Raw genomic sequence first — 143,040 nt, 5'->3', positions numbered from 1 at the left:
TGCCCACTGCCTCCCATGGGTACGGGGATGAAGCCATCGAGACAGGGGCCTGCAGACAGTGGCCTCATACCCCGCCCCCCTGAGAACGCTTCCCCTGCCTCCACACCCCCCGCTAGACCGGCATTGATCTGGGTTGAAGAGAGCCATCTTTGTTTTGCCTTTCCCAAGCAAAGGCACAGTAGCGTTGGACAGAAGGGTTAACGCAGCTTTCCGGGAGAGACTAACCACCAGAGAGGTGTAGAAGGCCCACACACCGGGTGACCAAATGAGCAGGCACTCTGGGTCTTTTGAAGGTGAACAGGAGAGTTAGAGACCCATGAAATCCCGCCTCCATGTAGCAACGACTACACACAGCCCTTTGCCCGTTCAGCAAGGATTCTCTTTGCTGCCATCAGGAGACACCATCACGCCCTTCTCCACTGGAGCCCCTCTAAAATGTACTTTGGAGCTCCCTTGCATCTAAGTACCCCATAGCAGTATCTCCACCCTATCCGTTAACCAGTTTTTGGACCCAGTTTTGTCCCAGGACCTATTTCTGGTGCTGTCTGTCTGCTATCTTTCTGAGATGGGCTGCAGGAAAGAGTCGATCCAGCCAAACCCTGGGGTTTATTAGGCATCTTATCAGCTTAGGATTTGTGGCATCATTGACACGGGAAGACAAACAACGTGTCCTAAAATGGAATGGGAAGTGGAGGTCATCTCTGTGCAGAGGCGGACGGGCCCAGTGGAGGAGCTCATTGTGGGTTGGGCCCCTTCCACCTCCCACCCGCTTACCTGCATTCGCTGCCCGCCGAGCATAGAAAGCTCACCGCAAATGCCTGTTTCTTCTCTTTTCTCGATCACACTGAGTTGGAGTCCAAGAGGTCCGATCACTGGAAGTAAAGTCACTCTGCTGGGGAGAGGGGTGACGGGGCACGGAGCCGCGCGCCGCGAATTTCAGCCTGCTCCGTTTCTGTATTTGTGGGTTTCGCGGATCTGCTGGCTTCGCTGTGCTGTTATTTACTTAATATTGTTTTGCGTTTGCATTATTTAAATAGATTAGTTCGAAGTGAACGTTTACAATGCCACGGCGAATGGAAAAATCTGTATCACTTGCCACAAATTGGAAATACACATAAAAACAAGCCGAGGCTTATCAAACATAATAATGGCAACCCTCGCCAGGGTCTAGGGGGCCAAAGGTCCAGGAACATGTCTCAGCCCACGGCTAGTGGGTGTCAATGGCCGGGTCACAGTGTGGAAGACACCAAAGTATCCCAGAATGTTAGAAAAGCAAAAAATCCTTAGAGAACTGAGGCCAAGTTTGGAAACGTCCCGAGGTCCAGAGTGGGCGTCCTCAAGGCGACACAATTGCGTGCCTCGCAGGAATTTGCCTTCCCTTCCCGACGGTGTGGTTTTTTCATAACAAATTAGCACAGTGTGTGGTTTGTTTGTGTTTTTTCGTAAAGGAAATTTAATTTTATGTATTTATTTCTGAGCACTTATTTCTGGTTCAAAACCAAAACACAAAAGGGTGTGCAGGGAGGCGCCCTGTGGCTTGTCCCTCTCTCTCCCTGGCCTCCCCGTCCCCCTCCTGGGAGCCAGCCAGCCGAGGGACACACTAGGTATATACAAGCCAATGCATACGTGTATATTTTTTCCTTTTCTTATAAACACAGATGGTCACATACTATAAACACTGTTCCCCACCACGGCTTCAACAATGTGGTGACGCATCTCCTCTCACTATACAATGAGCCTCCGGGTTCTGTTTTTAGCGCTCTGCGCTAATTCCACTGCCAGGGAGGAATGGGTTTCTTTAAGCAGCTCTCGCGGCAGGCTTTTACGCGGCTGCCCGCCGGTTGCTGTTACCCAGCGCTCGGCAGTGAATAAACCTGGGTAGCCATCGTCCTCCGCCGGGCCAGGGCATCGGGAGGATAAGCTCCGGGCAGTGCAATTAGTAGGAGTCTCTGAAGGTCGTTCGCACGCCCTTGCGATGTTCCCGTCCCGCGGGGCCGAGGGCTTGGCCAACGAGGTCAACGTCGGGGAACAGGAGCGCCAAAGAACTGTTTTTTATTTTCTCCAATTGAAGACCAGGCCTCTCCCCATCTCGATCTTTGGTGGTGGGGAAAAAAAAAAAGAAAAAAACGGCTAATTCAGTTGAGCTGCACTCCCCCTGACTGGGTTCTCCATGAATTATGGATTTTTAAAAAGAAGGGAAGGGAGGTGACGTATTGAATTTCCAAACTGGTTTTATCTGACTTAATTTAAAGTTCATCTTCTGCTTCGGGCTTCAGGCACTGGCAGGCTACGTGGCCGCAGCGGGCCTCTCTGGGTCTTCCCACAGTGGGTGAGTGGGCTCCCGCACTCCCTGGAGACACGAGCCCCTTCTGGGCTTTCTGCTGGGGGCGCTGCCAGAGCATGGTCTGCCTGGCTGGCATTATTTGTGGGGAGCCCAGCGCCCCAGCCGCAGGCCTCACCGTAACCTCATGGGGGTGGGACTTGTCCCAAACACTCAGGGGCTCCTGGACTTCCAGGGGTCCTGCCTCCATGACGGGTCAGGTGGGCACAAAGGGAAGACTTTTGAAGGCTGAAAACGGAAAACAGGGGCAGTGACTCGGAGATGCAGCTGATCGGCAACCCGATCCGGGGGCCTAAACCATCTCCTGGAGGGCCTTGCCTGAGAGCACTGTGCGGGCCCTGATCCTGGCACTCCCGCATGGGACCGTTCAACCTCGACTAGAGACATTTGGGGTTGTCAGGACTTGGGGGAGGTGGGGGGCTCTTACCATTCCGTGGGTGGAGGCCAGAGAGGCTGTTGCACACCCCATGGCAGAGAATTACCCTACCCCAATTATTAGCAGCTCCGTGGTTGAAAAAGCCAGCCTGAGCCCGGCCATGAGACACCATCCGAACGAATGGTGTCCTTGAAGGAATGAGGCACCTGGCCCGCTCACCTGAGGGCAGGAGGCAGGCTGGACACCCTCACCACCCCCGTTTCCCGGTCTCTGGCCTTAGAAGACTCTCACTGAGTCCCCCATCGCCTAAATGTCCATGCTGCAAAAATGTACAAATCAGCTTGGAGGGGAAATCTGCGAGAGAAACAGTATCTCTGTATCCTCAACAGCTTTTCTCCTCTGAGCTCAGAAAGCTTCTCCAGGACAATGTTACTTTGTATCCCTATAATATAATGTGAGAAGGGACTGCTCTTCTCACTTTCCAGATAGACACATTTCCCAGAGAGCTGTTCCTGACAGCTAGTTAGTGGGAGAACTGGATCAGAATCGTAAGTCCTGAATACCTTTTTTTTTTTATTTTTACAAAATGAAAACAGCTCTTTTTCTCCTGATTATAAAAATGATACATGCACATTGTTCCTTAAAGAATTCAAACAGTATAGGAAAACATAAGGAAGAAAAATAAAGAATTACCCAAATCCTTTCAGCAAGAGATAAACAAATGTAGAAGTCTCAGCGCCCGTCCTTCCCACCCTTGCCTCCGTGTGCACGGGAGTGCGCGTATGCTACCCACAAGGCCCTGTTCCACCTGCCCCTGACTTTCGGGGCTGGATTACTCTCTGCTGTGAGGCCGTCCTGGGCACCGAAGGGGGTCAGGAGCACCCCTGGCCTCTACCCACTAGATGCCCAGAGTATCTGCTCATCCCTGAACTGCAAGAACCCAAAGGTCCCCAGACATTGCCAAATGTCCCTTGGGGACATGGGGCGGCAAAACGGACCCCAATTGAGAACCCTGGAGATCAATGGAATCATCTGCCTCCTGCTCTGTATATGTATATATAGTGTGTGGAGAGAGACAAAAAGAGTACGGGTTATGACTTTTTGTGTCCCCTGGCATTTAGCATCGGAGTGGCCAGGCTCAGGGACCAGCTGTGTTATTTACGAGGTCAGGGCTGCAGGTAGATTACTTGACGTCACGGAGCCTCACTTTCCGGCGTCTCCAGAAACTGGAATAGAGCGCCTGTGCCCAGAATGACCCGATGGGCCCATCCAAAGTTATTGCTTCGGTGGTCTCACCAGCGACCTAGCTCTGGGACCCTGGGGCAGGAAGGAGGCTGGCCCCTTCCCAAGGAGGGTGATTTATTCCAGGCTCTGAGGCAAGAAGAGCGGCAAGGGGGCTGGTGCAGACAGCCTCATGAGGTTCTGTTTGTGGGCTTTGTTTTTTAATTCAATTCTTTTCAAAAACAGATGAGCACACGTCTGCTTCAATCTAGTGTGCTAGGTTTTTTCTTTTCGTGTAAACTTTGGTTTCTTTTGAGCTTTAGATATTAAAAAAAAAAAAAAAGACAAATGTATGAGATCAGTTGGAGGTTTGAGCAAATTGGTTTAGTCCATTGCCGGGGGAATTGGGGAGGATGAGTCACAGTCCTCGGGTTGTCGGATTTTTACAAAGTAGCGTATGGTTTCAGTGCTGGTGCAAAGCCTCTGGGTCCTTGCTCTCCCCACCCCCATTCACGCCCTCCCCCCACCTCTGCATGCACTTCCCTGGTCCTTGAAATGCAAAGTCCAGGACTGGCCCATTAGGGGCCACATCTGCACGTGGCAGGGACCCTCCCTTTACCCATCTCAGTGGGACTGGCAGAGCCTCTGATTGCTTCCTAAAATGATCTCCACTCCTTAAAACGTCAGTGAGTCCCCTGGCCTTAGGATGACAAGCACAGTTCTTCCCAGGGCCCACAGGCCCTGCTTGGACCCCCATTTCCCTCAGGTCGCCTAGACTTCCTTGGGCCCCTCCCGCTCCTGTGGTTCGCTGCCACAGGGCTTTGCACCTGCAGCCCTGCCTCTTTGCCTGGTAATGCCACCCTGTCAATCACATCTCGGCCCCACAGCGCATCCTCTGGGAGTCGACCGGCCCCTCCGCTATGCGTCATCGACGGTGGTGGGTTGACCTGTGCTTCTGTGATTATGCAATTAGTCCCACTGGGCCAGAAGCGCCCTGATGGCTGAGGCCCTAATTTTGTTCACTACTGTATCGCCAGTGTTCTATACAACGCTGAGCACAGTTGATGAGTATCTGAAGGAAGGCAGGCAAGAGGAAGGAAAAGGTGGGAGGGGAGACCCCCCAATCTTTAAAAGTTTATTTTTTTAAACTTCAGTATCCCAATCATCCATATTCAAGTGGTGCGTGAATATCAGCGCTCCCTGCTGGCCCCTCCTCCTCTCCTGGGGGCCGAGGTGAGCACCCCCAGTAGCGGGTTGGGGAGACACGTCCATTAAGCCACCTGCGATGGCGGTCCGCTACCAGCCAGCGCGTGGGAGGAAGAATGACTCAGTGCCTCCCCGGCATGAGTGACCAAATGGCCCACTCCAGCCTTCCCGAGGAGCCGTCCTCCGCCCATAATGGAGAAATTATGTGAGGCGTAATTTATAGTAAAAATCAAATGAACATTAATTCTGGTGAGTCACCCATGCAGAAAGGGCACCCGGTGGCTGTGGACGTGGGCTGTGGTTGAGGACAGCTAAATGTTTAATCAAAGAGAGAGGAGACCGCACTGCACACCGTGGTTCCTAAAGTTTGGGGTGGCAGGTGGGCGCTGCTGTCCGAGCCCTTCTGGGTGCCACAGCCCCACGCCCACTGCGTTTGGGACTCCCAAGTTCGGAAAGCAGGTGGCCGACAGCCAGCTGAGCTCCCTTGTTTTATAAAAGGAGACTTCAAGACCAGGGGAGATGCCGACTTATTACACGTCCTGCCCCAAACGGCCCCTTCCCCAGCTGTGCCTGTTCTGTGTCTTCCGAGGCCTCCTCTGCATAGGCCTGGGGTGCCCAGCCTCCTGGGCTCCCCGCAGCCAGCACTCCTCTCTTCTCCCTCTGCCAGCCTCCCCGCACCCCCGTTCAGGAGCTCTCATCTACTGAGGAGTGACTCCAACAGCCTCCCTACCCCTACATCTCCAGGCTTCTCGAAGGAACTTTCCCAAATACAAACTGACTGTCGCCTGTCTGAAATCCTTCAGTGGCTCACCGCGGCCCTCTCAGTAAAATCCAAGCTCGGGGTGGAGGTTGAGGGAGTCCTGAGGGTCAAAGCCTTCCCACACATTCCCCCCACCCCATCATGGGCACACACTTCCCTGCTGCCTAGCCACCTTGCTACCTCCATGTACATGCCACATCCTCTAGGTAGCCCTCCCAGCTTCTCCTGGCCGAGCCCCTGTTATTCACATGGTCACAGGCTCTAAGCTCTACAAGGACAGGCCCATGTCCATCTTGTCCTGCTCTGTGTCCCTGGGGCCCCAAAACAGGGCCGGGCATACAGTATTAGTGCACAGATATCTCCTCAGACTGTCCGCAGGGAGGGATGGGTAGTGGCTGGCCCCCAAGAATGGGTGATGGCAGTGGGGGCCCCTCTGCTTCCCCTTTCCCCGCCCTTTCCGACCTCTTCCCAGAAGAAAGCTGGCCCTCAGGAAACCCGAGTGGGGGTGCCCCACCCCTGCCACTCCAGCCTCGGTCAGGTGGCTGACCCCCCCCCAGCCCTGGCCTGAACTGCAGGCATCACAGCCCATCGTGAAGGAACAGGCCACAGATGGCCCCCATTCACAGGCAGGTGCCAACGCCCAGGACACGGACACATTTTCTTTCTGAGAAGATGGCATCAGTCCCAGTTCACCTGAGATGACGAGAACATTCTGCCTTTTGAGAAAATGAAGAATGTCATCAGGGGGGTATGGGGAGATACTTTGGGGCAGAGGGGGGCCTCCTCTGGATCTCCTTCTGTGAGAAGCATACTCTGGGTTTTCTTCAACTTGTGCAAACCACCGTGGGCAGCTGGGAAGGCCAGGCCCCACAGGGACTCAGGGCCATGGGGACAGCGCCTGCCAGGGTCGAGGGGGGTCATGGAGGCTCAGGAACTGGCGGTCCCAGCCCAAGGAGGCCTGGGCCTTTCCCAAGAGGTCCTGGGTGCACACGCTGGGAGCACGAGCCCTTCCAGGGCCAGAAACCCTGGCCACCCTCCTGTGCCCTACATCAGACCCAGCGCCACCCCTCGGACCTGCCCGCTGGCCATCTGGCCCCAGCCAGAGCCCTACCTCGCCACATATCCAGCCCAACTGCCTCCTTCCTGCCAGTCACCCCCACACAAGGGACCGTCCTCTCTCATCTTTTATCTGCTACCTGACATCGGCTGTGCACCTGCCGGGCACCAGCATCCCGGGACGTGGGGGTGCCAGTGGGCAGAGTAGAGCGGGCCCCCACTGTGCAGCCTGCGTTCGGGCAGAAGAGGAGGCCCATATGCGGGTTCACTGTGCAATGCTGGGGGTCGTGGCCAGAAAGCAGATCAGGATGGAGGGTCAGGGGGCAGCCGGAGCCCACGTGGGTGTGCGGGCAGGGTGCGGTCTCACTCGTCTTCGCTCTCTCTGTGGCTCCAAGCGGCATCCAGGAAGGCCTGGTGCCTTGGTTTCTGGTTGTCATGAGACTGGGCCACACATGTCTAGATTTTAACTCAACTTTTTATTTTAAAATAGTTTTAGATTTACAGAAGAGTTACCAAGATAGTACAGTTTCCGTGTGCCCGGCACCCAGTTTCTGGTGTCGCGCCTCTGCGGTCATTCTCCGCAGTGCTGGGCCCGTACCGGTGCATTACTAGCGGAATGCCGTGTGCCGCTCGGGTCATCACTGGTTTCACCAAATGCCCGTTTTCTGCTCCCGGATCTCAACCAGGACACATTACATGGAGTTGTCAGGTATCCTCTTAGCTGAGTGTCCCAGATTTCTCCTTTTTGATGACCTTGACCATTTTGAGTAGTGCTGGTAGGTCCTTGGTGGAAGTCCCCGATGTTTGGTTCATTCTTGGATCAGGGTGATGGGCTCGGGGCAGGGCTCACCGACGTGATGATGTTTGGTTCATTCTTGGATGGGGTGATGGGCTCGCGGCGGACGGGGGCTCACTGACGTGATGATGTTTGGTTCGTTCTTGGATTGGGGTGATGCGCTCGGGGTGGGGGCTCACCGACATGATCATCTCCTCATCACATCCTGTCTGGGTCTGGGCTCTCCGCGGACTGTCGCTGGTGATGGGAACCTTGGCCCCGACTTGTGTGCAGCGTTCCCCTCCTCCGCCCAGGTTGCACACTGCACCCTGGAAACAAGTCCCAGAGCGGTGCCCAGACTGAAGGGATGGGTAGTTACGGCCCCACTTCTTAAGCGGGTCTTACATGAATTTGTGAGGAGTGAGTTGGACAGTCAGGGAGTCAGGCCAAGGTCCCTAACAAGGAAATAAGGAGTCAGGACGGCTAAGATCAAACAGTGCTGACGTCCTGTTCTGCAACTTGGACGGGACCGCACGGACATTCTGTTTTGCAGCCTTTGCAGAAATGACTTCTGTAAAACGCCCTAAAATAAGACAATGAACCACAAAAGCATCTGTCAATATCACAGGCAAGGGGCAGTTAAGACCCAAGCCCATTGACGTCAAAAAAAAAAAAAAAAAAAAAAGACCATCAGCATGTAGACGTGAACCTAATAGGTAGACAGATACGTGACCAAAGCCCCGCTCGGCACGACTGGGCACACCCTGATTGTTTAAGATAGTTCCGCAGAAGAGCTCGTAAAAACCCCTAAACTTAGAAACTCCAGGGGCTGCCCACGCCAGCCCCTTCCCTCCGTCTCCAGGAGCTTTACACTCTCACTCCGTCAACTTTGCTCTGCTGCCCACCACCCTCCATCTGGTCTACCTCCGCATTCTTCGAACCCGTGTGACCAAGAACAGCGGGCACTAAGGGGACACAAAATCCTGTAATATATTCTTTGGAATTCTCCATGCAAGACATCTGCCTCTTGTACACATCTCTCCATTTGTTCAGTTACTTACGACAGTGTAGACTCAGGGGTCAGAATCCAGTGCTAGCTTGTTAGTCAGACGGTTCTACTCTGGGTCCCCAGGAGCACTCTCGTGGGCACCTGTGCCCCCTGCCATGGCTCCCATTTAGACTTTGGAGCTCTTCCTTACCTTCTGCCGCAACGCTGTGCTCCTCACTCCTCGCCTCGGCCTAGGAATAAGCTCTTTCCACAAGAAGCCTGGTTCCTTCTGTTGGACAGCGGCTTCGGGGACCACAGTCCGTGGGCGGGGCATGCGTGCCCTGCTGCGGTCACACTGGCTCCAAGGTCTCCCAGGGCCCCGTGTGCAGCTCAGAGATCTATGCTCGGGTGCCCATGATGCACACTGACCTACAGCTCTTCCCGCCATGTCGATCAGCCTCCAGGTCAAACAACCTCGATCACCGGGACCCATGCAAGGGCAGAGGCTCTCTTTACATCCCAGCTACCCTGGGGCAGCAGGATCAAGTCCAGGTCAGGTGATGTGTAAAATCTTTTTGTCTTTTATTTCTTCTCATGAAGTCAAGGTAAAACCTGTGTAAGCTAACCGTAGTCTTCCAGTGGTGCCTGGATTCCCCCCAAAAGGATGCCAGGTAGTATCTGGAGACACCTTTGGTTGTTACCACAGGCAGAGGGTGGTTGCCAGCCTCCGGGGGTAGAGGCCAGGGGACGCTGCCAGATACCCCACAGCATGCAGGACAGCGGTCCAGCCCCAAACAGCAGCAGTGCCAAAGGTGGAGAAGCCCGGGGCCCAGATCCAGAGGGGAAGGAGCCTGGGGGCCCCTGTTTAAATCTGCAGCCTGTCTTCTGGTTCCCCCCAACTCCTCCTCCTGCTCTGCCCAAGTGCGAGTGCGAGTGCACAGAACCCAGCACTTTCTAACACGCTACCTTGCTCTCCCACTGGAGGAAACACCTCATGGAAGGGATTCCTGCCCCTTTAGTGTGCCCAGGGCTGAACGGGTGGTGAGGAGGAGGCCAGGGCAGGCAGAAGCCACAAGCAGAAGGTTGGCCTTGGCTAGGATAGTCACGTTGTTTTCCTGAGACGGGGGGAAAGGCTACGGGCGAGAGCAGTGGGTGGCAGTTGGCATTACAACCGTGCCGGGGGTGGGGCGCGCTCAGAAGCGGAGAGGGCTAGGGGTGCCTGGCCACAGAACTGGACCAGGAGGCCCACTATCTCCCCCACCCCACCCCCAACATGGTCTCCAAGGCCATGGACTTTAACCCGTGCTGTCTGGTAGCCAAGGCCCCGTTCTTCATTGTCCTCTCTCGGCCTCTCGGTGCCCTTGGCCTCGTCTCACTCGCCAGGCCCTGTACTGCCTGGTGCCCTGCCTTCAGGGGCCACCCGGGCCTGGCTGGCAGAACTAGGACGACCTGTCCAGCACACAGCCACTGCAGACCTGGCAGAGCCGGGCACCAGAGGCCCCTCCGCCCCTCCCCGTGCCTGTGGAGCCGGACCAGACCCTGCCGAGGACCACAGACGGGCTCAGGGGGTGTCCTCAAGCCCAAAGAATTCCGCACCCCCTCTGCATGAGGCTGCTATGATGGGACGGGTTCACAGCTTCGCAGGGGAATGTGTCTGGGAAACGCGTTTCTCTGACAGGAAGGAGGAAGCTTCCCCTTTGCAGCTGCTCTCGATAGACTCCAGGACGCCGCCCATCCCCGCGCCCGGCCTGTGCTCTATCATAAGGCCACTCTGTACTTGTGAGAGCCCTTCAGTTGCCTTTTGCATGTCCCAACTGTCCAAATCCTTCTGGATGGTCCATCCATCCGTCCATCCAGCCAGCAACTCTGCGCCCTCGCTGCCTGTGCTGTGCTGAGTGTGTGAGAAGGGCAGGCCCCGCCCTCTGGGGTTCCGTCCGCAGGGGAAGCTAGGCGTCCGGCCAGTATGTTCCATGAGATGGTGAGCGCCATGTAGGAGAAGCGCGACCTGTGATCAGAGCAGAGGACTGGCGGTGGGGGCTGGGGGGAGCTCACCCAGCTCGGCTGGGGCTGAGGCACGGGACCACGCTTCCTGAGAAGCCCCGCGGGCAGCTACCGGGAGCTCAAGGGAAACAGAGCAGAGACAAGGGAGCCATGGTCCCCCGCTTGCCTCCGGGACACGGGCACAAGGTGAGCAGGGAGGGCTCTGTGGAGAATGAACAAAAAGAAAGACATTTACCCTACTCAAGCTCACACATTTATTAGGCGCCAACTGCACACCATGGGAGAAGTCCAAGCTAGAGGACATTCATAATCCTCAGGGCAGCTCTGGCCCTTATCCCGTGAGCTCAGGGACTAGAAGGGGTGGCAGCCAACGTTCCCAGCACAGGGACAGAGATGATAGGGGCTGCGGTGAGAGTGAGGAAGAGCCCCAGGAGAGGGAGAGCAGGCCCGGGGGCAGGCCTTCAGGCAGTTCTGGGCCAGACAGCATCTGGGACTCTTGGGGGCAGTGCAGGTGGGGAAGGCCGAACTCAGAGGGCGGGCTGTGCACCAGGTAGTCCCTGGAGGCCTGGGGTTAGAAGAACAGTATGGTCAGTGGCCTCTGGCTACCACGTGGGGGGCTCGCCGGTGGAGTGGGGGTCTCCGCGGGGCAGGCGGACGACGCGGTCTTTCCCCTTGTCGGGTTCCCTGTGTCCCGCCTCCTGACGGCACAGCCGGCGGGTGCAGCGCTCCTCAGAGCCCTTCAGGAAAGCCTCCGCCCAACCCTCTGAATCCGGCACAACAGGATTGGGGGGGGCCTCCGGAAGAGCCCTTCATCATCACCCCGACACCAGGCTGTGCCTCACGCACCCCCTCCCTGATTTCATAATGTGGCCCAGGGTCTCCTGTCACCCCTCCCAGCCTGGCCCCTCATGGGGACCTAGGGTGGCCCCCGATGGACGGAGATGTCACAGGACACCAAAGGCCCCTCTTTGCACCCCCAGGGTCCACGCACATCTCCCGGGGCAGCCCGGGCAAACACGCACACAGAGACCTGCCTTCCGGCCCGTTCCCCTTCCCAGTTCAAAGGCAGCGCTGTCTCCTTTGAAGAAATGGCCTTTGAACGTGGGTTCACCGGGGTCTTGGTGGCAGGCTCCGAGCACCACTGGCAAGAACTTCATCCCGGCTCCGGCCCGGCCTCACACACCGCCAGCCCCCCGCAGTGCATCTTCTTACGGCTTCTCCCCGACGCTTCTGCCGCTGCCTCCATTTGAGCGGCGGCCGCGCACCCACGATGCTGTTCCGGGCGGGGCCCCAGGAGAAGAGTCTGTGACCCCCTGCCTGACCCGAAACCCGGCCTCATTCTGAACAAAAGCCGCATATCATAAAGGAGCCGAGCTCACTCCTAAACCAAGCAGGAGGCTGGTCCTTCGTGGTAGAAGACCACCAGCCGCCCCAAGCCCCCCGCCCACCCCCGGGGCCTTCTCCAGGGCCCACCGCCTCCGCAGCGCGGCCGCACAGCTGGCTCTGGAGCTCCCAGGCAGGTGGCACCGGCAGAGGAGCAGCGTCCACAGGAGCCCGGACGTTCCGCCTGGAACATTCGCCATGGCGTAGAGAAGAGCGGGAGAAAATGACGGAAGCAACCAGAGCCAGGGCCAGGCCTCCAGCCTTCTCCTTGGGGGGCAGAAGGCGGCAAAGCCCACAGCCCGGTGCCCCAGCCAAGCAGGGAGTGGGGAGAAAAAGGCGGGCTGCGTCCGCCGAGGTCACCACATTCCACATTTATTATGCAGCAGTACAAAGTGTTTGCTCAGTGGATGTTCTGTTATTAATTCTTTGTAACAACAGATGGTCTGGAGTTTCCCGCTTTCACCGGATGTGGCTGGGCGGGCCACGGGCACAGTAAATCCTCACTGCAGGTGGCTCTGGGGCTGCGGCTGCCACCGTGAAGTAATCACGCCGTCGGACAGAAGCCGGCTGAACCCAGAGCGAGCTCTGCCGAGGTGTCTGTGGGGGGCCGCCGTGCTGGGCCTGGGCTCAGCTCAGAGCTCAAAAGGACCACTCCCGCGGACCTCTGCAAAGAGCGTGGCATCGAAGCCCTTTAAGAACAACGGGTTCTGGCAGAAGGTGAAGACCCGTCTCCTCCTCCTCAGACCGAGTTTCTGTGAATCCGTGTGTTCAGCAAACCTCCCCTCCAGGGAGCAAAGGGTAAAGTCCCACTGACAAGAGGCTGAAGCACGGAGAGTCAAATCAAGGAGGTGGCGTCAGCCCGGCTTGGCAGGGCCAGCGCTTCAAAGGGACACTGCCACTCGAGGCGCCAAGGACACCTGAGAGCAGACACGCCTGGACAGAAAGGAAGAGGAAAAGGGGAGGGGTGGACAGGGCACACACGGGCAGACACACGTGCACACACGCCACAACCACCCAAGGTCGCATGCGTTTGGCTCTTGCACTTGATCTCTTTCTCCCGACGTCCAGAACAGCCGTCAAGTGCAACTGGTACTTATGGGCAACCTGTGGACGGTTGTCTGGTGTTGATTTCAGAGAGAAGGAGTGATGGTTTTGGAAATGTGGCCCCTTTTCTGATGAAAGAGAATGGGCTGTTAATGAAACCAGCCGGGAGTCACAATCTCCAAGGCCTTCTTGGGTGATCTTGGACAGATCACCCGCCCACAGCTGACTCCAGGGCCTTGGGCAGAGCACGCGGAGGCAAGCTCACAGAAACCTTCTCCGAAATCTTTCTGGTTGGCCAGAGGAAGGAGACAGAACTATGGCGGGCCTGCTGATCTTGTAGAGCAGAGGCAGAGGCTGGGGAACCCAAGAAGAGATGGGGCAGTTGAATTCCTGGCATCGTTCACCATCGAACAATTGCACCGATGGAAACCCATCAGCCCTGCACCCAGCTGTCATTCCAGACAAGGAAACCCATGCAGGTGCCGTCACTTACCCAAGACCACATAGCCAGGTCCAGAGCAGATCCAAGAGGTGCCCCAGGCCAAGGGGACCAGAGGAACTGGGGACCAGGGGACCCCAGGGACTCTCCTGAGGAAGGGGGCATAGAGAGCACCGGCGACAGCGTTACTGCAGCTGCGCCATCTAGTGGTGAGGGACTGGGGCACTTTGTGCCTCGGTCCGAGCCCCCAGAAACATCCATCACCCAAAGAGAGGAAAAGGAAGGGCAGGGCTCCAAGTGAACCTGGGGCTGTCCAGAAGACCTCTTTGTGGTGACCCACAGTGAGCAGTGGCCACCCACACACCCCACCATGTTGACTGTTTTCATCAGAGCCGTGAGGAGCGGCTTCAGGCACTGACCTCTCAAGGCTCACTGTCCTCACCTATCAGAAAGTTCAAATGGGAAGACTCAGGACACCACATCTATAGATCCTACTGCTCCCTCCAGAAGTGCAGGTGTGAGGGAAGGCACCGCTGGCTATCACGTGTCTGCCCTCAGCCTGGCCACGCTTGGCTGGTCTTCCTGACAGTCACATCCCACCGAGGTCAGTTCTCCAAGGCCACCCCATCCTGATGACATAACTGCTCCAGGCTGGAAGGAACAAGCTCTGACCATAGGCGAATGAACATTCCAGAAGTTCCAGAGACCCTCCTCTACACTGTCAAGAAAGAGGTCTCGGAGGGAAAGCATCCTTCCCTAAGATGGGACCACCTCAGGAAGCAGACCCCCTCAGCCCACCCGGCTCACACCCTGATCAAATCAGAGTGACCTTTGACCTTTAGCACATCCAGAGGCAAGCGCATCTCACACATACTCATCACCACCACTAACAGGTCCCACCAGGCTTCCTCTGGACCAGCTCCTCTCCCAGCCGCTCCTCCTGCCTCTGGCAATCCCCCTTCCTCATGGTAGCAGCGAGGGCACTAGAGGATGTGGGTTCAGACCATGGCTTAGACCCCTCAGGGCTTCCATGGCCCTAGTCCAGCCCTGCTCCCCTCCCTCTCACTCCTGTAGCCAGGATGGCCTCCCTTTGTCCCTAGAGCCCATGGCGAGCTTTTCCCACGCCAGGCCCTTCCCCCAGCTTGCGACAGGCCCACGCTCCTGACTCAGGCCAAGCATCACCTCAGACCCCTCCCCAGAGCCCGGCCCGCACCCTGATCTCCAAGCAGCATTCAAAGACTGCAGTTTGGAAGGCGGGCTCTGGAGTTCAAATCCCGACTCCACCACCGTCCCATCGTCCAGCTGCACGGCCTTGCACAGGTTATCCACCTCCAGGATCCAGACCCACCCTGGCCTCCCCAAGCCCTATACAGTTTCCCTGTAAAGTTGCTGTGAATATTAAATGAAGGAATGCATTTCCCTCATGCCTCGGATATGGGAGGCACCATGAGACATCCAATAAAGGAGCAAACCAACCAGGAGGAAGAGCTTCTCTGAGTTTCAGGCTGGTCGTGTGTAAACAGCCAACCCGAGTGTCTCTCCCACATTGGACACGGTTCTTCAAAGGAGGAGGGGTCTCCCAAGCCCTCACAAAGGCGGCCCTGAGGGCCCAGCTGCGCCACTGGGGCCGTGGGTTCTCCCCAGGCACTTGGACAAGCAAGGGGCTCTGCACAGCCACAGGCATCAATTAGAGGGCTGCCTGCCCCCAGGCAAGGGCCCCAAGAGCCCCCTAAGCAGCCCCCTCCAGCCCTCCTGCCATCTTCCCCCAGGCTGAGAAGCCACCTCCAGGATCCAGACCTGCCCTGGCCTTCCCAAGCCCCATGCTACGGCTGAGAGACCCATAGCAGTACAGAGGTTGGCATTGCTGCAGAAACTGCCCTAAAACCACGTTGTTCTTCTATTCAGGTTACCGGGGGGCCACAGGGACGGAAACAGGCAGCCAAGCGGCCTCCAGGGACCTGGCAAAGGCCCTCGCAAAAGCTCGTTGTCCCCATCCTTCGCTCCCCCTTCCCAGGCCAGGCCACTCAGTGCTCTTCCATGAGCCCAGATCTCCCAAGACCAATGTCAGAGCAAAGTCAAGGAGGCCACAGCCAGCAATTCGGTGGCTAATTCTGACAGCCCTCGCCCCTTCTGAGATAATAATAGGTCCACTTCACTGCACAGAGAGCAAGTGCAAATGCCTACAGAGGCCAGGCCCGGCTCAGAGATGAGTGACGGGGCCAGATGGCGGCGGGCGCAGTGGCGGTCTGCAGCTCGCCGACAGGGGGCAGCCCCCCCTCGGCGAGGGCTGCCTGCGTACAGGGCCTGGGCAGCTAGAGGCTCCAGAGCGTGGGCCAGGAGAAGTCCACTCTCCAAAAGTTCTGGTAGTATCTCCTAAAATCTAAACCCTGCCAGCTATCATAACTTAGACTTAAAAAAGCGAATCTGTGCGGTTGAAACGCAACCTATTTCTGGGTGGGGTCACCCTGGAGGGCAGCCACCAGCCGCACTGCATGATGGTGGCTTCCCCCAGACGGGTTTCTGCCGGCAAGAACAGTGGCCACCGTTTCGGGACTTGTTGCTCAAGGGCCGGTGCTGCTGGTCTCGTTTAATCCTCCTGGAGCCCAGGTCCCCTTCCTCGTAAGTCGGGAAACCAACTCGGCGGATAAATAAGTCGCCCCAAGGGTGCAGGGCAGAGAGGGGTGCTGAGGTTGGTGCTCCGCTCTGCTAGACCTTAACCCAAAGGTTTATCCCGCGGCCTGTTCCCGTGAGCAAGGGGGCTCAACCCTGCTGACCTCTCCGCTCTAGACTCGTCCTTGGCGTTGCCACACATTTCCATCTGCCCTTGCCCCCACCCACCGGTGCCCACCCCTTACTCGGATGACCCTCCCTCGACCTCTTCACTGAACCTCACACGCTGGGCTTCTTTCCAGGCACTAATCCTCCCCAGCTCTCCTGACCATATCTAGCCATGGCAATGCAGTGTCCTCCAAATCCCCCTGCCCCTCTGTCCTACGGCCAACTGAGCTTCCATTTGGCCTGTGACATTTAAAAATATCTGTCCAGCCTTGGCATATAGAACCCAACACCCCCAGCTGTTTAAATACCGCTGCCTCATTCGGCCACACGTGCTTCCAGTAAAAGCGTAAGTTGACCCAGAACACTGGGCCGCCCGAACCCTCTATCCTAATCACGCCAATCTTAATTTGGCTCCTTCGTCAAGTGTGCTGTCTGCTTGAGCTCATTCCTGCCCCTACAAGGAGAAGACAGGCACGGACCTGGGGGGCTTTGAGCGGCAGGGCAAGGTGTGGGCCATCTGTGTGCCCATGACAGGGGAGCACATGCCTGGAGCATGGTGTGATGTCCGCCACAGCTGTCCCTCTCCTCTCCCTGTCTTCCGACCCCACTGGGCCCCACAGCCTGCTATTAATACAGCGCCAAGAGGCCCGGCAGCCGGCCGTGGCGAAATCCTTCCCCACGGACAGTGACAACTGACAACACGCTGATCTGGGCTCTCTACGCTCCAAATGTGCATTCTTTTAGAAGGAACATAGCTGAAATTCGCCTGGCCACTGAAAATGTCTCTACGTTGTTTTGGGAATGGGGAAAACCTCCCGCGATCCATCTGGCAGCTTTTAAGAAGGGACCCAGAAGATGGGCAGTGGCTTTGGGAGACTTCTAAGGCTCCCAGGGGTTAGGGACTACTCCCCTGGCAAGGGTGCCCCACCCCTGCGCGGTAACTAAGTGTCTCATGGGGACGAGGAGGGAAGGGCAGAGTCAGTTACCTGACTCTCTCTCCTTGTGGGGAAGAGGGTGACTTCAACGGACCCCCCAGAAGACCCCAGAAAGAGCGGCTTAAAGTGGTATGATTTCTGGGACATACCTTAAAAAAGACACCCGAAGAGGGAGCCAAGCGCTGATGGGCTATATGACTGTGTTGGGGCCCCGGGGTCTCATCTCCACCTCAGTGTGCCAGGAAACTTCCAGAATGACAAGTTTAAACTTATATATGTGAAAAAAGATTCAACAAAAATTCAACAAAATTGGAATTCAATATTCAAAAATACTCATAATATACATGTGAAAAAAAAATCAACCAATTACTAAGAACCTAGCATATGCTTGGAGCCCTTCTGGGCACTTCTCGATTTGTACAAAAGACGGACAGGTGGGCGGAACCCTGGCGTCTGGACAGCAACAGCCCAGCCTGGAAACCACCTCCTTTGGCCACAGCACGACGGGTTCCCTCCCCAAATGCCCTGGATTTGTTTCAACTGTCCCACTCCACTGACCCATGGAGACAGCCTCAACACATACTTTTTTTTTTAATTTAGTATTTAAAAATATACAACAAGCCAACCCAAGTAAGATACAGACAGTAACTTCAAGTGCTAGAATGCCTTTCTCCCCTGCCCTCACCCACCTTCTCCGCCAGAGTAACAAGTAACAAAACTCTAATTTATCAGGTGCTTTCTGTGAACGTGTTCCTTCTATTCTGCATATATTGCCTTCGTTTTGCCAGCTTTTGACCTGTATGAGAAGCATATCCTACCGCACTTCTGAAGGCGTATTTTTAGGCACGGGCTCTTTTTTGGCATTTTCTGGCAACCAAGCAAGAATCAAGCACATAATGGGAGAAAAGACCCACCTCCCCCCACCCAATCCCTAGAAAAAACCCGCATGAGAAGAGAGTCCTCTGCTCACAGGGGGAGTGGGCAGGCCACGCAAGATGTACCAGCAGGAAGTAGAAGGTGCCCAAGCTCACGCTCCTGTTGTATGGGACAGAGCTCTGCCGGGGCCAAGGGCACGGGTTAAAGCCTCACCGATAAGCCTGTTTCTTAGCTGCGTCTGCAAACAAAAACATGTGAAGTGACGGCAAATGTCATGGTAAAGGCAGATGGAGACAACTACATCTGTCGATTTATTATTAGAAGGCAAATGTCATGGAAAGAAAATATTCCCCAAGTAATTTAGTCCTGTGCAAACTCACCAGGCTTCAGGTGGTCGGAACCAGAATCCTTCCCAGCACTCCTCAGCTACGAGTTGCCTCACTAGACCCGAGGGTCAGAATCGAATGTGTCCCCCTTGATGGTAAATATCTGTTGGTTAGGGAGACGAGAATACGCTACACAGCCCGGGAAGACCACCTGTCAGGACATCTTTTCTAGGGTCCAGACGAGTACTCTCCTAGGGGGTGAACAGACGCAGCCCCTCATGTCTGTTGAGGGGAGGACAGTGCCGCACCCAACCAAGATGGCGCCAAGTTCATTCCTGGGGCCAAGGACCGGCACCGTCCATTTTAAGAGCTGTGCGTTTATCTTCTTGTGTATTTAAAAAATTCTTAGCCAGAAGCCAAGTAATAATAGTATAATTTTCTTTAAAACTAAATTCATTTACATAAATACAGCAAGTTGATTTAAAGAAAACCACTAAGTACCACCATAGTGTGGGAATATGGCAAAAATCATCTAGTTAGTATGGAAATCACTGAAGTTTGAGCAAAAATCTCAATTCTGCTGGAAGGGGTGCGCTGGGCCCACAGCATGGTGTGCATGAGAAGGGGAAGGAGGAGCCCCGCGTCCTCACCACTGATGCTGAGGGAAGTCCCCAACAGCCGGTGGTCATGCACCTCAACTCTCCAGTCAGGAACCCCTAAGAAGGTCTCAGAGAAAGTTCCTCTTCTCTTTCTCCCAAGTTTCCTCAGTTTCTTTTCCTCAAGCTTCCACAGTGGCTCCAGAAGCACAGGTGGGCACATCTCCCCTCTCAGCAGACGGCTCATCCTATTTAACCAGGGCTCCTAGGGGTGGACCCTTCTCTCTTCAGACAGAAGTCTATTCTAAAACTAGTCAGAGATGGGAAGTTGCTCTTTTAAACATGCTAAAAATAACAATAACGTTAATCATCTTATTTCACTAATTTTCTTTATAAACTCAATTCCAATGTTATATTATTAATAAGTTCATGTTACTATCAAGGAAGAGCTACGACGCCCATACAACCCGGTCTGCAAGAAAGCCCTACTTTACCCCTATCATCCCAGAATCCCCTCCAGTTAACTCAGCCTTTCACACTCAAAAACATCCCAGCTGGGTGACAAATCATACAGTGACCCTGGTTATACACCGTGACTAACCCGTCCATGCCTGCAAGGAGCAGGGTGGGGAGGAGCGCGGGCGACACGTTCCCCGATCTCAAAGGCTGGAGAGCATTCTTTCGATTGTGGCCATTCCCAACTTAAAACGTCTAGATGGGGGATTAGGAGAGGGGTTCCAACGTGCGGGTTCGGAGTGATCAGAAGATTTGACCACCGCTCAGAGTTCTCCAGGAGGCACCAGCAAGAGCCGGTCGCCAATGCTGTGTCTCAAAAGGCTCAGTGCCCTTCATAAGAACTTGAAGAAACAGTGCAGAGCCCGTCCGCCTGCCTCTGGTCTAATTTCTCTCAGCGAGTTCTCCCCCCACCCCCCTTTGTGGCAAGTCTTAGAAACGTATTTCACTAAAGTTGAACTTTTCTTCCTGACTGGTCAGAACCAAGGTTATGCCCCTCAGGGAAACAGTGCTGGGGCCTGACTCCCAACTCACAGGGGTCTGGACACACTACTGGTGCCCTGCGCTCTTGGCCGGAGCAACCAGGCAGTGTGAGAAGGTGGGACACACACACTGCCTGGGGACAGATCGGTAGCCCTGTACTGAAGGGCAATCGAATGAAAGCGCTGTGTCTCCCTGTGACCTCACTCAAGACGGACCCCGGACAAACCCTTGTAAATGCATACCAGAAGTATGTGCCAGGACAGGGAACCAAGCAGAAACAGCCAGAAGGTACATCAGTAGGGAAAAGACTACGGACAGTCTTCCGTTGGGAACACAGATGAGGGGGTGACAACTGAAAAGAACAAAGGAGATCTTAGGTGAACCAACACACAGGGGTCTCCAAGGTAACGCTGCCAAGTAACAAGGTTGCGAAGGGACACAACACACCCGTGTTGGAAAAAAAAAAAAGACGGTTTTTTGGGGGCATGTGCATGGCTCTGTCGGTTAAATATCAGACCCTTGATCTCAGCGCATGGATTCAAGACCCGCATTAAGCTCCACCCTGGACATGGAGCCCAGAAGGAAGGAAGGAAGGAAGGAAGGAGACGTTTTTCTATGAAAACGGGTCATTCTGTGCGAAGTTGGTAGCCTCAGACTTTGAGAGGTGGGCTATGGAGACTGTGGCTGCTGGAGGGCCATTAAAGCAGACTTTTTCTTTTTCTTTTTCTTTTTTTTTTTTTTTTACTGGCTTTTCATGTAATGTATCTAATTCATGGATGCCACACATCATTAAACGCGTATTTTTTTTTTAACGTAACAGACAGAAGCCGCTGAGACATCGCAGGTTTCAGAGAGCAGGCATCTTAAACAAGGGTCTTGAGAAAAATGGGTTTGCATTTCTTATACCTAATCTCCATGTCCTGGGGACCAGTTTTAAACAATAACCAGCGCTTTGGGCCTTGGCTGGATTTTTGAATAACCGGTAGAAAAAGTGTCACCAGATGCTCTTAGCTTTAACCTCGCCCAGGTCCCTCCTGGCTGCCGTGGGACCCTGCCAGGTCTGAGTATTAAGGGCATGGTATAGTTCTATTTCCAGCTTCCAAACCACCTCCAGCAAGCTCTTGATTCGCTCCTTCTTTACTAAGGAGCCGGCAGAATGCCAGTTCTAAAGTGATCAAGAAAAGAATGTGAAGCTGTGAACTGCCCGTTTGGACGCTGACAAAAAATAGATCTGATATCAAGCGGGCTGACATGTGAGCCCTCAGTTCACATTCCCTCTCTCCATGAAGACACTTGTTCGGTGTGGGGTGAAGGGACTGAAGTAGGATCGGAATTTCCTGTCCCCGAGGACTTTTGCCCCAAACCAACAGACCTACCATCTTGGAGCCCAGGCTCCTCCCCTGAACCATGGAGGGACTATGACTCCATCTCCAGTCCCTTCAGTCCACAATGACTTTGGCTGGAAACTCAGCTTAGGGGGCCTTCCTGTACAGCTGCCACCAGAACCCCTCCACTGGGCCACAGGCCCCCTCCCACCACCCTTCTGCCTCGTGGATTCCTTCTCACGGGTCATGCAATGAGCGTCTAACTCAGCAAGTCAGCAACAGAAGTCACTCCCCTCCTCAACTTGGCAGAAGTCAAGGTCTGCCCGCCACCCGTGCGCCCTCTCCACCCCCACCTCTTCTGCAGCTCAGTGAAAGCGAAGGACTTCCCTCCTTCACACGGCCCATTCCCCGAGTCCATGCTGCCCCCAAGCCCTGCTCCTCGACAGCCCAGATGCCTCTCAAGGCCATTCTCACTGCCACCAGTCTCATGTATTTCTAGAACTACCTGCCTGAGACCCAACTACTCCCATCATCTCTGGCTTCCCTTCAAATTCTACCCCCCGCCCATGGCCAGAGGAATTTGTGCAACAGCTCGATGGTGGCACCTGCCAGCCCCCAGGACAACGGCTCCCCACTGTCCTAAGGGCGTTCAAGACACAAGGTTGCATTTTGTCCCCACAGAGGCCCTATAGAGCAGCCCTGGGCCAGCCCGCTGACTCCCTTCACTCTGTACCGCAGACTGCTGACCTTCTGCAAGTTCCACTAATACATTTAGTCCCTTCCAGCAGAGGGCCCGCGGACACGCTCTTCCTGCGCTGGGAACTGCGCCACCCCTGCTACCCGCCACACGCCCATCCTTTAGTTCACAGCTCAAGTGTGCACGTATCACTTTCCAAGGCAAGTATTCCCTGACATGCCCAAATCGAGGGCAGCTTCCTCTGCTGTATGCTCGGAAAAAAGGTTCTTTTCCAGCGCCCTTAGCTTGGATTGTAATGAGACTCTCCTTAATGTGATGACTCATTATTTCCAGAGCCCCCACAGAATGCACTGAGTGGAGAGACAGGGTCTGATTTAGCTCACCAACATATGCCTGGTGCCTAGCACAGTCCGTGGCCCAAAGCAGTTCTGTGTACTTCTGTACATCAAACCATGGCTTCTAAGATTTTCATCAAGAAGCCACTAAGAGAGAACTGTCAATTTATATAGACAAAACCCATCACCATCACTGTCATCACCACCACCGCCGTCACCGTTATCTCCACCTACATCATCACCATCATCACCACCATCACCACCGTCATCACCATCACTACCACCACCACCATAACCATCACTACCACCATCACCAACATCACCAACATCATTACCACCATCACCGTCACCACCACCATCACCACCTCCGTCATCACTACCACCACATCACCGTCATCACCATCACCACCACCACCACCGTCACCGTTATCTCCACCTACATCATCACCATCATCACCACCATTACCACCGTCATCACCATCACCACCACCGCTGTCACCGTTATCTCCACCTACATCATTACCACCATCACCACCATCACCACCGTCATCACCATCACCACCACCACCGCCGTCACCGTTATCTCCACCTACATCATTACCATCATCACCACCATCACCACCGTCATCACCATCACCACCACCACCACCGTCACCGTTATCTCCACCTACATCATCACCATCATCACCACCATTACCACCGTCATCACCATCACCACCACCACCATAACCATCATCACTACCACCATCACCACCATCACCAACATCATTACCACCATCACCGTCACCACCACCATCACCACCTCCGTCATCACTACCACCACCATCACCGTCACCACCATCACCATCACTGACAGCTACCGTCAATCAAACTACCAGTTCAGAGTTTGCCCGTTCTAGATCCTTGCTAGGCACTTTCTATTTCTTATGTCATTTGATTTTTTCCATAACCCTGAAAGGCAGAGTTTTTTTGGACCCTAGAAAGAGCTTTTTTTCCACTGGAGGAGACAGAAATCCAGACACTGGTAACGCCACTGCAGCTATGAAACAGAGGGATGCAAGATGCACATCCAGGCCCATCTGGTCCCAACTCTGGCTTCTCACCTCTCACCCTTCTCAGCCTTTCTGTTGAGTCCGTCCCAGGAGATGCTATCTTGTTTCCTCTTACAAGCCACCTAAATACTGCCAGGGAACGGACATTAAGAGAAAATCCCTTAAAAAAAGAAACACAATGAGGATGCCTCCATCCCATTCCCCTGTGGAGTAAAGGAGTTAAGGGCTCTTCTCTGCCGTGTGCTGCCAGAGAGCATGGCAAGGCATAAGGGAGGGTAAAAAGATAAGTTGAGAGAAGACATAAAACATCGGTCTAATGAACTGACACGGCTAACCGGAAGAACACAGAAGACTAAGCAGAAGAACACTAAAGAATAAACCAAACTTCTTTTCAAGTAAAGAGAAGCCCAGAATTACCCAATATCACAAACTGTACCACCCAAAAGGACGTGAGGTAGAAGTTCCTGATTTAGAGACTCCAGACAATGCCACACTTTCAAAAGAAGTGTGAGATACCAAGCTCGGGTTGCCAACTTGTTTTTTTTTTAATAGAAGTAAAATAATTTTATTTTATTTTTTTAAGATTTTATTTATTTATTTGACAGAGAAAGACAGCAAGAGAGGGAACACATGCTGGGGGAGGGACAGAGGGAGAGGGAGAAGCAGGCTCCCCACCGAGCAGGGAGCCCAATATGGGCTTCAATCCCAGGACCCCGGGATCATGACCTGAGCCGAAAGCAGACACTTAACGACTGAGCCACCAAGGCGCCCCTAAAATCATTTTTTTAAAATGGAATAAAAACAAAATTTTTAACTCTCTACAACCTTAAAACAAAAATCTCTAATTACTATCTGTTGTGATTCAGAAAGAGGTGCCGCTGACAGACTAACAGGAGGGAAGTTTCTGTAGGTTCTGTGATCGGGAGGAGTCCCCGGGGCGCCCAGCTAGCTTGGTCGGTGGAGGGCGCAACTCTTAATCTCAGGGCTGTTAAATTTGAGCCTCATGTTGGGAGTAGAGACCACTTAAAAATAAAGTCTTAAAAAAAAAAAATCATCCCTTCGTCCCTTCTCTGAATAACTTGAGCCTGGTGAAAAGCCCATCACATCATCTTTAATTTTTCTCAGTTCACTGTGGATTGGCATTTGGCGACAACTGACTTAATTTGCCTCTCTCCCTTACGCAGGAATCCCTTCTACAAAATTCTCTGCAACCTTCACTGCTTAAGCAGCCTGCTGGTTGCCTCATAAACCAAGCAATTCTAAAAGTCGCAAACTATGAGAAAAATGCACAAAATCAATACCATTCCCATAAACACATAATAAACAGCCTGCAAATATAATGAAAAAAGAGAGCCCATTCACAACAGCAACAAAAGTAACAATACTTGGGAAACACATGATCTATTTTCACATTTCAAACTCTACATATGATATATGAGAATTATATAAAGAAAACACAAATCCTTAATGGCAGAGGTAGAAACTCAAGGAAATGAAGAGTGAGATCATACTGGGGCTTAAGGCTAAACGCAGGGAAGATGACAGTATTTCCCAACTTAATTTATAGATTGAATGCAATTCCAATCAAAGTATCACCAAGGTCATTACGGAACTTTATAAAAATGATTCTTAAATTCTATAGGAAAATAAATGGGCAAAACTATCAGAGGGGTCTGAGATAATATCCTGTAAGAAGGCATGTGCCCCAGCAGATCTTAAAACACAGTATGAAACGGTGATCATAAAGGCTGTCAACTAATCACAGTAAAACACTAGAGAAAGATGCTACAGTTTAACAAACAGAGCAGGATAAAGTAGCTATCAGTAATTAAAAAAACACATGAGCCACATTATCCCACAATAGTCTGGCTAGATGTTTTGCAAAACCCTCTTATCTCAAATGTGGAAAGGAAGTTTTAGGTTTAACTAATTAAGCAACATCAGGAAAGTTCAAAGTGACAAAGACGAAGATTTCTGAGGGTCTAAACGAAACCCTTCCTGCCTCCTCTGCATATTCCCATGGTCAGCTCCAGCCCACCACCTCCTTGCTGCGTGCTTATTAATCAGGTCCTCTTGCTCCCGGACTCTGAGCACGAGTGTGGGTGAGGGAGATATGGGAAATGGACGGGCAAGAATCTTCCGTCTGGGCTCCCTAGCCAGGATCTTGCGCCCAGGGTCCCCCGGCAGGCCCCATGCGACCCTGGTTATCCACTGGTTGGCTTCCTAATGGCAAGGACTGTTCTAGTCCGTACTTGCCTCAAACCAAAACAGCCCTCTGTGCTTTGGAAAAATACGAGTCTTCTCTTGCTCCCTGAGTGATGAGAGGGAAGTAACGGCTGCTTCGTGAGCCTATTTCTAGCCCAGCTAAGGGAAAACCCACAGTTCACAGCGATGTTTACCAAAACAATGAGTGGAAGAGGGAAAAGCCACGGCCAGCCGATGATGAGTTTTCATTTCTGAAATTTCATTTCATTAATTTCATCTCATTTCATTTCTGATTTTGTTCATTTCTGTTGTGCTACTCTCCTACTTTTATAACGCATGCGCAGTTCATGTCCATCTGTGGGCCCCGTTGGAATCTGGATGGTCCTGGCACAGAGACGACCCTGTCGACCCCCCGGCCCATGTCTCAAGACCCTTAGGCACAAGGAAGGAAGGAGGGAGGAGAAAAAGAGAGGCGAACCCAGAGCCGCCTCCACCAGAAACAGAGGTGGTCAGTTGAACTGCAGCTCATGTACAGACCCACGTCACTGCCCCCCACATCCGACTGGTCAGCAGTGTCCTGCGGCCAAGGGAGCCACACACCCTCACACCTGTGCGGCGTGGGATGCAGCTTCCCCAGACTGCCTTTTGGATAAACAAAGCCCAGATCAAATAACAAATACCTAGAATCCTCTTTAACTCAAAGCAGTGCTACAGTGAATGAGGCTGATTCCCCCGTTACCAGGACCGACTGATTACAGAGCCCAGAGCCATTTGCCTGAAGATAATTGCCCCAATTCCCCACTTCACTCTGCACATATAGAAACAGTCCCAATCTACCAGAGCCTCAGTGACTAGACATGTAAAATTGGTCTAATCATATTTTGAAGAGCTCGAGCTGAAAGGGTTTCTATGAGCGTGTGCCTGAACCATGACACTGCTAAGAGTTTCTCCCCTCTGGGCGCGTGGCTCGCTCGCTCACTCCCCCCTCCGGATCTGCAGGGGTGAGTCAGATTCGCAGCAGACGGGAGAAAAACAACTCTGAGGCTCTCTGTCGGTGCTGGTAGCCAGCAGCAAGGGTGGGATGATGTGGAGAGCTGGAAAGTAGCTAAATCCCGGATGCTGAGTCCTCTGCGACAAGCAGCCACCAGCTACAGGAGGAAGTTGGTGTGCATGGGGGTGGGGACATCGGACACTGGCATCACCTGGGCTGTGGACACTCTGGGACGCCACTGTCTCAGCTGGCCGTGGGAAAGAGCCAGGCGTGCTAAAGCGTAAGCTGGGGGCAGGCAGATGGACAGAACCCAGTCCCAATTTCTAAAGGATAAAGCCAAGCCCACGGCCAGAGTCCAGAGTGTAAACCAGGGGCCACACGAAAGCCAATAGCTAGAGCCGAAGTGGAGCAAAGGCGGCACCACGCCCGACAAGGGCCCCGGTGCCTAGGCTTAAACTCTGCCTAACTGAGGGGCTTCTAGACATTCCCTGTTGGCTGAGGAGCCCAGAGAGTGCCCCGTGGCAGAGGCGGGCAGGCAGGTGGAGAGGTAAATGGCCAGTGGATGGATGGGCCAACCCTGGTAAGGCACAAATCCCAGGGAGAGAAAGGCCATTCCTGAGAGGACAACTCCTAACAGCTCTGTACACGGGAAGCTGGTTCACTTCTGATCCTGTCTCCGCTTAAAAACCAAGGGCACGAATAGAGTATTATAATCCCAGCGATGGCCTGGACAGAATACAGCCATGTCAAAAAGATGATTATTTCACCCCATCATTTGCCTGAGCTCTGGATGGCATCCCACCCAAACCACAAAACCGGGAGCTTGGGGTTGTCACCACTGCACTGGCCAGAGCCAACTGCTTTCAGTGCTGGCTGAGCAAGAGTGAAACAGCGCCCCGGAGAAATGAGCCACGTGCTTCCATACTGCGCCCAGACCTCTTGGAGGGTGCGGGCAATGCCAATTCTCAGTGGGGTTGAGATTTTCTGGCTGATTGCCACAGTCAGGGGTGGGGAATACTTCAAACTCCCTGAATTCATTTCTACCCAAAAGAAAGTTTGAAAAGCTCTCCATCTTGAAAAAACAGTCCATTCCAATGATTGTCCAAAAAATTACATTCAAGAATGATTATACCCATTCACCTGGCAGAGGAGAACCAATCTTTTATTTCGCCTCTCCCCTTGGAAACTCTGTTGGTGTCTGTGGGACCCATGAAAACCCGTCAAGCCTTTTGAGAACTCAGTGTGATTCATCTCTGTCTCCCCCAGAGCACCCGGCACAGGCCATGTACACGGTGGGCTCACCAGAATAGATGGATGGGAAGCAATCCTCTCCTGAACTTTTAAAAAACAAGAAAATCTCAAAAAAGTTAGACCCGGGGAACGGGGGGACCACCTTTTTGAAACCCAGCAGACGGGCTTCCCCTCTGCTCGTATGTGCAGTCACCCGCTGCCCTTGGCGGCTCAGGGGCCTCGCGCACGGTTTATCATTCCGCACCTGTTGGCGTCTGCTTTTTCGAATCTGGGGGCACCTTGCGCTGACACGCATGCTGGAGGGTGAGCTGTGGTACATTCTCAGTGACTCAGTGACCATCACCCCCCACCCGCCGACCAGGGCCCAGGACAGCATCTTGCTCACGGAAAGTCACTCGACTCCCTATTGCCAAACAGCCAAGTTCATTCCTAATTTCTGGGAGGGGAGGCAGAGGACCGACGGAATGAACAGACAGATTTGACGATTTTCTTTGCTCCAACAAGAAAGCCATGGAGGAAAGCGCCTCGGAGCCCGATTAGGAAAGCCACGCACCCCAGCCCCGCTGGTTCCCTAGGCATACACCTGTTTGCTCATGTCCTGAAACTGCCACCCGAACATTCCTTCCTGTCACTGAGCCGCCTGCACTTTCAAATGCTTCTAAAATAGAAGCAGAGTCGGAAGGGCACGTCCATCAGTAGAGCCCCCAGCCCCTCTCCCAAGGTCTCCAAATGCCTCTCACAGCATCAGGATCCGAGTTGAAAAGAATTTTGGCGCGCATCGAGTTCCAGCTCTGCCCAGCTCATGAGTCCCATGGAAAACATCTCCAGTATGTGCTCATCTGTCCTTTGATTTAACACCGCTTCTGACAAAGAGCCAACTGCCTCCTCACAGCCATTCCATTTCAGAGCCCTAATTGCTAGAATATTCTTCCTTGGGTTGAGCTGAAATCTGCCTGTTGTAACTACTACCCATAGGTTAGAATCTTGCCCTCTGGAGCCACGTAAAATACATCTCACTGCCTGTTCCACAGGACAGTCCTTGAAGGGCCTGAAGACAAAATTCTCCACAATTCATCCCAATCAGAACCTTATTGTATGATGCTCTGATGAACGGGGAACCACACTTTCCTGTCCAACAGGTTCCGGAGCCTCCCTCCGGCGGAGCCCGAAGGTGACATAAGACCACACTTTATTGACCGGCAGACAGACAGAGCCCCTTGTTCCTCCGCCGCTAACAACCTGAGGTCGTTCATCAACCCGCTTGCTCCTTTTTGAAATTCACTCTGCAGCAAGCACTTTTTAAAGTCGTGCACGTAATGCATTTTAAACAGCATTTTCTGCACAGATCCATTTGCTCGACCTCGGCCCTAAGTGCGAGATGGAGCAGTATTTCAGCATGGTCCTGCTGCTCCTCCCGGAGCCTGCGTGGAATGTGCACCAGAATGTATTTGTAACTATACAGGACTAGGGCTCTAAAATGCAGTGTTTTGTTAAACGTTCATTTGCTGATTAAAATGCATCTTGCAAAGAAAGTGCATTACTAATGCAGAATCTAGTCCAAAAATACATATTATGCAATGCACATTTGTTAATAGTGCAGGCAATCTCGGTGCATCTATGTTAGCGGATCAGCTCGGGGCTGCCGTCTCCATTATAAGCATAAAGCACTCCTTCTGCAAAACCAAGCGCTTTCTTACGAACACTCGAGAATCATAATCCACCTCGTTGCTGACAGCCGGCGTTTGTCTCCATCGAAAGGGCATTCACCAGCACCCACATAGTCCTGATTTTTTTTCCCACTGTGCCTTGAAAAATCACCTGAACAATGTCTTTATGTTCCATGCACCATCGGTGGGGCTGTGCTAATTGAAAGAAATAAAGCAGGTGGGTCGATGTGGGCAAAACCTTTAGAGATGTTCCTCCTGGATGGGGGCTGAGAGATAAGGATTTGAGATGCGCAGCTGCAAACAGCCCGTCCAGTGTCCCATACTAATACCCCCATGATGACTGGAACCAGGCACTTGTGATAGTAAAACCCTTTCAGTGTCTCTGCAACATGTTAAGAGTCAGGCAACACTAGAAAACAGACACTTGTCCTTTTATGGGGTTTGCCAAATCAATCCTACTTTATTAGAGCCATCAGTATTTTAATACTACAAAGTAACTCAAAGAACACAAGACAAAAGATGGACACAGCCAAGAAGCCAAGAACATTCAAGAACGTCCACAGCCAAGATGCAGAAACAAAAAAAACCTCAACACGGCAAAGGCGTTTGCTAGAAGCTTGCTAAGGTCTACACTCGGGATGTGACCGCTATATGTGGGCATGGTGTTGAAGGGATGAGGACCAGCTCCACTATGCTGAGTGGCAGCTGCAGGCACGTGACTCATTAGCCATCAAGAAGGGAGTACCAGGAGGGAAAGCCCGGTGGACGACCTCAAAAGGGAAAGCAGAATTACAAGAGGTCATGCCTCTCCAATATTCCCCCATATTGACTCAAAGACCAAAAACAAAACAAAACAAAACCAAAACCAAAAAAACCCATGCGTCCCAAGTGGAGCAACTTTGCTGACACATCCGAGGACTCTAGGAAGATGGTGTGGCTCTGAATCACACTACCCTTGGACTCGCCACCGCTTTGACGAAGGAGGCACCCAGTACTTTAACCAAGAAGGCATCATGCACAACCCAGAAACAGCAGTCTGGTTACAGATGGATTGCAAGAGCTTCCCAAGGGGCACGCTTTTTCGAGCAAAGATCACCCAGGGATCCCCCTTCAGGGGGACATGGAGCTCACTTGATTTTCCAGGGCTGAGAAAGAGATGTACGAATTTCCTCCAACCTTCTGGCCTCCGAGTCTAGGGGTGTCTAGCCACAACACCTAACCTCAATGCTCTGATTGACCCAATAGTTTTTTCATGGCGAATTCAAGGTGGATTAAATACTGGTGGGCAAGGGGGGATTCTGAGTGATTTAATGCTCTAATTAACAGCAGATTAGCCTTCAACAGGCTTTCCTTAATGTGGTGGGTTGTTGTTTTTTTTCCTTTTTAACTTTACCTTCAGCACCTGGAACAGAGCTTGGCACGCGCTAGGCACTCAATAAACATCCCCTCAATGAATTAGCTTTGTTGAAAACCTATCCGTGTATGAAATGAAAGAGCTCTAAGGGGTACCCTGTAAGAATGCCTGGATAGGGAGCCGGCCTGCAGCGCCCCACAGAGGCAGAGAACGGGGCTGTACGCACTGAACATCCGCGCAGCAAAGACTCCCCTGAACGGGTGGTTCCAGCTAATCTGAGACGTCTTTCCAGCACATGTCCCCCGCGCGAGCTCATGGCATGACAGTGCACTGATGGGTTTGTGGACTTGCAAACCATCACCCTGTCTGTGGGGGTCCTCCTAGGAAAGACGCTTATTTGTCCATGAGGTAATTAGCCAATTGAGATGACGGAGCAGGGGGCGGGTAGAGGGGTACTTTTTGGAAACGCTCTAATTACAGTCACTATAACAGATCTGCCAAAGGTGGTTTCATGATTAACGACTGCCTGAGGTTACCATCCTCAAACTATTAAGCCCTTGGAAATCGCCCAGGGCTGATCACTAACACCCATGCACAGACCCCTCGTTTCGTTCTGCCGAGTATCTGCAATTTTGAGGTCTGGTTTTTAGCTGCATTTTACCGATTACCCAGGAGTTGGGGAGGGGTATGGAGCCCATGGAGAACCATGCCCAGCTGCCCAAGTACCCTAACCTGTGGCTAGCTCGCTCACTTGTTTTGGTCCTTGGCACCCGCCAGACCCCCCGCCCCTCGCTTCGCCCAAATCCTTTCAAACAAGGTTCCCTCCTGCCACCTGCCGGCCCACTAGGGTCTGCGCCACGGGCTCGGCGCCACCGCGCAGCTCGCGGGGAGGCGCCCCCGCCTCGTTACTGCACATGCCCGGCAGAAGTCCGGGCGCGCAACTTTGCAGAACCTCTCCGCCGCGTCCCTCCCCACCTCAGTCTCCTCTTTCCTCTCCCAGGCGAGAGGACCAGCGGAGGCACCTCTCCCGGGTCTTAGACTGCAGAGTCTGAGACTTAGAGAGAGGAGCCGAGACGGAGGGAGACTTTTTCTCCTTTTTTCCCCATCCCTTCTTCTTGCTCGGAGAGGCAAGCAGGGGCCCGGAGCTTTAGAAAGTTGAGTGGTCAGGAAGGTAGGTGCTTCCCCTTTTCCCCTCACACCGAGGTGGGGCTGGGACCTCCGGACCCAGCTTCTCACCTCGTGGGGTGCACCTTTTTCGGCTCTAGCAGCCAATGCGCATTGGAGCCGCTCTCTGCAGAGCCAGAGGGCGGGTGGTCTTCTCGGTGTGCGCCTAAGAGAATGGATCGTAGGTCCCGGGCTCAGCAGTGGCGCCGAGCTCGCCACAACTACAACGATCTGTGCCCACCCATCGGCCGCCGAGCAGCCACCGCGCTCCTCTGGCTCTCCTGCTCCATCGCGCTCCTCCGCGCCCTTGCCACCTCCAACGCCCGCGCCCAGCAGCGCGCGGCCGCCCAGCAGCGCCGGAGCTTCCTTAACGCCCACCACCGCTCCGCCGCCCAGGTGTTCCCCGAGCCCCCCGAATCTGACCACGAGCACGAGGAGGGAGACCTCGAGCTGTCCCTCCCCGAGTGCCTAGAGTACGAGGAAGAGTTTGACTACGAATCTGAGACCGAGACCGAGACCGAGTCCGAGTCTGAAATCGAATCCGAGACCGACTTCGAGACCGAGCCTGAGACCGCCCCCGCCACTGAGCCCGAGACCGAGCCAGAAGACGAGCGCGGCCCCGTGGTGCCAAAGCACACCACCTTCGGCCAATCTCTCACCGAGCGTCTGCACGCTCTGAGATTGCGGAGCCCCGACGCCTCCCCGAGTCGCGCGCAGCCCAGCACTCAGGAGCCCCAGAACCCCAGACAGGGGGAGGAGCCCGAGCCCCAGCCCGAGGACAAGGATCCGAGGGACCCCGAAGAATCCGAGGAGCCAAAGGAGAAGAAGCAGCAGCGCCGCTGCAAGCCGAAGAAGCCCACCCGCCGCGACCCATCCCCAGAGTCCCCTTCCAAAAGGGGACCCATCCCCATCCGGCGTCACTAATGGAGGACGCCGTCCAGATTCTCCTTGTTTTCTTTGATTCAGGTTAGTTGCCCGTTGCCAAACCGGGGAACCTGGGGTCGGTGTGGGAGCCGCGGGAGGAAGAGAGGGAGGGAGGGAGAAGGAAAGGCAGATTAGGAGGAATGCGGGAGGACAGTGGGCTCAGCTAGCCTGAGCGGGGAGGCTGGGGGCCAGGGAGAGCCGGGAAGGCTCCCCAGGACGCTGGGAGGACGCCGGCAGCGCCCAGGTGGCCAAAGGCTTGTTGGACGGCGGGGCGCTCCGTGCGCCCCGCTGGAGACAGCCTGAGGTCTCCGCGCTGGTGTCCAGGACGCGCGACTGAACCCCCGGCGCGCCCCAGGTTTCGAGCTGCACACCCAAAAGGCACGGGTAAGTCACTTGTTTTACATGCTTTTTTTCCTCTTAAACACTAGTCTCAAACCAGTTGGCCTTGGCAGGCGCCCGAAACGTAGTTCTAAGGTGCGCGCGCCAACTTTCACGGTGCGAGAGCGGCCGCGCTGTAGCGACACTGTTGCAATGTGCGAAAAGTAATCACACTGGGATTGGGCGAGAAGTCCGGAGACTGTGGGCTCCGGGAAAAGTCGCGCGCGGCGCTTTAAGGCGCTGGGAGCCCGGAGCCCAGGTACTAACGCTGCCAATTTGGAGCCGCGGGGCCTCGGCGCCAGGGCTCCCCGCCCCTGTGCGCCAGTCCTGGCCGCCGCCACTCGCCTCCGGGCGCGCACCGGGCCAAGCGCGCCGCAAAGAGCGTGCGCACCTGCCCGCGCGCTCCAGAGGCGACCTCTCCAGGCTCGCCGGCGGTTCCCCACGAGTTACGCGTACTTGGAGGGCTGGCAGAAAAGGTACGGGGTCTTAGGGGGTACCCCTACAGGCTCCCAGAGTTGGTGGCGCGAGCTTGGTCACGTCGGGGCATCGCTAAGGTTTTGGCGCAGCTGATCTGGCGACAGGGCTGGGTGCAGCTTGGCCGGAGAGGTCTGGGGCTATTTGCGCAAGGCCCTGGGGATGGAAGAGTGGGGCTAAGAGGGCCGCAAGGCGGTGCCGAGCGGAAAGATAAAGCGGCACAAGAAACGGGGCTGGAGAGGGGATCGCGTCTTTCATCAGGATATTCTACAATGCGTCCCCAAAGAGCGCGGCTCCGCCGAGCTGGGGAAAGGTGTCTGATTGGACTTGCGTCCTTGGGTCGGTCGAGAGGGGGCAGGGGCCGGCGGCTTGGGCAGCCTCGGGGAGGGGAGGGGAGGCGGCGCACCCGCCATTTTCAGCTCGGGTGGAGCTAAGTTTGGAATCTGTAACCTGGAGGTGAAACCACCCTGTTGCCAGAGGACAAGAACGGCTGCAGTCCGGTAACGCATCTTCTTCGGAGCATAAAGTGTGCCTTACTCGCCAACCCTGGAGAAAGACTGAGAAGTGAAATATATGTTACAAAACCTCATCCAATATGGAAATTGATTTGTTCGTGGTGCGCGCGCGTCTTGGTTTGCGCCGGTTTGAGCTAGTCTGATGATCACGAAGTTGGGGGCGGAAGTGGGGGGGCGAAGCGTTTTGAGGCTTCAAATGAAAAGATCGGTCGGGTTTATAGACTTAAGAAAAAGGGAAGCCAGAAAGAACACTGTGCATGGTCTTCCTTCCCCGTCTCTCCCCTAGGAAGGGCGCCTCGGTGCCCTGGAACTCAGTTCTGCCGGCTGCGGCGCTGACTAATGACTGTTGGACGCGTTTATGGTCTTAACTAGGAAGTGCTGGGAAGGCACTTGTGAGCAGGGGGCTTCCTTGGGCAGCGGGCAGGTGTCAGAAGTCTGGAGGCTGCCGAGGACCTGCAGAAGGGCCAGGCGTGCCCTGCCTTTGACTTAATGTGTGAGATTGCCTAAGTGAGATGAGCTCCCCAAAGTTGCAATTTCTATTCTATGTCAGCAGAGATGTTGGGGTTCCTTTCTGTGGCATTAAGTGTTGTTTTTCCTCTGGTAATGTCTTAGCAGCCTGAGTTCACCAAGTAAAATATATCTAGTGAGTGTGCAACAGAAGCCAGGGTTTGGGTTGGCTTGTTTCGGTGTTGGAAGTCCTCTTCCCAGACTGGGTAGTCTGGGGGACCCCTTTTCCTGCAGAGCAAGGTTTTTCACTAGAGAAATTAGCATGTTGCTTTGTTGCAGGAAGAATAAACAAGTGTTTAAAGAAGTCCTCAGTGCCTAAGCACACACTTTTCAGGCCAGTCTTGGTCTGTTTTTAACCAGAAGCCTGCATATTGGGAGGCTTGCTTTCTTAATTGTAAGCACTACACCCACCTCATTACTGGGGAGGGGGTGGCCCCCATCTAGGAACACACAAGTAGTTTTGCCCTCTTTCAGACACACTCTTCTGTATAAATGGCCTCTGACTGTGAAAGTCTGTTGCCCATCCACACAGCCCCTCCCCCACTCAGTTCCCTCCCCCCTCCTCTCCACCCCCCAGAACCCCCCTCCCCGCCCCCATTCCAGGGTGGAAAAACCATTAGGGACTACACAGAACTACTGAGGAATATGTGGAACTCCTAGGAGGTGCTCCGCACCCACCCGGGGAAGGGGTTTTGCTGTGTAGACGCTTCAGACCCTCTTTCTACCTGAGACACTGGTGCTCCACTGCCTTCCTCCAACCCCCACCCCAGGCATTTCTGGCAAATTCTGCTGAGCATTCCCAACTCACTAGTCTCCAAACTGGCCCTTTGTTTCACCCTGCTAAATTGGGGTTAGCATTTGAATGGGATCACTTGCCCTTTCAGTTTGGGTGGGGTGTGTCTGGTGAGGAAATGCGCCCAGAAAACCCAGACCTTCTAGTTGACCCCAGAAGTGAATTACTAGCTGGCTGTGTATCTCACATGGATAGGGAGGAGGAGAATAACGCTGGTTAAAGGTGATGGTATGCTCTGGCATTTAGGATTTTCCTTTACTACATCAATCATTTACTTACTGGAAATGTGCTTTTTCTTGGACAAAGACCCTCTTGTAACTCAATTTTTTTGACTTGGAAAGTCATAGCAGTGTTCAGATAGTGTGTGCTGTCAACCATCTGGCGTAGGTTTACTTCTGAAGTTTGGCAAACAAAACTTTTATGTTTATCAGAATTCAAGAACTGGGAATTTTACAGTTTGGAACTGTTTTAAGAGGATGTTTCTTTAATGGGCTAGAGGCCCCCCCCCCTCGCCAGCACCCCCCCAGAACTCCTCACAACCCTTTACTCTATTAGCCCTCACTTTTAGCAGCTGGGGCAGAAGATCTCACGAGGAAGCTGAAACTTCAATGTGGGTAAGAATGAGTTCTTTTCCTTTGTTTTAATTACCTGAATGGATTTTACTTAATTTACCCGTGTCATCACTGCTCCTTAGACAGAAGGAGACTGTTGAGGGGAAACTGAGCAGAAACCGTGGTATTGGGGAAAGTATGTACCTTAACAGAAAGGTGACCTATAACAAAAAACAAATCACTAAAATCAAATTAAGTTTCCAGAGCCGAGTGACGTCATATGGCAGCGCAAGGCCGCCCTTCTCTTAGAAACTGCCCAGCAAAGGGGATGAAATCCTCAAGTTACATCTTTAATCCCCAAGTTCCAGGATGAGGGATGGAATTCCTCGTCTGCGCTGCAGGGTTTTTATGCTAACGGCTGTTTCCTAAATCGGGACACCCCAGGGATGGACAGCAAGACCTAAGAATCTTCTAGGCCTAGTCCCACCCAGCGGCCTTGGGTCAGACCCAGCACCTCATTGCCTCCCTCGGTTTCTTCACGTGGAAAATGAAGTGTGTTCCTAGTGTCCCCTTCAGCTCCAAATGCACTGCAGGTTGATGGAAGCCCAGGGTTGCCCAGTTTGACTCTATCCATGATTTTAACACTATTGGGGCCAAGAAATGTGCAACACCGATCAAATAAAAAGCATCAGTTGTGAAGAAATCTGTTTTGTGTTGCTCTGATTTCGATTTTATCCAGTCTGTTTTTGAATGGGTGGCAAAAAAAAAAAAGAAAAAACAGGGTTTAAAAAGGCAAGTTAGAGAATACAGAAGAACCCCAGTGTCTTGTTACTAGCCTGAGGGGAAAAAAGGGGGGGCCATCCTTCAGAGCACATGTGCAGCAGCTGTCTTCTGTGTGCTGCTCTCCCTCACCTGCTCCCTGATCTTTGTGTGTGGAAACAAGCTTTTGCGAGTGGGAGTGGGCGGCCCGTGGCCAGCCCCACACTGAGCACACGGCAGCCTGCTGATGCTAAGGCTCTGGGAGAGAGCAGCAGGCAGCAGCGCCGGCCAGCTGACCATGGGTGTTGAATATAGTCTTCGGTAGCACTTAGGAGTGTCCTGGTTAGGCCCAGCCCACAAACACGGCTCAGAGGCTGCAACTAGTTCGGGCAACCGGGTCTCCTCTGACTTGGTGTTTGTTATTATCCTTCCCTCCTGGGAGCTTTTTCAGACTTTTTTTTCCCCCTTAATTGCTCCTCTCCCATGCAATTTTAATACCACAGTTAGAGAGATGTATTGGGTGTCTGTTTCTATATTGCAAGGCCTTTTAATAGCTAAGGTGTTTGGGGGTTTTTTGTTTGTTTTTTGCATTTCCCCCTAAACCAATCTTCCCCTGTTGCAAATGCCTGGGATAACAACACAATGTTTTTTTAAAAAAAGAAAAAAAAAAGTCAAATTAATGATTTGACATCCCATTTTTGTTTTTTATTTTACTAATGTTTGGTTCCCCCCCCCTTTTTTTTAACATCTCACACACCCCACTCCCCATCCCTGGCACCAATCCTGGTGCTAGTACCCAGCTAAGTCAGAGCAAGAGGAGCCAGAGGGAACAGCCTAGTGACTTAGTTCTCTCCAAGGCCAAGAGTCTGCAGTGCAGAGCCACTGTCACCTGTTGACAGGGCTTAGCCAGTCACGGCAGGACATCCAAGAAGAGCTGGCACCACAGCACCCCACACCCTCCCCCTGCCAGCAAAGTCCCTGCTGCAAGGTAGAATTGGGGAGCCTGCCTTCCTGGCTTCGCCTGTGGACATGGCCTGTTTTTATTCTATGAGCTTATTTTAGGGAGAGCATGCTGCAAATTAACAGGGGGGCACAGCTATCAGAAACGCCGGGGTACCACTAAGCTGTGTGTACAGATGGGAAGGGAAGTCCATAATGTGCAGGAAGGTTTGGGGTGGGGGGATCACAGAACAACCTGGAAGACAATGACAAGAACACTAGGAAAGGAACAGAAGGTAAGATTTGGAGATAGGGAGTCACAGAGCCCATCCACAGGGCTAGGAAGAGTTGGAAGAAGAAGTAAGGAGAGACTTCGCTGCTGTCTTCAACAGTCTGGTGGCAGCGGAAGCAATGTCAGGAAGAGCATTTCTAAGAGCCACACCTAGTGGTGGAGGACCCGCCCCTCCCCTGGGATTGCAGCAGAGGCACGAGGAGGGTCACTTTCCCTCAGAGGGTCTCTACAGACCTGGCCAGAAATTTCAATTTTCTAGGTGCGGTGGGGTTTTTGTACTCATGCCTCAATTGCTTTGACAAAATGAAAAAGATTTAAAACCCAGGAAATCTTGTTTTCGAGTTCAAATGCTGAATCTTGGATTTTGGTTCAGGGAGAGGCCCCACGTCTCGAACTGGCTGAGGACTGCCACCAGCTGAAGATGACCCGTTTCTCCTCCCCCCAGGCAAGAGTCGGTTCTGAGCGCCCTGGCTTCCACTGCTATCTCCATTCAGATGGGGTCTGGGAAATGGAGGCCAGGCACAAACAGGAAATATGCCATTCCCCTTACTGTCGAATCACAGGGCCTGGAATTCTCACCGTGGTTACTGACATTTTTTAGACAGAGCTTCCACTAAAGCCAAATTTATCCTCAGGGATTCCCTCATGACCTCCTAGCCCCCACTTTTACCCCTCTCTTAGCCTCCCTGCCCGGGGCACTGTTCATCTTTTCTGGAATGGCCACTTCTCCCCTCTCCTCCCCTCTGCTGCATCATGACCTAGTCCGGAGAAGGAGTCCAGTTCAGGTGACTGCCAAGAACGTGTGGACCCGCCGTACCAGCACGGGTGGTCCGAGGACAGTTGTGTGTCTCGCTGCAGCAGAGACGGGGAGCCCTTCCAAGCTGAGGGCTGTGGAGTTTAGCTCTTGAGCTGAACGAGGGGGTCTGAATTCCTGACAGGAGACCCTTGGCCCCTGGGGCTCCAGCTCAGGGCTTTTTAATCTGAGCACATCGCGTATTCTCCTAAGTCTGGTTCCGACTATCTTTAGTATCAGCCCTGCACCTGCTCCTAACCTCCATTTGAGGCATTTTCTCTCGAGCTGGCATTTGTCTGAACAGCCTGGTCACGCAGACCCTTCAGCAGACAGCAGGCTGCTGCTGCCTCCACCGGCCAAGGCTGGCAGAGGAGATGCGGAGAGGTAAAGGATGGGCACAGCAAATCTTAATTGAACAGTAATTAACTGAACAGCTTCAAAGTCTTATGGCTACTCAGTCAGCACTCAAAAAGCATTTGTCACTGGGAGTTGAGAAATGGAATAGGTGCCTCAATTCTCTTCCCCAGGTTTTCTCCTTTCTGCTTTTGTTTTTTCCCTCACCACTGGCGAAAAGATTCTCCTTTTCCTCATTGGAAAGAAAGCCACTGACAACAGGGACGGAGGTGGTCCTCAGAGACCACTCTTCTGCAAACGCCACCCCACCCCCAGCCCCAAGCCATAAGCTAGGAGGAAATCCCACTGTTGAAAAAGGATCTTTTTCCTAGTTTCTGCTCCTTTCCCTCTCAGCCACCTCCTTCCCTGTCTGCTTTGCTTTCCCTTTCACGGATACAGGGACAAACTGAGAAGGAAAGTTGACAGGCAGCTCCTTAAAACCTGGATGTGCTTCTGCTTTTGGCAACGAGTAAGAAGCCCCCAATATAAGCATCCGAACAGCGTCTGCTGATTATAGTGTGTGCCAGCGGGGAGCTGTCACCAGAGCAGGAAGACTGAGTTTGGGAAGCCTAGGGTGCCACATGGGATCGCCCAGGAGGGGACCAGGTCCCTGCAGATGCCAGTGAGCCAACAGTGAAGGATGCGTTCTTCCCGCTGGGGGCTGCTCGCTTGCGGGAAGCCCACCCATTACTCCATCTGAGGGACCTGGGCCGTGTGGTGCGCAGGCTGACTTGCCTCTGCAATGCAATTTAACTGAAACGGGAGCAGTGTTTGCTGTTACTTCCTTAATTCATCGAGTGTAGAAAATCTGTCTTTTTAAGTAGCTGAGGACACACCACTTCCCAGAACCCTTCGCCGGGATTCTGATAGCCAAGCCTTTCCTTCTCTGATGGATACACACTATCTCACCGCACGCCCTGCGGGAACAGGGCCCAGACCCTGGCATGCAGCTTCTGTCCTTCACCCCAGCTCCCTGTTCTCTCAGGCACCCGGACGAGCCTCTCTCACCTTCCTCTTTGTGATCTGTGTGAACTCATTTACCAGCTTTCCTTCCTGTTCCTGCTTATTCCTATCAGATAGTGACCTCTTTCCCTGAGTCAAGAAATCCATCCAGAACTAGCGGTCTGGACTCAGCTGCCCACCACCACCTGTAGCTGGGCAGCTCCATCCAGGGCAAGGCCACATTTCTGTCTTGAGCCGGAAGGCTCACCAGACAGCCCCACCAACCACAGTGGCCCCAGTCAGCCCACCGGCGGCCGCCCCCAGCGCTTACCGCACCGGGCACCTCGGGTCCCTGGGGCCGGGCGCACCAGCTGCCTCCCGTGTCAGCCAGTTCTTCAAACATCTGGCCGCACTTCTGAGGTGTCTCATCCCACTCTGTTCTGTGACGGTTTCAGCTTTGAACCCTTTCACATAAGTGATCTGGGGTTTTCAGACTCTGGTGGCCAATCCCTACAGAAAAAACAAAACAAAACAAAAAACAGATAAAAATGGGGAACACTAGAGTTAAACTGTGGGCTTTTCTTCTTCCCATTCTTCATTTACCTTTAAATTAAGGTAATTCCTACTCAAGTCTAAGGGTCCTTTCTCAGCCAATAGCAGTGGTTTCATCCGGGGGCGATTTTGCCCCCCAGAGGACATTTGGCAAAGTCTACATTTTCGGTTGCTACAACTAAGGGGCTGCTACTGGCATCTAGTGGGTAGAGGCCAGGGATGCTGCTAACGCCCTACAGTGCCCAGGACAGTCCACAGCAGAGTCAGCAGGCCCCGATGTGAACAGTGCAGAGGCTAAGAAGCCTTCATCTCTACTGGGTGCTCTGAGCGTCTCTTCGATTCTCCCCCCCCGCATACCCCCACCAGTCCCTTCGGAGCCCACTGTCCCGAGACATCTTTCCTTTTCCTCTCCAGCGCTCTAGGTGTTCAAGATTCTATCACCAAACATATTCTTCCCCTCGAGGGTGGTCTCTGATCAGTCATTTCATACCCTATAAGGACGGCTGTCTCTTTGAACTTAGGTCTTTACCTTCCTTCTAAACTTCAGACTTTGGCTTCTCCACCTTCTGTGCCAGAAAGGGCCCTTTGGGATCCCTCTTGAGTCCCTTCCTTCAGCCTTCCTGCTGCCTTAGAGGTCATGACCAGCCACAGCTTCCGGTATTCTCTCCATCGGGACCATCCCCCGACATGGCCTCCATCTTTTACTAAAACCAGGCTCAGACCCTACTTGCAGGACAAAAAACGTTCAGCATCTGCTCTATTTCCTACCAAAACAACCTCAAAAGTGCTTGCCCTTTAGTTTCCAACTATCCCCAGAGAGATCCTATCCCAGTCTGTACCACTTTCACTCTTCCTGCCCCTCTAAGACTCCACATGGTGTCCCTTGCTTCCCCCTACGGGGTCCTGTTCAGGGTAGGCCCACATCTCCCATTCCTCCCATACCCCCACTGGTAGGCAGGCACCCTACCCTCCCATGCAGTCCCCTCTGAAACGCCATTTTCCCCATCCAGACTTGCAGGGGCCCCCACCCCCAGCCCCAGGAGAGGTCTTTGCTTTCCTTTTTATGATCCTCATCCTTGAGGCTGGAGGACTGGTGTCTGCTCAGCCTTTATCCCCCCAGTAGTTGTGCTCTCCGGGCAAAAGACCAAGATACCCAAGAGTGTTGAACAAAGGGGTCCCACAGGCCCATGAGGATGTCAGAAAAAGAGGCCTTGTACCCATTCCTTGATCGACAGTGCTTGGGGACAGAGTCCAAGCGGAGGGGATAAACCATCCTTTTGGGGCTCCGGACCCCAATGTCCACTGACCTTCTAGCTCGGCAGGGCGCAGCATCCCTGGGGCCTCAACTTCTTATCCGTCTGGGACTGCTCCTCTGCACCGGGGCAGCGAGCCCTGTCTCTCCTCGGGGCCTGGCTCTCTACCGCCAGGCCCTAGACATATTCTTCTCCTCGCCTGTCCTCAGCGGCGGTCCCCTTGGTCGGGTGGGTTTGCCCACCGCCACCAGCGATACCTAAGGTTGGCCCCTGGCAGCCCCCGACCTTCCCTTCCAGCCTTGGTGACTTGTGGCTTCAGGAAGAGTGACCCCACGGCGTCAGGCAGCCTCGTGGCTTCCCAAGCCTGGCCGCCATACGCCGGCCCACCGGCCGCTTCCAACCACCCCAGGAGCATAACCTCTTAGGGCGTTCCAACGCGGCGCCCCCTATTGGACCTCCCATTCATATCCGGTTTCCGGTCCGACGCCCCCCGCTCATTCGCCAGGCAACCTTGATTGGCGTGACCCCAGCCCAATGGCTGACCCAGCACAGGGGTCGGAGGGGAGTGGGTTGACGGTCGCGACCCAGTTGGCCCATTCAGTGGATGCTTAAAGGGTTGAGCCGTCACGTGTGGGCATAGTTGGACAAAGTTTGAGCCAAAGTTCAGTGGTGGCATTTCCAAGTGTGTGGACCCTAGACCTGACACGATAGGCCTTTGGGGGGCCCCACGCGTTGCCCAGAGTCCGACTTTGTCAGCTCTCCTCTGCAGCAAGGCCACGTGGATGGTGGATGCGGGGCAGTGATGTGCCGTGGCTGTGGTCCCGTCGTTCTAAGAGGGATGCGTTCGACCTAACGAGATTGAGCGGTGCGTCGTTCGCCCGCCTGCGGCTCGCAGACACAGCGATCCAAGCAGCGCTCCCGCTCCCGCTCCCCGCAGCCCACCCTCCTAACAGTCATCGTGCCCTCTCCCGCCTGCGCACCAGGCGACCACCTGGCTCATGCCCGGATGCCTTGCACCTAAAGGTGGCTTGCAGGTCCGCGTCGCCCGCTGGCGAGACAGACCTCATGGCCACGTCCCGGGTCGTACGTGACCCGCAAGCAGCAATCCCCCCCCCCCCACCCCGCGGCTCAAATCCCTCCGCAGACTCCAGACTCCAGACCCCAGACCCCAGACCCAGAGCGGTGCGTGTGCACGCACCCAGCCCACCGAGGCAGTGCGGGTATTTTCCCCAGCCGGTTCTAAGCCCCCACGAGCTTCGGCGACAGGAGCGCAGCCAGGCGACCGCTGGACTTGTGGCCGGGTTCAGTGCCGCCTCAGAGGGCTTTAGCAGTGGAAAAGTGAAGCCGCTGCTCTGGGATACCCATGGCGAAAGGAGAGGGGCTGGGAGGGGGCTGCTGAGGGGCTGGAGAGGACCTGGGGCGGCTGACCGACCGCCCGGCAGCCGGCACCCGAGGCGGGTAAGCGGCACATTTTAGCCGCTGCCGCGGGCGCGGCACGGTGTCTGTTTTTGGGTTCAGCGCGCACAGGGTTGTCCAGTCTCTTGAGACCACGCCAAGCCGGCCATAAATCCCAACTGAAATCCCCTTAGCCCGTCCCCAGAACAGTAAGACCCCCGGAACTCTGAGGCCTGCGCTGGACGGGGTCTCCGTGTGTGTCCCGCACCCCCCCCCCCAACCCGCGTTCAGTGCCGCGGCAACTACACTTAGAGGGTCTCCATGGAACGTGCCGAAGACCCTCTTAATTCCCCTGCATCATTATCCACATAAAGGGGGGCAACCCTTGCCTGCGCCGCCCTAGGCTACGGCGAGGACCCCCGGAGTGTGGTGGGGATGGGGAACACTGAAGTGCTTTATGGGAGCCAGTCTCCGCGAGCCGGCAAACAAAAGCTGCAGAAACGGCGGAAAGTACCTCAAGGCATTTTAAAAACAAATTATGTGCGCACACGCGGCAGCCCCTCGCCCCTCGCCTCCTGTCCGCTCCCCCGGTGGGCTCACGACCACCTGTCGCATCCCCGCGCGCGCCCGCGCCCCCTTCCCATGCGCCCGAAGCCTTGCACTCTGGACTTGGAGCTTAAGGTGGGAGGCTGCCCGGGTCCGGGGGCCGCGGCTCAGGGGCTCAGGGGTATCTTGGGGTGATGAAACCCTCCTGCAGTACCCCCCCCCCCGGAGAGTCATTTGGGTCCGGGAGGGAGGGTTTCAGCTCCTGCGCTCAAGCAGCCCAGGGCCCACGTCTTGCGTCACGTGTCCCGCAACGCAGGAGAGCTCTCTCTCTCTGGCCAGGGGATAATAAGAGAGGAGAAAGACTCCAAATCAGTCAGGGAGAGGAGTGGAAGGAGCCAAAACATCCCTGCGAGGCCTGCACTCATCAGCCCCCTTACCCAAAGTCCGGGGCTACCGGCGCCAGGATCCGGCTCCCGGAGCCGCCTGGGCACCGGGGCCGGCGTCCTCTGGCGGCAGACAGCGAGCACTACCAGCGATTTTCGGACCGAATCGGCACGCTCCTCAGATCCAAGCAGGCGGGGCTGGCCTGGAGCAGAGAGCGAGAGGAGGGGACAAGGGCAGGCCAAAGGGGGGGCCAGGGGGCAGCCTGAGGGGATAAAACGTGGCCAGGAAGGAGCCAAGACTCCACCAGCAACAATAGAGTTGCTTCTGCCACCGTCTTGGGTTTGAGGCCCTGAACCCCCTGACCTCAAGAGGGCTGGAAAGTGAGGTTGGAGAACTTTCTAGCTAGTACTTCGAATTTTTTGGAAATTTTTTTCTTCACCCTAGTTCGGTTGGGTGCTCCGTCTTACGGGGCCCCAAGTTTATTTTAAGAGTCCGCCACCGTGTTATGGGCGTGCGCAACTGCCTCGACGGCAATAATATGTCAGGACAACGCGATATCCCCCTTGAACTCGGGGAACAGTCCGAGCAACCATCTTTGGAGGCCCCAGGGGCAGCTGCCCCCAGTCCTGGGCCTGGCGCAGCCGAAGAGATGGAGACCGAACCGCCTCACAGCGAGCCCGTCCCCCTCGAGATTGAAGGCGAGGCCTGTGGACCCCCAGAGGTCTCCAGGCCCAACTTCCAGGACGTGGGAGAGGCCATCGAGGAAGCAGGAGCCCATGGAGGCTACAGCCCACCTCCTGAGGAAGCCATGCCCTTCGAGGTCGAGCAGCCCTGCTCAGGAGGCTTCTGGCCTACCCCGGAGCAGCCTGGAGACACCGCTGGGGCCTGTGCAGGCCTGGAGGTCTTTGGCCCAACGCTCGTGGAGCCCGGAGCCTTCGGTGATGCCAGACCAGGCCTGGGAGGCTACAGCCCTCCACCTGAAGAAGCCATGCCCTTTGAGTTTGAGCAGCCTGCCCAGGGAGGTGGCAGCCAGCCTCCCCTGCAGGTCTCAGACCTCGCTCCAGGAGGCCCAGGTGCGGGGGTCTTTAGCACGCCTCCCCAGGAGCCCCAAGCTCTCAGACCTGCAAACGCAGACTTTGGAGGAGACCGCAGCCCTCCCCCTGAGGAGGCTATGCCATTTGAGTTTGATGGAGCAGCCTTTGGGGACGACAGCCCACCCCCTGGGCTCCCCCGAGCTATCCCACAAATCGACGGCGGCGGCGGCAGCGGCCAGTCCGCGGCAGCCGCGGTCTCGAGTGCGGTCCTCCTCGCTCCCGCCGCGAACGAGCCCCCCCTCTGGGTCCCAGCCGCCATCGGCAGCCCATCCCGAGAGGCTGTCAGATCTCCTCCACACCTCGCGGGCGACAGCCCCCCGATGGAGATCTCCGGACCCCCGCTCGAGATTGGCAGCGCCCCCGTTGGGGTCGACGACGCTCCCGTCAACATGGACAGCCCCCCAATCGCGCTTGACGGCCCGCCCATCGAGGTCTCCCGAGCCCCAGTTAAGAGAGAGCGAGCAGAGGGAGAGAGACCCCCAGTTGAGGGAGAAGCAGCCGAGATGGAAGGAGGCTCAGCCGCAGCTGCTGCGGAAGGAGGAAAAGTCCCCTCTCCGGGGGACGGAGCCCCAGACGCCGGGGCCAAGCCTGCTGCTCCAGCCGCCGGGGCAGCCACGGCTGCCCCTGACACTCCAGCCGCCGGGGCAGCCGCTCCTGCCGCCCCTGACGCTCCAGCCGCCGGGGCAGCCCCAGCCGCCCCTGACGCTCCAGCCGCTCCAGCCGCCCCAGCCGCCCCAGCCGCCCCAGCCGCTCCAGCCGCCGGGGCAGCTGCTCCTGCCGCCCGGGCAGCCCCTGCCGCCCCTGCGTCTGGAGCCCGACCCAAGCTCCGCTTCCTTAGACCCCCCAGCCCCGAGATCCAGGCTGCCGATCCGCCTACTCCGCAGCCTACTCGCGCATTTGCCTGGCGGGGCAGGTCTGGCCGCAGTCGCGACGACGACGAGGGGTCGGTCAGCAGCGACGACCACAGCAGCGATGAGTCCGACGATGGGACCTCCGGATGCCGCCGCTGGCTGCAGCCCCGGCGAAATCGCCGCCGCCGAAAGCCCCGGCGCAACTTGCTCCGCAACTTCCTCATGCAGGCCTTCGGGGGCTGCTTCGGCCGATCCGAGAGCCCCCAGCCCAAAGCCTCGCACAGCCCCAAGGTCAAGAAGATTCCCCTGGCGGAGAAGCGCAGACAGATGCGCAAGGAAGCCCTGGAGAAGCGCGCCCAGAAGCGCGCAGAGAAGAAACGCAGCAAGCTCATCGACAAACAACTCCAGGAGGAAAAGATGGGGTACATGTGTACGCACCGCCTGCTGCTTCTAGGTAATGCGGCGGACTCTGCCCGCGGGGAGCAGGGCTGCCGGGGGATCCCGGGAGGGGGTGGCAGGGCTGCCCGGTGGAGCTCAGGGCCTGGCGGCGGGAGGAGGGGGGTCCAGGCCGAGGCGGGAAGAGACTGCTAGAAAGTTCCAGTGAGGGGCCCTAACTTTGCCCTGGGAGCGGGAGGGGACCTCGGTTGGGCTTGGGTGGTCGAAGTATGTGCCCTCCAGGGAGAAAAGTGGTGCCGAGCAACACTGAGGGTCGTTTCCGGCTGGACAAGCCAGCGTCAGCGACCGTAAGATGCCCCCAGTCCCGGGGTGGGGGCCGGCAAGAAAGAAGGGGGCTTCAGGTGAGCCAGGAACTGCCGGGGAGGGGCCCCGGGGTTCCCCAGGCTAGGCCGGTTGGGGCCGTGGTGGGCTGGGGTCGTTGGGGAAGGTGCGCTCCTGCCTCGCCTGGCACTGCTGCTTGGACTCAGACAGCTTGTCGTTGGTGTGTGTTGGTGTCCATATTGTGTCCGCCTGTGCATGATATGCTCAAGTGTCCCCCAATTCGCATCCCTGGCACCCCCAGATTACCCGCCGACTGTGTACTCGTACTGGGGAACGGGCTGTCTTGTGTTTTGCGCCATGGCGCGGGCAAAAACTTTCCATGTTTTGCACACTCTGGTGGTACCTGTGCGCGGGCGCTCTGCAGCGGGCGGCGCGAAAAATGCGGAGGAGAAGGTGGTGGGACATCTCGGGGAGTGTGTCGGGCTGCTGGCGCGGGGGAGAGGGGGCCGCCTCTCGCTGGCCTCCATAACCTTTTTTCTGTATGTCTTTCTCTCTTTTTTCCCTTTGCGCTAAGCGTTTCCTCACTTCTCATTCGTTCGCCAAACCCTCCCGCCTTTACGGTTGAAAAACCAGACACTCAGGTATCTGGGGCGTCCGGGCTACACACATGCGTTCAGCATTCTGCACACACTCAGCTCACCTGTTGGGGGGATGATGGGAGGAGGGGGGGGAAAACACTCTTAATCTGCTACAGGCAGGTCTGGATCCAAACCTACATGGGGCTGGTTCCAAGAGGGTGGGCGTGGCTGTGTTTAAAAAATATGAAATAATTTTTTTCCTAGGGAAGAGCCCGAGGTAAGCCAATCATTTCCTCTTTTACAAAGAGTACAGTAGGAGGGGCTTGGTTTAAAAAAACTGTTATGCGTTGGGAGTGGAATGCTGTCTTGTCTTCGAAATGCAATTAAAATAAAAAAATTTTTAAAAATGTTTCCAGTGTATTTTAAGTATATGGACAAAATGTGGTAAAACTGTTGACCATGACTTGTGAAATATGTAAATGTTTGCATGTGAATCTTTTCAAGCAGCTTTAGCTGGGGCAGAGAGGATCAAAGGTAAGATCCTCTTCGAATGGACTTGGGATACCAAGAAATTAAAATGGTCTTATGTTCATAACCACATCTGGTACGTTTGGCAGCCCTCCACCTTCCCCTCCTTCTGTCTTCATCTTTCCCACCTTTAGGTGTCCTCTGGCCCCTCTAGGACTCTCTCCCCCCACCCACCCAACCCCTTCCTCCTCTCCACCTCCCTGCCTCTCTGGCCCTTCCCACTCCCCCCACTGCCCCTCCTCCAGCCTGGCCTTGGCTCCCATCTGAGGCTTTGGCTCCTTGTGCCACAGTCCATCAAAGCAGCAATTAACAAGAGTCTAAATGTGTGGCATGAATGAAAATTTGAAAAGTGAACCTCCACAATCTTAATTTCTTTATTTCACTCTCTAGAACCTTTCAAGGGATTTAAAGATCACAATTTCTAAAGCTGGGCTACATTTGTTGGCTAAATATTTTATAATGTGTGATGCTTTTTAGTAATGACATTATGGATAATAACCTTTGGCTTCTGTGACATGTGTGTCTTTCACAAATCACAGTTTAAAACATGGCGCTCATTTTAGTGACACCCACACGGGGAAATAATGATGTCATCGTTTTCCTAATCACATACAGAAGGGAAGCAGTTTTAAATTTGGGATGTTCCAACCCTACTATAGCCAGAGCCTTAGATGACAATGCATTGTTTCCCTGCAGGCAACTGCTTTTGCCATAACAGTCCCATTTCAATATTCTGAGCTTAGTTCTAGGACGCTGACCTCTGATGGGGAGGGGACACAAATGGATACAGACAGGAAGCCAGGTGACAGTGTCCACTCGCCCCCTAGTTGGCAGTGTCCCTTACTTGCTGGAGTCTCTGTTGTCTCATTTGGGACATGAGGCTTTCCCAGCAGATCTCCACTAGTCTCCTTTGCCGTGTCTCGAGTCCTCTATTCTGGGGGGTGGGGGGTTTGGAAAGCACAGTCCACTTAAATCAGGACTGGGGGCTTAAACCACAGATTGTGCCCACCCTGCAGCAAACTATCAGTCCATGTCTGGGGCCAAGCCTTGAGAATATTAGAGGTTTACCTTGCTCACCCTTGTTTTGTGTACAGAGTGCAAAATTAACCTCAATAAAAGGAAATTTGCTGGGGTCATCCTGCAGTTGCCCTGATTCTGCTCTCAGGGAGTCTCAGGGAGTCTCTGGTCAAGAAGACCAAAACTCAGGCATCTGAGACACGAGCCTGAGCCAGGACAGCTGGCATTACCTGCTGCCGTAATGCGGTTTGGGAAAACGGTTCGTTTCCGACCAGCCTTCATTTGGCAAAGTGACAAGAAAGGTAGCCCATCTGGGTCTGAGCTACTGATGGGGAGGGGGGAGAAGAAGAATGAGGACTTAAATTTAGGAGAAGACCTCTAGCTAACAGCCCGATTCTGACACAAAACAAGACATCCATATATTCCTACCACTGAAAATGCAGGTCAAAAGAGCATGCTTTCGTATGGTCACTAATTTGTGACATGCACGCTCATCTGTTGCTTTACAGCTGTGTGTGTGTGTGTGTGTGTGTGTGTGTGTGTGCTGTTTCCATTTTTATTGCCCAGTTTAACCACATTATAGGGAAATTTTTTTTAAAGGAGATAGATAGATAATCAATAACATGACTAAAATTCTAGAATTTGTAAGAGACGAAGACTTTTTCTTATTTAACTGTTCAAGAATAGACCATTTCCATGTTTTTGGAAACCCAATTTGGGTATGATTTCCCCCCCCTTTTTTTTAAGACTTGCGGGGGCAGGCAGAGTAGAATTTTTTAGTATCTAATACATTTTATTAAAACTGTGCAGGCAAATGCTATAGATAATAATGGCCAGCTTGCCATGACACTTTATTTATACAGTGAGTTGCAATTAATTGTATGATAATTTATTTATGCTACCAGGTACAATACTGATGTATTGCATTCCATCATGCAGAAGAGGCGCTTTTTTTTTTTTCCTAATTCTTCTTTAGTACAGCAATTTTTTCCATATTCAGAATGCCTCCACTGAGCTTTGTGGTGCAGTGGGAAAGGCATAGCTTATCAGGCCACCAAATCTTTAGAATTAAGAGAGACTTTTATGATTTTCCCTCTCTGTCCCCCCAGTAATATTTTATGCCTCTTGAAGGCCGAAATTTTTCCCTGCCTTTTAAAATCCAATTTCCCATAGATTTCTCTCAAAAAAAAAAATGTTTTCTATGCAAGTAGGTTCATTTTTATAATTTGCCCACATTATGTCTATCATGGGAAATTGGTATTAGGCAAAGAAAAGTGGGGTCCCTGGGCTTTTTGCACACCCCTCCTGACTTGAAAGGGACGGCCTCACTGCCTTCAGGTATAGTAACCAGTAATAGTAATGATCACGCATAATGATACCACATTCTTATTGTAGTTTTAAAAGCCTTTCATCTAAGTCACATTTGTCCTTTGAAATAGCCTTGGGCAATAAAAATGTGGTAGAACCCCATGTCATAGGCAAATAAACCGAGAGCTCAGAGATTAAATGTCAGGGACTTTTGCTCAAAGACTTCGAGGTAAGTGAAGGAATCAAAAGTTTCTAACTCAGATAAGACCCTGCTTAACAAAAAATGTGGTAATGGGCCACAAAGCATTATTTAAATGTAAAGCACGATGGTGAGTGTGCTGCGTGCTCTTCAAATCCCTTGTCAAGTGACAGGTGTCTCACAGTCTTCTGCTTTCTGAAGGATAGCCAGACCCAGCAGATCTCCGGTTATAAACGTCCATTGAGCGTACCTGACACGTGAGCCCCCCCGTTTCTGACATACCTATCATGGCTGGGGGGATATTTGGTTTCCACATTTGCTTGAACTCATCTGCCAACGCTGTAGCCTTAGTTTGTTTATTGGGCTTTGTTCTTTTTCAGCCGCAGGTTTCCTTTAGGCAACCTCTGTGGTTTTCTTCAGTGGGGTCTAAAGCTTTCCTTACTCAGTGTTCCACTAAAATAATAATAATAATAATAATAATAATAATAATAAATAATAATAATTGACAATAATACTAAAAAGTGGGCTTCAGTGCCTGGCTCCCTATACTTGCAGTGTTAGAGGAGGAGACAGCTTAAAATCCCGGCCTGCATCTAGTAACCCTATTAAAATCACTCTTGTTTTGATATTCTTCACAGTGATTTTTTTTTTAAAGTATTCCTTACTTTTTGTTGGGGCTTAATTCCTACTTTGCTTAGCAAGAGTTAGCGCATAGTCTTAGAAATCACCTTTGATTTTATGCAGGAACGTTGGTATTAAGCAAAAAAAAAAAAAAAAAGTGTATTTTTTAAGAGAAGGTAGTCTGATTGCCTAGATTTGAAATTCCTCATGCTGTCACGCCTCTGCTATTTTCCAGAGTCAGTTTCCCCACCAAATAGAACTCACTGTCACCTCCAGCAAAACTGTGGCACCCCAATGCTTCTACATAAAGTAACTTTCAGAAGACACAGAAATAGCCTTTCATTCAATAGAATTAAAGTTCGTTTCCACACTTCTTGATTTCTTGAGCTGGTGGCAAAGGGGTTCTTTCCAAACCTCCATCTTGTGCCTCCCGGGGTTCCTAGTGGAATGTGAAATTAACAAGCCGCTTGTCCATTTCAGAATCAAATTTCTCAGGAAGATTCACAATTTTCAACATAGGAAGGGCTGGGCCAATCGATAGGACAAGGTTGCCGCCGTCCCCCAGGTGAAACCCTCAAGCATTAGTCAGTCTAATAATTAGCCCTCTCCAGCCCTGGTGTCCCCCAGTAACAAGGACTCTGAGACTATGCCTCTGCTGACATTCTCCTTGACAAATTTCCTTGAATTAGACTGGAAAGGGGTTTTATCACATCAGGTTCCTGTTCTGGCCTGTGGTCACCCTGGGCGTGAGACCTTGACCTCTTCAGGGAGGGTGGGGAATTAGCCCCAGTCTGTCTCTCTTTGAGAGTCCTGCTGGAGGATCAGCAAATCCTCAGCGGCCTTTCTAAAAGTGAAAGGGACAGGTGGGAGGCTCCAGATAAAAACTACCATAGGGCTAGGCCAGGGAGCCTCTGAATGAGGGAGAGGAAGGGCATTTCCAGAAGAATCAGAGGAAGAGCTGTTGTTTTTCCACAATTCCTCTAAAAAGAGGGCCAGATACCAGAAGTGAAGTTACCCTCTAGAAATTCTCAACCCTGTATCTGGCACAGGCCCGTGCCCAAAATATGGTTACCATTGTTTCTAGAAACTTTCTTAGACTTTTGTCTCCCTGCTCCAAGTAAGAATTTAGGGTTTGTGTTTCTTTGTTTTCTCTATTCCCCATGAGACTGTTAACTTGTAAATTCTCAAAGTACTAGGCACCCATTCTTTCTCTACGTTTCAGATACACTCTTTGTACATACTGTACAGATAAGGGTCAGCTCTAACAGGAGACAGACGACACCTTGCCAGATTTATGGTTGTGTGAAGCCCCTCTCAGGGGAGTGACGTGGCCAAGAGAAGATGAGGAGAGAGACCTTGTTTTTACTTGTCCTAGAAAAGTTTCCCCCATCCCCCTTTCCTATCCCCCACCCCCTCTACCTCCTTCTCTTTTTATTATTTATATTATCCTCCAATCTGTAAACCAGCTCTGTACCGTGGTTGAACCCAGGGACCTGAGCGCAAATTGTTCTATGTTTACTATACATGCAAAAAAAAAAAAAAAAAAAGTTGTTTTCAGTTTCCCTTTCCAACAGCCAGATGGTGAAGCAGTCCAGCCAGTGGGAATTGAAGATGAGACCTCCAAGAATGAGGTAAGAACAACAAGAAAAAGCAATGTTTGATGTTTAATGATTGTTGATCATCCCATGCTCAGTTGGGTCTCGGACAAGCAGTGAGCACACAGTGCCCCCCTTTCACGTTAGAATTACCAGCGCCGCTGTGGCCGGGGCAGGAACTGGGGACTGGACCACGGGAAGAACGTGAGGGAACTGATCTGTGACATAGTCACTAAAATGAAGGGAGTGTGCTTCTGTTGTACTCACTTAGAGGGAAAACCCCAAGTTGAACTACAGGGTAATTTGTTAAACCTCAGGAGACTTTGGGAGCCTTAGACTTGTGGAGCTCTGCCCACATGCTAACTTGAACATTAGATCTTACTAAATGCTTCTTAATGATTCAATTTGGGGTGAGGAGAGAGGTGTATAAATTGTTATCTGATCCCAGACTTATTATGAGTCAGTCAGCGTTTCCGACGTTGTCACACACATTTGGCGTGTGGGACAGAGTAAGTACCTTAAACTGCCTTTAATGAGCTGATAATGGGAAGAAAGATCTCGTGTACCCACTTCCAAAGGAGCGCTGTGATCCGGCTCACGTCCCCGCTAGACCGCAGCGGCCCCTCCCAGGGAGGCCAGGGCCGCCTAGAGGCCCTTGACTGACACAGCTCTCGCCTCCCCCAGTCAACAGACTGTCACCTCCCTCCTCGTTCCTAATTATTAAATAGAACAGTTTTTTCTTTTGTCAGATCAATGGCTAGTGTGCAGATGACTGTGAGGGGATTTTTTTTTTTTTTTTTAAAGCAGGGAGCCTGCGTTCAGGTAAGTTTGTAGGATTTTTGGAAAGAAGGTCTAACGCTCATCCTAGTTAATGCCCCAAACTGAAGTCAGGTGGCAATGCTAGAGTCCAGGCCGAAAGGCCTGTTTCAGCAGCCTGGGTCCGACTGAAAACGACAGAGAGTTGATGGTGTCACTTGGGAAGAGTCTGGGTATTTATTATCAGTCCCTTGAGTTTTTTTGGCCTTCTTGGGCTTCTCAGATCGTGGAAAGTGTCCATCTTAATTCCTGACAGCTTCTGACTATATGGATCCAGTAGGCCTACAAGTTGCGTAAGGAACACAGTAAGAAAATCAAATCTGTCATTCAGGGGTCCTCCCACCCACTGCTCCCCACAAGTGTGAATTTTTGGGTCACTGACTGTAGTGGGGCCCAGAGGTGGTCAAGGTAAGTTGTTACTTCAGGTTGGCCACTAGATGGTGAGACGGTGTAAGGCAGAAAAAAGGTGTTGTATCTGTGATTAAATGAGAGAGGAAGGGGCCAGGGAGCAGGGGTGGGGAGGGTCCTGCTCCACTTCCACCCCCACCCCAGGACAGAGCCCACAATCCATAGGCCCCAAAGCTTTAGTGAGACCCAGCCCCTTTTTTTTTTTTTTTTTTTTTTTAAGTGGTGACATCTCCCTGTTGGCTAGGTGGTGGGATTTTAGGGGGCCATATCTAACACAAGGGTCCTCCTTAATAGGTCTACTGATATTTTGTCATACAGGCTCCAAAGGATGTCTAGCAGCATTGCTGACCTCTGCCTACTGGATGCCCATCTCTTTCTCCTCCAACTCCCTCTCTCTCTCTCCACATCTCTGTCCCTCCATCTCTCTCTCTCTCTCTCTCTCTCTCTCTCTCTCTCTCTTACCCACCCACACACCACCACCACCACTACCACCACTAGGTACATACACAGTGTGACAATCAGAACTGTGTCCCCTGGGGGACAGCATCATCCCCATTGATAACATACTGCCCTAACACATCAATATCAAATTCTGGGGAAGGTAGAGAGCACACGTGTCGTAACTCGAGCACCTTAAAAAGGAAAGATATCTTCAAAGAGAAGGTTCCTGACTCCAGTTACTAATGACCAGTCAGAAATGTTTGCCACTGTGGTGGTGACCCTGCATTCTTGGGTAGAAGTAATTTCTGAAAAATTGTGGAAAAGAAGGTGACCCAGATGACCCTAAATAGAATAGAAAAGGGAATTATCCCAGGGAAGTAAGTAATGAATTGGTCTAAGACTCCGATTAACGAAGTCAGTCTCATAGCTAATCAATGGGCCAGGATAAATCAAGGCTTAAATAGATTTTAACCCTTACATGATCGTCTCTACCACTTAGAGGTTCTTTTAGGAGCCTTTGTAGCAGGCTGCGGATTCTCCCTCTGTCTGGTGTGTACTAAATTTAGTCATTCTGCAGCGGGAGAGAAGGATTCAGGTGGCTATAAATACAGCCGCACTGGGATGGCTGGGCCCCACTTTGCACGTATCCCACAAAACATTAATGGAGCCTTTAATTGGTAGTGTCTGCGCACACACGAGGACGTAGGCTCTTAGCTGGGTCACCTGAGTCTCAGGGCCACAGGGGCCAACCCAACTGCATGCAAGTGACCCATAACCTTTAGCAACTGATAGTTCAAGGCAGGAAGTGACCTTGTGGGCTGGTGGGCGCCCATGGAAGGAATGCCTCTCAATGACTACCTGAGAGAGGTAAAATAAGATCTTTGGGAAACAAAACATAGTTGTGCCAGTAGAAGTCATGATCCAAGGACATTCCCTGATCAAGAGTCTTATACTTGGTCTTGGGTAAGATTGTCAATGCCCCCTCCTCCATCCTAGGGCAGAGTCTGTAACCAGCATCTCTTGTAATAATCATAACAAGACTAAATCATGATTTCATTTTTAAACCGTGGCCTGACCCACCCCCCGGCCCTTGCACCTAAACAGCCTCTCCCCCAGTTAATCGTTATAGAAGACGTTATTGCTTCTTTATTGTACTTTAAGCCCAACATATTTATATTTTCGTCCCCATCTGGTCTTCTGTTAGAGCTCTTAGATCTTATACATTCTCTGTATAAGATATGTAAGCGAAGTTTTTTTTGTTTTTTTTTTCTTAAAGCGTTTGGAATTTGTGATCTTTAAGTTAATCACAAAATCTAGAAGGAAAAAAAAATTAAGAGAATAACTAGTTTCCACCCGCAGCCATCTATGTGAATTTAAACACTTTTGCTTTTGTTATTAGGATTACTTTCGGGTGAGGGGTAGAAAGTGATTACTAGTTCGATAAAGTGCACATCGGATATGTAAATTTTTAAAAAATACTATTTTTTATATGTTTCGACTTTAGCTGAGTGCAATGCCCCTAACTAACACATCCTTATTACAGAATCCTTGAAATTACCCAAGGCATGTTTTTTGAATGTTGATTTTGACATTTTGCCTGGGACCAAGTACAACGTCCTTCCAAGGAAATACTTAGAAGACTCCAGACAGAACCCAAAAACAGATGCCAGACATTAGGGGAAAATTTTTTAAAGTTTGGTTGCCAGAAAACTAATAGCTATTTATAATTAAACATTTGTGTGTGCTTTCATTTCTTCCTTCTTGCTGCTAAAAAGGAAGCATATTAGATCATTTTGTTTCACAAATGGCCAGGGCTGGTTTTAAGATGGACACTTGAAGGAAGATTCCCCTTTCCAAGTGGGAGTCTTTGGAAATTTTCCTGATGGGATCCAGTCATTCTGGAGCACTCTTAGGAAATCATTCATAGTGGGGTGGTTTGGCATGGGACGTGCTAATGGTGATTATTGCTTGCTGTCTTCCCACATTGCCCTGATGGGGAAGAGAGTCTGATATGATGGGGGAGGGGTGGGCAGAGGATCCCCAACTTTCCTGGGGGTTCCTAGGACAGTGGAAAGACAGCACTGGTTTAGGGGTTAGTGGGGGATTCTCATTCCTGGAACATTTGTGGTTTCTAGGGCTCTATTCAAGGATCCCATGAATTTGCCAAGTGATATCCAGAAAAGGCCAAAGTTTGATTCTTAGAAGTGTTGACAAGCCTTCATTTTGTGATGATTCTGTAGGAGTAGTCCTGGGGTCCTGCCATGGTCAAGGGAGGGACTTAAATTTGATGGGTGGTCTAAGAGAAAGCCTGGCGGTATCTCTTTGTCCAGCCTGATGTATGAAGAGGTAATAAATGACCGTAGGTAGCGGGTGGAGCAGGGCTTGAAAAAAGGATTCTGGGTAGAGCACATCAAAACCCTTGTAGATGTCTTATCCCGAGACTTAAGTTGACAGGTGACAGAGAACTCATTTTTCTTTTTCTTTCTGGCCCTAAAACCATGATTCCCCCGAGGTGGGAGTGGGGATCTGACTTCAGATGTGAAGGCAGGCTCCAAATTGGGAGTTGATCTTTCATGCTGCAGGAAGAAGTCAAGGAGAAGACCATCGGGGCTTTGCTGTCCCCGCAGAGGTCCGAACAGCTCAGAAGTAGGGGCAGAAATCAGACTCCTAGGGAATTCTTATTCCCTTCTGGCTTTCCTTTTCTTTTCCCTCAATTTTGAGATTTTTTTAAACAATTATATTCTTACTTTAGGGGGACTTTGGCTCAGGAGATAGCTTGTTTTTAGGGAAAGAGGTGGGATTCCCCAACTGTTTGGGGCTGGGAAATGAAAAGAGTGAAATAAAGCAAGACTGCTCCAGGCTGGCTGGCAGATGGCGCTCGGCTCTTACTGTTGGGAGCCCGCCTTTGCAAAACTCCCGGGCTGCGCCCAAGGCGCCACCGGGCATCCCCCTCCCCTAATCCCCTTTCTCGGGGACACAGGCCCCACCCCCAAGGCCTAGGGGATAGTCTTAAAGATTTTCAGTTGAACAATTGGTTTCTGAGGACAAATCCTGTCACTTTTAACTAGTGGCTCTGGAGACCTTAGCCAGGGCAGAAAAACACTATCACAGTGACCTCCAAATTCCTACCCCAGGTACGCGCCATGGTTCTGGGAACCAGCTCTGGGACCTTGGGCAAATGTCCTGGGTCCCAGTTTCCCTCATCTGAAAAATGAGAGGGATGTCCTCCTCACTTTAAAACTTTAGTTCTCAAAGTTTAGTTAGCATGGGTACGCTGCCCCCCCCCCCAACAAGCAGCCTTTAAGGGGTCCTTTCCAAAATGGCCAACTGTATAGGAAATTTTAGATCTATTTGTTGTCCTTGGGTAAATAATAATTTCTGAGTACCCACTTCTGGGAAATCCTTGCAAGAAGCAGAGGTGAGTGGTGCATCTTTGCCACCCCAGTCAAGGGCTAGAAAAGAGATTCAGAAGTGGGCAGAGGTCCCTTTTCTACCAGGGAAACCCAAGGAGCCTTCCTGGAGGAGTTAGCATTTGAGACAATATGGGAAGATACAAGGAGATGAGGGAGTAGAATTTGGGATGGAAGCTCAATGCTTTCTTAGGAGAGAAGGTACTAGCTGAGGATGAATTCCTATTGTTTTGATTTGGTTTGTTTTTTTTCCCCTACTTACAAGGGCATCCTTGGGTTTGTCAGGGTCTCTGAGATTTCAGGGCTAACTTTAGTTTTTTCCCCTTTCAGCCCTTCTCTACTCCTCAGTGCCACAAACCCACAGTGCACTGAAGACACTCTTGCTGATGAAGAGGCTTCTGTGCCTCTGGGTGGGACACCACTGCCCCGCCCCCGCCACCTTTCACCTCAGGATGTGGGGCGGGCCACCTCTGCCTTCTTTAGGCCAAGTTTCTCGAGGGGAAGCTAGTGCTAACAACGTCTGGGGCCATGTTCCTTGGTTCTAAAAAGAATAGGCACCCTCTCGCCATTTCTTTACACCCCCTCATGAGTCTTGAGGTCATCCATCTGTGAAGGGCGGCGTGAGCTTCTCATGGGAGGCCCTGCTGATCCCTGCAATGGGAATTCATTCCTTTCCAGCAGAACTTATCTTCCACACACCATTCCTAGATATGTTCCCCTCTTTTATAGTTGAAGAGTCCAAAGAAATGAATAAAATGTGTTAGTTTCAGGCAAAAGCTTCCCCCACCCTGCTATTAAAATTCTTTTAAGTTAGCAAAGTTTATTCCGACATTCCTGTCTTAAGCCCGTAATCTTCTGGGGCTTCTTGAAAGCCTTTCTTGCTCTTCTTTTCTCCCCACACCTCCCAGCTTCCAGCCCTGAACTTTGGCCAAGGCACGTGACCATGGCACCCGGGGGTGTTATTCAGGATTTTGGGGGGTACTGGGGAACAGGACAGGTGGGCTGCCCCTGTTTAGAACACCTTTTTGGGACCCATAGAGCTCCTCTCCCACCAGAGGTCAGCAGAGAGCTCAAAATGGCTTTGCCCGCTTGCAGGAAGTGGGATCACTTAGAATTCTCTAGATGGAATGTGGAAGTCCAAACGGAAAAAAGCCCCACCTTTCAGGGATATCTTAGGTTGGGGTCTCATTTTGTCCTGGTTCCCTAGGAGAGTTAGTTCTGACACCATTCCTGCCATTCTGTGCTTTAAGGGCCTGGGGGGCCTTCGGTCTTTTCATTTGATGGGTTTCTTTGCCTGTGTCCCCAGCCCCCCAACACATACATGCACACAGACACCCCTTTTCCTGATAGGGGACCTCAGAGCCTCCCACATGTGACCAAACTCCCCACTCAGGTTGCCCACAGGACTGGGAATCTGAGCCCCATACTTTCCCTGGCCCCTTTCCCCTTTTCTTCCAGAAGGTTGTATTTATTGTTAAAATGACTTTATAGTATGACAGGAAATCCCCCTACCCCACCCTTATCCTGCCCCGATTTTACATCTCCTTATCTCCTGTTCTTCAGCCAGATGTATGGATGTTTCTAAAGAGGGAATTAACCACAGCATGCAAACCACTCTGTGCTTGTACCCCACCCCCCCAACACACACGCGCACACGCACACTTCCTTAGAGGTTTTCCCACGTCCTCCATCACGCCTTCCACTTCTGCTTGCTCTGTCCTCCCATTGGGGTGGGAAAAGGGGAAAAGGAATCTGAATCCCATTCCTTTGTTTTTACTCCGAGCTTTTGAAACGCGGAAGTGCTTGAGAACGATCCCCCCACCCCAAAGTTAAAACCAACTCCCCTTAGCCAGGTCTTTATTGTTGAAAGAGAGACAGAAGGAAAGAAGGCGCAGAAGGCAGTGAAAACGTAAACACCGAGACCAAGTGAAAGTCTTAAAAAGAGAAAGAAAAGGCACTTTGGGTAAATTTAACTCTTAAGACAGAGTGCCTGCCCTGTGGGAACTTCCAGTCGAGAAGGGAGGAGAAGGGAGGATCGAGTTGCAAGTCAAGGCCGTGGCAACAGGCCCTTGGAGGGCTGCCAGCCTCCTGGGAGCTTCCAGCACAGCTGAGGGCCTGACCAGGAGTGGGAGGGGGAGGTATCGTCCTCTACCGGATGTTGGTGCCAGGAGCCCACTGAGTAGGGCAGGACCTGAGAGCCTAGGGGTGCATGCCAGAGAGAGAGCCTGAGTTCTGACCACTGCCTTCTCTCGCCCACAGTGGGCCCTTTATGCCGCCCCACATTACTCTCCCGGTCCTACAGTGATTGTTCGATTTCTGGACTCTCTTTTTGAAATTAGTAATTAAGCCCCTTCTAGCACAACCTGATTTCCCAAGCCATTTTCATATGCCTTGCCCCACTCAGTGGGGCAGTTTTGCTTTAAGAAATCTGGCACACAGTGGATCTTTTCATCCTTCAAAAAAATCCAGTCTTCGTGAGTTCTTTGATTCGATAATTACTCAAAGCAAAACAAAGGCAATCCTAAAGTTAAAAGCAAACACCCTGTACATTACGTATACATCTCAGATGTTGAGGAAACCCTTAGAAGTTTACAGGTTGGTGTCCTCGAGAATTTGGCTCCGGCCAGACCCAATATAGGCATTGTTTTCTTTTTTGTTCTTCCTTCCTCCCTTCCTTCCTTTCTTCTGCCCCCCCCCCCCCCCCCTTTTGGAAAAACAAGTTTTATTCTCCTGGGTATGTTCATTAGAGAGGGGAGACATTCTATTCAGTGAGGAAGAATGGGGGGAGGAAGAAGGGGGAGCAGGGTTCTGCGGGAGGAGACACAAGATTGATGACTTTGTGCTGGCGGGTGGAGAGCGACCATCACACCCAGATGAAAATCTCTCAGGCTCCAACGAGGAACAACACAGCAGAGCAGACCTTCAGCTTCCTGGAGTTAGTGGGGAAAATATTTCGTCAGCTGCCTCTCTGTCCTGCGCTTTATTCATTAACCTAAGTGAAAAGGAAAAAAAAAAAAATCAAAGTCTTGTCCTAATTTGTTGTGGTGAGACCCCGGTTCTCCCAAATTTTTGCCCTGGTTGGTTTGTTTGTTGAAAAAAGCACAGCCCACAGAGGCAGAAGGGAGTTTGCTGGGTTCAGCGTGCTTCAGTTTGCTCTCAAGGCTTAGCTTCTCTCCATGAGGAAAAGTCCTCACTCTTCCCAAGTGCCAAGAGTTAGAAATGTGTTACTAATTGATTTGACCTAAATTTGTATTGCTCCGAGACTTAGCAAATGGTCAGTTAGGGGCCAGGGGAGATCCCTAGTGGCTGTCCCCCTGGCCAAGAGAAGAGACTCACCACAGCTATGTTTATAAAACGGGCCTTCTATGACATTAAGGAATTCTTGAGGGGGACGGGGGGGGTCGTGGTTGTTCTTCAGAGAAAGGGAAAGGTTGTTGGGAAGTGTTTAATGGGAATTTAGCATAAAATGACATGCCTGGCGGAGGAAAATCATGGTTCCAAATGAAAACAGTTGTCACAAATTAATTTTTCAAATTCTTGACTATTGGCAGATCTGAGGTTTACCTCATATGCAGAATTATGTCCAACTTGGCAAAGAGCATGGAATACGGCCTGGTTCTTGGTACATATGTACCCATTTTCCCTCACTGATAAGTTTTCTCCTAATTGGGGTGTTAAATTGAATGTCCAAATAGCTTTGTTTCCTTTTTGCCTTTTTAGTAGCATCTCTTAGCTTGCAGTAGCCATCAGTGTGTCTGCCAAGCCTCTCAGAAGGATGAAATCCTTGCCGGGTCGGTGAGTCTGCCTTTACTTGGGCATTTTCATTCATTCATTCATTCATTGACGTGTTCACTGTCCACATATCGAGTGCCTAATATGTGCCCTTCCCCACGGGGAAGACAAAGGTATAAGACTTGCGGCTTCCTTTGATGGTCTTATGATCAGAACGAACCCAGGAAGTCTCTGCTGAGGAATGAAATAGGGCAGAGAGAACAGTTCAGAGCAGATGGAAAGATGGTGAAAAAAAATGACTTCAGAAACCTTTCGACACTTCTCCAAGCTAGTGGGACAAGCCAAATCAGGGCCTCCGTGAAATCATTGCACCCTAATAGTTAAGTCACAGAGAACCCGCCAGAACGACCTGGGTCAGAACAAACAATGGCGTGTCCGTGTTGGACAGGTACAACCATGTGGACTTCCATGTCAGTCTGAGGCCTCAACTTTGTAAGTGGGCCGGGATGGAGCCCGTTGTAGTGGGGTGACAAGGCTTCCTCTCTGGGACTCCAAGAGCCCTTTCTCCCGTGGTGTAACCCAGGCGCCTGCAGAGGCCTGGCCAGGGCTGGTGTAAACAACTGCCCTTGGTCAGCCCCTCTCTCCTCCCTGGTCTTTCTGGAGCCAGGTGGTGCCACCGGGGATCTAGGACTCAAAACACTGTCAGGGGATGGGCTTAAATTCTTCCACCCAATCTTAGAATCTTCTGTGGGATTCCTGTTCTGAGGGTGGGATGGGAAAGTGCTCGTAGTTTGCTACCAGAGGTCCTGATGGAGGCAGAGTGCTTTTATCTTAGCTTCTAGGCTGTCATTTATTTTAGCTGCAGGCCTCCATCTTAGTTTCAGGCCTCCATGTTAGCTCCTGAACTGCCCTCCATCTTAGCTGCAGCCTCCATCTTGGGCCCTGAGCTGCCCTCCATCTTAGCTGCAGCCTCCATCTTGGGCCCTGAGCTGCCCTCCATCTTAGCTGCAGCCTCCATCTTAGGCCCTGAGCTGCCCTCCATCTTAGCCCCTGAGCTTGAGCCTCTTTTCCCTGTTCTCTGATGCAGATAGATTCTGTATGCAAGTAGTACAGTTAGTTCCCAGTCACTGTAGAAAGAAAACACACCTCAAATTCCAGAACTAATTTCCTGCTTTCCTTTAACAAATACTTTTATCTGTGTGTTACTCTTGGAAGAGCATCTTACCTGTAGGCCTCCTGTAATGCTCAGCACCTACCTGATCTTTTTATAAAAACACAATTTTTTAATGTGTGTCTACAGATAGAGATTCTTTGCTTTTAGCTATAAGACCAGGGACACGCTTTTGCGTGGACTGAATGGCAGCAACTCGAGATGACAGGGACTGGTCTTTGTTCCAGGAGTAAAGTTCAGATTCACAGAGTTGAGTTTCGGCCCCCGCCGTTTGTAACATTGAACGCTTTGCACCCGAGAGGCAGCCGGAGCCATCGGTGTGACTGAAAATTCCTTGCAGGACTTGAGCCGAAGCTTGCTTGCCCGCTCAGAAAAATCAGTCGCCCAGGTTACTTTGAAAGCATCCCTTGTGACAAGTCGCCAGCTCTGTAAATGTATGAGTTCACGGGCAGTCGCTTTCCCGCGCTGGCCTGCTGCTGCTCTGTCCATCCTGCCACGTTACCAGGACACGAACAAAGTGTTGTCCACCCCAAGAGAAATGATGGGCAGAGATGAGGGCATCAAGTCTACGAGAAGTCAATGAGCAGGTGCTCCCCCAACTGGGACTCAAGCCCTGGCTTCAGAGTCTCTTTGAAAGAGATCCGAAACAGGGATTCCTGTGTTTTATGTGCTGGGCCCTCTGAGATGAGCCTCCGGCATATTTGAGAAGCGGAGACTTGACCCCGGGCCCCCTTACCTCCCCGCAGGTGGCTGTGTTCGGTTCAGTTAATCCCATTAGCTGGCAAAGGCTTACAGGGCTACCCTTAAGGGAAATTTGCATTTTAATAAAGAGCTCTGCGAGGCCGGTGGAAAACAAAAAGGCGGGGAGTCACATTTTTAACGGTCGGAATTCTAACTGGAGGCCTAGGGAAAGGATAGGGGAGGGGGCAACTGAGCCGTGGACTCCCCTCCCCACCCCTTGTCCCAGGCTCCCCCCACCATTCTCCCTGCCCCACACCCCCCAGTGCAGCGAATTCATTGAATCGGCTTTTTTCACTTGTGACCCTGCAGGACTTGGGGTCCCTCCCTCCCCTCCCCCAGTTCTCCAGGTGCTGTCAGGGTGCCTTCCCGGCTTCCGCTTGGCAGTGGGGGGGTCGTGGGTGGGCATCCGAGTGGCCAAGTCAGGTCCAGATTGAAGCCTTCAGGTGCCTGACTCATTCCAGCTCGGGTCGATAATAACAAGCCCCATGTTTTCCTCCAGCGTCCTCAGTGATGACACACAGAACAGTCAGGAAATGACGGGCTTGAGTGCTATATCGTTGCTTTGCTTTTTTTAAAAAAAGAAAAAAAAAAAACAACTCATGTCGGGGGTGGTGGGGGGGAAAGGAGGGAGGAGGTGGGAGGCCAGGCCGGCAAATAACCCAGCGGCCGAGCAGTCGCTGCCCGGATGTTACATAAGCAGCCCCCAACTGCCCTGTGTGGCAGCCCCCGGGAGGACCGGGTGCTTAGTGACACTCGGTGGATTTCACACCTTTGCTTCCAGGTACTTAGAGCTGCGTTAACAGCTAATGATTCAATCGAGGGAGGCCTGGATTGCCATTTTGACTTGCTCGGAATTAGCATACCCTCCCGGAGACCCGGAAGCCTGCCCGTTAAGCTCCCCAGTGTAACTCAGAAGGGGCCTTTCCAAGATGTGTGATCTTTAGGAAAAGGAAATTAAGCTAATTTTGAAAGCTCCTGACATACGAGTTTCCTTGGAGCGCACGCAGTGGAAGGCTGGGATGAATATTATGATTCCTCACATGATACGTATTTGAACATATGTCCGAGATTCCTGCGGCGGAGCTCGGTGCTACTCAGGGCCGTGGGCTCCGTCGCTCTTCTTTTTGCTTTCCTTCCTGGTTTTTTCCTCTTTTCTGCCCTTTGTTTTCTCAAACGTTGACACGCCCAGCCGGCAAGGCTCTTTGCAGAAAGTTCTGCGATGGCCGAGGGGATTGAGGTGATGTTTGCACAAAACAAGAGGTGACTCCATGGCCAGGACGGGAGCCCAAAACGCTGCAGTGTCCCTGATTGGGGGGGGGGTGTCCCCCAGTGGCTCGGCCGTGCTCAGCGGGGGGCAGGAGGGCATCTCATTATGCGTGTAAGTTCGAGCTTTATTTCAAACGCCAACACGCAGGCCGCCGCTGGTATTACATACACAGTCACGCTCGCCCTGGGAGCGTGCACGGCATTCGGATTTTATCTTCCCGGTTCCAGAACCTATTGACTTCCTCCCAACGGCTTCCTCCTGCCCCTCTGCTAAGTCCACGGGGAGAGTCGGCCTCCCCATGCGGCTGAATTGTGCACCCTGACAATGACTGGTAATTAGGGGCCGTGTGTGGAGCCGAGCCCGGAGGTGGCTGTCGCCACCAGTCCTGCCCGTGGACACGGCTTCGCCCGCACCTTGCCGCAGAGGGAGGCCGCTGGAAACATCGATTTCCGCACCCACCTCCCTGCCCCCAACCCTCTCAAGGTTAGGATTCTGCTTGGAACTCTCTGCTTCCAGCTAAAATTTCCATCCCCAAAGGGCCTGATTTCAGGCAGAGAAAGGACCACGTTAGCAAATGAGAGAAGAGGAACGACAGGGTCATTTCAACGGCAGCAGAAATCAGCCACGCCATTTTCCCTGACAGCACTCGAATTATGATGAAAGAACAAGATGTTTTTTGGTTTTTACAGAGGAGGCTTGTGGCGGGGGAAGGGAAGGGACCTCTGGAGGAGACGCGAGCTGCAGCACGCCTGTCACCAGGGTGATGGATACTCGGGGAGGGGGAGCGAGGCCCCCCTGCCCGCCCGCCCCGCCCCACGGCAGCCCGGGGTCCCGGCCCCAGCTTGGTCTGGCGCGCCTCGCTGTTAGTCGCCGGGGGTGCGGGATGACTAGGAAGGGCCCACAGGACAGAAGTCAGCAAGCTGCTGGGTGTCAGCCTCTCCCTTCCCTGGTGTGGGGGCGAGCGGGGACTTTAACCCCGAGGAGGAGGCCAGCCTGCGTTCTGCTCCACCGGCTTTGAAAGCGGCGGCGGGGTTTCGAGTGATCACTACAGCCCGTTGTTGAAAATGATGTTTTTTTCCTTAAACTCAGGTGCCTGAGCCAGATGGACGTCCAGGGGCCTCGGAGCTGCAGGGAGAGCAGGGCACTGAGGCTCTGATGGGCAGAGGCCATGTTTTAGAAGGGGAAGAAGGTTAGAGAGCCAGATGTTGGTAGACCTCATTCAGCTTGGGCAAGCATCAGGGAAAAGCGTCCCCTTGTCCCCCTGCCACCCTCCCGGGCTTGTCTGTGATTGCTGCCCTGATCTTAGGCATCGGGCCCCCGGGGAGCCTTGGGGGGGTGTTTGTACCACCCCTGATGGGGGCCCTGGGACCCCTGTCCGGCAGTGTTTAGAGAGAAATGTAAAAGTGGCTACTAGACTTTCTCCCAGCTGCAGAGAGCCTTAGCTGCTGTGAATGGGAACGTAAGCCAGAGAGGGCAGGAGGCGTCCAGGTTAGCTGTGGGGTCCGCAGGGATGCAGGGAGCCGAGGGGGAGACACCAGAGACCTGGGAGGGGGCATGATTTGCTGCTCCCTTTCACCTCCCTGCTCTGTTTTAGGGCTCTTTCATGCCATGCAGCGTACAGTAGCGGCTGTTTCCAAAGCCTCCAGCACGGAATTAACAGAGCAGGAGACATGATTCGAACCTGCTCATCTCGGCTGCTTTTGTGTAACTGAATTACACAATGTCTCTGTTAAAAGTGATGTCGCCGCCGAAGCCCAGCACCCTGCGGCCTTGAATTAAACACCGATGGGCATTATTTCCCTCCAAGGAGGCACTCTCTGTGGCAACTTCCCCCGAACAATTTGTGATTTTTCTGGGGCTCCTTCTTCCCCTCACTAAATTGGCATGCTGCTGGAGACACTTCTAATTTTTGATTATTAACGGGCAGCGGCTAATGAAACAGCGGGGACTTAGGGCTTTGTGGTAGATGAATTATGGACATTTACGAGTAAAACCACTTTATTTCTCGCACTTAACAAGGGGATTAAGGAGCAAAATGCCACATCTGTAGAATCCTGGGGGGGCGGGGGCTGCGGTCGGGGCTGCGGGCTGGGCTGAGATGCCTCGTTCCCCGGTTCCCCGGAACCGCTGCAGTCTCCCCGTCTGAGCCAAGCCGAGGTGCAGATCTTTGCTCTCAGCAGGCACACGGCAGTTCTGCGTGCTGCGGAGATGGGGGCTCCACCATCGTGCCGATTTCAGTGAATCGGTTGAGGGGAAACATTAGGAAAATAGGCTTACGCCCCTTCCCCTCCCTTTCTGCTTGGAAAATACATTAGGAGCCGGCAGTTCGTCTGCAGGGAGAAACATGGGAGGACAACATCCTGACTTACAACTCTCGGGGTACTTGAGTATTTTATTTTATAGTTCGGAGGAACAAAAAACCAGACAAATAAGATACAGAAGCTGGCAGAGTGTGTGTGTTGGGGGGGGGTGCGGTCAAGGCTCGACCACCTTAGGAGATGGTGCCTTTCTGATGCCAGAATAAGGACAGAATGAGGATTGCATCCCCTTTTTGAAAGAAATAGGCGCTTCGGAGAAGGGAAAATACCCTGTTCTTTGAGAAACACAGTGAGGCGATCGGTTACTGTCAGGCGGTGGTGGTCATAATCCTGTTGGAGAATTGGTCTCATTTTTCATGTCAGAATTAATATTGGTTAAGATTAGATGGCTTCTTAATTTAGACCATTTACATTTTATACAGTGCTAAAAAGGAGGGCTCAGGCCAGTCTGGGGCAGCAGCATCGCCAAATAAATAGGAACAATATAACCTTTGAAAATATCCATTCTTTCTGCCATGGCTTTGTTCTGGCGAATTTTGAGTCATTTAACACCATCTGAAAACTCAGATTTTCATGGCGAGAAAAACGTAATGCTTTCCACTGTTCCTCTTGCTTCTCATTGCCCACAAATTTCCTGTTCTGGTGACCTTCTTGACTTGAGTTTTTTGTCTCCTTCCCACCGAAGCCTCCCATCAGTTTGGTCCAAAATGTAATCGTGAAAAAGCATTTGGTTGTTCTGTCTACAGAGAGACAGTTTGCCCAAATATTTCAGAAGAGCAGCTCATCCAGCCACCTACCCTGACATCACCCCAACACAGCCCAAAAGCCGTAGATAAACTTATTTTTTGGAACCAGAGGGAACAGACCTAGGAGCCAGGCTGTGCTCGGAGGGATGAGGAAGGGAGGACAATGAACAAGACGCTGGAGTCTCTTGCTCTCCCTGCAGTGGCCACCGGAAGTCTGCAGAGGGATGGTACGGCTGAAGTGGCAAGTGGGTCCCTACAGGCAGGCGCAGGGAGGCAGAACGGTGCCAAGAGACATCTTTACGGCTTGGCTCTCTTGGCAACATCATCAGCAGGGTCAAGATTCTTCTGGTGCCTGAAGCCATCTTAGAATTTAGAGGCAGCCAAAGCCACTGGCCCTTGTTCTGTCTTAGGTTACAACCAGCTCAGACCCATGAGTACAAACTAAGGAAGAGAAATTATAGCTTTTATAGAAAAAGAAAAAATATCCATGATTCAGGTTCTCAGAAAAAGCTGATTAACCCCCCCCCACCACCACCTTTTATCTCAGAGTCACCAAAACTAGAACTAGATCATCAGTCTTTTCTCTTTTTCTTTCTTTCCTATGTGGATAGCCAATATCGACTCTCCGGGCTACATTTCTCCTGCTCTTTCCATGCGGTCAGCAGCCAGGCAGGTGGAAGAGGAAAGGGATGAGGAAGGGAGGCAGGAGAAGGGTCCGGGCTCCCTTGGCACATCTCCCTCCTGCCCTCCAGTCTTGTGCATTTCATGTCTATTTGCAAACAGCTCAGCCCAAAGCAGAGCATTGATATTACCCCCAGATGCTGTCTCTGACCCGTCTTACTTTTCCTCCGGGGCGCAGGCAGGGCAGAGCCTAGATGTGCTCAGACCTCCGAAACCGCCCAGCCTTGATCCTTTATTTTTATGTTACAGTTACGGAACCTTGGAAATGTGTTTTCAGCGATTTACCCCATACTGAGAATTTCAGGAGAGGAAGGTCAAGAAGTGATGACTTAGATTTTATTAGTAGCTCCATTAGGCAGACCTCGGAATTCTAATAATGGGTCTTTGCCAGACAAATCAATGTCACGTTCCTAAAAGGAGGAGAGTGACAGCTGAGTGATTTCACAGAATTACCAGGTATCGGGAGGAAGGTTAAGCAAGGGTTCCATTACGATAAATTAGAGTGATTTTTTTCATTTGTTTCCCTGGGGTCTGCGTGCCGTGAGGAGCTTTTTAAAAATTTTTCATTTGCGAGACGTGCTGTTTTGCTTTGCACGTTGTAGAAAGGACGTGTATATTTTTCTCCCCAAATCTCCTGTCTTCGGCGTCCATTTTAGAAACTAGGTGTTCGTTGCAGAATTCCTCCCTTCAGTTCCAGTGCTGTCCTCCTCCTTTTTCCAGAATTCCCCTCTCTGCCCTCCATAACCTCAGTAGATCTAGCAGATACATAGCTACGCCAGGTTGGGGAAAACACATTTGTTTAACACATTTAAGAATGTGCGAGGAAAATGAAATATCAATGTATTTTATATTGAAGATTGAAGTGTTAAGTGTCCTTGGGGATAACTCTAGTCAACAGTTCTTTTTTTTTTTTTTTTCACATTTTGCATCCAGCCAACTCGTAGCAGCTCATTGAGATGACATATTTCCAGTACTTACTGACTTAATTAAAAGAAAGCCATCTAAGAAACTCACTTTTTTTAAAAGGCTGAGCGCGATTTTAAATTACCCTGCTCTGGGGCGCCCCCATGAGGCCTGGGTTGATAACAACATGGTAGGAATTTGGGGTCAGGTTTTTCTAGACTTGGGGATGCTTTTAATGGCAGAAGTAAGTGGAGTACCCCATTTAACTTGTAGATCTGGTGTCTTTGGGTCCCAGCTAAGTTTTGTATCAACTTCCTTTGAAAGTTCTTTCATAGCTGTGCTTTGGAAGCAGCTCTAGGGATCCAATTATTAAAGAAATCCTGGAACTCAGAAGGCAGAGATTACCTTTTAAGAATAAAAAGCAAAAAAATGTTTCTAACACAGCTTTAAATTGGTCGACACCTTCAGCTGTCATCTTAGTGAGAAGCACTTACTGGAACTTTCTGGAATCAGTCTCCAGAGTGGGAGATGTGGCAGCCTCTGGAGCTGGCCCTCCATCCATCAGCTGGCTGCCACCATTCTTGCCGGAAGATAGGGACCCAGGGCCTTGGCAGTCAGTGGGACCGACCAAGGAACGCCTTGTGTAGGATCCATCTTGGCTTGACAAGACACAGCCTAGCCTTCTTCCTTCTCTCTGTAGACCAGGACACCCTGTGGGCATCATCCAGTTTCCCAGGCCAGACTGACATTTCAGAGCTGCCCTCTTCCCAGGCTGCTGACATCGCCCCCAGAACTCCCAAGGATTGGTCTTGGCTTCTCACTTGACTTCTTTCACTGATTCCAAGTTCCCACGATAATCAGCTGCCTTCATGGGTCACTGCTGATTTCTCACCCCAGAGAGGACCAAGGGACCCAGTGAAGCCATTGCCCCATGACGCCCACCCCCAAGGTCTTCATGTCTTATATATATGAAGGGCTAGTCTTCTAGAGATCTTCCATCTTGGTGTTAGGTCACTGCAACCCTGGGATAAAAACAGCTATAATTATTATGTTACAGATTAGACTGCCTTTCTAGCTTTGTGCCACTTCCTCTAATAATACCAATTTTGGTGACACATTTCCTAGAATCCCGGGCTCGCTTCAATTGCTAAAATCCTCCAAGAGGCGATTATAGGGACAGACCTGTTTGCTTTAAAACCTGGAAGGGTTGGTTCCGATCTGTTGTCTCTGCTCCCACCTTTGTCTTTCCCCCACCTTCCAGGGTCTGTCTGGATTTTCTCCTTTTACGTTCAGGGAGCAATGCCTCCATTCTCCCCCTGAGGCTGCTGTTTTGTTGACAGCCGAGCACACATGGTCTTCTGTGCCTGTGGCAAAACATGCTTAGCTTTTCTGGCCCATTCCAGAGTCCCCACCCATTAATTGGGCGGGGTGTTGGGGGTAAGAGGGAGCAGAATTTGAGTGGGGCATCACAACTTCAGCCAAGCTGGGCATACATCTAGGCCACCTGTCACTCGAGCCGGTGTCCAAAATTCAGCCCTACGGGTCACAGCTGTGGTATTATTTCAGCATGAGCAATTCGGTATTTAATGTTCCTTAGAAAAATAAATCATTCCAAGCTGCTACCGTTCACCTATTAACCCTTAGAGGATTTCAGAGAAGGAGGGGTGGTGGCATCCATAGTTTGTTTGTCTGGTTTGCAGGAGTAGCTCGTCCTTCCCGGGGCTGTCTCTCCCGGAGCTGGCTTCTCCCATCGTGGAGGGCAGCCACAGCCTTCCCCGGGCGGGGAAGAAGTTGGGCTTGCATTTCTTGTGTGTCTTTACCTGCATGGTACAGGTGCTGCTTTCTGCCTGGCTGTGGCTTCGGTTTCTGCCCTGTCCCCTTGGTCACTACGTTAGCCTGCTGTGGCCGGCGAGTCATGATTTACAAATAAGCACTGGGATGGGGTTGATTGGGGAGCGGGGGGAGCTCATCATTAATCAGATCTTCTCATTGTATGTAAGGGGCCCCCAAAAGCAACATACATTTTTAATTTGTCCTCTCAGTCACTGGGCCCTTCTGTCACCTGGGTCTTACTAAATGAATTGGCCATCTACAATTAAGCCACGCAGTGCGGATCGTTTGAAAGCTGAGTTGTCGGCCTTCTGAGAGAAACTGGCTGTATTTAGGCTTTAAGGCAACCCTGCTTTGTGTTCTTTGTAAAGTCAGCGACATTCTTTCCATTTTTTCAGTGTAATTAACACAAAAGGAGCCGTAATCTGAGAAGGTAGTAGAGACTAAGGCAACTGAGAGGCAGGAATGTTCAAGAAAGCGGCAGAGGCAGCTTTCCCAATCCTGGGCGGCGTGCAGAGACCCCGAGACGCGGCTGTGGCTAGGGCTGAGGTCTGGAGCTCATGGAAACATCTCCTTTTCATCTGATCCCCAGACTGGTGGCAAAATGCTTGATGCTTGGGCTGAATGATTTTCTCCTCCTAACTTCTAGAGGTCTGCAAAGACCTCAGGAAGAAGCCACAGCACCAGTGGGGTTCTGCTGCTGTTCGGTGGGGTTCCTGACGGGCTGGCCAGGGTCGTGCCCGCTGCTGATCCTGCCACCTGAGGGCAGGGGAATGGGGGGGAGTGCAGCCTTAGGGTTCCCAGGAAACCCTGAATTTCATCAAATGGTGGCTGAATGGAGCTTTTAGGGCAGGGGGACAGGACAACCAGGAGAGCTCAGGCTTCTGTGGAACCTCAGTGGAAAGCAGGAGGCTGCCTTCCCCATCTGGGGGCCACGCTCTTTGTGCCTCCAATGGTTTGTTCCCCCTGAAAACAAAGACCCAGGGAAATAGGTAGAGCCCCACTGTAATTACACATTTTTCTATTTCAGTCTAAACGTGTGTGGGCAAACACAAAAAGATGAAAAGGTAGATCCATGTCTAGATGAAGTAGGCTTGTGACTAGTTATGTCACATGGATTGCTTCCCTCAGGGTTTGCCAACAGCAGATAGAAATGGGACTAGGGAGGGGGCTCCAGCCGGGAAGGCAGAGGACACCCCAGCCTGGCCGGAATCTGGGGGATGGGAGACGGGCTAGTAACTAACCGAAAGGCTATTTGAAAATGATCACCCACATTGAGTTAGTGGGTAAATAAAGCAAAACCCAGGACGTAGAACTCGTATCTAGAAGCTGTTGCATGTGTGTATGTGTGTACACACAGCAACATTTAGTGAAAGGAAATTTATTGCCTGATTAATCCAGAGTGTTTAACTCTCTAAACTCTTAATTATAGGGGCTGAATGCAACGGGGAAAAAACTAAAATCTTTCAAATCAGAGCAAGTAAAGGGCTGCCCTAATCTGAGGAGGTCTTATTAGGACTTCAGCATTCTATTGATTGTGTCAACTTGGGTTTTGTTTTTTTCCCCTGTTGTTACTCTTTTAGTAAGATGTCGGATCAAAATGTCATTTAAATAAGGCACCCTGTAAATGAAAATAGAAGTTAGCTGGCCCTCCCTCCACCACTCCCCATCCTGGATGAGTTTCCGTCCTCAAGGCCAACTTAAAAGTTCTAAACGAGGTTTTGCTATTACCTTAGCCCTCATGAAACATTTTTCCCACAAAAGGAGTTAAAAATATTTTACGTTAATGAGAGTTAATCTTCCTGCTATAGGGCCGTGACACTTGTATAGCTTTTTTTCCTTCAAACCCAATTATGATCTCCAGTAAGTGGGTCAGTGGGTCTGTTTGATGTCATTGCGCCCCTAATCCAAAGTGTTTGTCCATCGAGAGTCTCAAGTCAAGGCTAACATGTGTATTGTATTGTTAGGTTTAAGTTTTAAAGGGAACGGAGTCAAGCACATAGTCTCTTTTTGATTGTTTCCCCCTTTTAAGGTAGATGGTGGCTTTGTTAAAAGTCTACTCCTACCCACTCTGGGGCTCTTGGGGTTGTGGTAAGGAAGGGAAGGCATGCAGGGCCCTGGAACCCGGGCATCCACAGACACCAGAAAGCTTCCCTCATACATGGTGCCCACTCATCAGATTGAGGAAAGATCAGTAAAGGGGCACCAAGTCCCGGTTGCCCCACATTGTGCACCCTTGTTTCAAGTGGATGCTCGAATGGGACCTCACAGCACTGGCCCGAGAAATTGGGTCCAAACACATGGGCCAGGGTGCTCCCACATTCCATTTGGATCAGCTGTGCTTTGAATTTGAAACAAATTGTTTTGAAATTAGTTGATGGCAATTAAATAGGGAAATTTCATATGGCATGTAGTTAATTCTTTGACTTCAGATCTGAAATGAAGGCTTCCTAACTTGAACATTGTGTTTAGTTTAGAATGTAGGTTTAGAAGTACTTTGTGATTGAAGTTACTAACTAGGGAATAGGACAAAAAAAAAAAATATATATATATATAGATATATATATAGATATCTATCTATCTATCTGTCTATCTATCTGTCCCGGGTAATCACTATGTTAGATTTTAAGAACTTTACGGTCCTAAGTAATAGGATCTCTTTACCGGGGATGTACTGGGTGTTAATTCTTGGTCTCATAGTCTACATAGCACGGGTTTCAGGTCACGTTCATTTGCAACAATTTTGGTCATTCTACTTAAAGTGCAGAATGTGCTTTGAAAACACCATGGAAGTAAATACTGTTAAACTCTAATAGCTGGGGTTTCTGTTTCAGTGGAAACCTATTTATTGTTTCCTAGGCTATTAAAATATTATTATATTTTCTCTGGGCTCCTTCCATGACCCCAGCATATGAAAGACCAAGAAGAACACCCTTGTCCAAAAAACTGAATTACATCATTAAGTGTAACAATATTTTCAAGATTCCAAGCTGTAGTGAGTCTGTTGCTTCTGAAAGCAGACAAGGCATTCTTACTCAGACACATCCATCCACAAATATGAAGCTTACAAGACCACACAATTCAAACCCGGACATGTGGACTCATTGTCGTAAAACGTCGTGTTGGAAAGAACTGTTGCGAGGCCATCCCTCTGGGTAGTGTGTGTGACACCATCTGTTTTTAACCAAGTTGTATCATTAGGGGACCTAGTGTTTTAGGTTAAGGGTGTGTTATCCCAGTTTGCTGGCTTCGGCAGGAAGCAGGTCACCTGAGCCGGGGACCTGTGCCCTCCCTAGACATTTTATACCCAGGACATTCTGGCCCTCTGCCCCCTTCTGGAGCCTGAAGTTTCCACGACTTACATCTCTCCCTGAGCCAAACGAGAGGCCCCTTCCATTAGAAAACTCTAGTTGAACTGTTCCAAGAATTATGCTAATGGATTTCTGTACTTTCAGAGCGAAAGCCAGGTACTTAAAACGGCAGCGATCTATTAGAATAAATTACTGATTCATAATGAAAAGGTCACGCATGGTAGCCTCCAAATGTGAAAGCCTTTTTTAAAAATTAAAACTTTTAAGGCCTGGGCAGGTCAAATGCTAGACCGAAAACTCTAGACGGTGTCGGCTCACCACACCGATTAAGTAAAATCTCGTCTTTCAGTTTGTGTCGGGTGAAAACAGAAAGCCCAGCAGACCACAGACGAGCTTGTGTTCCAGAGTGCTTGATGTCGTCTGCTTACCTGTAAACCCTTGGTTCCACCTGCTGTCATCTGTTTACAAAGTAAATGCTTCATTTGTCGTCAGTGGTCATCACGACATATAGGTGAAAGCCATACGGAGACAAATGGAATCCTCTGGAGGATGGCCTGCTGGGTTAGAAGCTGGAACGACTCAAGTCTGACCTTGCTCAATACATTTCCGGGACAATAGTCCCGATTGTGCCTTGCCTGGAATATGTGTCTCTGTGACATGGGACAGCTTCGCCCCTTTCAAAGTTCAGGTGTGATGTTTATCCAAAGGGGGGAGGGGATGGTAACCCACCTCAAGGATTTCCAAATAAGGAGAGGGGACATTATATCCACTGTAGTAATGTGTAGCTACTGACAGAAGTATCAAGGTTGTACTGGTTACTATTTACCTTGTTCCTCTTAAATACAGTGTGTTTGTGTTTTGCCACATTAGAAGCAGGAAGGAAGATGCTTTTGAACGAATGGAGCTTAACAGAAATTTCGGCCTGTTCCCCCTCCTTATAAGTCTTCGCCAATTTTTGAAAACGACAATCAATGAATCAGATTCAACCGAGAAGTTTTTATTTAATATAGGAAGATATAAAACTGGGGCCTTGTCTTCAACTAGTTTCCAGTCTAGTTGGTGAGGGATTGTGAGTCATATCTGTGCAAAGAGCCAGCCACAGAATCCTTGCTCCGAGGGCCGCACTGCCGAGGTGGCTTATGGGCTGGGCCCCCTTTGGGTCAGGGAGCTCACTATTTTTATCCGCTCTGGGTTAGGTAAAAAGAGTCAACCTGGAACAGTAGTTCTTTTGAGCTCTTTTCAAAGGAAGGTGTATTTTTGTGTGGAAGAGAGGCCAGAATCCAGAGTGCGATAAAGGCTTGGCTGGGTTTGCGCAGTGACGGGCCAGCGCCGGAGAAAGTCGGAGGCCCTCGGCGAGGCAGAAGCTGCAGGTTGTGACCGTCAAGCCTGCGGCTTCTGCTTCCTGTTCTTAATTCCCAGTGTTCTTTCGTGACTTTGAATTGCCCTCTGTTGTCTTTCAGATCCATAAAAAAGAGGCCTTGTAGAACAGGGTTAGAGGTGTACCTGATGGGGCCAAGAAAAATAGTATGTGACATCTCCATCTGTCACAGCTTTTCTTACTTTTGGGAAAGGGGATGGCGGCCGTTCTGTTGAATGGTTACCAGTGTCTGTTTTCAAAGAAAACTCAGAACTGTATGCGAGTTTGCTCGAGGCCTCCGAAGTATCCATCGCCTCATACCCCCAGGTGTGACAGGTGTGTTTCTATTTCCAAGCAGGCTTCCTTCCTCTCTCTATCCCAAGGCGTCCTAAGTGTGAGGGACTATGGAGGAGTCAGATGAGGTCAAAGGTGGGAGAGAGCTCATGACAGCTTTGACCACCTGGGTTCACCCATCAAAGGCAGTCGCCATGTGTTAGCCTGATCACTTGGGCTACCGCAGGGACTCACCTGGGCACAAGGTGGGCCACAGGGACCACGTGTATTGAATGAATGAATGAATGAACTACACGCAGGCAGATACCCGGGTGGCAGCACGGGACCCCTCCGGGGTCCCAGAGAAGTGAGCCGCGGCGGAGTTTGAGAAATTGGGCATCACCGCCCTCCGCCCAGTGCCCTCGTCCACTTCCTAGTGTGCGGACCCTTCAGAGTTTGGTTTTGTTTTTACACAACTCTCGGACAAACGCATGTTCAATAAACTACTTTTCCGTCTGTTCCAGAGGCCTCCGCGGTGCCCAGGCCGGGCCACGGAGAACCAGGACACCCCGGCAGGCCACCTCTCCCGCCTGGGAAGACGCGGCGGGCACCGAGTCCACAGCCTGGGCCGCCGCCGCCGGGCCCTCGCGTCGCCGGCGCGCCGCCCGCCTCCTGCTCCTCGCCGCAGCTGCCGGCTTTGCGCTCGCGTAGCGCCTCTCGCCGCAAGCTCCGAAACCTCTCGCAGGCGTCGCGACTAATCTGTCTTGCAGACACCTACCTCCACGGGCACGCGCCGCCGGGGAAGGGAGGGGTGGGCGGCGGGCCCCGCGTGCGCTACCCGGGAAACTGGAGGTAAGGAGGCGCGCGGCGGGGGTAAAAGCGCCGCCGTCGCACACTTTGCACGCCGCCCAGGGCTACACCACTCACCGAAAATTGGGAGGCAGGTCTGGGAGGCGGGGTCCGGCGCCCACCGCCTTGGGCGGCCCCGCGCCCCTCGCCGCCGCGCCCCCCGCGCCCCCTACCCACTCCCGCGCCACCCGCACAATGGCCCGCACCCCCTGCGTGCGCGGCGGCCCGTTTGGGCGCGTCCTCGGCGGGCCGATTTTTCGGCTTCCCCTTCGGTTTATAGGGGCCGCCGCTGTGGGTCCGTCCTCTGAAGAGGCTGGGGCGTCATCGGGCTGTTTAGGAGCGCCGTCTTCGGCGGGGACACTCAGTCGCGTCGGCACCGCGGAGCGGGCTGCGTCAGGTGGCTGGCCCGGCGCGGCGCTCGCTCGCTCGCTGGCTCTCCGGCTCGGGGCTGCGGCGCCGGCGGGAGCGAACCCCTGTCCCGGCGCGGGGCGGCGGCGGCGGCGGCGGCGGGCAGCCGGCAGGCAGGCAGGCACTGCCTTGCGTGTGAGTGCACCTCACTCACATGTAAGTCCGGGTGCACCGTGGCCTCCCGCGGAAGTGCGAGTCGCCCGGCGCGGGCAAGAGCCACCGGGGCCGGGACAGGGCAGGGGCGCCCCGGCGCTGCCGCCCTGCCCCGTGCCTCCCGGGCACCCCCCCAATTCTCTCTTTTCTCTTTTCTCCTCTCCATTGGCGTGCCCAAGAGCCAAACCGAGGAGCGCCTGAGGGTAACAGCAAACTCGTGCCATCGCGCCTCTGCACTTTTCTTTTTTGAGTTGTTTGACATTTCTCGGTGCTTTTTGGTTTCTCGCTGTTGTTGGGTGCTTTTTGGTTTGTTCTCACCCCTTTTTTTCGTTTGCTCATCCTTTTTTGGCGCTAACTCTTAGGCAGCCAGCCCAGCAGCCCAAAACCCGGGCAGCCGCGCTCTGTGGCCCCGGGGCAGCGCAGCGGGGATCGCAGCCGACTCCCCCCCGACACGGGGCGCACGGGGTCCGGCCAGGCCGAGGCCGGGGGCAAGCAGGGCGCCCGGGCCAGGCGAGAGCCGGGCACCCCGAAGTGGCCGAGCCACCATGCTGAAGATGGCCATGAAGATCAAAGCCCGAGCGGCGGAGAGCGAGAAGAAGACGGCGGCGGCTGCGGCCGAGGTGGCTGCCGAAGCTGCGGCGGCGGCTGCAGCGCTGGCCGAGCCGAGAGAGCCGCTCGCGCCGCGGAAGAGCGGGGACGCCGAGAAGACCCCGAAGACGGCGCGGGAAGCGCCCCCCGAGAAGTTCCTGACCGAAAAGGAGCGGCGGAAGATGGAGAAGAAGCTGCTGGAGCAGAGAAGAAAAGAAGAGAAGAAGAAGGAGAAGGAGAGGAAGAAGTTGGAGAAGATGCAGAAGAAGAAGAAGAAGGCGCCCGAAGCCCGGGAGGAGGCCCGAGGTCCGGAGGCCGCCGCCGCTGCCGCCGCCGCCGACGACGACGAGGGCGCCGCGGAGGGCGCCGGCGGGGGCGGCGAGGGCGCCGGCGGCGGGGGCACGAGTAGGGCTTGGGCCGCGTGGGACACGGACTCGGGCGACGAGGACGACGCCTACTACACGGCGCCGCGCGTGGGGGGCGTCGTGTGGCGGCCCGGGCCGCTGAAGGCTGGCGCGCTGAGCGCCCACCTGCCGCTCGTGGTCTTCCTGGTCTTCTCGGTGCGCAGCCCCTCGTGGGTGCTCAACTTCCTGCTGCAGAAGCGCACGGAGCAGGGCCGCGGCTGCGGCTTCGTGTTCGGGGCGACCTGCTGCTTCCGAGTGTTTCTGGGCTGCGCCTTCTTCTCCTACTTGGGCGGCCGTGCCAAGCGCAGGGGCCGCGGGCGCTCCGGGGCCAGCGGTGCCTTCGGCTCGGGCCATGGCGCCCGGCGCCGGGGGCGCGACGAGCGGCTCATCTAGTCCGCCCCCTGCCCCCCGCCCCCCGCCACCGCCACCACCACCAGACACCACCATCGCTGTGTAGTGTGGATTTTTATTAAGTATTTGTGTGTGTGTTTGGACACATTTTCCTTTTCGGTTGCTCTGTCCTTTGGTTCGTGCTCGCCTCGCTTTTTCCACCCTCTCCCTGCTCTCTGGCTCTCTCTGTGTCTCTCTCTCTTCTTTTCGAAAATTTTCCGAAGTCCGGGCTCGGGCTCGCGCTCCCTCCCCTTCCGCCCACCCCGGCCCCTCGGCGGCGCCCGCGGGAGGGGAGGGGGGGCGCTCGGCCTCGGGGGCCGCAGGGCTACGCGGCCCGGGGGGTGGAGCGTTGGCGTCGTGCGAGGGGTCGTCACTGGCTCGGGGCCGCCCCCTCTCCCCCCGCGGCCGGGCCCGAGTGGGGCCCGAGTCAGGGGGGCGAGGGGGCGGCTCCCCGTCCCGTCCCGTCCCGGGCCGGGCGCGGGCGGAGGGACCCCCCCCTTACCTTCCCGGGCACCCGGGGTGGGGGCGCCTCCCTCCGCCAGCTCCCGCCCTCCCCGCCGCCGCGGCCGCTGCCGCGGCTGCTCCTCATCCCTCCTCCTCCTCCTCCTCCTCCTCCTTCCACCCCCCCTCGCCGCCGCCGCCTCCTCCTCCTCCCCCCGCCTCCCCCCGCCCGCTGCAAAGCTTTGGGTCGGGGCGGCGGCGGGCCCGGGCCGAGGCAATAAGAGCGGCGGCGGCGGCAGCGGCGGCAGCAGCTCCCGCAGCTCCTGCTCTGGTCCGCCTCGGCCCGGCGGCGGCCATCAGCCCCCTCGGCCTCGGCTCGAGGGGCGGGGAGCTCCGCGCTCCCCTCGGTCCGACCGCCAACCTCCCTTCCCCGCGCGCCCCGCGGCCCGCAGTCCGCCCCGCGCGCTCCTCCCCGAGGAGCCGAGCCCGCGCCCGGCCCGCCCGCCCGGCGCTGCCCCGGCCCTCCCGGCCCGCGTGAGGCCCCCGCGCCCGGCCCCGCCGCCGCAGCCCGGCCGCGCCCCGCGCCCCGCCGCCGCCGCCATGGGCTGCCTCGGAAACAGTAAGACCGAGGACCAGCGCAACGAGGAGAAGGCGCAGCGCGAGGCCAACAAAAAGATCGAGAAGCAGCTGCAGAAGGACAAGCAGGTCTACCGGGCCACGCACCGCCTGCTGCTGCTGGGTAAGGGCGGGGCGGGGGGCGCCGGCCCCGGCCCGGCTCGGGGGCCCCTCGGGGCGCCCCGCAGGCCGCGCGCGCCGAGCCCGCCCCCCGCCCCGGGCGCGCGCTCCCGAGCCCGCCGCCCGCTCGCGGGCTCTGTCTCTGGGGGGCGAGGCCGGAAGGGGGACCCCCGGGCGCAGATTCGGCCGGGCGGGGGCTCAAAATGGGGCGGGGGGCCGCGGCGGCGCGGGCGCGGGACCCCCTCCCCTGGTCCGCCCGTTCTCTGTCTCTTTCTCTCTCTTTCGCCCTCCCCTTCGCTCTTTTTTTCCTCTCTCTGTTTTCCGCGAGGCCTACACGACGCCAGGGGTTTAGGTGCTTGTTGGGGAGGGGGAGGGGGAGCCCCACAGGGCTCGGGAGACTGCGACAAAAAGAGGGTTTCGGGGACAGGAAATGGGGTGGCGGGCAGAGGGAGGGGGACCCGCCTCCGTGGGGTGTGTGATTTGTTGGGAGAGGGAGAAGAAAGGGGCCAGAGAAGAGGGGGTGATGCGTGGGGGGGGGGGCGCCGCTGTGGCCAAGGGGACCTCGCCAAGGGGAGGCTTTGGCGGGGGAAGTGGCCGAGGAGAGTGGAGGGGGGCGGGTGACATCAGCCCCTCGGAAGGGATCGGAGTGGTAAAGGTGGTGCAGTGAGGGGGAGGGGGCGCGGGCGAGTCGTGGCGCCGGAGTGGGGGGGAGCGGGGAGGAGGGAGCGCGGCCGCCGCTGGGCGCGACTCGGTGCGTTTCGGGGAGGACACACTGTGTGCGCGGAGCAGACGTGTCCCGGGCCGGGTCGGGCCGTGGAAGGAAGACAAGGAGAATCAAATAAAATAAGACACCCCCACCCCCCAAAAAATGGAGTTAGTACGCTAAGTGCCCAATGAAGCCAAATGACACGTCATTTTTACAGTATGACCTTTTTATCCCCTTCCAGACATGCAGGCTTTTTGAAAAGCAGAGAGAATTAATTGTAGCCCCCCCCCCACACACCCCACCACCAAACCATTCACACACACACACACACACACACACACACACACATTTTCCTGTTAGTCGGCCACATTGAGACTGCTTTGTGAAAGAGAAAAAAAAAAGACATTCACAAATCAGAACTGGAAAATGACATTTGTCTGTAAATGGCTTCTTGGTCTGGAAATGGCGTGGTTTTTTTTTTTGTTTTGTTTTGTTTTATGTCCTTTTCAAGGTGGGAGGGGGCATTGAGCGCTTTAAGGAGAAGACTTTTTTCCAGGTGGAAGGAGATGAAAAGACGTTAATTAGTTGTTTGTCAAGTGACATTTGGTTGTTTGGTTTTGGGTTTTCTCTTGATTGCGGTTTTTCCTCTTTGGCCAAAAAAAAAAAAAAAAAAAAGGGGGGGGGGGGGGGGAATTGTTAACTTTAAGGAGATGGCCTTTCCTCCTTTTTTCTTAAGGGGGGGGGTGGAGGGACAAAATAGTACATAAGCATAAAAGAAATTGTTGAAATGACCAGAAGAATTACACAAGCATTAATTAGTGTGAAAGTTTTCCACTTCCTCAGTAATTTGGCTGAGTTAATTTGTGAATTTGCTAGGTTAAAACCTAGTTCATGGTCACATTTCAACAAAACAGCTTCATTATAAAGAATAAAAATGTAAAAGGCTGAATTTCTTTTGTGGTGGTGTTTGGTTTGCTTTTTTTGGATGGGTCACCTCTTTGTTCTCCTGGGTCCAGATTTATGTAAAGCAGAAAATAATTAAGTGGAAATAAGTCTGGTGTTTATGCATTTGCAATTTCAGTAATTAAATGATAGATACGTTGGAAGTCTTGCCTAAAACTTGTAAAGGTGGAATTATGCTATGTGAATTATTAATATGCATAGAACTTGATTTCAAAGTATAAGCCTGGAAAAGTCTAGAATCTTTCCTAGGAATGCCATCTTGCTACCTGAATACTAATTTGAAGCAAATGTGATACTAAGGGTGCCTTAAATTTCTAACACCTTTGCTCAGTGATCACAAAGTCTCTATTTAATTGAGACTGTTACTCTAAACACACCTTGCATCCCTGTGGGCTCATTTCCCCCAGGTGTCCTCCTCTATATGGCCACATTTTATCATGATTTATTGATAGCCTCTGGCATGAGGGTCTGAAGCCCCACTCAGTGCCACACATTCTGCATTTTTAAATGGTGGTTCTCACCAAATAATGCCCCCCCCCAAGAGGAAACCTAATGATACCCCAAATCCTCTTTTTAACTGCATCTGAATTTAATGACATAAAATTGAGTAAATTACAGTGCCACAAAAGATCTTGCAGTAGTTTTTCAGCCCAGTTCTCTAATTTCATAAATGTGGAAACTGAGGCACAGATCTGTTTGAGTCTGTTAGAGAGAGGTGTTACACATCTTAACACTTCTGACAAAAGAATTTGGAGATTCTGATTAATGTCATGTATTCTCTGCGTGCAGTCTCTGGAAAGTGCCTTTACTATTTTAACTTATTAGAGTTGGGCTCATTAAGATACAGTGTTTGCTTTGAAATCAATGTTTCTGTGGAAACTAATTTTAACTTTTACAGATATTGATTACAGCCTTGTGAAAAGGCAAGAGAAGGAGGAATGCTTTGCTCTCTGGGCAGTAAAAACAAAAGCAATTTAATAAAATTAAAAGTGGGGGGGGAGAAAAAGGGTAAAAAAAAAAAACAGGTTTGTGTGGGAGGAGGGCAAAAAATTTTTCACACACAGAGTATTTGTTGAAGTGAGTGTACATTTACAAAAAAAATGAAAAAATAGCAGTCCTCCTCCTAGCTGGTTGGAAATGTGCTTTTTCCATAAAATATATGTTTACAAATGAAAGGTGATTTAAAATGGAGGCGTGTGTTCCTTCTTACTTTGAGAAGGGCTTGAGGAATCTGAAAATTCAGTAGCTCCCAGGAATATCTTCCCTCCTGATTAAAGTCGTGTCCTTTTAATACTTTTTACAGTTGTTGCTACATGTGATTATGATTGTTCTCAAGCATTACATTGGATATTAAAATGTGTTTTTCGCGAAGATGACATACACTTGATGGGCTCTCCCCACCCCCCCCCCCCCCCCCCCGGCAACATGGTGGTTGTATCCAGAGAGAATTTACCTTTAGGAAAATACCCTTTGCGGGAAGAGGACACATGTAACCTTGCGGGTCAGGGTTGATTTTTGAGTAGCCCAAGGGGAGAGAAAGCTACCCGGAAAGAAGCTGCATTGTGAGAATTTGCGGGAGGGAAATGCTGCGTCAGTCCGTGAGCTGAAGGAGACTGCGGTGTCTGGGCATTGTTTGTGAATCCTGGGTATGTTAACCGTGAAACCTCCGACAAACAGTGAATTCTGCGGCTGCCTCCGTTGATGTGTGCGTTTCCCCCGCCAGTGCTCTCTATTCCGAGGATTCAGTTTCAGTTTTAACTTCGATTTTCTCCCCCTCAAATGACAAAATTGCGTCCTTCCTTCTCTTTGCCCCTTGGCTTCCCCACCCCACAGATTTTAACACAACCCAGAGGTGGGGGGGAGGATCCTGAAAACATGAAACCCTGTGACTCTCGCGACTGTGGCAGTGAATGCTGCAGGTAGACCGAGTTGCACATGTGTTTTATTTTCTCTGCGTCGAAATGTCAAGGAAAATTGCAAGTGTGTTCTTGTGTGTGTTTTCTGCGTGTTGCTTCTGTGGCAAAGACAGCAGTCCTCTTCCCTGCCCAGAGTGTGTAAAATACCTCCTTCATAACCTCAGACTTACTTTCATTTTCTAGGTGCCGGAGAATCTGGTAAAAGCACCATTGTGAAGCAAATGAGGATCCTGCATGTTAATGGGTTTAATGGAGAGTAAGTGTCAACTCTGTGCACTGGCACAGGAAAAGTAACACGTTGTGTACTAATCTTTAGGAAGTTTAGGTAGATTTTGGGGGCCGGGCAGCTGATTTCCACCTAATTTTTTCAGCCTGCATAATAGAAAATCCAGGGACGAGCTCTTTGATAATCCCCCCCCCTTTAATCTTTGGTGCAGCAATAAATAAGAATAGTAATAATAAAGCACCGGTATTATAAAAATACTGCCCCCCCTCCGCCATTCCCCCCCCTCCATACACCAGGAAAATAGCACCTGGTTGGCCCCATGACAGGTCCGCCGCAGACCTGCCCGCAGATTTTGGTGCAGTGGGTCTCCAACATGACTGACACCTGCCGTGGCCAGCACTTTGCAGGCAACCTGACCACTGCAGAGAAGCCCCCCCACCCCACCCCGCAGATGCCATGCACCAGTGCAGGGTGTTTGAAACTGTTAGGGGGGAAAACACTGTGTTAGTAATGTTCTCACGGAAAACAAAGTTGGAAAGAGGCAGCAGCCCCTGTTAATAATTCCTCATGCCCTCCCCACCACCACCCCCTTTGGAATTAATATTATGGGCAAATCACGGTTTCCCTTTCTAAAAATCAAGTCTTGCCTAAAGAAAAAGGAGGCATTTAAGTGATGGAGACTGGGACTTAGGTACTTCCGGCCGGGTCAAGGGGCATTTTTGCCTTTGAAAAGTCCTTGCAGGCATCTTGGTTTAGGACAAGGTGACGATACCGCACTGAGAATAAAGATTAAAAGAGAGTGCGCGTGTACTAGGGATGGAAGAGAAATGTGGGGTCCTGCACGCCATGAAGAATGCAAATAGAGGGGACCGTTGAATATAATCAGGGCATTTGTTTTACTCCCCAGACCCCAAATCCCCGCCCACTCGTGAAACAGAAAACAGCTATATCTACCAGCCTCAGCTTTCTCTGGGGTGATGGCCGTTCACACTGGATTGTAAACACCTGAAGGCACTAGTTAACAGTTACTAGCTGGTTAGCAATCCCATTCCCTTCCCTAAACCTGGATTCAGCTGAAAACTTGTTTCTCCCGTTGCATCACCTTCCCTTTCCAAGGGGTACATTGAGTCAAGGCCGCATGACCTCAGTTATGCACCAGAACCCCACAAAACAAACCAATAAAGTTAGCCATTTATAGACGCCTACTATGCACCAAGCACTGGGGACACAAAGATGAATTTTACCACCTTTCAGAGGTAAAAGGACTGCACTTGAAGGCAGCTCTTTCATGGAACATTCTAGAATTTCTTTGGTCAGCTAATCAGGGCTGAGGATGATGTCATGCGTACAAATAAATGGGTGTTTTGGTGTAGGATCCTTTCTTTAAGCATAAATTCAGAAGGATGGGCTATTTTACCAGTTTTATGAGTGGCTCCGTGAGTTATCAATACACGCACATACGTGCGGCTAATTAACTACTCACTTTCACTTGTCACAAAACAATTCTGAAATTCTTAATTCCTGACACACCCTTCAATAAAACTGTATTCCCAGAGATTGCCAATGGTTGATAAACAAAAAGCCAGAAACCAACTTTTAGCTATGTGAATTTGTAATTTGTAATTTAAAGACAAATCTTGCATAATTATTCCCTCCATAACTTGCTGGGTGGGGAGTGCTTCTTCATGAGTCTAGTTAAGCAAAAATAATTTGACCATGTACCCTCTAGATAAATATTTTGATTAAAACTGGACATGGTGAGCATTTCTAAAAGGATGCGGCCGTCGCTGTTTACCTTAGCTCAAGTCTAGCAGAAGGTAGGACAGCCTTGGAGCAATTTACTTAAGGTTTTATCACTCTCCAGACGGCCCTACAATTTTTTAATTTTTAGAGAAAGGATTCTCCTCCCTTGGCGAGCCAGTCTGTAATGCACACGAGGCATTTAAACCAGAACTTCTCTTTTCTACTTTCTTTTTAAAAAGAGGAAGCAACATTCCCAGTTCGCCTGCATCGTAGAGGAAGCCATAGGTAATCTCTCAGGGTGTTAAATTTAGCCTGTGGAAGTGACATACAGGGGAATTCGTGTGAGTCTAGAAACCTTATTTTTGTCTCCTCCAAGTGAGCCTCCCTTTTTCTTTTTCCTCAGTGCGGTATTGCAACAAAAGTGGTCACCTTCTTCACTAGGAATTCCCTGTGAAGGCACGGTGACTTCCGTCCACTAAAGGGTGTTCTGCGTGGTGCAGGGCCTTTCCCTCCTCGCTCCCGTAAATGTGCGCTTTGTCAGGGCTGGGCTGAGCTATTAAATTTGCCTTAACTATCCGCAGACTGCAGTGCCGATTACATTTTTAGAGTGAGGTGTACTATTAATCTGACCTTGAGAAATACAGAGGTCAAGTGCCGATTTTCCTAACTCAAAGCTAACTTCTTACCTTTAGTATCTGCAGAAAAAAGTGCCATTAATATTGGTCGAGCTAATAAGCTAATCAATTACAAAACCACGTAGAACGCTTAGCCGTCCTGCCCTTCCCACTTCCAAGGAGGAATTCCTACCATTTAGGAAAATTTGGGTTTTAAGTAGGGTTTTTTTTTTTTTCTTTTTTTCCTCCCCACCCCCCCACCCCACACGCTGCCTCACGGTGCACACAGTTTTAATTGATGACAGTTTATTGGGAACAGTTACATACAAATAAAACACACTTCATACATCGTTTCCCTGACCACAAGCAGGGAGGACATTAGTCCTGCACCAGGAAATCACGGGCAAAAATCACCCGTGTCTGGGCCTTTGTGTGTTCAGATACAACGTGGTGAAGATTGAGATCTGGGAGAATCCGGGAGCCTTACCCGCCGCTATATTCTCCAAAGAATTGTGATAAATCACGGCTTTATCTCCCTAATGCATGTACATTTAGTGAAAGCACAAGAAAATAATTATCCGTCCCTTCTGTATACCCGTCGGGAGAGTCTCCAGAGGGCTCGGCTCATTCAGTGGCGGAGGTGTGGCGCTCCCTTCACGGCCTGTCCTCTCTGTAGACCTTCCAGCTTAGCCAGAAAGGCGACCAGGACGGAACGGGAGGATGGCGGCCGTGTGTTGAGGAATGTAGAGAGGCTTGTGGGGTTTTTGGGAAATTGCGGTGCCTTGCAGATTAGGTGAGCTTTCAATCTCTCTTTAAAAGGGGCGGCGAAGAGGATCCGCAGGCTGCCAGGAGCAACAGCGATGGGTAGGCACATTCGAAAACAGAAAAACTTTTTAACAAACAAACAGACATGAAGATCATACTGGGAAACTGAGGGCTGAGCCCCCGGGGAGGAAGCAGAACTCATTTCAGGGCCATCAGCCATCTTGCTCTCCGTTTGCACGGGACCCCTCCACAGTCTCTCAACATTTTCGAGCAAGTGAAGTGCAAAACATAATTTTTGGGAGCCATCCTTTACACGTTAACTAAATCCAGCTGGGGAAAAGTTATAGACGTCAGCTTCAGACGATCAGTTGAAGATTTCAAGTATTGATCCCCCCCCCCCCAGTATGGTTTCTGTTTTCCCCACCCCCTACCCCAGCTGTCCATTCAATTGGCAACTTGTTTTCCAAACTATCTGCTAAATTCCCCTCTACCTAGTGCTTGGTCTGATTTTAAAATTTCAGACTTTGGTGAGGGGGGGGAGAAGAATCTTTTCCCCTTATCAAAATACATGGTGCTGCACTGTCTGTAACTTGGAGAAGGAGGAAAAAAAAAAAAAAAGTGCCTCAGCACCTTGCAGGAGGTCATTGTTAAGAATGAGCTCCAAGCCTCTGATCTTTTAAATTTAACATTTTCGAGTGTATTTTTAATTGGAGGCATATTGTATTAGCTAGTGGATAGGAAGTTCATGATGGCATCCGCTTTTTTTTCCCCATTCATTATCGATTTTGTTTTTCTCCGCTTCCTACATCCCGCTCCCCATCACACGCTGACACGCACACGCACGCCAGGTAGCCTCCGGAGGCCCGCGAGCGCATTCCGCACGCAGCCACCAAGCCGCTGTTCCCATGAGAACACGCAGAGCCGACTGACCTAGCCTAGGGCATCTCAAAGAAGTAGCTTCGGTGGCGGGGTGGGGTGGGGCAAAGGATCCTGGGGTTGGGGGACAAAGTAACTTACACATGTTTGTTCATCTGTTTCTTTTAGAATATATTACCCCTAGATGATGGCTACAGTTTCTCATCTTCCCGGCTATGTCCTATCACACTTTGCATGCTGGAATTGCCTGGTCTTAGGAACTTCTAATAAGAATACTATTCTGTTGTGGGGGGGGAGGGGGTCCCACCTTATCTCAAAAGATAAAAAATACAAAAAAAATACAAAAAATTACAAAAAAGCACGCAAAAAAAAATGTGGAATGAAATCCTTAATTGGCAAAAATGTAGTTTACTAGTAGTCCAAAAAAGGCATCTCCATAAAAGTGACACAGTTTACTGTACCAAAAGTTGGCATTTGAGGACTATGACAAGCCCTTACCGAACCACCTCCTGTCCTGTGTACTAGAAGCTGTGCTAGACCCTTGAACCCTACTAATACCTTGCCTGCACTTCTCTCTGTGATTCTGTTCTGCAAGTAAATAGAATTAACATATGTGATAAATAAAAATTCTCTGCATGTCTCAGCATCCCGGTATCTTGCGTCTGTCTTCTGTCTTCCTTCTTTTGTCTGTCCTTTCCCACAAAAGCACAAAGATACGGTAGAGGACCGAAAAAGACCCTTGGTACAATGCAGCCACCCCCCCCCCACCACCACTGCGTAGGCAGCTGACTGGGGGGGAGGGGAGGGGCTCTTAAAATTCAGACCCAGACCACAGGCTTTATTTACATGGGGGAGAGGGGGAAGGGGGCAGTGTGCTAAAAGCACTTCTAGCCCCAGCCCCGATATTTTAGCCCAGATTGTAGTAGTTGGTACATAATTTGGCTTTGTTAAGTAGTTGAGAGACATCCGAGGGATTTTCTCTGAATTTCACAATCAACGTTAAATTCATTAAGCGATAGTAAAAATGATGATAAACTTGCCAGCCCCAGTATAATATCTCCATCTACATAGTAATTGCTTCAATGGAAGAATTTTATGTTTTAGTATTACACACCCGAATTAGATTTTAGATTTCTATTTTAGCTGTTTTATACTTGATATACTCCCACACCTATTCACATACGTAGATGAATACTGAACACGTTCTCAAAATATCCGTATTTAAGACTGGAAGTTTTCCAATTATCATACTACTACTTAGACCAAAATATCAAACTGAATGAAAGAACCTAGTTTCTGGAAGTTCTTTCTCTTGCTGTACGTACATTTGGGTATTTAATACCCCGACATCTCTAATTTTAACTACTGTAGGACCTTGAAACTGAAGGTTAATGGCTCTCATTACCATGGAAATGGAGCCTGTTTTTAATGAATGGAAATGGATTTGTCCTGTGGGGTTTTAGGCAGATTTGAGTCGGTGAGTGAGTGAACCTTAGGGGCAAACACGCGTCCTTTACAAACTTGCTCCTGTCTGAGGAACTGGGACTCCAGCCCCGTCTCTGGACATGGTTCCTAATTTCAAAAATGAGTCTCAGTGGTGCACGTACAATGTAGAAAAGTCCCACAGAAGGGTCAGGACTCTTGGTCCCTTGGAGGGTGGCTGCACAAAGAGTTGGCGGGGGGGTCAGAGCCGGGCTTCCGATCGGGGTGCAGACGCCACCCGTGATTTGCAGGACGCCTCTTGCCGCCGTGTCTGTTCAAGCTTTCCTGACTTCTGGCACTTTGAAGTGGCCCTGAGGGGGTTCCTGGTGCCACAAACTACCCCCCCGGCCCCCCCTACACATACCCCCAGACCTGTCGCCCCTCCCCCACTGGGAATACTTCTGAACTAGCTTCTTACTCTGGTAGGAAAAGCAGTCTAGTTTCTTCGAGGCCGGTTCCCCAGAAAGCGGGCCACCGCTGGGCTAGGGTCGCGGTGAAGTCAGTGTCAGGGGCACTCCTTCCTCACATCAGCGTGCAGATCTGATAAGACTGAACTGGGCAGGAAGCATTAGCTGCCACAATTCTGGGGAAAACTCAGGCCCGGGATTGGGGGGGGGGGCTTTTGGCAGGTGAGCACGTGACCCCTGCACCCCGCTCTCTCCCTTCCACTAACCTTTCTGCTGGCCTGCGCCGGCTACTAACACCCCCCTTCTCTGTTTCCCCCGCTCCTGAGGGGTCCCCAGCTTGGTCGCTCCCTCCCTCTATTCCAGGACTCTTGGTGAATCAACCAAGTGAGAGCTGCAAAAATGAGGAATCTCGAAATTGCCTTAAAAAATTCTACATAGCAAGAAAAAGATGGGCTCTGTCCCTCCTGCCTCCGTGACTCACTTTTCCTCTGAGCCTTAAGTTTCCTCTGTGAGGGGGCGGCACCCTGTTTCCACGTGACGCTGCCGTCCTGTCCTGGGGCTTAAAGCACAGTAGGTGTGTCCTGCACACGGGCTCCACTCCCCCCACCCAAACCACAAGGTTGAGGCAATAGGTGTGATAAGATTTACCCCAAGCAAGAGGTCTTTTTCATCCCCTGAAGACACAAACTCTAGAATCTTCTTTGGTCGTGTCTCTAATGAACGGCAGCTGCTGAAAGACACCTGCAGCCCTGGGATCGATACCCATTATTGATGGGATCGATATCCATTATCCATGGGATCTGAGCAAGCATTCCATCCGCGCCCCCCTGCCCCGCCCCCACCAGAGGGTGTGGTCATTACCTGTGGCCCCAGTGACTCCGAATAAAGATCTTCCATGACTTGGGTTCGAGTCATAATTAAAAGGCAGCTAAACTTCTGACTTCTACCTAACAGGTGCCCCCCTCCTGGCCCCCAGCACACAAGTCCCAGCTCATAAAGACTCCCGGGGGCATAATCTTATTTCATCCCTATTCATGTTGAGGGATTACTGTATAGTAACATCACCTAGAAACATCATTGCTGCTAGCTGAGTGGCTGACACTGTGACTTAATAAAAAATGGCCTCAAAGCCTTAAAATGTGTCCTAAAACCATTGCATTCACTGGTCCTCTGTATACCAACCCAGTAAGCCCCAAGTGGAACCATGGAATTTTTTCTCCTCCCCAATATGATTGACCTAATACCCCCCACATTCCCCCCCCACATACACACACACACACACACACACACACACACACACACACACACGTATTGATAAGGGCTAGTAGAAACCTTTTAGGAAGCGTTGACATGCAGTGGGACCTTCACTAAATGGAACAGCCCGTGAACTAGGTCTGACTTCTGGTACAGTAGACGTGGTCCTTATCTTGATGCCAAGTCACTGATCGGCCCCAATCGGGCGTGTCCTGAGACACGTCTGGGAGGTCATCATTTGAAACCACCCTCATTCAGGAGCCTCCAATCCGCAGGGATTCGAACCCACCGCTCTTGCAAGAACAGAATACTATGCTTTTAGTTGGACTGTCTTGACTAAAGAGACCCTGTCGGTCAGTGTGATGCCATATGATCTCTCTCTTTTCAATCCCACTGTAGTGAGAAGGCGACCAAAGTGCAGGACATCAAAAACAACCTGAAGGAGGCGATCGAAGTACGTTATTTGGGTCCTTTGTCTCTTCTCTTAGCCCCCACCTCAGGCAATGCTGTCCCCCTGACTGCTTTGCTAACTCATTTTCAGACCATCGTGGCCGCCATGAGCAACCTCGTGCCCCCCGTGGAGCTGGCCAACCCCGAGAACCAGTTCAGAGTGGACTATATTCTGAGCGTGATGAACGTGCCTGACTTTGATTTCCCTCCTGTAAGCTAAGCTCTTGGGTTGTCCTTATCCCCCCACCCCCCCACCCTGGCCCCCAGATGAGTTCTGGCCACTGGTCACCTGTGTAAGCCACACTTTTGAGAAAAGGTGAATTCCACTAGGGTCCTTAATGTGCCAAACCCAAACCTTAATAATCAGTAGGGTTTTTGCTCAAGACGGGTGAGCAAACTTGGATCACCCCTTGTCCGTCTTGGCTCACCCATCCCCCCAAGTAAACACCCCACTTTAATCCTTGCCTTAGTAAATTGTAAATCTTCATGAGGGAAAATGGCACGAGTTGTGTCGCAGCCTTAATTATTCCCTCGTCCCTGTCTTGTGGCTGACCCAAGTTAAAAGAAAGGACTTTAACCTAAATTATAACTTGGGAGATTTTCTTCTGGGCGTCCTCATTGGCGTGCGGGACCCTGTTGACAAAGATTCTCTGTCCCATAAACAACTATTTTTAGGTGACATAAAACTGCCCATTTCCAAACGTATACATTTCGACCCCTTTGTAGGGGAAGAGTGGTTTCTGAGAGAGGAACGGGAAACAAGGTGGAAAGATGCATGAGTTTATAAGGCCCAGAAGGAAAAGACTTGTCTACAGTTAGAACAATGAGTTATTGTGGCCCTTTGTCAGGCTTTCCTGGGAATTTGTGTTTGTGTTTTAAGTGGGCTTGGCTGTAAACTTCTACTAGCAGGGAAGCAGTATTAATAAGTAGGGCTAGGTGAATTTTTTTTTTTTTAAGCATTTGTTTGAAAAAAAATTCAAGCCATCAGCATACTACACATAATGCATATGTCTGATAAAAGGGAAAATGGCAGCGGGTTGAAAATGCACCAAACAGTAACCTTCTATTAGTCGAGCTGATAGCTGAGCCTTGTGTCCCTACCTACTTGTAATCCTTCTCTTGCTGAATTCACATCTGAAGAAAAACTTTGTCTTTCCTCCTAAGGGGAGTAATTAAAAATGTTTGTATATTCAGATGAGATGTGACTTATAACCTACTGCAGTTTAGGACAACAGAGGATCTCTTCTCCTTTGTTTCTCCCTACTACAACCCTTCCCAAGGGACAGGCACTGACAAGGTCCGATTCGCCAGCGATTCCTAACCATCATATTTTTTGGGTAAAATTCAGATTTTCCTAGAAGGGAAATTTCATCCCAGCACATCTTACAAATGAAATACTGTGTTTTCACAACACTGAATCATTCCTTGGCGTATTCTAATGCAGATTAATGTATATCTTTCCCGGAAAAACAATTGTGTGGAGAAACAAAATGATTCAGTAGTTCACTCTGTCCTGGCCATCCAGTACCGCCCCCCACCAAAAAAAAAAAAAAAAACCCCAAAAACAAAAAACAGGAGGAGGAACACTACCCAAGACCCGTTAATTCACAATAAGAGAACAGCAGGAATTAATTATTTTGGCTTTTAATTACGTTTCACAAATTGGATGAAAGTTCTTTTGAGCACAAAGTCAATTTGGCTCGCAAGTGGGAATCCCACTTGTGCTGGTCACAGTGAACTGTGGTGTCTGGGTTGTAGGGACAGCGTGGCTGCCTGGGCTCAAGCTCATGTGTGTTCTCTCCCATGGTCACTTGCAGGAGTTCTATGAGCACGCCAAGGCTCTGTGGGAGGACGAAGGAGTGCGCGCCTGCTATGAGCGCTCCAACGAGTACCAGCTCATCGACTGTGCCCAGTAGTGAGTAACCTCCCCGCACCCCAGCCGCACACAGCACAGGCACAAACGTAGAAGACACTAGAAATCTTCACTCGAGCTAGAGGGGTTCTGCTCATAGTCCCATCTGCACTTAGAAAGTTCTGGTCTGATTTATTTGTTTTAGAAAGCCCTTAATTGCACTTTTTAGTGCAGTGACATTATTTTATATAAACAATTAATGCCTGGTAGAGCAAAATGATAATTACTTGCAGTAATGTGATGTGCATAATTAATTAGCTTGAGGCAAATTAATTGGATTGACCTCCAAGCTTTTAGGAAGATGGAGCAGCTCTCAAGCTTTGAATAATGTAAAAATATTTTATTTTATTGCTGTCATTTAAAAACCTAACCAAAATGGCCAGCACAAAACCATCCCCCACCTTCTCCTTGGTAGCTGAGAATTGCCTTGGCATCTCTGCCATCAGGTAGGTGACGACACTAGGTGCCAGGGTCCAAGGTTACTGGATGCTCTTCCTGTCCAGTTAGGTTTTGTTGAGTTCCATGTCCTGCCTTTATTCACGGGGCTGTAAGCCAAGGATGCTTCCCCTCGTGGGGAGCCGACAGCATACTACAAGCTCTGTCCCCCTGCACCTGCTGGAGTCAGAGATAGGCTGGTCAGAGCCCTAGAGAAATTGTTTCTGAAGGCAGTCTTGGTTTACCTGCTAAGTGGTCTCAGTGAAAACTCGGGATGTCTTGTGACTTGGTGGTGGTTTGGGGGGGGTGGGATGATGGATGTTTGCGACATTCCAGCTTTCCTTCTGGAGGTCGCCAAAACTCAGAAGGGACTTTGCTATAGAAAATATCAAGTCCTCAGGACCAGAGTTCCGGGCTGGCTAAAAAGCTACAGTTGGGTGGCTCAGGAGCCCCAAACTGGTGGGATTTATTGTGAATACCGTGGAATAAATGAGAGGGAGGGAGAGGTAACAGCAAACAGCGAACAGCAAACAGCGAGTTCCCTCCACCCCTGTTCTCTGAAAATGGAGGGGTCCAGGCACCTGTCCTTACCCCCTCCAGGTAGGAATCCTGCAGGGCAGCACCTCTGGCAGCCCGGGGCGGGGCCTTGTCGCTGGGCACCGCACACCCCAGGGCCTGCATTTTCCCAAGGAGCAGAAAAACTGCCCCCCCCCCCCCCGGCCAGTCCCTGTGACCCCAACCCCCTACCACTTCTGCCGCAAAGTCCCTGATTTTCTCTAAAGTTTGAACGAAAAGCTGGAAGTGCTAATTATAGTAACTCAAAACAAATGGAAATCCTGGAATTGTTTGCGTTTTGTATCTTGGACCCAAGTCAGAAGTACAGGTACAGATTAGGAGGGCTGCGCCCCTCCCCGCTGGCAGCGGGGGAGGGGGCGGGTGCGACAATGTCATGAACCGTAATTTAGCAGGTTTCTGGGGTTGGTTCTTGTTTTTGTTTTGTTCTTTTAATTTCACACCAATTATAAGTTGCTCCTGCAACTTTATCTGCAAACGGCAGCCTTTGCACAGTTCATGGAAAGTTTTAAGGAAACTTGGGGGGGGCAAGAACACAGTTTACAACTTTTAAAATGGCCTCTCCGGCGGGACGAGGAGGGCGGCCCCGCCCCGCGCACCCCCCAGTGCGCTTCCGGCCGGACGGCCTTGATGGTAAAGTTGCCATACTGGTGTCTTGCCCATTTCTTACGCTGCCTATTTTTATTTGTGGAGCCGGGTTTGGCTGGCCCGGCTCCAGATGTCTCTCTCACAAGATTTGGTGCGGCTGGTCTATTTATAGAACTGTGGTTCTGTTGCCATGGCAACGCGCTGGCGGCCAGGGCGGTTGGGGAGCTATTTCTGGCCGGGTGCTGTAATGTGGGACTGATTGGGCAAGTTAGTGTATCCTCTAAGCCAGACTAACTCTCTAAACTGGTCAAGAGGAAGGGGGGGGACTTCAGAATTTCTTCAAAGTAGACTCTTCTCCCTTTGTGATTTTTCTTTTCAGTTTTGAAATACTTCCAGACCCCTGCCCCTTCCTCCCCCTCCCCCCCCCCCCCCCCCCCCCCCCCCCCCCCCCAGTTTTAATATTCATTTTCCGTATTAATTAAATGACCCCAGTCTTTCCTAATGGTGCGTCCAGCCCAGCATCCCCAGCGCGGTCCTCTTGCTTTGGGAAGGTCATGGCCAGCTCTTGATGGCACCTTCCTCACGATGGAGAATGGTGTCTCGGGCCCGGGCCCCTCTCGTGCAGGATCCCAGCCATAGGAGGACCCATAACCTGCCTGGCTGTGGGATTTTTTTTAAAAACTCAAAGCCTCCTATCTGGAGGGTTCTATTTCATGGACCAAACAGAACGGAAGGGAACTTTGTGTTGGTTTCCTGTTCGGTGTGGTTAGGCCAGAAGGGCCCCTTTGTGTCAACCTCTTTTGTTCTCTTTTAATAAGTGAGATTCTTAAAAAGTAGGAGGAAGGGATACCCATTCTGAGTAATTCAAACAATCTCATTTTCATGAGTCCCTTGAGGGGAAAATCCTTGCTGCTTTTAAGTGTGCCGTTTTACTTTTAAAAAAAAGAAAAGAAAAGAAAAAGGAATGAGGTGGAAATACACAGTTTTTAAATCACTTGCCATTTTAGTCAAAGGCACACAACTCAAAAATGTTAAATTTTTAATAGTCACTTTGAGATGACACAAAATCAGGTAGGCCTGGTTTGGGGGGTCCTCCGTGGTTGCACAGAACTGAGTCCAGAGCCACCCCCACCCCCTTTAGACCTGCGCTGTACCTGTATGCCAGGGGCCTCGAGAGCCCAGGCCTGCTTCCTGGTTCCGGATCTACTGGTCCGCCAAACACGCTTACCTTAAATGCTGCTCACGCTAACCTTCCTAAGGCTTAGGCTCTGAGTCCTAAATGTAGCCAACACAGGCAAAACTCCCGCTGACTGAATGCCATGTAACTTTGACACCGTCATTTCCATCGAGCTCAGCTTTGTAGCGAGACAGGAATCGGGCAAATCAGCATGAGCTCTTTGAACACCTGTGTGTGCGTTTCGTTCCTCCCAGCTTCCTGGACAAGATTGATGTCATCAAGCAGGCTGACTATGTGCCCAGCGATCAGGTACGCAAACGTTCCCACAGTTCGGGACTCGCAGCCCCCTTTCCAAGCCACTCAAGACTTTTGCCTCCAGTGGGTTTGGGTGAGAGCCATTGACTGAGATCTTGTTTTAGGATCTGCTTCGCTGCCGCGTCCTGACTTCTGGAATCTTTGAGACCAAGTTCCAGGTGGACAAAGTCAACTTCCAGTAAGTGAACGGTTCCCTTCTTAAGATGGAGACTGGTTTCCTTCAGTTCCCACCAGCAGAGTGCTGGAGGGGGTTAGCCGCTGGGAGTGACCGGTGTCCTCTGTCTCCCGCAGCATGTTTGACGTGGGCGGCCAGCGCGATGAGCGCCGCAAATGGATCCAGTGCTTCAATGGTACGGAGCCGTAGCCTTCTCTTCTCTGTAAGGACGTTTTGCTCTGACTCGTTGAGGGCCGTGGTCACCTCTGACATTCATTGCTTTGCTTCCTTGTGCTGCAGATGTGACTGCCATTATCTTCGTGGTGGCCAGCAGCAGCTACAACATGGTCATTCGGGAGGACAACCAGACCAACCGCCTGCAGGAGGCTCTGAACCTCTTCAAAAGCATCTGGAACAACAGGTCGGTGGGGTATCCCCTTGGCTTCCTGCCAGTCTCCCCCCCCCACCCCCCCACGGGGATCCTGGGACTGACCGGAGGCCCTGTACTTGTGCTCTTCTTAAAAAGAGCCTTTGCAAGGACATGAGACCCCTTGCAGAAATAATGTCTTCTCTTCCTGGACACTCACCCCACCTTCCTCTCTGTTAGATGGCTGCGCACCATCTCTGTGATTCTGTTCCTCAACAAGCAAGACCTGCTAGCGGAGAAAGTCCTTGCTGGAAAATCGAAGATTGAGGACTACTTTCCAGAATTTGCTCGCTACACTACTCCTGAGGACGGTACGTGGGGGCTTCTGCCGTCACACTGGCCCGTTTCCATTCTTCCGCTCACTGGGCCTGTATACTCACGACTGTGCCACAGGCTTCCATTCTGGGAGGTTCTTCGTGTGCGTGGAGTTCAGCAGCCCCTAAAATGAACAGCCTCTCAGAATGGAAATCGCCCTTCCTCCTGCCAGCAGACTGGAGGGGTCTGCAGGGAAGCAAGAACTCACTTCCCTGCTGCATCTAAGTGAAGGGACCCAGCTGACTCTCTAGCTCTGCTCTTACCTTTTAATGACCTCACCAAAATATTTCTGTTCCTCGTAGCTACTCCCGAGCCCGGAGAGGACCCACGCGTGACCCGGGCCAAGTACTTTATCCGCGACGAATTTCTGGTGAGTAGAGACTATCTTCCGTCCTCTCTTGGCTGGTTCTTTTTCTCGTGAACATTTGGGGATTCAGTTCTTTGCTGCCTCCATGTTACTGCACTGGGAGCCAGTGAGAATTTTAGCTTTGTAACCTCAGGAGCTGGTGGACTCGTCCTTGGCGGCTTCCCTGCCGAGGATGCTGGGGAGGCAGCGCTGACTCCGTTTCCTTGTGTCTGTCCCACAGAGAATCAGCACTGCTAGTGGAGATGGGCGCCACTACTGCTACCCCCACTTCACTTGCGCCGTGGACACCGAGAACATCCGCCGTGTGTTCAATGACTGCCGTGACATCATTCAGCGCATGCACCTCCGTCAGTATGAGCTGCTCTAAGAAGGGAACACCCAAATTTAATTAAAGCCTTAAGCACAATTAAGAGTGAAACGTAATTGTACACGCAGTTGATCACCCACCATAGGGCATGATTAACAACGCAACCTTTCCTTTTCCCCCCAAGTGATTTTGCGAAACCCCCTTTTCCCTTCCGCTTGCTTGAATATTCCAAATTTAGAAAGCTTAAGGCGGCCTACAGAGAAAAAGAAAAAGAAAAAAAGGCCACAAAAGTTCCCTCTCTCTTTCAGTAAAAAAAAATAACAGCAGCAAACAGAAATAATGAAATAAAAGAAATAAATGAAATAAAAGAAATAAATGAAATAAATATTGTCTTGTGCAGCATTAAAAAAATCAAAATAAAAATTAAATGTGAGCAAAGGACGTGAGTCCTGTGAATTACTCGCGGCTTCGAGCACACACACGTTGTTCACGGTTTGGACTGCCGCAGAAGTTGGGAAGCCCCATGTTGAAGTAACAGGTCCCCATAATTTGGGTGTCTGGAAACAATTTGCAGATAATTCAAAAGTCTACCCCTGTCCTTGGCCTAAGCCCATGCCCCATAGGAGAGCATTAACCCACGTAAAGACTTCTGAGTTTGTCCTTGGCACCCTGTCCATTCTACCAACTTACCTTATAGGTCATCACAGTGTGCCTGTTTTAACCTAGAATCTCCCTCCCAAAATAGGTGTTAGGTTTGGGGCTCTCTTCTTGCTTTAGGATATGGGGGGTTGGATTTCAGGAATGCAGTGTTTCAAAAGGGGAAGTGGGGTTACTCAACGAATGGTGTATAATGTAGACCTTTATCAAATCATCACATTGTATAATAAGTATCTCAGAATTTTGTCTGTTATCCCTCAGAGTTGGGGGGGGGAGGGGTCAAAACAGAACAAGAGCTATCAAATAGTTTGAAACAGATGGCTAAACATCTGGGGATAAACTTAAACTGGATCCCTACCTCACTCCATACACAAAGGAATTTCATGCGTATCGATCACATGTTTAAATACAAAAAAGTACTTGAAAATGGCTATTTTAACAATTACAATATTGATTTACACAAGGCCTCTTCTATATGATCTAACCTGCACAAGCCATGGGGTTGGGGTGGGCTATAGAAAAAAGATTACATAAAACAAAATATGAATGGGGTGGAGATAGGGTAAAAATCTATAACAAAGGTTGATTTCCCTAAAAAAGTGCTCATAAAAATAAATCATAAAAATGCAAAATTCATGAACACACCATTCACTTGAAAGAAAAACACAAATAACGAGGGAAATGGGGAGTCTCCTAATGAAATGCACTATAAACTCATGGGGGAGGTGGGGGGCGTGGTCAGCATTGTAGGCCCCACATGAAACTCATAAAAGCTGTAGTGAACTATAGCTTGGGTTTGAGGTCCAACTGGACTCCCTCATCTTCATCTTCAGGGTCGTACCTTAAACTTGTGATCACCCCTGGGTTGGCTTCCCGGAGACGGGGGAGAAGAGAGATGAGCTTGTCTTCAGCATCAACCACTGCAGCCTCTGAAAGTGGCTGAATGAAACATTAGGTGGATTCTGTAATTCAGCCCCCAAATCCACTTACGGGTCTAGTTTCCAGATAAAATTAATCCCAGCCAAATTAATCCTCTAGTATAGCTCCTCAGAGGTGAGCAAAATAAGCCCCAATGAGGGCAGAAAAAGTAGCAAATACCCTTCTCCATAAATAGTCCACATAAAAATGGAGGGCATGCTCTGTAGACTTTGTTGCAAAACAACCCTCCAAAGCACCCCCCAATTAACATCAATCTACATAAGTGCTTATTATGCAAATATAGCCAAAAGACCAGCCCACCAGTCCCCATAATCCTCCAAAGTACTCCAAATAAACAGCTAATTAAAACCTGGGTACCAGCTATCAAGACCAGCCCACCAGAATGACCAGCTCTTCCAAGATGGCTGCCTGTATGCCCCCCCCCACATAGAAATTCTGGAACCTTCTCTGAAGAATCCACAGGTGATTACCACAACACTAGCCACATCTCCACCAAAATTAGGGAACAAATTCTCAGGCCCTAGAGAAGCTACACCAAGAAAATGATACCCCAGAACACCCCCACCCCCGCCCCTTGCCAGTCAAAACTGGCAAACTTCACAATAACCTCCAGAAGGAGGGTCACAGTTACCCAGCAGTGTTATGTGCAGACCACTGCCCAGTGAGACCGCTTCGGCCATCACCACCATTTTACCAAGAGAGGGTTAAGAGACAAGGCTGGTAAAGGGGAAAACAGCCTTCAAAGTCAGGTAGCCAAAGACCACTGCCTGACCACCACACCATATTGTCCTTCTGGAAGACTCAGAACAAAGAGGGAAAGGTCTCCCGTTGTTCATCCCATGATGCCAGTTGTCAGGAGTCCATGACCTTTGACCCTGAGGGGAAATCCTGCAGGGTTCTTCTGGATTTGGGAGCCAGTTGTGGTGGGGGGGGGGGGGGGGGGGGGGGTCGTGGTGGAGCAGGGATGGTCATTGGACATACTCCTGCCCCCCCACCAGTTCAGAGGGTCTTGGGGCCACCTCCAGGCACTCAAATGTGTTTGAGTGTTCCTTCTGTTCCTTAGGAGTTATCCCTTCTATTGTGAACATTCCCATTTCTATTTTCCCTCTGGCCTGGTCCCAAACATAACTTGTATAGGGCTACTTTAAAATCTAAATTCTGGGATCTTCAGAAAGCCAAAAAACTATGAGGAATTTCATCTAAATCTTGGATTATCAGTAGCCATTAGTTTTTAAAATTTCAGCTGAATTTCACGTCTCTATTTGAATGCAAAACATTTTTCTAAAGGTAACAACTTGTGCCACACTTTCTAAAGGTGTATAGACCATATATTACTATGTATTGACCTTTTAGAGAATAAATAAAAATAATAATAATAAACCACTAAGCTCCCCCAATAAAGTCTAGTATGAGGAGGGTCTAGAATTGAGCAGAATCTTTATCTACTTTCGTTTTTATTTAAAGATGGGCAAAATCGTAGCCCCCCAAATGGCCACCTCTGCAAAACCCGTGGGTGTCAAGTGGCATTCTATTTTAATGGCCTCGGACACGACTGGCCATCTTCGTATGCAACGAATGTAAAGAGCGTACAGGGCTCGGCCAGCCACTGAGAGTTTTGCTCTCATGGGGCTTATATTCTATCATAGGAGACATACATTTACCAAATAAATAATCAAAAGAATTGCAGATGGCGACACAGTCTCCAAGAAAAAAAAAAAAATGGGGCGATGGGGAATGGGAGATATTTGGGGAGGGACTCCACTCTACATAGAAGAGTCAGGGAGGGCCTCCCAGGGAAGGTGACTTTTCTTAAGGGAAAGCAAAAGATGAGAAGGAGATGTGAGCGGCTAACATCAATATTTTTTATTAATATTGATTATTAAAACATTATACTTAATATTTATGGACTACTTTAACATGTGATAGGGGCCGTCCTAGGCCCTTTTGGGGAATTATCTCATTTAATCCCTTTGAAACCCTTTGAGGATGTAGCCTATCGTCTGTACAAGCCGTATCCAAGCGGCGCCCCACGATACAGAATTTTTAAAAAGTGATATCTGAAACATGGTGAATAATTTATGCCCATTATGCTTGTAAACAATGGCTACACTAAAAAGGCCACTTCGATAAGCACTTAATTTGATAATTGCTACCCAGGTTCCTAGAAATAGAGTTAGGGATTTGGTGTCTCTGTGATAATTTTCCTGTGTTTAAACGCGCATATACTGTGAACAGCTGAAGTTTTCCAGTTTTGTCTAACGTGTTCTATCAGTTAGGAATGTGCTCAGCTGCGCGCGACAGAGCCTTGACATGGCGTGACACAGACAGAGGCTTGTAACTCACTTCACCAGAATCCTGAGGAATTCTCCAAGTGGCCCCTAGGGTTTCTTAAGCAGTTCATCAATAGCTGGGCTCCAGCAAGTCTCTTGGCTTCGTTCTCTTAGTTGTGAGATGGTATCACATCTTAGCCCAAGGCGGAGAGGAGAGGGCAAGACAGCCCAGCGACTGTCTCTTTGATCAGGAATGCAAACGCTCTGCAGCCGCCCTTCCATCTTCTCAACCACGTGAAAGACACAGATACCTAGATAGCAAGATAAATACTTCGATGCCTAGATAACTAGCTGGACAGACAGAAAAATGTAGGTTTAATAACACTATCACACACAAACATGCACACGCACACACACACACAGAGAAGGATTTATAATTTTCTTTTGCACAGACCTTGAAGGAACATCTAGAAAGATCTATCCAGCGCTGACCCTGGGGGAGACAAAAAAAAAAAAAAAAAATCGAAGCAAATCAGTTACCATGGGTTGGGGTGGGAGAACCCTCACATTACCATAGTGACCACTATGACAAGACAGATCCAGGCTCTTGTTGGAGTGGGAAGCTAGGAAATGGAAGGAGACATGAGGGAGGCTTATGGGGTGTCTGTTTCTTGACCTAAATGCTGATTAAACAGATTTATTTGAGAAAATTCATTGGGTTATAAATCCATGATTCATCCAGATTTCAGTCTGTATACTATACTTCAAAAAAAGTTTTTTAAATGAGAGAAAGGAAGAAGGCACTAGACACAGTAGTTTTACAGAAAATTGTACTAAACCTTTAAAGATCAAATAATTCCAATACTACTTAAATTACTCCAGAGTATAACCAAAGGAAAATTTCAAATTTATTTTTGTAAAGCAGGTATAATGTAACATTGATTTTAAAATGTGCCAAAGATTAGGGTGCCTGGGTGGCTCAGTGGGTTAAAGCATCTGCCTTTGGCTCAGGTCATGATCTCAGGGTCCTGGGATCAAGCCCTGCATCGGGCTCAGCAGGGAGCCTACTTCCTCCTCTCTCTCTGCCTGCCTCTCTGCCTACTCTCTCTCTGTCAAATAAATAAAATCTTAAAAAAAAAAAAAAAGTGCCAAAGATTGCATCCAAGAATAAAATTATGGATCAATCTCACTTATAATATCAAGGTGAAAATCTTAAAATACAAGCAAACACAGTTCAATATTACATTTAAAAAATACTACAATATGCCTAGATGAGATTTATTCTATGAATTCAAGGTTGGTTCAGTACTAGCACAATAGTAATATTTGCAAAATTTAATGTCCATTTGTATTTTGGAAATCCAATAAGACAGTAATCAATGGGTGGTTTCTTAATGACTGTATGTATATTATATATAATATATAAAGTACACTGTCTATATATGCATATATATCTAAAATGTACTTTCCTATATGTTTTATATGTAAATTATATATATATATTATTATAAGTATACTACATATATTAATTATAAGTATATTATAAGTATATTAAATATACTTAACTATAAATATATTTTAATTTTAGTTATAGTAATAACTCATAACTTAATTATAGATTAGTTATATTAATAACTGATGATAAAGTAATCAACTAATATAGATATGTTAAATAGGTATACAAATTTTTTCTCCCCAAACCAACATTTTCCCTAATGAGAAACCTCTAAAAGTTTCCCATTAATGTCAGGATCAAGAAACAGAAAGGACAAGGATGTCATATCACCATACTGTTTATTATTGTATTGGAAATATACACCAATTCAATTAGACAAAAGAAAGCAATTAGAGGCCTGAGAATTTGAAAAGAAAAAGTAAAACTTTTATCTTGCACTGCATGATATAACTATCATGATTTCCCCCACAAAATCCACAGAAAAATAATTACTAAAAATAAGAATTTAGTCAAGAACAAGTTTATGAGATCAACATGAAAAATCAATAGTCTTTCAATAATGGATAGAACATCTGGCCAGAAAAATCAATAAACAGCTGAGTTGAACAGTACTATAAACCAAGTGGACCTAACAGATAGATACAGAATGTTCTTCTCAACAGAAATAGGATACATTAGTGTTAAGTCATAAAGCAAGTTTTAACAAATTTAAGAAGATCGAAATTATTCCAAGTGTCTTTGCCATCCAAAATAAAATAAAACTAGAAATCAATAACAGTAAGAAATGAGAAAATTCAAATATGTGGAAACTAAACAATACATGCTTGAATGACTATTGGGTCAAAGAGAAAATTAAAAGAAAATTTTAAAGTATCTTGAGACAAACAAAAATGAAAATACAACTTACCAAAACCTAAAGGTTGCAGCAAAAGCAGTACTGAGAGGGAATAAACACCTACAACAAAAAAAGAGGAAAGATCTCAAATAAACAACCTGACTTTGTATCTCAAAGCACTAGAAAAGAACAAACTAAGCATAAAGCTAGTAAAAAGGAGGAAATAATAGAGATTCAGGCAGACATATATGAAATAGAAAAACAATAGGGGAAAAAAACCCTACAAGTTGGTTTTTTGAGAAGATAAACAAAGTCAAGAAACCCTTAGCTAGCCTAAGTAAAAAAGAGAGCAGACTCAAGGTGCCTGCCTGGCTCAGTAGGTGGAGCTTGTGACTCTTGATCTTGGGGTCATGGGCTCAAGTCCCACACTGGGTGTAGAGATTGCTTAAAAATAAAACCTCTTTTTAAAAAAGAGAGCGAAGTCTCAAATTTTTGAAGTCAGAAATGAAAGAGGAGACATTACAACAGACACTTCAGAAATAAAAAGGATAAGGGAATATTATGAACAATTAAATGCCAACAAATTGGATAACCTAGAAGAAGTAGATAAATTCTTAGAAACATACAATCTAGCAACACTGAATCATGAAGAAATAGAAAGCCTGAACAAAAGGAGATTGTATTTGTAATCAAAACCCTGCCAACAAAGAAAAGCCCAGGACCAGATGGCTTCCTAAGTGAATTCTCAAACATTCAAAGAAGAATTAATACCAATTCTTCTTAAATTCTTCCAAAATAATAGAAAAAGAGGGAACACTTCCAAATTCATATTATGAGGCCAGTACCAACCTGACACCAAAGGGACCACAAGAAAAGAGAACCATAGGCCAACATCCTTCATAAACACAGATGCAAAAATCCTTGATAAAATACTAACAAAATTTAATAGCACATTAAAGATCATACACCATGACCCAGTGGGATTTACCCCTAAGATGCCAAGATGGCTCAACATTGGCAAATCAATCAATATGGTAAAACACATTAACAAAACAAAGGATAGAAAGTACATGATCATCTCAGTTGATGCAGAAAAACATTTGACAAAGCTCAATTTCCATTCATGATAAAAACTCTCAACAAAATAGGTATAGAAGGAACTTCCATCAACTAATAAAGGCCAGGGGAAAAAAGTCCACAGCTAATACCAAAATCGATGGGGAAAACCTGAAAGCTTTTCCTCTAAGATCCGGTACAAGGCAAGGATGCTAACTCTCGCCACTTCTGTTCAACGTAGTACTGGAATTTGTAGCCAGAACAATTAGACAAGAAAAAGAAATAGAAGGCATCTAAATTGGAGAGGAAGAAGTAAAATTATCTCTGTTTGCAGATGACCATGATCATATACCCAGGACACTCTGAAGGCTCACCCACAGCTCTTAGAACTAATACATGAATTCAGTCAAGTCGCAAAATTAGAAAACCAACGTATAAAAATAAGTCACAACAACAAACGACCCGAACGGGAGGTTAAGAAAACAACCCAGGCATGAGGCTGGTGACATGGAGGACAGGAGCTTTCCGACACGGATTCTGACATGACAGTGGCCCCCACTGATAGGCCGCTGCAGGGACCGAAAACACTAGGTGGGGATAGCACGGAGGCCCTTCCAGGGTACAGCAACGCTGGCATCACATTATCGGACTGTTAAAAGTGTGGATTCGAGGGAAGAGAGTTTTTCGGATACTGATGATAATAGCTCTCTTTGGAATTGCAAGCGACAGAAATGTTTTAACCCTTCTTCCAAACCAGAGTAGCGAGAAACCACCTGTTCCTGGAGAAGGTTAACAACATATGGGGTGCTGAGCTACAAGAATAGGATCAAGGTGCAGTAGCCACTGAACTTGGTATTTTGGGAATGGAGGGTGCTATTGACAGAAGCAGACAATGGGAGACCAACTGTCATTTGCTTGCTAGAGGAAATCTCAAGAACATACAACGGCATTAGACAAAGCCCTAGATGAATATAGGCACGGTGGCAAAAGAGTGGGATCAAAGGAAGAGGAAAGTGGGCGAGGTCATCACATACAGAACTGACCTGTTAAAGACAGGCCAGAAGACAGACTAGAAATGAACCCTAAAGGCTGGTAGCAGATCACAGAGGACGATTCCCAGTAGAAACTGGCTGATGAAATTTCTTTCAGGTTGTAGGAAATTTCTTTCAGGCTGCAGATCTTTCCAGAGGAAGATCTGATAGCACAAGTGGTAAGGATAATTGGGAACAAAAAGGCAACTGAACTTCTGATGGGAACTGCCGAAGTTGAGGAAAATGCTGGTCTTTTCATAATGAATGCTAGTCGGAGAGAGACACCAGGTGGGGTTTTCGTGGATCCTCTGAAAAACACTCCTAGTGACAGCAAGGAACAAATGAAGGACATTTTCTACATTGCAAATTAAAACAAGTGTGCATAGAGAAAGGCTGCTAGGAAGAGAACATAGGTGTTGGGGAACAAACATGAAAGAAGCTATTAAAAATCTAAATTTTTGGGACGCCTGGGTGGCTCAGTTGGTTAAGCAGCTGCCTTCGGCTCGGGTCATGGTCCCAGTGTCCTGGGATCGAGTCCCACATCGGGCTCCTTGCTTGGCGGGGAGCCTGCTTCTCCCTCTGCCTCTGCCTGCCATTCTGTCTGTCTGTGTGCTCTCTCTCCCTCTCTCTCTGACAAATAAATAAAAAACCTTTAAAAAAAAAATTTTTTTTTAAAAATCTAAATTTTCAAGATGACAATGCATCATGAGAAACTTTTGCAAGTGACATGAACGAGGCACTGACCTCTCTTGACGTTCCCTTGGAAAGCCACGCAGAGGCCAAGGCGGACATAGAGGCCGCTGAGGTTGATTGTTCTCACAATCTGGACTTCTTTTAGTCCATTTTGAGGAATAAACCTTTCTAAAATAACATTGTAATAAGCTGTTTCTACTGAGATTGCTTTGTTTCACTTTGCACGGATAAACATAAAAATCTGGAGAGAAAGACTTGTTTTCTTGTTTAAAATAAAATTGAATTTGTGGGGAGATGAATGCTATTTCTTTTTAACGATTTTATTTATTTATTTGAGATAGAGAAAGTGAGCAAGAGCTGGGGGTGGCGGGGGTTAAGTAAGGCAGAGAGAGGGAGAAGCAGGCTCCCCAATGAGCAGGAACCTCCGAGGGGCTGGATCCCAGGACCCCTGGGATCTCGACCTGAGCTGAAGGCAGATGCTCAACTGACTGAGCCACCCAGGAGCCATGGGAGAGGAATGTCATTGACAGAAACATTCTTCATGTCTGACAAAATACTTAAAGGCGCCTACCAGAGGATTTAATTTCTCAGTCTGTTGCATTTGGTAATTATGACTAGTCGATAATTCCTTTTGTCTAGGATATTGTAATATACTATTCAAAAATATGTTTTCTTTTTCTGATTTATCTGATTTATCCTTGCAGCAAATTATGATTGGTTTCAAAACATTCCATTAGAAGATCCTAATAAGGCACATAAATTGTTAAGCTATTATAAATGCATTAAAATTTAGTTTTTCTATGTTCTAAGAACTTTTAGGCCATTTTAAAGATAGAGACTAAAATTAAAATAGGTTTACACTGATGGCTCTTCCCACTTATTTGTCCAGAAGGAAATTAACATCAGAAGCTTTTCAGGGGCGCCTGGGTGGCTCAGTGGGTTAAGCCTCTGCGTTCGGCTCAGGTCATGATCCCAGGGTCCTGGGATCGAGCCCCTCGTCGGGCTCTCTGCTCCGCGGGGAGCCTGCTTCCTCCCCTCTCTCTCTGCCTGCCTCTCTGCCTGCCTCTCTGCCTGCTTTGTGATCTCTCTCTCTCTGTCAAGTAAAAAAAAAAAAAAAAAAATTAAAAAAAAAATTTAAAAGAAGCTTTTCAAAGATATATTGGTTCTTAACTTTAACTTTGTTTTTGACTTTTTAAAAAAAAAATTAACTCATTCATACACTAAATACTGAATATGATCCATACCAGTGTAATCGCCATGAAAATTTAAAAAATTCCCAGGGGGGGTGCACCTGGGTGGCTCAGCGGGTTAAAGCCTCTGCCTTTAGCTCAGGTCATGATCTCAGGGTCCTGGGATCGAGCCCCGCATCAGGCTCCCAGCTCAGCAGAGAGCCTGCTTCCTCCTCTCTCCCTCACTGCCTGCCTCTCTGCCTACTTGTGATCTCTGTCTGTCAAATAAATAAATAAAATCTTAAAAAAAAAAATTCCCAGGGTTTGCCTGTATAAGACTGTTTTACTTTATGTTTAAAAAGTTAGGTATTAAAAATGTTACCTTGGGAAAAAAGAAAAGGAAAGAAGAGAAGAGAAAAGAAAAGAAAGAAAAGGAAAACCAATCCCATTCACAACAGCAACAAAAAGAATAAAATACTTATGTATAAACGTAACCAAAGAGGTAAAAGACTGACAGGCTGAAATTATAAAATGGAGGAAATTAAAGAAGAATTGGATGAATGGAAAGATATCCCATATTCATGGATTGGAAAAATTAATATTGATAAAATGTCCATAATACCCAAAATTATCTATAAATTCAATGTAACCTCTATCAAAATCCCAAAAGTATTTTTTACAGAAATAGAAAAAAAATTTAACATTATTATGAAACAAAAGACCCCAAATAATCAAAGCCATCTTGAATAAGAGGAACAAAGCTAGAGGCATCACACTGAAATATATTTCAAAATATATTGCAAAGCTATAGTAATCAAAACAGTATGGTACTAGCCTAAGAATGGAGATATAGATCAATGGAACGGAATAGAGAGACCCCCCAAAATCCACACATCTATAGTCAATTGATTTTTGACAAAAATACTAATGAGGGAAAAGATATAGAGAACACTGGATATCTACAACAGAAGGATGAAACTGGGTTCAGTCGGATCCCGGCAGCAGCTGCAGTGGCTCTCACCTCTCCTGACTCTCCTTGCTATCTCCTTTTCGCTTCCGGAAACATGGCCTCCGGCGTGGCGGTCTCCGATGGTGTCATCAAAGTGTTCAATGACATGAAGGTGCGCAAGTCCTCGACACCAGAGGAGGTGAAGAAGCGTAAGAAGGCAGTGCTCTTCTGCCTGAGTGAGGACAAGAAGAACATCATCTTGGAGGAGGGCAAGGAGATCCTGGTGGGTGATGTGGGCCAGACTGTAGACGACCCCTATGCCACCTTTGTCAAGATGTTGCCAGACAAGGACTGCCGCTATGCCCTCTACGACGCAACCTATGAGACCAAGGAGAGCAAGAAGGAGGACCTGGTGTTTATCTTCTGGGCACCTGAGTCTGCACCCCTCAAGAGCAAAATGATTTATGCCAGCTCCAAGGATGCCATCAAGAAAAAGCTGACGGGAATCAAGCATGAATTACAAGCAAACTGCTACGAGGAGGTCAAGGACCGCTGCACCCTGGCAGAGAAACTGGGGGGCAGTGCCGTCATCTCCCTGGAGGGCAAGCCTTTGTGAGCCCCCTCCAGCCCCCTGCCTGGAGCATCTGGCAGCCCCAGACCCTGCCCATGGGGGTTGCAGGCTGCCCCCTTCCTGCCAGACCGGAGGGGCTGGGGGGATCCCAGCAGGGGGAGGGCAATCCCTTCACCCCAGTTGCCAAACAGCCCCCCTCACCCCCTGGACCTTCCTCTTCCCTCTATCCCTGACGTTTCTGGCCTTCCCAAACCACTTCTGATCTTCTGATTCCTCTTGGGTTGAAGCAGACCAAGTTCCCCCCAGGCACCCCAGTTTGGGGGGGGCCTGTATTTTTTTTAACGACACCCCAATTCCCCACCTGTTCCTCCCTTTTCCCATGCTGCCAACTTCTAACCGCAATAGTGACTCCGTGCTTGTCTGTTTAGTTCTATGTATAAATGGAATGTTGTGGAGATGACCCCTCCTTGCGCCGCCTGGTTCCCCTCCCCTTTTCCCCTGGTCTTGGCCACCCGTGGAAGCAGGACCAGTAAGGGACCTTCAATTAAAAAAAAACCAACACACACACAACAATAAAAAGGCTCACTAATGGGAAAAAAAAAAAAAAAAAAAAAAGAAGGATGAAACTGGACCCTTATCTCACACCATACACACAAATCAAGTCAAAATGGATTGAAAATGTAAATGTTAGACCCGAAACCATAACATTAATAGAAGATAACATAGGAAAGAGGTACATCGGTGTCTCAGTCAGTTGAGTATCCAACTCTTGATTTTACCTCAGGTTTTGATCTCAGAGTTGTGAGTTCAAGTTCTGCTTTGGGTTCTGTTCTGGGTGTGGAGACTATGAAAGAAAGAAAGAGAAAGAAAGAAAGGAAGAGAGAGAAAGAAAGGAAGGAAGGAAGGAAGGAAGGAAGAAAAGAAAGCATAAAGAAAGGAAGAAAGAAAAGAAAGCTTCTTCATTGGTTTGCACAATGATTTTTTTAGATGTCACCAAAAGCACATGCAACAACAGCAAAACATAGACAAGGGATTACCAAAATCAAACCAGAAGCCTTCTGCATGGCAACAGGAACAATGAACAGAGTGAAAAGGCAACCTGTGGAATGGGAGAATATATGCATAAGCCATATATCTGAGAAGGGGTTAATACCCAAAATACACATCCAAAAATCAAGAGCAAAGAAACCAATAACCCAATTATAACATGGACAAATGACCTGAATAGGTTCTCAAAAGAAGACCTACAGATGACCAACAGGTACGTAAAAGGTGCTCAACATCACTCATCACCAGGGACATGCAAACGTACCATGAGGTATCACCTTGCACCTACTAGAATGGCCATTGGCATAAAGGCAAGAGACAAGTATTGGAGAGGATGTGATTAATAGAAAACTCTTGCACACTGCAAATAGGAATGTACATTGTTTCTGCTGCTATGGAAAACAAAGGTTTTCCATAGATTCCTCAAAAATGAAAACAGAACAAACTTACGATCCAGGGAACCCACTTCTGGGTATAGAGCCAAGAGAAACACAATCAATACCTTGAAGAGATATTTGCTCTCCTGTGTTCACTGCAGCATTATTCCCAACAGCTAAGCTAAGGGAACAGCCTGTCTATAGATGAATGGACAAAGAAAATGCTGCACACACACACACGCACACACACACACACACACACACACACACTGGAATATTATTCAGTCTTAAAAAAGAAGGAAATCCTGTCACTTAGGATAATACAGATGAATCTGGATGACATTATGCCAAGTGAAATAAGCTTGAAACAGAAGGAAAAACACTGCATGACCCACCTCATATGTGGAATCTAAAATAGGCTCATAGAGGCAGGGAGAACGGTGGTTACCAGGTGCTGGTAGGAAGGGGGAAAGGGGAAATGTGGGTCAGAGGTAAAGCTCCAGTTATATGAATACGTTCTGCGGATCTAAAGCACAGCCACGTGACCGCGGTTAACAGTGTGTTGCGTACTTGAAATTTGCTAAGAGAGCAGGTGGTGAATGTTCTGGCCACAAAGGGGAGAGTGGTGACATGTGAGGTGATGGATATGCTGACTAATCCAACTATGATGACTGTTTCACAAGCAGACATGTATCCAAACATCAAGCTATACGAGCAAATATATATTCTTCTGTTTTTGTGTTTGTTTTAAATATATACTCTTTTTTTTTAAGATTTTATTTATTTGACAGAGAGAGAGAGATCACAAGTAGGCAGAGAGGCAGGAAGAGAGAGAGAGGGAGAAGCAGGCTTCCCGCTGAGCAGAGAGCCCGATGTGGGGCTCGATCCCAGAACCCTGAGATCATGACCTGAGCTGAAGGCAGAGGCTTAACCCACTGAGCCACCCAGGTGCCCCTAAATATATACTCTTAATTGTCAATTATACCTCAATAAAGATGGGGAGGGGGAATCAATAACGTGTGGCAAGTAAAACAATAAAGCTTTTAGAAGAAGACGCAGGAGACCACTAGCTGGAGAGGGTACCACACTGTATCCTGCTTATATGTCTCATTTAATTTGTAAAGTGTAAGCCCCCCTTACTATTTCCCTGTTGAAGGAACCAGGTTCTTTGTCTCTCAGAGTTTTCCACATTTTAGATTTTTCTGATGGCATCCCCATAGTACAGACCCATTTGGAATTCTGGTTTGAACAAACCAACTATTTTTTTTAAAGTTTTTATTTATTTGAGAGAGAGAGCAGGAGCAGGGGGGGCAGGAAGAGGGAGAAGAAGACTCCCCACAGAAGGCAAACCCTTCACCAGGAGCCTCCCAGCTACCCCCAAACCAACTATTTTTTAAAAAATCATAAAATTATCAGAGAAACTGGAACAGTAACTAGTATTCAACAATATTTTAAAAAGTTGTGTGAACTTTTTTATGTGTGACAGGGAATTACGGTTATGTTTTTTAAGGAATTCTCATGTTTTAGGTGTACCCACTGAAACATAATGGGACATTCCCAAGTAAGTAAGTCCCAGCAAGGCTGTGCTCGTAATGGTCCAAGAGCAGGCTCTCTGGCTCAGAGGTGTGGGGAGGGGAGCGCCGATTTGTCTTATTTGCCCATTTCCAGGATGTGAATGCGCACATCACAGTTCAGCTCAACTCCCAGCGGGACATCACTGAGCAGGGAGTGGGGAGGAGAGAGTACGAGCAGCCCTAGGCAGACCTGGAGACCCAGCATCAACATCACCGCGGAGCAGAGACAGGACTGGGTGTGAGTTGGTCTTTGCTGAAACGGAGTGATGTGTCCAAGGGGGTTCATCCTACTGCTCTAATGTTTTTATTGAGTTGTAATCGACATAACATCTTACTAGTCTCAGGTGCACAACAGAATGATTTGATACACGTATGTATTCCCAGATGGTCACCACAATCGGTTTAGTTAGAAAAAAGAAACCTTTTTTCTTTCTTGTAGTGACCACTTTTTTTTTTTTTTTTAAAGATTTTATTTATTCATTTGACAGAGAGAGAGATCACAAGTAGGCAGGGAGGCAGGCAGAGAGAGAGGAGGAAGCAGGCCCTCCGCGGAGCAGAGAGCCCGATGCGGGGCTCGGTCCCAGGACCCTGGGATCATGACCCGAGCCGAAGGCAGAGGCTTTAACCCACTGAGCCACCCAGGCGCCCCTGTAGTGACCACTTCTAAGAGCTACTCTCTTCGTAACTTTCAGACATACAATGGAGCCCTGGTAACTACCCTCACTGGGCTGTACATTTCAGCCCCGTCTCATTCTGTATATGCTTGACTTTTTAACTAAAAATTTAAAAAGAAGAACCCTGAATTGCAAGATTAAAATTTTTAGACCTTTTCATGTTACGGCTGATCAGTGCAGATAATTACGAATAGACATCACATGACCCCGTCCATGGTGCGTGACACAGAGTGTCACCAAGCGCTCCTACCCGCTCGACCCTGGTATAACGAGGTGCTTTGCAAAAGATAATGCAAGGGGCTCTCTCATCGTCCTCACTTTACAGATGAAGACATTGAGGAGAAAGCCATGCAATTTCCTTGGTTTACGCTCACACAGCCAGAAGTGGCTGAGTCGGGATTCAAATCCAGGTAGTCAGGCTTCAGAGTCTATGATTTTAAACTCTGGCCCAGGACACTTAATTTTACTTTATTTTGTTTTTTATTTATAATTTTGTTCTTTCCTTGAGTCATCTCTACGACCATCACGGGACTCTAACTCATGTACCCGAGGTCAAGAGTCACATGCTCCAAGAATGGAGCCGGCCAGGCGCCCCACTGAATTTTTTAAAAAACACCCCAAATGGCTAGATTGGAGATAAACCCGGTGATGCCGCCCACTGGCAGCATGCTGGTTAGGAGAACCATCTTCTCATCACAGATCTGGTGAGTGCCTCCGTCGGACAGAGCTAACCCGCTTGGTGGTGACCAAGACGGATGTGGCCCTTGTCTTCGGGCAGCATGTTCCTGCTGGGAGGCAAGCACATTTATTTCCAAAACGTGATTTCATTTCCATGAGGCCAAGTGGAGTGGGATAGAGAGGACTGTTGATATATATAGTTTGGGGTTAGTCTTTTATCAACATGGTGTTCTGGTAGTTTCTCTGCATTCATCCGTTAAGAGTGATTTTCTATATTTTACAAACACAAGAAACAAGTGTTGGCAAGGATGCGGAGAAAGGGGAACTCTTATGCACTGTTGGTGGGAATATAAGCTGGTGCAGCCACTGTGGAAAACAGCATGGAGGTTCCTCAAAAAGTTAAAAATAGAACTACCCTATGACCCAGCAATTGCACTACTGGGTATTCACTCAAAGATACAGAAACACGAATTCATGAGACCGAGCCCTGCATTGGGCTCTGTGCTCAGCACGGAGTCTGCTTGAGATTCTCTCTCCCTCCGCTCCTCCCCACCCTGTTTGCCTGCTCTCTCTCTCTCTAAAATAAATAAATCTTTAAAAACCCACACTTATTCAAAGGGATATATGCACCCCTATGTTTATTGCAGCATTATTTGTAACAGCCAAAGTATGGAAGCAGCCCAAGTGTTCATTGATAGATGGACATAGAGATGGAGATATATATTATATATATTATGTTATATTATATTATATTGTATTATATTATATAACATTATATATTGGACACAGGTGGAGATATATATTATATATTATATTATATTATATAACATTATATATTGGACACAGAGGTGGAGATATATATTATATATATTATATTATATGTATCAATCACATAAACAAGATGGATATATATATATATATATATATATATATATATATATATGGGAACATTACTTGGACATAAAAAAGAATGAAATCTTGCCACTTACAATGACGTGGATGGAGCTAGAGAGTATTATGCTAAGTGAGGTAAGTCAGAGAAAGATACCATGTGATTTCATTCACATATGGAATTTAGGAAAGAAAACAAATAAGCAAAGGGGAAGAAAAGAAAGAGAAGCAAACCAAAAAACAGACTCTTCACTGTAGAGAACTCGCTGCTGGTCCCCAGAGGGACGGGCAGGGGCTGGTGGTGATGGGAGGGGGATGGGATGAAGGTGTGCCCTTGTCTCGATGAGCACTGGGTGACGGATGGAAGGGCTGAATGTCTGTATTGTGCACGTGTAGGTTAGCTAACTGGAGTTTAAATGAAAACTTAAAAAATGAAATCTTAATGTTTTCACTTTTTTGTCATCGCGTAGACTATTCTACCCACTCAGTAAATAGTTACCGGGCACTCACTACCCCCCAAGCGCTGTGCTGGGCATCAAAGGGACAGCTGCAAAGAGGGCAGGAAAGCCCTCGTGTTCTAGAGGGAGACTAAGACAGTGAAATGTTAACCTAAGAAATCCCCAAAGTAGGGACGCCTGGGCGGCTCAGTGGGTTCGGCTCGGGTCATGTTCCCAGGGTCCTGGGATGGAGCCCGCATCGGGCTCTCTGCTCAGCAGGGAGCCTGCTTCTCCTCTCTCTCTGCCTGCCTCTCTGCCTACTTGTGATCTCTGTCTGTCAAATAAATAAAATCTTAAAAAAAAAAAAAAAGAAGAAGAAGAAGAGAAGAAATCACCAAAGTAACTCAGAGAGTTACAAGGTCCATCTAAAGCAATGGGATGTGGTGCCAGTGGCATCGCTGCAGAAGTTGTGATCAAAGAAGGTCTATCTCAGGAGGTGACATTGGCCTGAGACCGGAAATGTGAGAAGAGGCAGGAGCTGAGGCATGGGGCACACCCCTGAAGAAGGTCCCCGGTGCAGTCCACACCACCAAAGCACACATTCTGAGACACGAACGAGTGCTTATAATTCAGGACTTTCACGACGCTCCCTGGGGATCTCCGGCCATGCATCTCAGGTCTTTCCTTTCCAAAGCGAGGTTCTACGGAAACACCAACCAAAAGTGGAGAGTTCAGGCTGTCCAGGTGGACCTGAGGGTGGGGATGGGAAGAGGGTGAATGATGGGAAGACTCAGCTATCAGAAGCAGAGTAGTAGAACGAACCCCCTGGAGAAACAGGAGGCTATTTCCATCGACTTCCCGGTGCAATGAATGAGCTCATCAAGAGGCTCTCTTGAAACTGCAGAGGTGAGCATAGGACATCCCCGACCCCCGCCTGCCTAGACTGTTCTACACACATGTTGCTGCTTCAGAGATGAAATCCAAGTCTGAAAAAACGGAAATCAGCTGCTGGAAATGAGGATCCACAAGCCGGAGATGAGAATCGTTTCTTCACTTTTTTTCCAAAAGGAAAGAAACAATCAAGGAAAAAAAATACTGTGACCCTGTTCCCCGAGGTAGGGGAACCTCAGAGGAAAGAGGGAATCTCCATTAAATTGGGTTTCAGTGAAAAAGGACTTCAAGCAACGGATAATTGTACATGGGGTTGGGATTACCAAACAGCCCCTCAGACAAAGGCTAAGAATGATTTTGTGTTTTCTCATCATTTACTCCCTGATTGCCTGGTACTTGCTTTAGAATTTTATAGATCACCAGCAAACTGGGGATCCCTGGACATTGTAATAACTGGCCAGCTCGGGCGTTCTAAACTATGTTCTTAGGGTTTTATAATTTAATAGTGCTTAGCAAACATCTGAAGACCCATCAAAAAAAAATTCACACTGCAAAAAAAAAAAAATTAAAAATCACAGTGTATTTGGTCAATCCGCAATTATCCAATATTTCTCTCTCTGTTTTGTCTTTCCCAATGATGAAGTAGCCTTTGTTGGTAGTGTCCACAATGAAAACATTTTTCCGATGCCTTTCAAGTGTGAAATGTATTGGGCTCCTAGGGTTTGAGGAACGCTTCGATGTAGTTCCATTTGGGTAATTTGGTGTTACAATTTCTTTCCTAGTTTCAAACTGAAAACTTTTTAAGTACCACTTCTCAAACACGTTGGCCATAAGAAGATGTAGATTGAGGAAGAAGAATCCCTAAAGAAAAATGGTACCAGATAAGGAAGAAACCAGATTGCTCGAACACCAAGTATTTTTTTTTAAAGATTTTATTTATTTATTTGACAGACAGAGGTCACAAGTAGGCAGAGAGGCAGGCAGAGAGAAAGAGGGAAGCAGGATCCCTGCTGAGCAGAGAGCCCGATGCGGGGCTCAATCCTAGGCCCCTGGGATCATGACCTGAGCCGAAGGCGGAGGCTTTAACCCACTGAGCCACCCAGGCGCCCCTCGAACACCAAGTTTTAAGGAAAAATTCAAGTTTTCTTGCCTTCACACAGAAGGGGATCGTCGCCACTGGAATAGCTGGAATGATTCTCATTTGTCTCCGGGAACAAGAATCCAACATAGAGATGAATACATTTCACAAAAAGGAAGAGGACTTTCCTTCATTAGTAAGTGAAAATCTAAAAATCAGCAGGTCCTACAGGTTAAATTCAAAATGACAGTGTATGATAACAAAGCATTAAACCTTTACCCATAAAATTATAGCTTATTGTGCGAGCCAACTGAAAAATTACCCCATGTAGAATCCTAAAATTGCTTTCATCCACGACTATAAACATTTCCATTATCTTCATATAGAGTTCAAATATTCTTGTAATAGTTTTAGCAATAAATTGAATTTGTAATAGTAGCTTATCATTTGCCTTAAGGCTCTTACTTTTATTAAGTAGTAATACTGGTACAGAAACCATTGGAGTCCCCCGGGTGTGCCTGTGACAATATGAGTTCACTCAACCAAGGTTCAACCCTCAATGAAACCCGCTGATGTGTTGAAAGTAAACGCGCAGAGTCTTGTACTTCCTTCTATGTGGAAGGAAAGAAGGAAGGAAGGAGGGAGGGAAGGATGGCAGGGGGTAGGGAGGGAGAGAAAGATGGCAGGGGGTAGGGAGGGAGAGAAAGAGGGAGAAAGAAAGGGAGAAGGGAGGAAGAGGAGGGCAGGAGGGAGGAAGGAGAAAGGAAGAAAGAAAGGATGGAAGGAACAGAGGGAAGGAGGGAGAAAAAAACAGTAAAACAAAAACCCAGGATTTGCTTTACACCCACGTACCTTAAATAAAAATTCAACTTCTACATCACCTACTTCTTCAGTTGGGAATTTTAAATTTGGACACAGAACTACATCATTGACACATCCGACCAAGGCAAGGGCTTTTTCAGATACAATTCAGCGTGTCTTCCGAAACCCAAACCCTCATCAGAAGTGTCTAAACTCAGACGAGTTCTGAGAGCCGGCTTCGGGCCCTGCTCCCAGAACAAGCCCTTCTGACCCTTTCTGACCCCTTGTCTTTCCACGGCCGCCGTGGTTTTGTCAAAGCTGGCTCGCAGCGCGGCGACATTCCGAAGAAGGTTGTCCTGTTAGCACTGCTTCTTGTTCATTTGGTTCTTCCTGAAACGATACTGATGCTTTGTCTTCTGACCCTGGTGCTTGACACACTTCACAGAGAGAGAGAAGAACTCCGTGCCAGCAAACAGCATCCAGACCGCAGCCGGAGGGGGACCGCAGGAAGGCAGGGCACGAGCCCCGCAAAATCGGCCAACTTGATTCTCCATGTTACCGGGTCCAAGGAGAAGGCACATCGAACTGCTCCGTAAGGGTTCAAAGGGGACTTGAAACCTCTGGGTCCCTTCCTGGTGGTTTTCTAAGCCGGGGGCAGAACAGTAATAAAAGGACACTTCTTGACATCACGTGTGTGTCTGCCAAGTGGACATGGGACCAATGGCCAGCGATATTCTCGACGTCCTTGAAGTCAGGAATAAGGAAAACAGTGCTTGTGCCCATCGCTACTACTAAATTTCACTCTGGAAGTTCTGGTCACACTTCCAGCACAATGAGACAAAAATAATCAATCATTACTACTGGAATCAAAAACCTGCGAAAGTAGAAAGTAAACCTTGTCATTACCTGTGGATGATACGATGGGCTGGCTTTGGAAAACCCCAGAGAAGAGCCTCTGTGTGCATTGTACCCGAACTTAACCCTTTCTGAGTGCCAGCCCCGTCCCCACTGTTCTGCCACTCACACACGGGTACCTGTGAGGATAAAAGCCAGCACTGATGGGGTACGTACCGCACACGGGTACCGTTTCACATGTCAGTACTCACACACATGCCACGGTTAACAGGACGTCTTCACACCTGGTGGGCGCTGGGGATGGGCCAGGATCTGAAGGATAGTTTTTAAGACTCTCATCAATTATAAGAGACTTTGGATACTATTCGTGCCATACTGCAGGATAGAGTGAATTCTTCATAATATATGTATGTTACTCTGTATCTATTTCTTATACATACATGGGAAATATATGTTAAATTATATAAAATTGCTATGCCATAGATTATATATTTTATTGTAGATTAATAGTGAGTTATATGCTTATATTATGGCATATGTTTGTATATTTCATGTAATTATACAGGTAAAAGGTGATATATTACATATTCAATTATAGAGAACTTATACTATACCAGATTATATATTATGATGTAAATATAAACTCCCTAGCAGGATAATAGTCAACCAGTATGATTAGATGCTTCCAGGGAGGGGATCCTGGCAGGGGGAACTTTTTCCTTTTACTGGACCTCAGGAAAAGAGTTCATGGTCATCCCCAGACCCCTGGCCTGGCCATGGGAAAGAGTCACAAGTTTCATTGATTTATTTATCCCCTTGAGCTCCATTTCCTTTCCCACCATCAATGGCAATTCTAGTAGGTTTGAGGTGTATCCTTTTGTGTGTATGTGTTCTTGGAAAAAATGCAGGAGTTATTTGAGGCACCTTATTTTTAATTGACGTAAGAGGTATTATGATGTAGGTCTCATTCAGTTTCCCCGACCCAGATGCTCTGTGTCTGCGCGCTGTGTGTGCCTCTGATGCCACCTCCGGTGTCTACATGTGGCCACCGCAGCAGTCAGTGTGCGCACCACAGACTGCCCCACACCAAAATGGTTTAAAGCCACAAGGCTTCTTTCTCACTCATGCTCCCTGTCTGCTAGAGGTTGGCAAGAGGGCCTTGCTCACTGTAATCACCCAGGGACTCGTGCCCTATCTCGATCGCTGCCGGTGCCATGCCAGAGATAAAAGGATATAGCAAAGCACGCCCTGACTTGACTGTCATCTGGCAGTGAGACACCTACCTTCTGCCCATATCTGATGGCCAGAGCATGTCCCATGCTTCTGGCTAACCTTCCACGGCAGGGAAGTCCAGTCCTACCACACGACTATAGGAGGGGTCGGAATAGGACAGTCGCAGTGAGTATCAAACACCCTCACGTTGCCTTCGTCTCCCTGCCCCGCAAACGATGGTATGATGAACAATCCTGTGTATGTCCCCCGGGGGCCCCTGGACCATTGCTTTGAACATCACCCAGGAGTGGGATTTCTGGACAGGTGGGTGTGTATTCAATTTCACTAAGAGCACCAGATCGTTCTCCAGAGTGGCTGCTCCAATGTACGCTCCAGGCCGGCACGAAAGGGCATTTATTCACCCATCTTGCCAACACTTGACAATAACGAGTTTTTTAAATTTTGCCAGTCAAATAGGTGTAAAATGATAGCAATTATTGCTCTAAATTGTAGTTCTCTGATCTCTAATGAGTTTAAGTATTTCTTCGTATGCGTAGATTTCTTCTTCTGTAAATTGCTTGTTCATTTTTTTTTTTCTATTAGGGTGTCTATATTTTCCTATTGGTTTTCAACAGTTGCTTGTAGAGATTTCTGCTTTATATCCTTTAGTATCTTTTAGACATAGACTAATATGAATATGGATATATTCCTGTTCCCCCAGAAGGTTATCTGTTTTAATGGATTGTATCTCATCTCCCAACTCTTTGGGGGAGGGAAATCTCAAGAAAGGAAGATAGGCCAGGCTTAAATCAAGAGATATTCCTGGGCTAATCAAAGGTGACTGGGATGGAGGTTCCTCAAAAAGTTAAAAATAGAGCTACCCTATGACCCAGAATTTGCACTACTCGGTATTTATCCAAAGAATACAAACATAGTGATTCATAGGGAACCCTGCACCCCAATGTTCATAGCAGCAATGTCCACAATAGCCAAACTATGGAAAGAGCCCAGATGTCCATTGGTAGATGAATGAATGAAAAAGATGCGGTGTAGGGCGCCTGGGTAGCTTGGTTGGTTAAGCATCTGCTTAGGTCGTGATCCTGGAGTCCTGGGATCAAGCCCCACGTCAGCCTCCCTCCTCACCGGGGAACCTGCTTCTCTCTCTCCCTCTGACACTCACCCTGCTTGTGCTCTCCTGCTCTCTCTCTGTGTCAAATAAATAAAATTTTTTAAAAAATAAGAAAAGAATATGTAGTGTGTGTGTGTGTGTGTGTGTGTGTGTGTGTATAGGACTATGATGGAATATTATGCAGCCATCAAAAAGAATAAAATCTTACCATTTGCAATGACGTGGATGGAACTAGAGGGTATTATGCTGAGAAAAATAAGTCAGTTTGAGAAAGATAAATATCATAAGGAAAAATAAGATGAGAATGGAGAGGGAGGCATAAGAGACTCTCAAGTATAGGAAACAAACTGAGGGTTGCTGGAGGGAAGAGGGTAGGGGGTGGGATAACTGGAAGAATGGGCATGAGGGGGGCACATGATGGAATGAGCACTGGGTGTTGCATGCAAGTGATAAAGCACGAAACTTTACCTCTGAAACTAATAATGTACTATATGTTTTTTTTTTAAGATTTTTTATTTATTTATTTGACAGAGAGAGATCACAAGTAGACAGAGAGGCAGGCAGAGAGAGAGAGAGAGGGAAGCAGGCTCCCTGCTGAGCAGAGAACCCGATAATGTACTATATGTTAATTAAATTGAATTTAAACTAAATAAAAAGTAGCTGGGAAGGTGGGGCTGTAAAATGACAGCTTCTATTTAAATCACAAAGCAGGAACAGATGAAGAAACTTTCCTAGAACACGTGGGAGGGGGCGGGGTGGGGGAGGTGGAGAGGAAGGGAGGGATGCTCTTTTGGGCAAAGCAAGAGATGATCTCTAGATTCGTGCTGGTGTAAAAAGTAAGGTCATACATCCAGGATGCTTTCTTTTTTTTAAGATTTTATTTATTTATTTGACAGACAGAGATCACAAGTAGGCAGAGAGGCATAAGAGAGAGAGGAAGGGAAGCAGGCTCCCCGCTGAGCGGAGAGCCCGACATGGGGCTCGATTCTAGGACCCTGAGATCATGACCTGAGCCGAAGGTAGAGGCTTAACCCACTGAGCCACCCAGGCGCCCTCCAGGATGCTTTTCCTTGCAAGTAACAGAAACTCAGGGGAGGCTTTTTTGCTTTATTGGGGGGTGGGGGGTAACATATTGGCTCCAGTAACTCAAGAGTCCTGTGGGAAGTGGGCCAGGTGGATCTAGGTGCTCAAATAATGTCATCAGATCTCCGGCATTCCTTCCATCTCTCCCAGCAGCTCTCCCCAGCATGCTCAGGGCAGCCTCCAATAACCAAACACTCGTCGTACCTTAACAACAGCACTTTAAGGAAAGTGGTTCTTTCCTCCATCCTTAGGGTAGAAAAAAGATGTAGGGGAAAATTCTGATCGACTTGACCTATATCAAGTGCCCTTCCCTGAACCAATCGCTGTGGCCAGAGAGACGGAGTCATCTGACTGCTCAGACCTGGGTCAAGCAGGGGTAGGGGATGGGCTCACCCCACCTCCGACCACAGTGAGAAGTTGCTCCACTGGGGTGAGAGAGAGAAAATACAACGACAGGCAGAACCCAGAAATGCCAGATTTCTACCTCGTTCCTGATGTCAATATGTATTCTGTAGGGACCAGCACTTAAGGGGGAAAAAAGAAACCATTCAAGAGATAGCAAAAAGTACTGGTGACTGAAAGCATTAGAGCCTTGGCAAATGGGTCTCCAGCCATGACACTAAAATTAAATGTCATAAATAAAAACACCGAAGCATACTGAGCTTCCATAGCACAAAAACAAAACCAACCAACCAGAATCTCTACAAGCAAGATCAGAAGACTAATGACACATGACGGCAGGGACTTTGTAACCTGCAGGTCAGACCAAGCATTTGGTACCTCGCTTATGCCAAAGAGTTCTTAGAGATTAACACAGGATGGCCATCTCGATGGAAGTCTGAAAAAAAGAAATGACACGAGCAATTCTGAGAAAGTAGGACAATGGAAGTACACTACACGGATGAAAAACGCAAATAATAAAAATTTTAAAAGACTGTGAATTCCCAGTAGAGAAATCAGCATGGTCAGATGTCATGGTCGTTTGGAGTGTCAGTTGGTCTGAACTTTTGAGAGGATAGGTTGGTTCAACATATCAAAGAGAGTTATTGGTTCATTCAGCAAATATTACCGGAGGGCTCAGTGCACGCTGGACATTACTCCCAGCGACAGAGTAAACGTGTGTACGAGCAGATACAGTCCCCACTTGGAGTCTACATCCTATGGGGAAAGGTGAATGTTAAAATCCAGTGGACAAGAGGGGCGCCTGGGTGGCTCGGTCGGTTAAGCCTCTGCCTTCAGCTCAGGTCATGATCTCATGGTCCTGGGATCGAGCCCCACATGGGGCTCTCTGCTCAGTGGGAGCCCGCTTCCCCCCCCACCCGCCTGCCTCTCTGCCTGTCAAATAAATAAATAAAATCTTAAAAAAAAAACACAAACCTAACACTAAATTAAAACAACAACAACAACAAAAACCCCAAAACCAAACAAAGTTGCATCTGAGAATCGATGAAACAGGACAGTTAGGATGTAAGTGTGGTTTCTTGCGGCGGGCTGGAGGGACAGGAGCCCAGCAGGGTACAGCTTCGTCTCTGCCCCATGCAGGAGCTAGAGCGGATGTCCCAGAGCCCAGGCTGCTTCCACGTGTGGGCGGGTGGCTCTCATCCACAGGGGCCCCCAAGGCCCATCACCATGACAGCCTCCAAGCATGGGGGCGGGACAAAGAGAAAGAAGCAGCCACGTTCCTTCTGTGAAGACACCATCCTGAGTTCCCACAGGTGCTTTCCCCTCACCTCCCAGCGGTTGCCACTTTAGAATGGCACTCCTCGCTTGAGAGGGGCTGGGGACAGTGGCCTTTGCCTGGGCAGCCTGATGGCCAGCTAGAAGCCGGGGCTCCTGAGAAGAAGGAACAGATGGATGTTGGCATGGAGGGGGCTGGTCTCTGCCCCAGGAGTCACCTGCACATGGGTGGTAATGGACATTGAGGGCACGGCAGGGACAGGTGACTGAGAAGAAGGCCCAGGCCATGCACGGAGGTCCTTCCCCACGGGGGGGGCTTTCAGAGAGACGACAATACAGAAAGGCACTGACACAGAAAGGCTACAAGAACAGGGGAACTGAGGCTATCTGTGCCCGGGAAGCCACAGGAAGCTAATGTTTCAGGCAGAGGGAGAGGCCACTCCGTCCAGCGCTGCTGGGGGGTCAAGAGAGATGAGCTTTTCAACAGAATCGCTGGGTGGAGGGTGGTGGAAAGCACGGAGACCGGCTTTGCAGATCCTGGTACTCGCTGAAGTTGGGTGATGCTGGGAGGCTCTTGACGCTACGCTACTTTTGAAGATGGTTGAACGTTTCCGTACATCACAATAAAACAATCTAGTTGATTTATCAACGTGGAAATCACGTTCTCATGGTGTTCCCATGAGCAGCTGCACAGCCGAAGCCAGCCTGGAGGGAAAAGAGATTCGTGGGGGCCGAGGGCATGGAACATGTGGCAGCCTGTGTTTCCACAAACGCCACAGCAACATCTTCCATTCCACATCCTCTTCCAGAACCTTCTTTTCCTCCTCAGGAGGAGCCCATCCCCAAGCCCCTGAACCTGGGCGCACCTGTGACTTCTCTGATCAATGGAGAATAGAGGCTGCAGTGCTGTGGGGTTGGTGAGTCTGGGCCGTGAAAGGACACAGCTTCTCTCGGGTTCTCTCTCTCGAGTTGTGGTCAAATACATGTAACATGAAACTTGTCATTTTGACCACTTTCCACGGTGCATTTCGGTAGTGTTAAGTGCACTCACACTCGTGCAACCCATCTCCAGAGCTCTCGTCAACCCACGAAACCAAAGTTGCAACCCCAGGAAACATGGACTCCTCTTTCCGCCCTCTCTCTCCAGCCCTGGGCACCCCTGTCTTTCTGACTTCAGGACTCGGACTCTGGTTCTTTTCGGGAATAGTTGCATCCTTGGACTCTAGAAGCCCAAAGTGGTCCACGAAGAGACCATGTGGAGAGGCCCCCAAGGTCCCCGGCAGACAACCAACTGTCCGCCGCCGTGTGAGTAAACAAGGCTTTGAGGAACGCCAGCCCAGGGGACGACCAGTGGGAACTCAGAGGCTACAGAGCAGAAATAAATCATCCCCACTGTGTTCTGTCTGAACTTCTGAATTCCTGAGCCAAAGAAACCACTAGAATAGTAAATGTCACTCGGGCTGGGGGAGTCATTCGAGTGCAGTCATAGTAACTGGGACCGGTGGTCTGTCCAGCAGAGGAGAAAACTGGGGTGGTGAGCAAAGGAGGTGAGGTCAAGGAAAGATGGTTTTTGTTTCACTGGGTTAATTCTTAAGATGCAGCTGAGTATGTTTCAGTGATGAAGGGGGAAATATTACTTAGAGAAGGAGACACTGAATCTGCTGACGAAGGAGGATGGATCCTTCACGTGAAGCTCCCGAGAGGCAAAGTGGAGAGGGCGGCGGGTGCCGGCGGGACGCTAGCCCTGTGCGCAGAGCAGGGAAGCTGGGGCAGAGGGGCCCGAGGCCACCACGTGAGGGCCGCCATGGTCTCTCTGCAGTGGAAGGTGACTGATTGGAGTGTGGGGAAGTCAGAGATTTGGGGAGAGAAATAGAAAGTCCGAAACATCTTTGCAGAGAGAGGGAGAATGCGTTGACCAGAAGGAAGAAGCAGGATGTAAGGACAAACCATTTGGTTGATGTTGGTGATTAGGAATTTCTACGAAACAGGTTAACCTGTTGGGTGCTTTTTTTTTTCTCTGCAAGCCGTAGGCACACAGGTGTAGGCACACAGGAACCGACACCCAGGGTTAGGACCGTGTGCACTGAAAGGATGACAGGGCAATGGAATCAGGGTGCCAGCAAGGGAATGCTTTCATGATGGACCTCAAAGGCGAAGCTGGAGAAGGAGGGAAATCGTCACGGGTTGCACAAGTCAGCGCATCCACTTCTAGGAATTTATCTGAAAAAGAGCATCGTGTGGGCTAGTTTCCTGGTCCACCATATCCAAGGAGTCGGAAATCGCCATTCCATCCTAACACCCAGGAGAAAGTTGAGCAGACTGACAACTCAAGAAGTCTTCTTGGGTCTCGGAGAGGCAGGACATGGGGCTAAGTGCTGCCCTCAGGCTGGAAAGACGGGCGAGCGAATGCAGGGGCACAGGAGAACCACCACAGGGGAACCGGCTTGCGGAGGAAATCCTGACCTGAGCCTGACAACGCCCCCCAGGTAAAAACCCAGTCCTGGAGAGGTCCCCCCAGTATGGTGAGATTTAATGGCAGGAGCTCAGCCAGTTTCCCATAATAAATATCTGAGAAAAATCTCCTCATTTCTAAACACCCCAGATCAACCTGTTCTGGACAAGGCCTGCCCTAGAGGAAAGTAGATCCCCAGAGTCAACCAACCTGGGGAAGGCAAATACCCCAAGGTAGCCCATTATAGCCATTCTGCCCCTCGCCATGGGAGAAACAACCAGAAGGTCCCAGTCCAGAGATATAAGCTCACTGAAAGACCAAAGGCAATGACGGGGCACAGAATGTTCCCCCACCAACTCTAACCCTCACGACCATATTACCAAAGGCTAATCTACAGCACTCTCTGCACCCAGAACATCATGTGTGGCTCTCGAGAGAAAAAGACAACCAAACCAACCACATCATTGGAAGAGACAGAGCATCAGAACCCGACACGGCAGGGATGTAGCAACTATCAGACTGGAAGTTTATAATTGAAAATTTTATGAAAATATGCAGGTATACCTTGTTTTCTTACACTTTTCAGATACTGCGGGGTTTTTTTTCCCCCATGCATTGAAATTTTATGGCCATCCTTCATTGAGCAAGCACCATTGTCAGCACCATTTTTCCAACAACATTTGCTCTCTTTAGGTCTCTGTGCTCCTTGTTGGTAACTCTTGCAATATTCTGAGCTTTTTCATTATTATTATATTTGCTATGATTATCTACGATCACAACTCGCTGAAAGTTCACAGTATGGTCAGCATTTTTAGTATGAAGTAGTTTAAATTAAGGTACGTGAATTGTTTTTTTTCTTAGACATAATGCTATTGCACACTGAATAGAATACAATGTAGTATAAGTATCTTTTATATGTGCTGGGAAGCCAAAGAATGCATTTCACTTGTGTTATTGCAATATTTGCTTTATTGTGGGGGTCTGGACCCTGACCCACGATGCCTCCGACTCACGTCTGTGCTATGGGCGCTAACAGATCAAGAACAGGTGCGCAGTGTGACAGAGAGATGGAAATCCTAAGGAAGAGCCAAAAGAAATGCTAGGGCTTAAGCAACAAAGAATGACTTTGATGGGCTTCCTAACTGACTGGGCCTGACTGAGGACAGAGGCTCTGTGCTTGAGGGCATCTCAACAGAATCCTCAAAAATGGAAAAACAAAGAGAACTAAAAGTGTGACCTATGTGTGATGGGAATTCCAGACAGAGAAGAATCCGAAAAAACACTTGAACCAGTAATGACCGAGAAGTCTGCCAGATTATTGTCCGACGGAAAACCACACATTCGGGAAGCGTTGAGAACACGGAGCAGGATAAACACCAAACAAAACGAAACAAAACTACACTTAGGCATTTCGTTTCAAACTACAGAAAATCAAAGATGAAGAGAAAAATTGCCTTAAAGGAGCTAGAGGCGGGGAAAACCCACCTCACCTATAGAGGATAAAGGTGAGAATTATATTCGACTTCTCCTCAGAAACCACGCAAGCAAGAAGACACTAAAACGAAAATTTACAAACTATTGAGAGGAAAAAGTCCCCACCAATCTACAATTTTCTACCTTGTGAAGGAGAAATAAAGATCTTCTCAGGCAAATATTGAGGAAATTTGTTGCTCGTAGATCTGCCTTGCAAGAAATGGTAAAAGTTCTTTAGGGAGAGGAAATATAATGTAGTTAAAAACCAGATCGACTTGAGGGAAGGTAGAGCATCAGAGTAGGAGTAGTAAAGATGAAATAAAAACTTTTATTTTGGGGCGCCTGGGTGGCCCAGTGAGTTAAGCCTCTGCCTTCAGCTCGGGTCATGATCTCAGGGTCCTGGGATCGAGCCCCGCATCGGGCTCTCTGCTCAGCGGGGAGCCTGCTTCCCCCCCTCTCTCTGCCTGCCTCTTGTGATCTCTCTCTCTGTCAATAAATAAATAAAATAAAACCTTTTAAAAAAAACTTATTTAACTTTATATTTTTTTTTTTTTTAAAGTATTTTATTTATTTATTTGACAGAGAGAAAGACAGCGCGAGAGGGAACACAAGCAGGGGGAGTGGGAGAAGGAGAAGCAGGCTCCCCGCTGAGCAGGGAGCCCGATGTGGGGCTCCATCCCAGGACCCCGGGATCATGACCCGAGCCGAAGGCAGATGTTTAACAACTGAGCCACCCAGGGGCCCCATTAACTTTATTTTTTTTTACGATTTTATTTATTTATTTGACAGACAGAGATCACAAGTAGGCAGAGAGGCAGGCAGAGAGAGAGGAGGAAGCAGGCTCCCTGCTGAGCAGAGTCCAGTGCAGGGCTCGATCCCAGGACCCTGGGATCATGACCTGAGCCGAAGGCAGAGGTTTTAACCTACTGAGCCACGCAGGTGCCCCTAACTTTATACTTTTAATAGATCTCATCAGTAATACCTTGTTCAAAATAGTAACAGCAATAATGTATTCAATTCTGTATGCTAATGTACACACATGTACTTATGCAGGATTATGTATGAGTGAGATGAATGGCATCAGAAATACGAGTATAGGAGGAAAGAATAGGAATTTTTTCCTATTAGACACGGTATAATAGCATAGCGTTATTTGAAAGTAGATTTGGATTAGTTGTAATTGCCCGGTGCAAACTCTAGGTCAAATATTAAAAATAGCATAGGAATCCAATGATGGATAAAAAGAATTAGACACAATGACCCCAGGGGATTTATCCCAGGAATGCAAGAAAGGTTGGCTCATCATTCGAAAACCAATTACTGTGTTGCATCACATCAATAAGCTAAAAAAGAAAAATCACATGATTATATTAACAGATGCAGAAGAGGCATTTGTCAAAATCCAATATCTATTCATGATAAACACTCTTAGTAAGAATTTCCTCAACTTTATAAAAAATATCAGCAACACTCCCCTCCCACAGCTGACCTTATACTGAACGGCAAGAAACTCAAAGCTTTTCCAGTAAGATTGAGTCCAAGGGAGGGATGGCCCCTCTCAGCACTGCTTTTCAACACTGTACTGGAATTTCCAGTTAATGCAGTAGGATGAGAAAAGGAAATAAAATGTATATAGATTGGGAAGGAAGACATAAAATTGTCTTTGTTTGCAGATGATATGATCATGCCTGTAGGAAATCCAAAAGAATGGGGGGGGGAACCTCTGAGAGGTAATAAGTAATCATAGCAAGTTTGTAGCATACAATTATTAATTTATTTTAAGATTTTACTTATTTGACAAAGGGAGAGAGAGAGAGCACAAGCAGGGGGAGCAGAAGGCAGAGGGAGAGGGAGAAGTAGATTTCCTAGCTCAGCAGGGAGCCTGACATGTGGCTGGATCCCAGGACCCTGGGATCATGACCTGAGCTGAAGGCAGATGCTTGATCGACTGAGCCACCCAGGTGCCCCTGCAGGATACAATTTTAAAATACAAAAGTAAATTGCTTTTCCTGTATACCAGCAATGAATAAGTGGAACATGACACACACACACACACACACACACTCTCATGCAAGCAATACCATTTACATTAGTACTCCACAATAAAATACTTAGGTATAAATCTAACAAAATATGTCCAAGGTCTGTATGAGGAGAACTACAGAACTCTTGACGGTCCGAATCAGAGAAGAACGACATAAATGGAGAGATCTCCATGTTCATGAATAGAAAGACTCAGTATTGTCAGATGGTCCATTTCTCCCCACTTGGTCTCGATTCGTTGCGGTCCAAATCAGAGCCTCAGCAATTATTTCATGGGTATCAACAAACGAATTCCGAAGTTTATGTGGAGGGGCGAAAGACCCAGAGGAGCCAAGTCTGTATTAAAGGTGAAGACCAAAGTTGGAGGGCTGGTGTTGCATGACCTTGAGACTTGCTATGAAGCTATAGTAATCAAGACGGCGGAGTAGTGGCAAACACAGAGACAAGGAGAAAGCTGAGAAGTAGACCCACATAATATAGTAAAAAATAATCTTTGCCAGAAGAGCGAAGGCAAGACGAAGGAGTAAAGACAGTTTATTCAACCAACGATGCTAGAACGACTGGACATCCACACGTAGAAAAAAATGAATCTAGACACAGATGTTACACCTGCCACAAAAACAGACTCAAAATGTATCACAGATCTCCACGTAAAACAAGAAACTGTGAGACTGTAAAATGGGGATGCAGTTTTAGGTAAAAGACCAAAGACATGATCCATGAAAGAAAGAACTGATAAGCTGCACTTGACTAAAATTAAAAGTGGCATTAGAATGAGAAGACAAGACAGGACAGGAGAAAATGTCTTCAAAAGACACATCTGGGGGCGTCTGAGTGGCTCAGTGGGTTAAGCCGCTGCCTTCGGCTCAGGTCATGATCCCAGAGTCCTGGGATCGAGCCCCGCATTGGGCTCCCTGCTCAGTGGGGAGCTGCTTCCCCCCCACCCCGCCCGCCTGCCTCTCTACTTGTGAGCTCTGTCAAATAAATAAATAAAATCTTTAAAAAAAAACAAAAAGACACATCTGGAGGCACCTGGGTGGCTCTGTCGGTTACACGTCTGCCTTTGGGTCATGCTCTTGGGGTCCTGCGACTGAGTCCCTCATCGGGCTCCTGGCTCTGCGGGGAGCCTGCTTCTCCCTCTGTTCCTCTCTCTCTGTCTCTCACGAATAAATAAGTAAAATCCTTAAAAAACGCATCAAAACACCAAAAGAACACGTCTGATGATGGACTGTTATCCAGAACATACCAAGGACCCTTAAAACTCAACAATAAGAGAAAAACCCAACGAAACATCGGGCCCAAGACCTGAACGGACACCTCGGCAGAGACCGGCCGACGGCGGAGCAGCCCGGAGAGACGCTCGGCGCCGCCGTGGTCAGGCAAGCGCAGGCGCACGGCGAGGCCCCGCCCACAGCGGCGCGGGAAAGCGCGACGGCGCAGCCTCGCGCCGCCGGGTCGGCCGTTTCCGCCAGCGCCAAGCCGGCTCTTACCGTACGACCCCGCGTCACACTCCGTGGTGCTTGACAAAGGAGGTGGAAACTTCCGTCCACCCCAAATCCGTACACGAATCTTCACAGCCGCTTTGCACATAATGGACAAGGGCTGGAAGCAACCGAGACGCTCTTCACCGGGCGAATATGGGAATAAACTGTGGTCCGTCCGGACGATGAAATATTACTCGGTGCTCAGAAGAAATAAACTGTCAAGCCACAAAAAGACAAGGCAACCAGAGATGCGTATTACTAAGCCGGAAGGCTACCTATTGTGTGACTCCGGCTGTACGGCATTCCGGACGAGGCGAAACCACGGAGACAGTTAAAAAAAAACACCTCAGTGGTTGCCAGGCGTCGCTGGGGGAGCGACCGGTAAGTGGCACGCAGGGGTTCGAGGGCGGTGAAACTACTCTGATACCATGACTATGGGTACACATCATCGTACAGTGTCCGAGGCCTCGTCCTCAGCGGCTCTGACATGGTCAAAGACTCGTAATAACCTTCCTTTCCCATGTAGTAGCCGGAATGTTTCTTTGAAAAGAAACTTCCAGGCACCTGGGTGGCTCAGTTAAGCCTCTGCCTGTGGCTCAGGTCATGGTCCCGGGGTCCTGGGATCGAGCCTCACACGGGGCTCCCCGCTCGGCAGGAAGCCTGCTTCTCCCTCTGCCCCTCACCCTGCTTGTGCTCACTTTCTCTCGCTCCCTCTCTCTCTCTCTCATTGTATTATATATATGCCATACATATAATATATATATACACAATATGTTGTATATATTATATGTTATTATATATATGAATTACCTATTACATTCTATATTATAAATAAATAAAATTTTTTAAGAAAGAAATCTCCTCTCACCTACTATTTGGTTACCCAAATAGACAGTGTGTCTAGGACAGGCAGGTAAATAGAGGCTAGTAAGTGTCTTCATTTCCTAGTGTTCAGAATAATTTGTTCATCCTCCAACATCTTCCATCTGTGGCCAATTAGGTTTCTGTTTCTATTCTTATTATCAGCATTAATTCTAATCTATTTAATATCATATTAGCATCTTTTTCAAAGGAATTAAAGACCTTATTCTGAAAGAGGACTCAGGGTGATTACTGTTGACTCTCAAACAACACAGTCAAAAGTCGGCCTATTGAATGTAAAAAAAAAAAATCTGCCTCTAACTTTTAACTCCCGCCAAAGCTTAACTACAGAGAGCATGTTGCCTGGGAGCCTTACTAAGAACAGAGTCCACACGTATTCTGTACGTGATACGTATCATATAATAGCCTCACAAGAAAGTCAGGTTGAGAAAAGAAAATGTTATTAAGAAAATCGTAACAACAGGAAAAGACATTTATTTCATTTACTGAAAAAACAAAAAAACCACAGATAAGTGGACCTGCACGGTGCAAAGCCTTGCTGTTCTAGGGTTGACCGGATTTCCAAATGTCAGACGGACAAGCCCAAGGAGAGCAGAGGCCGCGCGTGCACGTAGAAGGCACAGCAAGTAGCTTTCAGGCCCACCAAGCAAATCCTGCTCCCCCTCCCCTCCTCTTCCTCTGCTGTATCGGCTAGTTTTAAGGATGCTGTTTGGGGGTATTAAATACTCCCAAATGCGGTACAACCCTCACCGCCATCTGTCCCCATAATTCTTATCTTTGGAAACCGAAGCTCTAAGGGCGCCTGGGGGGTTCCATCAATTAAGCAACTGACTCTCCATCTCTGCTCAGGTCCTGATCTCATGGTCTTGATCTCAGGGTCATGATGAGTTCAAGCCCCGCATTGGGCTCCACATGGGCATGGAGCTTACGTCAGAAACGAAACAAGGGACTCCGGGGGGCTCAGCCGGTTAGGCATCCGCCTTCCACTCAGGTCATGATCTTGGGGTCCTGGGATGGAACCTCATGTCAGGGTCCCTGTTTAGAAGGGAGTCTCCGTGACCCTCTGCCTCTCCCCTCTGCTCATGCTCTCTTCTCTCTCAAATAAACTCTTTTTTAAAAACTCTAAGCTCTTTAAACCATAACTCTCCATTTGCCTTTCTCCCTAGCCCCTGGCACCCACCATTCTACTGTCCAACTCTGACTTTTGTCTACACTGACTCACATAGTATTTGTCTTTTTGCAACTAGCTTAGTTCACTTAGCATAATACCCTTCGGGCTTATCCATGTTGTAGCCTGTGTCAGAATTTCCTTTTTCATGCTAATATTCCATTGTATGTATATATCATTCCCATTGAGGGACACTTGGGTTGCCTCCAGGTTTCAGCTGCTATGAATACTTTAGGTACAAATGGGGTGTAGAAATATCTTTTAGGATCCTGCTTTCAATTCTATGGACATGTATGCAGAAATGGAATTATAGATCATTTGGTAGTTTTATTTTTAATTGTTTGAGGAACTGCCATACTGTTTTCCACAGTGGCTGGAGCAGTGTGCCTTCCCACCAACAGTGCACGAGGGTTCCAAGTTCTCCACACCTTGGCCAACACTAGTTCTTATTCTTTCTTTTCACAGTCGCCATCCTGATGGGTGTGAGGTGCTATCTCATGGCAGTTTTGATTTGCTTTTCCTAATGATTAGTGAACCAGAGCACCCTTCATAGGCATATTGGCCATTTGTGTCTTTTTTGGAGAAATGTGTAATAGGCCTTTTATCAATTTTAAAAAAGGGGTTGTTTGATTTGTCATCTTTAGGAGCTCTCTAAATGTTCTCGATATTCATCCCTTCCTGATACTCAAATATTTTCTCCCATTCTGGAGGTTACCTTTTTACTTTGTTGATATTGTCTTGATGAACAAAATCATTAAATTTACAGGGAATCTAATTTTTCCGTGTTTTTTTTTCTTTTGTTGCCTGTGCTTTTGGGGTCATATCCCAAAAAATCACTGCCAAATTCAATGTTGTGAAGTTCTTGCCCTGTTTTCTTCTAAGGTTTTTATAGTTTTAAGTGTTATAGGTAGATCTTTCATCCACTTGGGGTTAATTTTTGTAGATAGTGTTCAGTAAGGATCTAACTTCATTCTTTTGCATGTGGCTACATAGTTTTCCTAGCATCATTTATTGAAAAGACTACACTTTCCCAACCAAACGGCCTTAGCCCCTCTTGTCAAACATCACTGGACCACACATGCAAGGGTTTATTCCATGCCTCTTTATTCTGTTCCATTGGTCTGTCTGTCTGTCCGTACATTGGTACGACAGTATTTTGACTACTGGAACTTTGTAGTGTGGCTTGAAATCAAGACATTTAAGTCCTTCAGTTGTTCTTTGGTTCTTTTTCAGAATTGTTTTGGTTATTCAGGGTTCTTGGGATCCCATATGAATTTTAGGATGGGGCTTTCCTATTCTGTAAAACACGGGATTTTTAAATGTGATTTTGGTAGGGATTGCACTGAATCTGTCAATGGCTTTGGGTAGTGTGGACATCTTAGCAACATTATGTCTTCTGTGACAGTGGGATTTGTTTCCGCGCACGGGTGTCTCCTTTAATTCTTTTTCAGCAATGTTCTGTAATTTTCATTATGCATCTCTCACCTTGATTACATTCTAAGTTTTTTTATTCTTTTTTATGCCATTATAAATGAAATTGCTTTTGTAATTTCCTTTGCAGTTGCCCATTGTCTGTGTATATAAATGCAGTTCACTTTTGTATGTTGACTTTGTGTCCTGCTACTTTGCTGAATTTAATCAATAGTTCTAACATTATAACTGTGTGTGTGTGTGTGTGTGTGTGTGTGTGTGAGATCTTCGGGGTTTTCTATCTAGGAGATCACATCATCTGGCAACAGAGACAATTATACTTTTTCCTTTCCAATTTGGATGCCTTTTCTTTTTCTTGCCTGATTACTCTGGCTAGAATTTACGGTATAATGTTGAACAGAAGTGGGGAGCGTGGCATCCATCCTTCCCTTCTTCCTGATCTTAGAGGAAATTTTATTTCTTACTTTTTTAAGATTTTATTTATTTATTTGTCAGAAAGAGAGAGCACAAGCAGGGGGAGCAGCAGGTGGAGGGAAAAGCAGAGCCCTGATGAAGGACTCGATCCCAGGACACTGGGATCATGACCTGAGCCAAAGGCAGACACTTAACTGACTACATCCCCTAGGCCTGCTTAAGAGGAAATTTTCCAATTTTTCATCATTGACTATGATGTTCCCTGAGGTCTTCACAGATGGCTTTTAGGGGAGGTAGTTTCCTTCCTAGTGTGTTGAGTGTTTTTGTCATGAAAGGGTGTTGAATTTTCTAATGCCTTTTCTGCATCAGTTGCGATAATCATGTGGGGTTTCCCTCTCTTGGTTCTGTTGCTGTGGTGTGTTACATCGGTGTGTAGCTTCATTTGACTGTAGCATCTTTACTGGGCTTTGGTATCAGAGTCACGGTAGACTCAGAAAAACCAATCACTCCTCACAGTCCCAGGGCAGCTCTTTCTGCCCACAGGTCCTGTCCCTGTGCTTTAATAAAAAACACTTTTTTGGGGTGCCTGGACGTCTCCATCAGTTGAAAGCCCAACTCTTGATTTTGGCTCAGGTCATGATCTCAGGGTCATGGTTTCAGGCCCCGCATCCGGCTCTGTACTCAGCAGGGAGTCTGCTTCTCTGCCTCTCGCCCTGCTGGTGCTCTTTCTCTCCCTTGCTCTAAAATAAACCTTCTAAAAAATAGAGGATAAAAAACACCGTCGGGCGCAGAAGAAATGAATGAAAGAAAATGAGTTAGGAAGTGTTTTCTCCTGTTCAATCCTTTGGAAACACCTGAAAAGGACTGGTATTGGTTCTCCGTTTAATATCTGGTAGAATCCAGTGACGAAGCCGCTGGGTCCAGGCCTTTTCTTTCTGGGGAGATTAGTGATTCCAGACTCAGTCTCTTTACTGGTTGTGTCTATCCAGATCTTCTACCCCACAATTCCGTCTCGTTAGGTTTGACCTTTCCGGGAATGTGTCCACTTCATCTGGCTGATCCAACTGGTCGGCATCCGGCTTTTCACCGTCATCTCTTATAATCCTTTTATACCTGTAGAATCGGTAGAAATGGCCCCACTTTCATTTCTGATTTTAGTAATTTGAGGCTTCTCTCTTCTTAGTTCACATGGCTGAACGTTTGCCAGTTTGGGTGATTTTTCAAAGGATCAACTTCTGGTTTCGTTAATTTTCTCTACTGTTCTCCTCTTCTCTATCTTATCTCTGCCCTAAGCTTTTAATTTTTGTTTTTTAAAAAAACCTTATTCATCTACTTTAGAGAGAGCACAAGCTGGGAGGAGAGGCAGAGGGAGACGGAGAAGCAGACTCCCCGCCGAGCAGGGAGCCCCACTCAGGGCTTGATCCCAGGACCTGAGCCACCCAGGCACGTGCCCCTGCTCTAATCTTTATATCCTTTCTGCCAAGCCTTGGGTTTAGTGTTCTCTCCTTTTTAGTTCCTCAAGTTGTAAATTTAGGTTGCTGATTTGAGTTCGTTCTTGTTTTTACTGTGTTTATAGCTATAAATTTCCTCATTAGCACTGCTTTCAACTGCAACCTCATACACTTGGGTCGGTTGTGTTTCTGTTTTCACTTATCTCTAAATATTTTAATTTCCTATAGGATTTCTTCTTTCATCCACTGGTGAAGAGTGTTGTTTAATTTGCACAAATCTATGCATTTTCCAGTTTTCCTTCTGTTACTGACTTCTAACTTCATCCCATTGTGGTTGGAGAAGGTATTTTGTAGGATATCTATCTTTATAAATCTTTTGAGGCTTTATTTGTGGCCTAATATATGGTCTGTCATGGAAAATGTCCCCCATACCTCTTAAGTTCATCAGTCTAACTGGCAGGCTTTTTTTGGTGAGGGGGAGGGGTAAAGGAGAGAGAGAGAGACTCCCAAGTAGACCCCACATCCAGCGCAGAGTCAACGCTGGGCTCGAACTCATGACTCTGAGATCACAACCTGAGCCAAAATTAAGAGTCGGACGCTTAACATACTGAGCCACCTAGATGCCCCCAACAGGGAAGCTTTTGAAGAAAACACCTGATAGTAAATACTGCCGACTCTGCAAAAAAAGGGGGAAACTCAGTAATGTAGGCATTTCGATAGCAAGAGAGGAAATAAACTTTGCAGATGTTTAGTCACGGAAGTTAAAAATATAATAATAAATATAATTTTTTTGTTATATAGGTCTACTCATGAGAAGAACAGAATACCCTTCACTAACCCTGGTGAGCCCAACACTTTGTCTCTTATCCGTCGAACTGGTGGTCAAAGTGAGTGTCCGCTCGAATCAAAGCCAATCACAGAGGCTCTTGTCTCTTACTGCGACGAGATTTTGTGTGCTTCACCTTTGAAAATTCCCCTCTGCACAGACAGGCACTGCCAAGACTGGTATCAGTCCACAAGCCTGTGATCTTAATTGAGCAAATTCATCACGTACGAGGTGATTTCAGAATTCTACCAGGTTCTTCTCTTGGTATTTGTCTTTTAGCATGTCATTCCATTACAGATTAATCACTTCCAGTTGGCAACTGTGTGGAAACTTCTCTGTTGCACAGTTAAGTGGATTTTGAAATATTAGATTTCCTCTGAGCTCGCATCCAGTTCTAAGAGACATTGCTTGAAGTGTAGTGCGAGCTCAAAGCATTAAGGCACTGCAGGTCTGTATGGGAATGGGCTCTTCCTTCTTATTTCAACTTTTGACTGCATGGGAAGCACCCAGAGCTGCTTGACATTCCCGGAGACTCCTACGGTATAAGCCAAGTGGAAAAGACTTTCCCACAATAGAAGTTTTACATAGAAGCACCGTATTGCCTGCTAACGTTAGTCTGAACTCATTAAATAGCATTTTCAAGTCCACAGCAAAATGCAATTTCCAAAGTCACTCAACGTATCATAGTAGAAGCTGAAGGAGGTTCTTTCAGCTTGGGAAAACTTCAGTCCTGGCCCTAAGCTCAAAACATCTCGAGAACATGTCCCCACGGATGGGCCTTCAAGTTTCTGTGTGAGGCCAAGTCAGACTCTTCCTCCTGTATTTCTGACAGAACATCATTGGTCTACATTTGCTCCCTACAAGACCAAATGAAGTTCACGATTGACGCTACGGGTTCAATAAAACAGGACAGATTTCAAGATTTTCTTCCATGTACCTGCAAACAAATATACCTGTGCATGATCACAGGTCTCGAGACCTTCTGGGTCCGCAAGCCTCGCGCGTCTCTTCAGCTCAGCCAATTGCTACTCCGCGCATGCCACCGCCACCCGTAACCCAACTTCATAGTGCTGAATTTGTGTTTTTGCAAGTCTTTATCATCCCCCCTTTAAAGTAGGTTTCATGCTGGGTGTAGAGCCCAGTGTGGGGCTTAAACTCACAACCTTGCGGTCAAGACTTAAGCTGATATCAAGAGCCGGATGCTTAACCGACTGAGCCATCCAGGCACCCTCTCTTTAACATCCTTAAAGGTATTCTCACCGACTATTCATAGACGCTCATTCGTTGGTCACTTTCTAACTTTGCATCGACTCCTCGATTCAACAACGACCCGGTGGGAACCTCTACCTTGTTCTGAAGTCGCCGTCACTCCCCATGTCCTGATTCTCCCAGCAACTATTCTCCATGCAGGGCTCATTTTCTTAAACAAGCTTGTTTGTGTTCTTTTTTCCCCCTGGCCGCACTTTTCAGCTGTTGCAATCAAACACCATTTAATGAAGCCACCAGTGATAAGCAGCTCTGTTTCTCGGCTAACAAACGAGCCGCTTTATAACTTATTTTGGTAGCAGATCCTTTTATTTTTTATGTGCGGGAGGAAATTCTGCCATGACAAGACAAGGTTTTACATTTTCCCGGTTTTCCTGCCCATCTCTTTCCCGGGCATTGGGAAGACTTTGAGGAACGCTTGGCCGGACGATACATGTCGGACCCCGTGACGCAGCTGCCGGGCCATCCCGCCACCCCCCCACCAAGGTCTTGGTCTGTAACTGGAGAGCAACATAGTCCACACTCCGTGATGCCTTACCAGCATGACATTCACAGTTCACCTTTGTCCTCTTGTCCTCTTGTCCTTCTTGTTTTAACATCAAAGATATGCATTGGTAATTTTTTTTGGTGGGGGGTAGATGTCAGTAGGGGTGTGTGTGGCTGGCGCCACTGGTGGAGCGTGCACTCTTGATCTTGGGGTTGTGAGTTTGAGCCCCAGTTTGTGCAGTGGGCTTACTTACAAAAATAAAGCAAGAAAACCTAAGGAATTCACAGGGTGCAGACTCAGAGAGCCGCTGGGTTATGGCTGTGTCACTGCACCGTGAATGTTCTGGGGGGTGCGGGGTGGTGACAGCACCGCACAGGGTCCCCGCCCCCCAGGGAAGCAGGAAAACACCCACAGAAACTATATACACGAACGAGCACGGCTGTGTTCCAATAAGATCTTATTTAGGGACACTGACATTTGAATTTCAAATAATTTTCATGTGCTACAAAAGAGGCTCCTTTCATTGTTTTCAACCATTTTCAAAATGTAAAAACAAATGAGCTCACGGGCACATGAAAACAGGGGCCGGTCATATTCTGTCCACAGGTCAGAGCTGTCGAGCCTTGCTATAAGTCAAGAAATGTTTTAATACCTTTAAATTTCAAATTAGGGGCACCAGGGCAGCTTAGATGGTTAAGCATCTGCCTTTGGCTCAGGTCATGATCTCGGGGTCCCAGGATCAAGCCCCATGTCGGGCTCCCTCTTTTTCCCTCTCCCTCTGCCCATCCCCCTGCTTGTTCTCTCTCTCAAATAAGTAAATAAAATATTTAATAAAATGATTTAAAAAAAGAAAGTTGAAATGAATGTAGTTAGTTGTCTCAGGAACACTTCCACATATCTGAAACGGATGACTCAGAGAAGGGGCCATAGTATGAAATCTCCTTCCCATCCCAGCCGCCCGCTCCTAATTCCCCAACTCCCTGGAGCCCCCATCCCCCCACACACTGCTAGTTTTGCATATAATATCCCAGAGCTATTCTGTAAAAATAATAAGCAATCACATGAAGTTAGACTCTTCTTTCCTCTTCATGTTTACATAACATTCCCCACATCATACCCACTAATAAGGCTATGATAAAAAATGGGCAAGGATACGGAGGACCCAGGACCTGCACACATCACTCCTGGGAAAGTAAAATGGGGCGGCCACTTAAGAAAACAGTCTGGCAGTACCTCGAAAAGTTAAACGTAGAGTTACTACATGACTCAGCAATTCTACCCCTAGCATATACCTGAGAGAAATGAAAACGTGTTCATACAAAGGTTGTACACAACTGTTCACAGCCGTGCTACTCCTCATAGACAAACAGTGGAAACCAGGCCAACGTTCATCCACAAATGTGTCCCATCCTTATAACGGACTAGTACTTAGCCATCAAAAGGAACGCAGGACCAATCTGGGCCACAACAAGGCTGAACCTTGAACACATTTTCACAGTGCAGGCGAAGTGGAAAAAAAAAAAAAATCAGTCACAAAAGGCAACATATTGTGTGACGGCATTTAGATGAAGGGCCCAGAACAGGTAAATCCACAGGGACAGAAAGTAAATTAGTGGTTGTGGGGGGTCAGTGGAAGGGAATGGGGAGTGACTGCTAATGGGAACACGGCTGCTTTTGGACATGATGAAAATGCTCCGAAACTAAATTGTGGCGATGATGGTACAATCTTGTGAGTATACTAAAACCCACAGAATTGTATGCTTTAAAAGGATAAATTATAGGGTGTGAGAACTAGGTCTCAAAAAGAAAAGGTACCAGACTGTACATACACCTCACCTTTTCCCCTTTACTTTATCCGGGAGCCAATTTAAGGGAGGGGAGGAAATGCGGAAACACTGAAATCAAGGCGTTGCTTTTGTCTGTGTGCCTCACTTAAAACTATCCTCCCAGCTGGTTAAATCCCAAAACGCTTTCCTCAAGGAAGGGCATAAAATCGGAGAGCCTTTCTACAGCTGTGTTCAAAGACTCCAGAATAGGTTATCAGGAGGCGCAAACCCCTAAAAACCAAGCCCATCTGAGATTGCTCCTTCCACTGGCTGACTCTTTCATTACTCTTGCCTAAAAGTTGCAGGAATGGGGGAAAGAAAAGAGAGCAGACGGGCTGGAAATGGAATAAAGATACCCAGAGACAGCCCGAGATTCCCCAGCCCTGTGGTGCCTCCCCTCCCTAAGGGAAGACCCTGCCTCTCCTGGGAAAGAGAATCCTTTCTCTCCTGCCCTCCGCCCTCCAAGGCTTGCTGGGCTGGGAACCAGAATCCAAACTCAATGTGCTCTGGGAGTGAAGGGCAGAACCAGGGTGGGAAAAGAATGGCAGCTCCAAAGAACGGCCAGGGTGTGCCAACACAGACGGGCACACATTCAGTGTGTTTGGGAGCACGGACTTGCGGGAACATGGGCAGGGAAGAGCTGGCAGGTCACTTTCCCATGGGCATGAGGTCATTGATTCAAGGGCATCTTCCAGGAGGCGCACACGGCTGCTTGAGCCGTCTGCTGTTTTGACCAACGTTCTGAGCGCTGCTCTGTGCAGAATGAAATGGAGAGGCCAGAAACACTTTGGCAAAAGATCGAGGAAAGAATTCAGAGACTTCAGGAGACAGGAATGCCGAATTGGAACCAGCCAAGGCTTCCCACTCGCCAGGACCCCTCCCCCACCCCACCCCGCCGTCTTGTCTCCCATTAGGCCCGGAAAGACTACATTTACCTCTGCCTTGAGGAATGGGCTGGTGAGGAAGACGGCAGCCTTTTAAGCCGGACTCTTAGGGACTTGGTCTCCCAGCCCAGAAGCGCGGGCAGTGAGGGCGGTAGTGGGTTCTGATCAGCTGCAGCGGCGATGGAGAGAGCCAGAGGCAGCTTGGTCCAGGTGACCGCAGTTAACCGGCCAGAAGCAGGTTCTACTTACGGGTTCCAGTTACCCTAACAAGCAACGAGGCAGGCGTTATGCAATTTTACAAAACCATGCGAAGCCTGGAGATCTTTCGCGGTGGTTAATTAACTATAAGGGTCTCAGGCATTGAAGTGACAGAAGAGCCTTTTTTCTTCTTCATAAATTAAAATAGACCCAGGTCTGAGGACAAAGGCCTCACTTTGGGACATCAACACAATCAAGACATGAGGAAGTCAAGGCCTTAAACCTATTCTGAACACCAGGTCGCTTCATCGACTCTGAGTCTCTGGACCAGAATAAAGTAGACG

The 143,040-nt window shown here is 49.5% G+C and overlaps 3 protein-coding genes and 1 pseudogene across 3 annotated transcripts; all 4 read left to right on the top strand.

Annotated features, from left to right (window-relative positions):
* Nucleotides 1-32,088: 32,088 nt before the first annotated feature.
* LOC111141312 (neuroendocrine secretory protein 55) lies at nucleotides 32,089-33,100 on the top strand. Its single transcript, XM_022493771.1, has one exon. The coding sequence runs from the start codon at nucleotides 32,313-32,315 to the stop codon at nucleotides 33,060-33,062; it is 750 nt and encodes a 249-aa protein (XP_022349479.1). The 5' UTR covers nucleotides 32,089-32,312; the 3' UTR covers nucleotides 33,063-33,100.
* An 11,933-nt stretch (nucleotides 33,101-45,033) lies between these two features.
* Nucleotides 45,034-98,819, top strand: LOC111141614 (GNAS complex locus). The gene is given in 15 exon segments (XM_022494306.1): nucleotides 45,034-46,927; nucleotides 47,152-47,220; nucleotides 47,223-47,270; nucleotides 84,178-84,250; nucleotides 87,397-87,441; nucleotides 91,761-91,815; nucleotides 91,903-92,022; nucleotides 93,629-93,726; nucleotides 96,751-96,805; nucleotides 96,916-96,989; nucleotides 97,103-97,161; nucleotides 97,266-97,386; nucleotides 97,573-97,703; nucleotides 98,010-98,077; nucleotides 98,295-98,819. Coding segments are annotated over 15 exon segments (3,057 nt in total). The 3' UTR covers nucleotides 98,442-98,819.
* A 6,688-nt stretch (nucleotides 98,820-105,507) lies between these two features.
* On the top strand, nucleotides 105,508-107,463 carry LOC111141504 (annotated as a pseudogene).
* A 2,008-nt stretch (nucleotides 107,464-109,471) lies between these two features.
* On the top strand, nucleotides 109,472-110,434 carry LOC111141571 (cofilin-1). Its single transcript, XM_022494216.1, has one exon. The coding sequence runs from the start codon at nucleotides 109,552-109,554 to the stop codon at nucleotides 110,050-110,052; it is 501 nt and encodes a 166-aa protein (XP_022349924.1). The 5' UTR covers nucleotides 109,472-109,551; the 3' UTR covers nucleotides 110,053-110,434.
* The last annotated feature ends 32,606 nt before the right edge of the window (nucleotides 110,435-143,040 follow it).

Source organism: Enhydra lutris, unplaced genomic scaffold (assembly GCF_002288905.1).
Source record: "Enhydra lutris kenyoni isolate GAN:26980312 unplaced genomic scaffold, ASM228890v2 scaffoldscaffold6, whole genome shotgun sequence".
Classification (NCBI taxonomy): domain Eukaryota; kingdom Metazoa; phylum Chordata; class Mammalia; order Carnivora; family Mustelidae; genus Enhydra; species Enhydra lutris.
Note: the sequence above shows the minus strand (reverse complement) of the source record. Positions and strands in the feature narration are given on the sequence as shown.

Bases quoted from the DNA above. Each gene is read 5' to 3' on its own strand.
- LOC111141312 (XM_022493771.1), top strand. From the start codon at position 32,313: ATGGATCGTAGGTCCCGGGCTCAGCAGTGGCGCCGAGCTCGCCACAAC.
- LOC111141571 (XM_022494216.1), top strand. From the start codon at position 109,552: ATGGCCTCCGGCGTGGCGGTCTCCGATGGTGTCATCAAAGTGTTCAAT.